Genomic DNA, 124476 nt, shown 5'->3' with positions numbered 1-124476 from the left:
GAGATGATAGTCTAAGAGGGTGCCGCAGGAAGCACATTTCCTCTGGGTGCCTGCTGAAAAATATCCAGGTGGAGGACGTGCCAAGGCACAAGAGGCAGGTAGACTCCCAGCTCCCACAGCCAGAGGTCTCTGAAAAGCTCCCCCAGGATCATTCACTCACCTAATCTTCCTAAGGTCCCAGAGAGATGCGATGGACCTGATTTTGACAGCAGCTTGGGCGGCAAGATGGACCCAGGGGCTGATCCAGTACGTGGCAGTGCTTATGCTCTTACCCAGGTGGAAAGTGTTTTGAAAGTACAGAGTACCTTTTTGAGCCCCTCTCAGTTGTATGCAAAAACCCTTGTTTCTCTCTGAGCATGTCTACACGTGCATTAATGTGCTTTAAGTAATGTGCTTTAATTAATGTGCATTAAATCTAGTACTTCCACTGTGAGGCACTAGGAAAATGTGCATTAGTCTGTCTTAATGCTCATTAACTAAAGAGCACAGCTTTTAAGTGATGCTTAATGTGCATTTGCCTATTTTAATGTGCATTAACTGCATTTTTTTAGTGAAGCTTTAATGCACATTAAAATAGGTTAATGTGCATTAAAGTACACATGTAGAAGCGCCGTCCAAGCCTGGAAGCAACCTAGCCTATGTTTTGTACTGTCGGCAGCACTCACCTATTGATCTTTGGAGTCTCCAGGAAAGGCAGGTTTAACATTGCACCTATAGCACGAGAGGCTTCTGCCTTACTCTCCAGGCCTGTGCCGGCAGCTGGCAAAGCGCCTGGAAGCTCCTTTAGCATGGCCAGGTCTTGTCCACGTGGCCTCAAGCTTGCAGCACAAGACCCTGTCCCTCCTCAGGAAGACGGGGAATGCAGAGCCCGGAAACCCGGCTTAGCTGGGGGAGGCGAGGAGCTGGCTCCCCTCCCTCTGCAGCTGATGGCCATTTCCCATCAATTAGCTGCCAGGTCTCTCCTCAGCTGCCAGCGCAGCCACCTGCCTGCCTCGGAGGAGCCCCTCTCCCTGCTCCAGCCCCAGCTGCCGGCTCTGGTCCCTGCCCCCCGCCCGGGGCTGGCTGCAGCTGCAGAGGACGTGGGCTGAGAGGGGGTTTCTGCTGGTGGAGGGGGAGGAGGTTTTTGCATGCGTCGTGTCGGCTCAGAGCAGGACCAGCCAGGCCGCGACGCAGGTCGCTGGGCAGCTGCTCTACCTGCCTTCGCACCCCTCCTCCCCGGGGCGTCCCTGGCCCTCAGGTCCGGCTCCCACCCGTGACATGTGGCCCAGCCTCACCTCATACAAAACCCTCCTCCGGGCCTGGTCGAGCAAGCGGAAAGCAAGCGATGCCTGCTCGTCTCCTATGACCATGGGCCTGTCTCTCCGCATGGGCCTTTCCTTCTGCCTGTATCTCCGGCCAGGCCTGTGCATCACTCCCGGCCGCCTCGTGCCCCAGACACCCTGGAAAGGACAGTCTCCGCCACACGCAGAGGCAGGCGGTCCCTGTTTTCTAGAGTTTTTTTCCAATGCACAAAGGAAGGAAATGCCGGGAGTGTTTGCAACTTAGGAAAACCTCCCGTCTTGGAAAAACAGCCTTATTCCACCCTGTTAAACGGCTTGTGTGAGAAACCATAGAGCAGCTCCCCGCAGCCCCATGCGCCATGTGTATTCGGCCCAATTACAGCTGGCATTTTGGTGCCGATTAACAAGCTGATTATCGTCTCGGCCAACACCAGCGCAAAGATTTTTGTTTGGCGACAGCCGCTTTCCAAGCCGGACGGAGCTGGGCTTTTTAGCGCCCTGGAAACCGCAAGCTGAGAATTTGTTTCACAAACTGCAGTTGTAAGGCTCCGGGACCTCAAAAGGTCTGATATACCTTTGTAGGTATACAAATACCAATCTTGTACACAAATACCCATATTGTTCGAAACGGGAGACCGCCCAGCAGGTCGCGGACGGCACAACACCACCGTCCTGCTCCTGCAAGCCTGCCATTTTAGTTCGCCGTTTCAACGGGCACCTCTCGTTAGTGCTTCGCGTTCATTTTCACTCCCCGTGTAAATGCCGTCACCCCTCTGCCAGCACAGCAAGCCTCACGCACAGCCCTGAAATGCGGTACCTGGCGTGGCTGCCCTTGTGCGCTCACATAGTCCAAGACAGCGGGGTTGCAAAAGTGCTGCTTGGAGGGGAATCTGTACGCACCCCGGGGCTAAGAGCAGGCCTTTCAGGGCAGGGTCTGATGGTGCTTTTCATCCAAATAGATGCAGGTAAAGGAGTGAACGTGCATTCAAGACCTTCCAAACAGCCCCGAGCCATCACGTCCGCTGCAGGGCAGGAGCTTGCACTTAGCTGCAGTACAGCAAGTGGCTGGAAATACAGGAAGGGGCAGTGGTGAATGGTGCAGCTCTGCAGTGCCAGCTTCCCAACAGGGGTGAGGAGAGAAGCAAGGACATAGAAGGGGCAGGAGGTATTTTTAGAGGTGAGAGACCGTCCCAGGCCCAGACGTGTGGGTGGTGCAACGAGGAGGAAGATGCTGTGATCGTGGCAGATCCTGCTGCCACTGCGGACAGAAGCGGGGTGCGGCACAAGCAGGATCCTTGGCTGTGCACAACAGGATTGCAATGAATCACAGGATCATAGAAAATGGGGGTTGAAGGGACCTCAGGGAGGTCACAGCTAGCCCAACCCCCTGCTCCAGGCAGGACCAGCCCCAGCCCTAGCCTCAGCCCTAGCTCATAGATTCATAGTAGGTCAGGTTGGAGGGGACCTAAGGAGATCATCTAGTCCGACCCCCTGCCACGGCAGGAAAGAGTACTGGGGTCAAACGACCCCAGCAAGGTGTGCATCTAACCTCCTCTTAAACACCCCCAGGCTAGGAGCCTGCACCACTTCTCTTGGAAGCTGGTTCCAGACCCTAGCCGCCCTGACCGTGAAGTCGCACCTCCTGATATCTAACCTAAACCTGCCCTCTGCCAGCTTGTGACCGCTATTCCTGGTCACTCCTGGCAGTGCTCGGGGGAACAGGGACTCCCCCAATGCCTGCTGGTCCCCCTGACTAGTTTATAACGGGCCACTAGATCCCCCTAGGCCTTCTCTTGTGGAGGCTGAACAGGGTCAGGTCCCGTCGCCTCTCCTCGTAGGGCCTGCCCTGCTGCCCCCGACCATGCGAGTGGCCTCCTCCGGACCCTCTCCATGCTGTCCACATCCCCCCTGAAGTGCGGCGCCCAGAACTGGACGCAGTCCTCCCGCTGTGGCCTGACCAGTGCCGCACAGAGGGGGAGGATCACCTCCCTGGACCTGCTCGAGATGCATCCGTGGATGCAGGACAAGGTGCGGTCGGCCTTCCTGACCGCGTCCCCACACTGCCGGCCCATGTTCATCTTGGAGTCAGTGATGACCCCCAGATCCTTTTCTGCCTCTGCACTGCCGAGAAGGGAGTTCCCCAGCCTGTAGGTATGGTGCTGGCTCTTCCCCCCCAGGTGCAGCACCTTGCACTTGTCAGTGTTGAATCCCATCCTGTTCTCGTCCGCCCACCCCGTAACCTGTCTAGGTCTGATTGAAGCCTGATGCTTCCTTCTAGCGTGCCCACACCCCCCACATCTTAGTGTCATCAGCAAATTTGAACGGTGCTTTTCACCCACTCATCCAAATCACTGATGAAGATGTTGAGCAGTGTGGGCCCGAGGACCGAGCCCTGGGGGACCCCACTGCCCACGTCCCTCCAGGTCGGACATGACCCGTCCCCCACCACTCTCTGGGTGCGGCCCTCCGGCCTGTTGGCGACACATCTGACTGTGTGGGTGTCGACACCACAGCCCCCCAGTTTTTTAATGAGAACGGAGTAACCTGGTCCCGTGCTTCACCACCCTCCTCATGAGCAAGTTTTTCCTAATATCCAGCCTCAACTTGCCTTGCTGCAGCTTGAGCCCGTTGCTCCTTGTCCTGTCACCTGCCCCCACTGAGGACAGTCCAGCTCCAGCCTCTTTGCACCCCCCTGCAGGGAGTTGAAGACTGCTACCAACACCTCCCTCTCCCCCCGATCTTCTCTTCTGAAGACTAAATCAGCCCATTTCCCTCCATCTGGACACAGGACTCCAGACGTGGCCTCCCCGGTGCTGAATAGAGGGGAGAATCACTGCCCTCGATCTGCCGGCAGCGCTCGCACCCACGCAGCCCAGGATGCCGGTCGCCTTCTTGGCAACACGGGCACACGGCTCGCCCATTTTCAGCTCATTGCCCACGGTAGCCCCTAGGTCCACAGTAGCACCCAACTGCTGCTTAGCCCGTCAGGCCCCAGCCTGACATCAAGTCAAAGGCAAGGTCGGTTTGTGCCTTATAGACTAACCAAAGTAACAATCCTGCAGTCACAGGTAGGTACAGGGACCCTGTCCTGGCAACTACTCTTCAACGAACCTGCATCTCTATACAGGTTTCATCTGCAACAGCAAAAAGGCTGGAGGGAGAAGACCAGGGGATAATGTTTCCATTGGCAGACATGCTGCAAAGAGCTGGGGGGACATGGTGGGGTCTGAACGGGCCTTTGGCACATTCCCACAGCCTGCCGGTGGGGTGTCCTTGCCGCCTGGGCAGAAAGAAGCAAAGCTAAGTCCCCAGATGAGCCCCTCCAGCGTCCTAGATTGCATCTTTACCCCACTCCCTTCAGGGCAAGGGCTACCTCCTCTTTGGGTTTGTACAGTGCCCAGCACGAGGCTACGATGATAGACTACAGCAAACTGGTCCTGGGGCGAGGGGAGGCAGCGGGTGGGGGTCTAGCCTTCCAGCCACCAACATCCCCCCTGCAACACAGCAGCAGGCAAGACATAGGCTGGCCTCTTCTTCTGAAAGAAGGGATTGTCTCACGTCCTCAGCCTCCCAGCACTTGACTGCACTGGACCACACGTCTCTGCAGACACTTGGAGGGTCAGGCTCGCAGTGCTTGCTGGTGCCTCGTGGAAGCCTCTAACTTGGTTAACTTTCTCCCTTCTTGCTCAACGTATGGCAGTTTGTTCAACAAGGATGAGTGCAAAGTCCTGCACTTAGGAGGGAGCGATCCCCTGCACCGGGGCAGGCGGGGGTGACGGGCTGGGCAGCAGCTCTGCAGGAAAGGACCTGGGGGGACAGGGGACAATAAGATGGATATGAGCCAGCGGCGAGTGCCCTTGTTGCCCAGAAGGCCAATGACATCCTGGGCTGCATCGGTAGGAGCGGTGCCGGCAGATCGAGGGTAGTGATTAATTCCCCTCTGTTCAGCACTGGGGAGGCCACATCTGGGGTCCTGTGTCCAGCTGTGGGCCCCCACTGCAGGAATGATGTGGACACATTGGAGAGAGTCCAGCAGGGGGCAATGAAAATGGTTGTGGGGCTGGGGGACAGGACTGGTGAGGGGAGGCCGAGGGAGCTGGGCTGATTTAGTCTGCAGAAGAGAAGACCGAGGGGGATTGAAGAGCAGCCTTCACCTCCCTGCAGGGGGGCTGCAAAGGGGATGGAGCTGGTCTCAGTGGGGGCAGATGGCAGGACAAGGAGCAATGGGCTCAAGCTGCAGCAAGGCAAGTTGAGGTTGGATATTAGGAAAAACTCTCATGAGGAAGGTGGTGAAACACTGGACCAGGTTACCCAGAGAGGTGATGGGATCTCCATCCTTGGAGGTTTTTAAGACCCAGATAGATGAAGCCTTGGCTGGGATGAAGTAGCTGGGGCTGGTCCTGCTTGGAGCAGGGGTTACACTAGATGTGACCTCCCTGCCCCCCATTTTCTGATTTCATGACCAACTACATCTCTCTCTTCGTTTTAGTAGAAAGCTTTAAGTTATCCTTGTTGCCCAAGCATTTGCAGGCCAAACACCTAGGCAAATAGTCCATACTGTCTGATTTGAATTAATTGCCATTCAAGCTGCGTGTGCAAATGACTGCCCCAACGTTGCTTTGATGGGAGTTGAAGCCCAGGGCAGTCTCTAGCCCAAAGTTTGAAGCTTCTAGGCTGAACCCTTGCCGAGCCAGTGCACATCAAAATATATATACTAAAACAATTAAGACTTTCCCATATCATTTGTCTGTTTAACCCTCTCCTCCCTCTCTCTCACCAAGCTTCCTTTTCTAAGAAACCAGTCAGCTTTTCATCATATTTAGTTTTAAAAGCTCATAGATGCAACAGTTCAAGTGGAGAAGTTTAAGCCCTTGACATTAGGCTGGACAAATTTGGCTTAGAACAAATTCTTGGGGTAACGATGGCAGAGGTGGGAATTGGAGAGTGGAAATCAGGCAGGGCTGGAACAATAAAGCAGATGGATCTGAAAAAGCTCAGATCCAAGGATTTACTGCAAAGGTCTGTATCATCTACAGGACCCCCTTGGAAAGGTTTGGGATAGCAGGCACCTCCTTCATTGAGCAAATCAAGGCATAACAAGACCTCGGACAGCTGAGATCCAAATCTAGACAAAGCCTAGACATATTTTTAACATTGAGTCTCATTAAGTATTGGAATCAATGGTTATTATGACAGCTTCTCCATCACGTGGGAGCTATCATTCAAGGTATTGTCTAACTTCAACCAAAGTTACAGGCTGGATACAAGAACTCCCCAGTAAAATGGTCCGGTCTGTTTTATGTAGGAGGTCAGACTTGAGTGATGTGATCCCTCTGGCTGTGACCTGTGGAAATGAGTGGTCACAGCAGAAAGGGATGCACTCCTGTGAGATCAGAGTAAATGCACCAAGGGACACACTTGCACACAGACGCACCGTTACCTCTGGAGCAATTTTTCAAAGGCACCAAAGTCCCTTTTGTGACCGAGCGCCACTGACAGTCAACAGGAGCTGGATGCTCCTCTGTGCCTTTGGAAATCTCCATGCCCCAGGGGGCCGTCCTGGGACCAGTTTTGCTCGATATCTTCATTAACGATCTGGAAGATGGGATGGAGTGTGCCTTTAGCAAGGTGGTGGATGACACTAAACTGGGGTGTGTAGCAGATATGTGGAGGGTAGGACTAGGATTCAGAGAGACCTAGATACATTGCGGGATTGGGCCAAATAAATCTCATGAGGTTCAACAAGGACAGGTGCAAAGTCCTGCACTGAGGAGGGAGCGATCCCCTGCACCGGGGCAGGCTGGGGTGACGGGCTGGGCAGCAGCTCTGCAGGAAAGGACCTGGGGGGACAAGGGACAAGAAGCTGAACAGGAGCCAGCAGCGTGTCCTTGGTGCCAAGCAGGCGACCGGCATCCTGGGCTGCATCGGTAGGAGTGGTGCCAGCAGATCAAGGGAGGTAATTATTCCCATTTATTCTGCACTGGCAAGGCCAAATCTGGAGTCCTGTGTCCAGTTCTGGCCCCCCCACTAAAGGATGTGGACACACTGGAGACAGTCCAGTGAAGGGCAATGAAAATGGTTGGGGGCTGAGGGACATGACCGGTGAGGAAACACTGGGGGAACTGGGCTGATTTAGTCTGCAGAAGAGAAGACCAAGGGGGATTGAATAGCAGCCTCCACTTCCCTGCAGGGGGGTGCAAAGAGGATGGAGCTGGGCTGTTTCCAGTGGGGGCAAGGACGACAGGACAAGGAGCAATGGGCTCAAGGTGCAGCAAGGCAAGTTGAGGTTGGAAATTAGGAAAAACTCTCACAAGGAGGGTAGGAAAGCACTGGAACAGGCTGCCCAGAGCGGTGGTGCAGTCTCCATCCTTGGAGGTTTAAGGCCTGGCTCTGCAAAGCCCTGGCTGGGATGATGCAGCTGGGGCTGGTCCTGCTTTGAGCAGGGGGCCGCACTAGATGTAACCTCCTGACGCCCCTTCCCAGCCTCCTTGTCTGTGATCCTATGAAGAGCTCTGGCTCCACAGCTCTGCTCACAGCCATCATTCGTATGCAAACGCTAGCTCTTTCCTTGCTGCGTATAGTCGTGCTAGACCCCCTCCAGCTGGCATGCTGGTGTGATGCCGCAAGGAGCTCCGCTCCACACCTGACGCTCAGTAGATGGGAGGTGCGTTCAACTGGAAGCAAGCCAGAGCTCTTGATGGCAAAGCAGCCCGAGTCCACTGATGCTGAGAGAGAAGCAAACTTTGGACCAATCTCTCAAAATAGGGATGGCTGGCCTGTAACACTGGCAGCCTGCGTGTGCGGTGCATGGCAGACTGGGGATGGGACAGGCAACAGAGGAGCAGACAGGGCAGGGAGCAGAAGGCAGAGCAGCAGCTTAGGCCCGGGAGGATCAGAGTGATATCGGGAGAGGATGCAAGGCCAATTTGTGAAAGATTGGTCCCTGCTGTTTCAAAAGTCGCAGTTAGAAGTGGTGGTGAAAATCGCTGGATGTAGAAGCATTTGTTGCCTAGCGGGAGGGTTTTCCATCCATGCAAGTGTTTGGCTTAGTAAGCCGACACGTTTTCACAGCACTACTTCCCTTCCAACAACATCTGAGCTTTTCCCTATTCGAGGGTAGGCCCGAATGGAACGGAAAATGAAAAAGCTAAAGAGAAATGGCAGGCTTTGCCAAAATTTCATTCCTACTTTGTATTGGCCCAGCATCGGAGTGGGGGGAAAAACCACAGTGTCAACACATGGCTGTTAAAGGGAAAAGTAACAGTGACATTATCTAGATCAAACACTTTGTAGGGGAAAGTGAGAAATGCCAAACTAAATAAAACGGTAGTCAAAATACTTTGGGGAGAAACAGCAAGTGCTATTAGGAGCAGCACGGGGAGGAAAACACTCAAGTTCGCTAGTTAACAGGGCACGGAGGGAGCGCTGTAACTACGTGTGGTCTCGCCCTGAAGTTTTCCAGTTCGTTCTTCAACTGCTCGGCGTCTCCTAGGGTCCTGAGCCCTTACACGGATGCTCGTGGTCTTAAATCCAAGACAAGTTTTTCTTCTGAGCAGAAGTTACCCGCTTACCTTCGCACTGGCCGCCAGGCACACGTTCGCTTACGCTTCCTTCAGACAGCTGCTGTGCGTAGCAGTCAAGGCCTTTCATCTAGGAGGACAGCTGGGAGCTTGAAAAAAGACCTCCTCAGCGTTGTCCCCTCAGCCTGAAAGGGGACGCGCTCAGCAGCGCACAGCAAAGCCGCGCTGCTCTTGCCAATGGAAATTTCCAGGGGTGTTGGTGCGGGCAGGAGGCGAGTATCCGTGTGGGAACGTGAGCCGGAGAACGTCCCTGCTCAGAGCTGGGGCTGCTTGACCCTCATCCCTTGGCTTTCCCTGCGGCAGGTGAGGGTGGCTCTTGGAGCAAAGCCTTGCAGGGTGCATGCGGTGGTTGGAGGAATAAGGCCAGACGAGGATGTGCACGCGATGCTTCAGATCCTGCCTCAGGTGGGGGTTGGACCAGATGACCTCTGGAGATCCAGCCCCACTTCTCTAGGATCCTATAATGGGTCGAGCACTAGCCAAGAGAACAAATGCCACCAGCTTCCCACGCAGCACGTCCTGCAGCCCTTGGGATTTTCCTGTGGGCCAAGTCCAGCTGGCTTTAGCCTGAGCTCGGGCAATTGCAGCCAGCGCCGAGGACAGCATCTCCTCCTGCCAAGCATCGCCTCCGACTGACCATCCAAACACTTCTGCTCTTCCCCAGCACTTCCCTGAAAGGGCCGATGAGCCGGTTGCACGGAGCGCCAGCGACCCCGGGCTCTGGCCATCTCCAGCAATCAGGCCGTGCCCTGCTGTTGATCTGCTGCTTTTAGGCTCCAGGGAGTCAGTCCGAAACCAGAGAACTAAGCCGAAGTGCTCGCCGGGTTTGCAGAAACGTTGGAGTAGCCCAATGCTGCTCCTCTTCCATCCTGCCTTCTCATCTAGCCGGACGACGCCGTGTCCAGCCGCGATGGAGGTGCGGTGCAACCCCGCGCAGTTCAGTAGCGTGGCCCTCGTCGATTCAAACCCCCCCAGCAGTGATGTGCATCACTTAGCCTTAATTCAGGGCTATGAAACAGGCTGCAGTGCTTGTCGTTCTGCCCAGATCAGAGTAAGAAGTGCTTACTCTAATCCAGCCCACCGATTATTACCCCATGGTCCTAGCCCATGTGGGCACTAACGATGCGGCCAGGAGCACCCCTGATCGCCTGATGGAGGACTACCACGCTCCGGGGTGCGTGCTGAAGGAGATGGGCGCACAGGTGGTTTTCTCTTCTATCCTGCCAGTGAGTGGACAAGGCAGACGGCACGAACCGTGCATCGCGGAGACCAACTGGCGGCTGCAGGAATGGCGCTTCGAGGAGGGCTTTGGCTTCCTCAGCCACGACCGGCACATCACGACGAGAGATGCTGGGGTGGGACGGGCTCCACCTTTCCCCTAAAGGTCAGCGTGTTCTCTTCTAGGCTGGCCGACCTCCTCCGGCGGGCTTTAAACTGGGCCAGTCGGGGGAAGGGGAAGACGAGGGTGGAGGAAACATCAGACTGCCAGACCAAACAGCACCCACAACTACAGCCCGGCCCAGACCAATGAGCAAAGCGAACAAACGGGGTCCAGAGGCGGCCACTCGCATGGTCGGGGGCAGCAGGGCAGGCCCTACGAGGAGAGGCGACGGGACCTGAACCTGTTCAGCCTCCACAAGAGAAGGCTGAGGGGGATCTAGTGGCCTGTTACAAACTAGTCGGGGGGACCAGCAGGCATTGGGGGGGTCCCTGTCCCCCCGAGCACCACCAGGAGTGACCAGGAATAACGGTCACAAACTGGCAGAGGGTAGACTCAGACTAGACATCAGGAGGCGCGACTTCACGGTCAGGGCGGCTAGGGTCTGGGACCAACTCCCAAGAGAAGTGGTGCTGGCTCCTACCCTGGGGGGGTTTAAGAGGAGGTTGGATGAACACCTTGCTGGGGTCGTTTGACCCCAGTACTCTTTCCTGCCATGGCAGGGGGTCCGACTAGATGATCTGCTCAGGTCCCTTCCGACCCTGGAAACTTTCATGTGCAGAAAGTAAGGCCCTGCAGGAAGTCGAGACGGTAGTCAGGCACCGACACCAAGACCGCAGGCGGTATCACTAGTGCCTGCTGGTCCCCAAAGTTGTGTGGGGTCAATTAAGATGCTCACTACCCACGAGGATCATCTCTCGGGCACTACATTTTTTTCTCTCCCATGTCTTACGTGCACTGGTCTGCCCCATAGTCAGCTATAGCACAACATGCATCTGAAAAACATCAGCCCAACTGTTTCCTTCCACGAAAAAAGGATTTCCTTCATGCAAATCGTCACGGTGCCTTCTTCCCATTGCTCCAATAGGCTGCAAAACCTTGTACAGCTTTCTTCCGAGATGTACTAAGCCATCCTTTAGATACAGCCAACACTTTGTCTGGAAGGATGCAAAGGCTTGAAGGTGACATCTGAACTTTGCAAGCATCAGTGGAGGGCGAGGCACAGCCCAGTTATTTAATGGATTTCTGGTCTCCCCCTGGTGACTATCTGGTTTCCGTGGGATTTGAGGGAACTGCCCCATTGCTCTGCAACTGGAATAGCATTAGAGAAAGCAAACTGCCTCCCTACCACTAAAACGTGAATCACGGTAACATCCTCCTTCCCAGCTTGCATCGACCCGCTGTGCACCTGAGAACCATCTCTCTTCTGGCTTTGCAGATAAATCTTTCCTTGCAATGAAGCAGCTTCCACCATTTCCTGAAGCCGGTCACTCGCTGCAGTCTGGCCCGCTCACGGGATGCACGAGTCCCTGGCACGCCTTTAAAAAGGAGCTGGAACAGCCCAGCCTTAGCGCGGCTCATGTCCAGCGACACAACTCTGCATCTCAGATCAGCGCCGGGGCTGTCCTGCTGTTTGCATAGTGCGCGTAGAGGACGGGGCCATCGCGTGGCAGTCAGATTGATAAAACTGAGCCCCGCTTAGTGCCTGCCAAACACCAGTAACAAAAGGTCTTCCTCAGCACTGTTGAAATGGCCAGCGCCAGCCCATCGGCCTTCCGACAAGCCCGCAAGGTCAGTGCTTGTAGGATGCAACTCTCAATTATTTAAATGACAGCTATGCTCCACAGCATAAAAGTCAATAGGGGGAAAAAAACAAAAACCACAAACACCACATGATGGCCAGCACAATGATGGAGAAACAGGCATTTTCACATCAGTGCAATCACCACAGAACTAGATAATTAAAGAAAAAGAAGAAATGACTCTCACGTTCTTGGGGAAAACATGCCTCCGGCTGTTGGGTTTTGTCCGTGGTGTTGGGTGTGGTTAACTATCTCCGCTGTCTCGCTGCTCATGCTGAATTTCTGATTTAGCCTCGAGTCTCAGCTGCTGCAGATTTTTATACATTTTGTCGTGGAACGATCCACTCCTGAAGTGAAAAAGATTCAAAAGAAACAACCCCAACCCACCAAAAGCTTTATTTAAGGAAAATACAAAGCAGCAGAAATTCTTATCTTTGCCATCTATCTAGAGATGAAGGATTTCCCCACATTTGAACACTGGCCGGAGGGGGCAGGGACTTCTTTCTTTCCAAGCAACAGTATTATCAGTGTATGCACAAGATCCTTAATAGGGCTATTGCCAAGTAGAGAATTTTTACCGTGAGGATTAATTATGAACACAAATTTCTAGGGGTGGTTTCTCCATCTCTTGCCATCTTCAAAAAAAGGCATCAAGAAAGAATACCTTTCTGGAAGATGCATTTTAGCCACGCATGGATTACTAGGCACAACGCAGGAGTAACTGGGTTAAATGCAATATCTTGTGATATATAGGACAGCCTGAATGATCTAATGCTCCCTTTAGCCTTAATCTCTATGAATAATTCAAGCAGCAAGAAAGCATTATCTAGCAAACCAGGGCGAATCCTTCTGAAGGATACCAATTTGAACAACGAGGTCATTATAGTGCAGAGACACAGGGCAGGACACCGAGAGATTGCATTTTTTCCCCTTTTTAATTGGTGCATGATATGTTGTGCTTAACATCGCACGAGCCCCGACTTGCAGACCTTGTTTAACTTCCATGTGCTGCAAAGCCCCAAATGAACCCTTGTTAACACCTTATTAGCTAAAGGGTTTAACAGGGAGAACATCAAGGATGAGCTCGCTTGGATACTGCACGAGCCGTACACAGGCACTGGTATCGCTCGGCAGGCTGAAACTTCAGCGGCCGCACCCGCAAGGTAGGCTGACCCCGTGTAAGCCTCTCATTGGCTCACCGACCGCGGGATCAGCAGTCAGCACTGAAGTATTTCATGTTGAAAGAGCGACGTAGGGTGTTGCGGTGCGATTCTGCATTCCTGCTAATAAAAAAAAACAAAATAACCCCACATCCCTTTGTACATCCCTGTTTTTATAGGCTCGCTGTCTGCCTGAAACCTGTAAGTTGGCATTTATCACGTGCTGCCTGCATGGGTTTTCTTTTTTCAATCCCTTGTTCATCCTCTGAAACGTTTTGTTCCAAGAAAGAGGGGCCCATCCTGAGACGTGCAGAGCTCCCACCGACTTGCTGGGAACATTACCAACGTAAGGACTGCAGGAGCTGAACCCTCCCCGGGATTTGGACATCTGCCTTTCAACTCAGCACACCAGCTTTTTCCAGGCTGCCCATCACAAGCCTGTTGTGTGAACATTTTTATCTACCATAAATGGAGACCATTTAAACAGTACTTCACAGTACATGGCAAAGCCTTTTTCTCTGTGTAGTGGTGCAAAGCCATGCAAGTTGGCCGCAACAGAGTTAAAGTTGGCCTTGTGTCTTTCAGCGTTGCACCGCTAGTGACCTCTGGTTGGCATACTTCGGCGTTGAAGGTTGACTGACCACTCTGTGCGCCTATAACCCTATAAAAACAAGAATGTAACAAGTATCAAAAAGTTTGCCGATGTTCGGAGCTAGCCAAAGGCACCAGCCACTGGACAAACTACAGCACTGCCTCTTGCAAGATGTGGTCAACTCCAAGATCTCTCGAAGTTTCCCTCGAGCCAGATCTTCCACCCATCCATTTAAATGCAAACAGACTTCATAGATTTCATAGACATTTGGGCTGAAAGGGACTTGGGGAGATCATCGAGTCCAGCCCCCTGCCCAAAGGGCAGGAAGTCAGCTGGGGTCATAGGATCCCAGCAAGATAAGCATCCAATTTGCTCTCGAAGGCGTTCAATGTAGGTGCTTGAACCACCTCCGCTGGCAGACTTGGAAGACTGCTGGGTCTCCCCCCACCTCCCCTCTCATTTGGGTGGGATTCAATGGTATTTTAAGCAGTGGACAGGTAACGGAAACCACCTCTTGGTGCACAATCCTACTTTGTGTGTAAAATGGTTCTTGCTCTCCATGCATCTATTCCCAGCCCGTGCTTTCAGCACCTTGTAGCTTCCCACCTCACGTTTCACAGGAAATCTCCCCCCTCTCCACCAATTTCTTTGGAAGTAACACTTTCCAGCACACACAATTCGATGCTTCCTGCTCTGCAACCGTTCGCAGTACAGACACGTGTGACCCAAGTCCTAGAAGCTGTGAATAGCACTGCTGGCATTTTGGAAGTGCTTTTAAGTAAACCTGCACACGCAGGGGTGCTGCTGCTGACAAGCTTGTTACACCATGCAACAGCCCAGACAAAGGCAATTTGGGGTTTTGTTGAGTGGGGTACAGGAGACTGGGAGAGCTCTTCTGTCTTGCTGGCGTAAACTTGCAGCAACTGTGAGCATCACAAATGTTCCCACCCACTGTCTCAAACCAGTTGTCAGGAAGAGCGGTGGCGAGGCGGCTTCTGGTGCTTAAGTGGCATAAAAGCAACGTATGCCGGGTAGCAGTTGCTCTGGCCCATCTTTAAAAACTTACCAGCTTTGCCCAAGGTGAAAGAGTAGCCAACATCACGTACACATGAGCCAGCTGTATTCACTTGTTCTTTTTTAGACTTCAGATCTCCTTAAGTGCTGCAAAGGGTGCAGTTGCCGGCCTGCCAATATTCGGTTATAGAAAGCAAACGGCACGGTTTTAAAGAGGACAAGTGGAGGAGAACAGGTACATAGCAGATACCACCGTTACCTGGCTTTGCCTTCATCTGTAATAAAGAGCCTATTCCCACCAGGAAATTAAAAATCATCACGAGATATCCCTGCTTTTGGGTCTTCAATGAGAAGCAAGAGACTTGCCTCTATAAACCTCCATCTCATTTATTTGCAGGGAGGGGTGGGGAAATCACGGCCAAGTTGCTAAACATACTAGCCTAGCAACTGCCATGTAGAGCCATGGTTACTCAAACAACCGGATGAAGGAAGCCAATAGCTCTTTTATGTTAGGGTTGGATTAATATGGATAGTAGCAGACATGGATGACAAAAATTAATGCGCTGAGCTATAGCCACCACCTAGCTGGCAATTAAAAAATAAAACCCCCTTCTTCCGAAATAAAAATAGCATACCATCATTTGCACTGAAGCCAAAACAACTCTCGCTTTCACCGAACCATGGCTTAGAGGAATTTTATAAAGGAAAACATATCATCAAGCTACTAAAAATATCAGGGAATTCACCGGAGCAGGTCATTAAATGCCTTTTAAAAAAGGTATGCAACTCGTTCCCAGTGGCCCGTTTTACTCAAATAAGCCACAGAAAAATTGTATAAAAAGATTTATTGAAATTCATCAATGACAAACAGACATAAAACTCAAAGTTTGGCTCTTCTGGGAAAAAAAACTGTTGCAAATGTATTTATACAGATGAAATATTGACTAGGAAATACAAGTCACTTCTAAAGCTATTTTAAAGAGGGATATGAAAGTAAAACTGTACATTCACTAGGTATTTTCAGTCATTTTACTGACTTCCACTAGGTAAGAAAATACAATTTTGTATTAGTATTTCGTGCTTGAGTGTATGAAAAGAAATCTCCTACACTACATGCTGTAACTGTCTCCTGTATTCAGGTTTGTAAAAATTTTCAAAGTATAGAGCACAAGTGGAAGTAGTTTCTCATCACTTAAAATTGACTAGGTGTTATATATTACAGACCAAAATAGTACACACCTTATTTAAAAGGGTTGAAACATTTTTTTTATTACAATTGTCAAATTCATTTCACTAGTAACTCAGGAATTAGGAACACTTTTTTTTTTTTTATATATATTTATATATATATTTAAATGCCTGCCATTTTCAGTGTACTGGCTATACCCTAGCCAAGAAAACCCAAAACAAACAAAAAAGAAAAAAAAAAAAAGTTAAAAAAAGAAGAACAACACAACACACAGAGCGGGGATTGCAAAGTCACCCCACAACCCAGATCCAAAAGAACACCCAACGAAAGGGAGGGAAATAAAAACCCAACACGTTTGGTCACTATTTACAAACAGCAATAGAAAAGGTACCTACAAAAGCAGGGAAAGCATGGGCTGAAAATGGCAGTCATTCACGAACAGGCAACAAAGAAATCACTTTATCAATATGCCATTCTCACACCTGTTGCTGTGGCCAGGATGCTTTCGTTAGGACTGGTAGCATCCGAAAAAATAAAAATTAAAAAAAAAAAATGCTCACCAGAGGTTTCGTGACCAGCGGAGGTGGAATATCCCAGCGACCACAAAAAGGGTTTTTGCTGTTCCCGAATGGACGATACAATTTCTGGAGCTCGTCCGCGGATTTTAAGAGATTTAAAGATGTCGAACTCTCCACTCCGATAATAAGAAACAAATTACCACTTGGTTTATACTTACTATTGCGTTTACAGGAACTAAAAAGGGGCAAAAAGGGGGGGAAAAATTAAAAATGAAGGAGGAGGAGGAGGAGTGGCAGTAAAAATAGTATTTTATTCCCTCACCCACCCAATACGCTTTTCCCTCTCATTCCCACAGCAACGTTACAATCAGAAAAAAATAAGTCTGGGGGGAAAAAATACAGGGTAAAAACAGTCAAATCACAATAGGAAATTTTCAAAATAGGTTATTCGGTTTAGTCGTCTTCATCCCCCTCGTCTTCAGCTTCTCGTTTTCTCTTTTGTCCCCTTTCTTCATCTGCAAAATAAACACGGCATGAGTTAGACGTGCGCCATGCCAGGCTATTGCAGCAGGACTTCTACCAAGTCATTCACGCCGGCTTAGCAGCACCACAGCAGATACTCGGACGTGGCTCTGCCGCGGCCACATTACATTACTACTTTTGCCCCGGATTAAGTACTGGATTATTGACATACCAACTTCTTCTTCATCTTCATCATCGTCTACTTCACCATCGTTATAGCCTTCTTCATCTTCCTGCATACGCGTTGATAGAAAGGAGAAGAAAAAGAACCAATTACTCTTGATTATCCCTCTTGGGTTGATAATATTCAACACCCGGCATCTTACAACAGGGCAAAGCCTTGCAATGCTGTCTTTCAGCATGCGTGTAGGATCCTCTTAACATTTTCGTGAGTGAACTTGCCTGATCTTCCCACAACGAGGTCAAATGGCTGGATTCTGGACTCCGCGTCAGAACAAGAATCAAGGGTTGACATACCGGCCTGTTTCCTCTAAACTTTTACCCTGTCCCAAAACTAAAAGCGCTGCCTTCTGCCCCCCGCGCTCCCATAAGTGGTTATAAAGTGGTTATAAAAAAGGAGAAAAAAATCCACTGGTTTGGAAGTTTTGAGAAAACTTTCCCCAACTTCAGTGAACAAAACTAAGCTAAGTTCAGTTTTAAGCATCCCACAATCGCCCGAAGAACGCGTCTGAGGCAGAACCGCGCCGCGGCCGTCACTACGTTAACAGCGGGAGGGAAAACGCGGCTGCAGGAAGTGGGAGGAGAAGACAGTGACGTCGGTCGCAGGCTGGGCTGTACTCGTCAAACCCGTGCAACCTCAGGGAAGTTCAGCTCGGGGAACAGCCTTTGACATGCAAAAAAAAAAAGCGCAGGGGTATTTTTATAAATAACCCCGCTGACACTTGCGCACGGCGACCCTGGAAACAACCACCCTGCTTTTCAGCGAGCCCTCCAGGCTCACGCCTAACTCTGCGTCGGGGTGCAAATGTTTGGGATTCGGCTCGCTTTCAGGTGCTGGCTTTGAGGCCCCGGCTCCCCCGCGCCGTCCGGCAGGCTCGGACTCCAGCCGCCAGCCGGCGCGCGCGAGGAGCGGTTAGCCGCAGAGGCGCTGCCACCGAGCCGCTGGAAGTCAGGCTGGGTTTCAACGTGGACCCAACGACTTCATATTGGTGGTCACTAGATGGCAGCTGGTTCTCAGACAACAGCTCTTCCCTGCCAATCCCCCCGCCCTCGTTCGGGGCCGTTTCTTAGACAGATGGGAGGCGGGCGCCGAAGCACAAAGGCCGGCGCGAGTAACGTTTCTAGCCCGGACAACGCAGGTGTTTCACCGTCGCGCTGACGGCCTTACCTCCTCCTCCCCGCTCACGTCCTCCTCCTCTCCTTCCTCCTCCTCCTCGTCTTCCTCCTCGTCTTCTACTACCTGAGCGTCTTCATCATACTCCTCTTCTGCACGGGCGAACAAGCGGAGCAACCTCAGATTTCCGCGCAGATTGACCCTGAAATTCTGGGAGCTTCGCTCTGAAACACCGCAGGCCAAATCTTCACCCGCCCGCTCCTTCCCCCTTGCGTGACAGACTAAACGCTGCCCGGGTGCACCGAGAAAGCAGGATCTAGCTCCACGCATCTTTCCGCTTCGAAGGCAGGAGCTTGCGTGGCTCCTGGCATAAATCAGAGCAGTCCTAGGGCTGCTCTAACGTACAAAATCCTCCCTACTGCTGCCGATGGGCTTCTCAAGGTGGGCCAAGTCCCCCAGTCGCCTCCTACACACGCTGGTGGGGGTTGCAGCGTAGGGTGGAGGTGCGTGCTGCCCCTGCAATGGGAAAGCTCGTCCCCTTTAAGGCTGCTACTGAAACAGAAAGCAGCCTCTCTCCAGCTTGCATTAGGCATCGTTTTTTATCTGGGCGCAGGCAGCCAGCCCCCGGGAATGTCCCCTAGGCGGTAGGATCAGGCGCCGGGAACACACGGACGCAGGCCCGAGCGCTTGCCCTCCACGCTGCGCCGACGAGACCTTGTCCCCGCTGACCCCGTGCGCCGCTCCACGGCTGCGCGAGCCAGGCACTGCCGCAGCGCTCGCCCCTTCCGCCGCGCTCGGCGCTCGAGGAGAAAGTGCAAGTGCGGCTATTTTGGGCGCCGGGCTGCTCGGCGGTGGTGCACGAGGCTGGCAAATTCCTCGAACCCGGCCCGAGTCACGCAGCCGGGGAAGCCGACCTGGGGCAAAGCAAAAGGCGGCCCCCCTGCTCTAGCCCAGCCGTCGCTCAGGTTGTCATCAGAGGCCATCTAGCACAGCGCTTTCCTAGCCACCCGTGCCGGCGCCTGTGCCGGGCTCCTTACCTCCTCGCCTGCTTTTGTCTGTTCTCAGCCTTCTCCTCCCTCCCTCGCCCGGGGTCTATTACCCACTCAAGTGATAATTATCCTGCGCTCGCCTCGTCTCTCTGCCGGGGCCGGAGGCAGCGGTGGGAGTGGGGGTGCCTAATCAGGAAGGTCTTGGAAGACGACACGCCGCTTCTTTCAGTCTCGTCTTTCTTCTCCGCTCCCCCTCCCGTGTCCTCCCCCTCGGTCCTGCCCTCCCCAGGCGCACACGGCTCATTCCCGCACGGGGCCGGCCTGCCTGGAGACAAGGGACCGCGTCTGCTGCCTGGGCGCTCAGATGATTGCCTCTTCCTCGGTCCCTACAGAGAGGCTCAAGGTCCTTCTCCCTCCACGTAGGGTTGGGAGGAAGCAGCCGATAAAACCCTGCTCTTGCCCGCTAGGCTGTCTCGCCTGCTTTTGGAGACCGAAGAACCAAGCAGCCCAACTGCACTCAACAGGGCCCTCTACGTACCGTCCTCATCCTCTTCCTCGTCGTCTAGCCCCTCCACGTAACCCTCTGCATCCGAGTCCGGGGCTTCTTTGTCATCCCGGTCGTAGCCGTCGAGGTATGTGAGCTGCGGGAGGAGCTTGAATACGTTTTCTCTGTAGTCGTTCAAGTTGGTTACCTCACAATTGAAAAGGTCTAAACTCTTCAGGTTTTCTAACTTTTTCTGGAAGCGAAAGAAGTCTCCGTCAAAGGCCTGGTCGCGAGTACGTTTTTAAAGCCAGAGACAGCCACACACACCCACGTAACTCCCCACGGCAAAAAAGCGGCCTGGCGATCAGGATCTTACACACAAAAAGCTGAAGCGAGGGAGAGGGCAAAGTGACTGGGCCAGGGTCACACGAGAAGCCAACGGCAGAGTCACGGATCACACCCAGCCTGGCCACCCCGGGACAGACCACAGTACAGAAGCCACCACTGCATGGGCCTTAAAAGCTACCACTTGAAGTGGAAGGGAATCAGTCTTTTCTAGAGGCAGAGGGGATTCCCCACGTTGGAGGATATATAAAAGTGCGTCTCATCTTTAAAGAGAGTTAGGAGCGAGCCTACAATAGCTAAGGGGTCAGGGTCTGCCAGATATACACACTTCCGAGCTGGGAAGAGGTGCCAAATCCATGAAGCAAGAGGCCTAAGTAAAGAAGGGCTGGAGAACCCAATACGAGGCGGTAGCTGTCGCGCCTCCCGATCCGGGGAATACACCCGGCATCCCACGGGCTGGGCTGGGGCAGGGGAGACTGGACGCCTGTTGTTAAGACACTTGCTATCTGGTCCTATTCCAGCACGGCCCAGCGGTTTCACACTAGGGGCCGTGCAGAGATGTTTGCTAGATAGACAACCAGGGCCGAGGGAGAAGGTCACAGCAACAGATGTTTTTTTGGAAGAGGTTCTTCATTTCTTTTAAGCTGACAATCTACGCAAGGGCACTTCAGCCGCCACTCAAGAAGTATTTGACAGCTGCCTTTGTACTGGAGGAAGGTTGTGGCAGGGGGGAGAAATGACGGTGACCTGGGGTGCAATGCTAAGTGCTCTCATGGGTTACAGACCAATTGCTATGGGGAGCCTGATCCGTTCTTTGGCTGCAAGATACAGCACGGCACAGTGGGAAAACGTGCCTGACCCACTGCGGCTGCTCTCAGCCGCCACCGGTGTCCAGTGTCTGGAGGCAAGAGCACAGTGATATAACCACGGCCTTTCCCGCACATGGCTTTTCTTTAAGATGAGTAATCAGTGTGCTAAACAGCCTGACGCACCACGGGGTGGAGCTGCTGATGTCAGTCGCTGCACGCGGGGTGGAGCCACCACCTCAATGCAAGCCATTTAGCTCCCATCACAACAACCTCGCTGCATCGGGCCTGCACTGCGATGACAAACCTCCTCCCGTGTCCCTGCCCAGCCCCAGGCACCGCTCCAACTCAGTCCAGGGGCACACGCGGGCTCGCCTCCTCGCCAAAAGCTGCCTGCTAGAGGGAGGCACTCGCACACTCAGCCTCTGGCACACTTTCCTTCCACGTGTCGGTGGCGGGGAAAGGCTTGCATCCTATTCGGGCATCAATTTGCACCAGACAGAGAGCGGGACGTTGCACCCGGGACTGCAGACATCACCGCCCGGCTCTCGGCTGGGAACAGGCTCGCTGGCTTGAGAGGGACTCCCCACCCCCCAACATTAGACACGCAACAAGCAAGCGGAGGGTTTCAGAGCCCCCTCGAGCGCCGCGTCCACTCACCAGAGGTTCTATTGTACTGAGATCTTTTATTTTGTTGCCGCTTAGGTTTAGATGTGTGAGGTTCGGACACTTTTCTGCCAATACTTCCAGCCCTCCTGAGATTCTGTTATCGCTTAGTTCGAGCTGCGAGGCAGACAAGCACGCGAGAGAGAGATTTTAGAACAAGCTTTTACCACGCAGCAATGCCACCCGCTCCACGAAATCCTCGTGCAAAGCTCTGTTTTGCGCCTGGGGCGCTCAGAGCAGAGGAGAAGCACGACGTCTTCACTTACCTTCTTAAGTTTGTTTAACTTTGGTAAGTTTGCAACTGAGGTTAGGCCTACGTTGATTGTACTTAAGAACTCCAGCTCTTCAAACTCATCCGTGAGGCCTTCAATTTTGCCTTCGTTTGACCTACAGTTGTCCAGGACAAGTTCTTTAACCTGGAGGAGGGGGGGAAGGAAAGAAAGGGGAAAAAAAAAAAAAACCAACATGTTTTGAATTGTCCTTTTTATCCTACAACCAGAGGTATGAGTATTCATTCAAATAAATTCATTTACAAGCCAAGCACAAGGAAACCGAAGCTATGGGACTGAATAAAGCAGTCTGCCGGTCTCCTCCGATAAGCTGCATTTGCCCCAGATAATGGTTATTTCCAGCATGTCGCCCCGGCTTGCTAACAATGCCAGTTTAGCATCTCAGGGTAGAGTCTAGCTACGTTTCACAAGCACCGCTATTACGAGAGGACAAATGACACAAAGCCCAACACAGGGGATAGCTGGCATTCAATAAATGCCTCGGACAGTTCGAAAGCATCAATCCTCATTTATCTAATTCTGTTGTTAGGAGCCATTTCCACCTCTCCAAGCGAGGGCTACCGGCATGTTAATACTGCGCAGGGACACGAGCACTTGAGAACATCTCTGACAACTTCAGGCCCATGAACACAATACAGACCCAGCTAGGAAAACAACAAAAAATCCTCCCCCCACACCCCTACCGCCCTCTCATTTTCTGCAAAAATCCTGATTTATTATAACAAGCTCTTCAGAGGGGGACACGTTAGTTTTCAACCTATATTCTTGAGACATGAAGGCAAAACGAGCTACGTGGAGCTCCAATTTAGGGAGAAGCCGGCGTTCTCTGGTACAGGCAGCCTTAAACCCAGGAGGTGCTTTTTGGTAACCTCTAGCCCCTCAGCATTCAGTGTCTAAAACAAGATCTTCCCCAGAGACAGGGAAAGGCAGCTCCAGGTGCTCTGACGTGGAAAAGTGTATTGGATACAGCCTGGTGCTCCTCTGTGCTCACACACGTGGGCTTGTACCCTGTCCCTTTGCTTTCTTACACAGACACACACACACTTGCCACAGACATCCGCGCTGCATGACAAGGACAGAGGAACACGCACGATTTCCCCTCCCTGGGACCGCTGCAATAATGTTCGTAGCCAATACAGCAAAAAGGTAGCACTCCTATTGCACACGTGAGCCCATAACACAAGTGGCCGCGCGCGCGCTGCTCGCTCAGAGTCAGTGTTTTTGGCAGGTGCCAGTTTCGAACGACGCCTCCCCCCGTTTCCCTGGCCCTGTACCACCCCAAAGCCTTGCTGCAGCAACAGAAGGAGCAGCCGGTCCATTTTTAAACAGGAGTGCTGATTCACTCTGACAAAAAACTCAAGAACAAAGCTGGGAAAAAGGTTAGCAGCGTGGACTTCCCCAAGGCCGCCAGACTTCGAGATGCTTCTCCATCGTGGATTGGGATTGAATCTAGTTAGGGATCCACAGGACGTTCCCATGCGCTGGCTGCAAAAAGGGATCCGCAGACAGGGAGCCGCAGAGACACCAGCACCCGGACGGCTGCATTACAGAGACTGAGTCATGGGCTACAGCACGCTACTGAAGGTAAAACAGTAAAATGGCTGGAGGCAGGGCAGGCCAGCTGCCTGGTGCAATACAGCCGGCCACAGAAGTCTTGATTTTCTTGCCTTTTTTTTTTTTTCCTTTTTGCAAAAGACACAGCAGAAGGGGAAGTTTGCAAGAATTAAGAAACCAGACACTTTTCTTTGCATGCTCGAGGCAGTTAATATGCAAATACAGTTGTTTAAAAAAAAAAAAGAAGGCAACCAAACGGTTATTGCAGTAATCCCACAGTACAAGGAGGAAACCAACGTGATGGTCAGGCAACCAATGAACTGCACTTGATTTCTTACTCTGCTTTGTGTAACCGCGGCATAAAGTCTGCGTGCGAAAGGTCAGGGCAGGATGAAGCGTGTGGGAGGCAAGGAGGAGGGAGAAACGTTCGGAGAAGGAGGGGAGGGAAATTCAGTTTTCAGGCCTCTCTGCCATGTTGTGGCTGCTGTTGAGTGGCGATAGGTACGTGAGCCTGTGCAAAGTGCCCCGACGTACTGCAAAGAAGCCCATAAGCCAAGTTTTGTGGGGGAGTCCTGCATAAAAGCTGTTTCACTTGAAAACAAAACCAACCCCGCAGCCCCAAACCCTCTTTTGCAGTCAGAAAGACAAACAATTAGGGAACAGGAGAGAACAGCCCAGTGTGGGGATCTTCTGGCCATTGCATGCCACATTATCAGAGAGCCTGGTTAGGGCACGGATGAGACAGGTGCTGGGTTTAAAAAAGGCCGGAGTCCGATGCAGAGGCACGACGGGAGCTTTGTCCCCCAGGCAGGCGTGGAGGACTCTGCCAGCACAGAGGGATTAGCGCCGGTCAAGAAGAGAGGAGGACCGAGTCTTGTCCTCCAGCGCGCACAGCCCTCACCCACACCACCTTTGGAAGAAGAAAAGAAAATTCAGCCAAAGGATCCAAGGCGAACACAAGTCGAGCGGGTCCTTGCAGCCTTCCTAGAAGTTTTGAACAGACACTTTTAGGACAGGAAGTGAAGAGGGCAAGCAAAGGAAGATGCCACGGGCTTATCCATCTTTCCTGTAACAGCGAGGACGTCCGGAGAAGCCCCGGATCCAGTCCTGGGGGAGGTCTCCCAGCTTCAGGGCCCAGCCGCACAGGATGTGGCTGGGGTGAGAGCGGCCTCCCAACTGCCCCCAGCCCCACCCAGGAGGCAAATGGTGCCCAAGTCCCGAGTCAGGGAAAAGAACAAAGGAAGAAGCAGTCTTTGTTCACCTTCCAGCTGCAAGACAGGCACGGAGAGCGAACCTCGGGGGTGGGAGCAGGGAAGAGCAGACCGGATGCAGCAGGGACGGAGCCAGAGACCCCCGCCTGCAGCCAGGGTCCCGCCGGCCCGCTCTGGTCGGGCAGACCCTGCCGCCCAGCTCTCCAGCCCCTGCCCCAAGACTCGAACGCATTCACTTGGAAAAGCCCCCAGTCACCCAAACCGGGCTCCAGCACGCGTGCGTGGCAGAAAGCCTTGGGGGGGGAGAAGAACAGGAACCTGCAGGCGGCTGTTTCAGAAGCACGATCCTCCCAACAGACGCCGGCGGGCTCGGAGCAGCTGCGCTGGGGTTGTGGCCCCTGCCTTTGCGAGGAGGCAGAACAGCTCAAATAGTTTGGAAGTTAAAGGAGCCACGGCCGTGTTTGCCGAGCCCTGCCCGAAGGCTGCGCGAGCCCGGGACCCGCCGGGTTTCGTTTGGGCAGCGCAGGCCCGGCGTCGTGTTGCAGCCCTGCAACGTCTGCCGGCTCCTTGCGACCCGGGAAGCTGATCCTCTGCCCACTTCCTCCCTCGCTCTGCGTCCTTCAGCTCGCTCCTCCATCTCCTTCCACTGCCCTTGCTTGCTGCTTACTTCCCCTTCTGCTGCTTTTTCCTTGAGGACTTGCTGCGTCTTTGGTTAGCTGCAGCACCCCCCACCCCGCAGCGGATATGGTTTAATGGAGATGTTCCCTCCCGGGCTGCGAGGAGCGACGTGCTCGTGTAGCACGCCACACCGATCAAACGCTACGTAACCAACGGCCGAAGTTTCCAACCGAGACGACAGCTGCAATGTGGGTCAGAGTCCTCTTTCCTCTCTGCATCCACACCTGCATCTCCCTCCGAGGCCAAGAGGATGACCCTCGGCCCCCAGCACCAAAGAATTCATAGCAAACGCAAATGCGTGCAGGGTACATTAGCTGAAGAAAGCGCTGCAGAAGAGTAAATCAGACTTCGACAGAAGCTACCGTTCTCATCTCGTCCCTCTAAACAAGCCACGTTTCTATCATAGAGGAGCATACGGTTGTCTGGACACAAGGCATCCTCTACAAGGATCTCCCCGACCGTGCAGTCGTCGCGGCCTGAGCTGTAGCTCCCCAACTATCCGTCAGACCGAACCACAAGAGTAGGGCTGAGGCCTTTGTTTTAATACCGCTCCCTCCATGGTCCGGCCCACCGGAGCAGAGCAGGCAGGGCGCTCCTGATGGAAGGCGAGCCAGCCTGCCGGCCAGCTCTGCCACACCGCGCGCCGTCGGGCTGCAGGCCGGCTCAGGAACGTCCTTTCTATAGCAAATAGCGACAGGGCTCAGGGCAGCGCCCACGCTGGTCACTGCGCCCCTTCACAACGCAGCCTGTCCTCGCGAGCCTCTGCCCGGGACTTACCAAACGTGACAAGTGGGCCCTGAATCAGAGCTAGCCAGGCCCGCCCGGAAGTCGCTCGGGGCCAATATTCAGTCCCACTAAAAGAGCCTGCAGTTGTCAAGAGGCACGGCATTCGGCTCCAGAGACGATTATTACTCAGCTGCAGCAACGAAGGGTGAGACCGAAGCTGCGAAAATCATCTCAGCCCTTCGCTGTTTTGTCTACCGAGTCACACTAGAGCTAAAACCTGCTTCTGATGGGCATGGGTTGCAACACAACCCACCCTGCATAGGAGTTGGCACGAAAGAGATGCCAGTAAAAAAAAACCAACAACAACAAAATCACGGGAACCTTTCAAGGCCTCGGGCATGGTGCAACGTTGGAGAAAAGGCAGCACACACCACCAGCTCAGCAAGCACGCATGGTAGTGCGCTACCTGCTCGGTCACCACCCTCTGCATCCTTTAAAGCGGGTAGGTGCTGGCAACTGTACCCTCCACCAGTAATGCCACATTTAGGGGTCTCTGTCCTGAAGAGGGATTGCTGTACGCGAGCTAATTCAGGCTGCCAGCGGGGTCAGACCCAGCCTGCTGAGAAGGGACCTGCAGGACTAAGCCGAGTGGAGCTGCTAACATGCAGTATTTATTGCGTGCAGGATTTGGGACGCGCTGGCTGGGCCTTCAGCATCCAACATACCGTGGCATATGGCGGTGGGGGGAGGCGGGGGGGAAACGGGACACCAAGAGCTGCATGGCTGCAGCCGTCTACGCCTTGCGTCGAGGCGCGCAGCTCCAGACCTGCAGCTGGCGCGCCGCATCGCCCTCCTCGTGTTTGCAGGGACAGCTCTGGGGGCTCCATTTTCCCCTTCTTCCACCCAGCAAGCTGCCATCTGCCGCAGCAGGTGCTTCCCGGTTGCAGATATGCCGTGCGGTTTGCAAGCATCAGTCCTCGCCTGCGCGTTGCCTTCCTTAATGACAAATGGGTCGCCGGTCCCTCCTCGGAGCACGCACCTTGGCACCGCCGCTTCTTCCCGTGGCAGCACTATGCCTGGAAATTGGAGCAGTTCGACTCTTCCAGACCATGACCTCATACTGCTGCTAATCTGCTGCGAGCTGCGTGTATCCTGCATCTCTCCAGCCCTCCAATTGCATCACGCTTTACATTACTCCGCGCCTGATACCCTGGGGCTCCATCTGTTTCCTCGTATGGGGACTGCATTAAGCCATGTTCACCAAGGATGCTTATGTAGCATCCTTAAATATAGCCGGTGTGCGCACTTATCGGGCTGAGCGTGCACCATACACCACGGGGCGTTGCAAGCCACTTCTCTTGCCTGTTCGCAGCAGAGTTTACCAGGATTTCCCCCCTTGCCCACTTCTCCGTACGAGGTGCCGGGTCAGCTGGCATCTTTGGGAGTGAGCATTGTAACGCATACCCATGCAGTAACAGGCATCCGGGTTTTCCAAGGCATTTATGGCACTGGGGTTTTCTTAGGTTAAGCCTTCATTTCCATAACACCACAGGCACGCAGGAAAGACAAAGGTCCCTACAGGGGCAGAGCGCAGGCCCGGAGGCAAGAAGGCACTGCAAGTCACTAAGTCGCAGATCACAAGCCCCAGAAGAGAGAGGCCTTCACGAGCGCGATGAAGGGCACAGCGAAAACTGCAGCTCAGGGACTCGACAACAAGTTTACTAGTTCGACTACCACCTGCTGTCAGAGGCAGGAAAATGGGGCGATCGGCTTTGTTTGCAGATGTTTTAAGGCTTACCCTCGAGGCAGGAACGCCAGCTCTTCCGCCTGCCCCTCTGCCCTTGCAGCGGGCGAGGGCAGGATGTTCGCTCCACGCCCCGCAGCTCCCTGCCCGCGCCCACCCCACTGGGATGAGCCATGGAGCCCTCCGTGCCCTTGCCTCGGACTACAAGCCCATTTCTCTTCACAGGGGAAGGAAGAGGGAGTCTGCTGTGCTAGACGAGAACAGGCTCCACCCTGCTTTGTTCTTCCAGGGCACCCAACCCTGCTCTATTCCCCCCCAAACCCAGGGGCACTGCCACGCTTCAGGGCTTACTCCCGACTAAGCTCCGTGCCACCGAGGGGGGCCAGAAGGTGACTTCTGCATCCAAATGATCACCACGTCCTGCCCTGGGTTCGACATCAGCAGTCCCCAGGCTCGAATCGGCCTCTCTGCTCATTCCCCATCGCTGCCACACACCAGCATCGCCCAGCTGGCGCAAACACAAACCCGTTACCTTTGGACATATTTTCTCGAGCAGAGCCTGGTGCTCTGCAGGCTGAGCGACAGCCTGGGATGGGATGGGATGGGATGGGAAGGGTGGGTGGATTCGGAACAACCTTGCGAAGCTGCCGTGCCATTAGGTGGCCTGTCCTCCGCAGTCAAATGGAGACTCGGGAGCTTTGCACGCTCCCTCCCCGCAAGGCTGTCTCTCCCCCCTGATGTTACTTTGGCCACCCCCTAGCAGGAGGGGATAATGCCTAACAGACACGCTATTCGGGAACACGGCTGGGCCACGAGCTGCCCGAGCACGCGAGAGGATTTAACCTGCTGCCCTGGAGCTGCAGCTTGCGAGGCTCTGCGTGGCACCGTGTACGCCGGCCTCCGCGCTTCCTGCTCGAAGCTCGCCACCAAAACGCAACCCGGGGCGTTTCAAACGGCCGGGAAGAGGCAGAGGTTGCTCTGCTTTCCGTACAAGCCGAACCCCAAACCTGGGGGCAGAGAGCTACGCTGGATCCCGGTAGGAGAGCCATGTCAGGACCGCTCTGTCCGCCAGGACGTGCCTCCTCGGGCCTGTTCTGCCCTTTGAGGTTTGCCAGAGCAGAGCAAGCTCCACCCGTGCCCCCTCCCGCTCCTAGCTTTCTGCCTGCATGTAGGGCAGAAGGGGGGAGGAACAGGTGGCATCGCACCGACTGTGCTGGCTTGATGCCACCAGGGATTCCCCTGCAACAGGGTAATCCTCAGCTGCTCCTTCTGGGCGGCTCTAAATCTCCAAGGGGGGGGACCTCGCTGGGGCAACAGGTTCCTTAAAAACAATTCTTGGCGTCCCCAGATTTTTCCACTCTAAAGTCGTTCCTACGTCGGCTGGGTTCTGGTTGCAAACAACTCTAGTCCAATGTTTAAAGCCTGGAATGAAGTAAGTGGGGGTCTGTCCTCCCCGCTTCTGCAAAGACAGCTCGGGCGCCCTGATCCCAAGCTGCAGCACATCAGGGAAGACCAGTTCTCTTCCCAACCGAGATCTGATTATTAGGGCTGGAGACGCCCATTGCAAGACCATCCTCCAGGCCTCTAGGATTAAATACATAGGTTTTGCCATTTATGTGGAAGTAAATATATTAGAGTGTTTTAAGAAGTTTAGCTGACCAGAGCTTGCCTTGAGTCCTAAATGAGTCTGCCTTCTGGGAGGGGAAACCCCCAAACCCCTCCTAGCCAGAAACAGGAACGAGATCTCTAGCAGCCAGACTGCCGAACAACTGCGTTAGCAGAGGCAGCAAGAAAAGAGACTGCTGGGGAGACGCTGCAACGGCCCCAAGCGCATGCTTCGCCCATTTGGTCACCGTACAGGAATACAGAGCATCCCGCCGACAACTTCCCTGTGGCCAGGGTTTACATGTAGTCTCAGAGGCCCTGAAAACCAAGTTGCAATAAGTTCCCCTCTTTTTTTCCCCCCACATCCCAATGAGGCAGAAGTCACAAGTCCTTGAGACCTGGCTCTAAAAACCTGTTCTTCTCATGCAGTGCAACTGAGGAAAGCTAAATGAAGTGTGGCTACAAAGCGTGCTGGAAATAAAAGGCAGCCCACCCACCTTTTCAGCTACTGCAACTGCTCAGGGCTGATCCACTAAAGCGGGATTCTTAGTTCTGGTACAAAGGGCTGTAAAATATTCCTGCTGGGGTTTAACCGAATGAGGCAGACCCATCCAGCTTGACCACTCAGGCTCTTACACACATCTCTTTCCTTGAGAAGCTCCCTGAACCACATCCTTATTGCCAAACGATTAGGACCAATGCATTTTTCCTAAGGGGCCTGCTAACTCCGGTATCACGCTAGCACAATTCTGCACTTGCTTCTACTCTTGCTGGAACTGCAAGTACTTGTCTATGGGCGCAGGCGTCTTTTTTGCAGTTTCAGATTTGCGTCACGACACAACAACGTGCACGTTACAGGCAGCATACTGCTTCCTCGTATTAGCATTAGATCAACGACAATGAAAAGCTGAAACCTGCCCAAACTTTAGTTCTGAGCAGTTCTTCGCGCTTTCTCCAGTCTAACATTTTGCCCTCGATTCACAGTGAGAGTGGGGGAAAGGCCCCTGGCAGGTAAACTGAAGGGGAAGAATAGCAAACACAGGATTTACACTTGAGCTGTTCCTGCACTTAAGTAGCCCCAAAGAGCCAACAAAAGAGGGACAGATCTCCCTGTGGATTTTATGCTCCCCCACCCCATCTTTTGTCTCAAGATGCCTCAGCCTTTTGCAAAATAAAGACTCAGATTCTCTATTGTACCCAGCTGTGCTGGTGCAGGTTTAGAAAGGTAGCGAAGCAAGAGGGCTTTAAGCTACATTTATATTCTTCTGATACCAAGGACGTCACTGCAGCATGGCTACACAATGCACGGTGCAGCAGCTGGAGAACCGCTCTGTGGTCTCCTGGCTCACCACAGCCAGGTGCAGGGGTGAACTAGCAATATCCCCCACACCTTGGCCATACACCAGGGCCCAGTAGGGAGCACAGAGCAGGATCTATGATTACATCAACCGTTTTCTACCAACGGGCTCTTATACACAAGGTGTAACATAATACTGCCCCATCTGCTTAAACTGCATTTAAAAGAGCTTTGTGCTGCTCCGACCCAATATCCATCTATTCACCTGCTTGCACAATGCAGCGTTCGGTGCTCTCCCGAAACCCAGAAGCTGATGCATCCGTCTCGGTTCTAATAGGTGCGATACCGTCTTTGATGGCAACTTGTGGGAAGTTGTAACGAGGTGATGAAATGGGTAAGTGGCAGCAAGCTTAGGGCACAGCCAGGGCTGCTGCAGTTGCTCTCTAGTGGGTCCCACTGGGGAAAGCTCCTAAACAAAAGAAACCACGGCATGTCTCCCCATACGGCGCCCACGCGCCAGGAGAGGCAACATGCTCGCTCACGTCTTTCATTCAAGGGCACGTGGCCTTGGTTTCGGTCTTCTGATGCTAGATGCATGCAGCACACGAGCCTTAGAAGACACCATTTCTTTTGAGGGGGCCCATCCCCAACTGCGTGTCTGAACCTCTCCCCTGGCAAACAAGATATCCAATGCCATTTCTTTTGCTTTCAGATTGACTTCTACCGCCTCCTCTTTTTAGGCTCAAATGTACAGGGCTGTTGAGTGATCTTAGGGAAAGAGATCACTTTGCTTCTGCAGCTTCACCCGAAGGATCCCCACTGCCTGTGTAAAGAAAGCGCTTTCCCTTCTCTCCCAGTGCAAATGGAAACCAGGCATTATTAAATAAACCCCAGCCGCCCGTGGCAAACCCATGTTCCAACACCCTGGGTGCTGCACACCCCCCGCTAGAAAAAAGGACAAAACAAAAACCACTTACTTCATTCCAGGCTTTAAACATTGGACTAGAGTTGTTTGCAACATGGAGCATACGCCACATATTGCCTTCAGCATTACAGCCATGCCACAAACTTGAGGTAGCACGAAACGTATTTCATGCCCTTATATATCAAAGCAATGTTTCCTACAGAAATAGTCACTAGCAGTAAAAACAATACCTCGTCTAAAATGCAGTTGGTGCTGCCTTCACTGGGCCTACCGGGAAAGGCTGTTTCCCTTTTAATAGCTGCGGGAGGATGGGAGGGAGTGCCCCATGGACTCGCGTGACTGACACACGCATGCACAAATAGGGAGTTAGCCTCGTTAGATGGATTAGGCTGCAAGGAACCAATCCTGCACCTTGATGAGATTCCCGGGGGCTGCTCCCGTAGCTGCGGGCGTCAGAAGCAAGGCCAAAGAGAACGTAAAACAAAGAAGAAACGCAACCTATCTGAAAGGATGCAGGAAGTTAGATGAATCTGCAGCCACGAGAAAAATCCCGTGGGAGGGAAGCACGGTGAGGTCAGCAAGGAAGGCAAAGCTAAGACTCTACCAGGGATTTTTGGCTGAACTAGTACAGGGGAAGGAGGAGGCGGATGAAGAAATGGATTGAGAAATATAGTGCGGTTACAGCAAGTAGCCGAGCCGCAACCAGCACGGCATTCAACTGCGGCACCTGCTGAACAGACAGCAACTGCTGACTGCTCCTGTACAGCAGCGGTACCTGGCTGCGGGCAGATGTGGCTTCCTTTTGCCCCGCGTCTATCCAGCAAACTATCGAGAGCCGTCACGGTCTGCGCGCTCTCCAGACCAGCAGCAAACCTCCCGGCATTAGTGGAGCTGGCACATTCTGCCTCTCTCTCCCAGCATCCCGCGACACGACGTTTCAGGAGGCGCCGGTTGGCGGCCTGGCAACCACGACTGCTGAGCGGAGGTCCCTGCTCATCCCCAAAGCTTTCCTTGAATGCATTGGGAAGTGTTTGAGGCCCTCAAAACATAAGCGGGTACATTTGTATGGGCCTAATTCTTGCCTTTCCCAGACCTCCCCGGCTCTGCTATACGAGTTCTTACCCACCCAAAGGAAGCAAAGCACGAAAATACAGGCCTGGTCTAGACAGTTCAAGCCCTTCAAAACACCTTTACAGTAGGACTTATTTGTAGGTAACATGGTCCTTAGAAGTCCAGGCTCAATTAATAGGAAAAGAAGCATGCAGTTTAGGCCCTGAAGTCTTGCATTTCAAAGGTCCACATGGTTAACCTCAAAATACTACCAGATCTCAGTGCATAATTAAGGCAGCATAACAGAGGGCAGATTCTGCTTGCTATCTTTCCTGACTTTCCGTAGACATCTGGCTGTAAAGTGGGCTATCAGATTCAAACTTAAGCCAATTACATCACCCAGGGCCTCAAAAGTCTGCATGAGGAAGTAGGTTTTCAACATGCCTAATTCCAGCTGCTAGACAAAAAGGACAAGAACCCTTGTTATTTTTTCATGAGACATACTGCAGTTCCTGATACCATTATGCAGCCATGTGTTATCTAAAGCTCAGTTATTTTTGTTCTGATTCCTGATAAAAAAAAAAAAAAAAAAAGGTGAGAACCATTTTTCAAAATGCTGTTTTCTTGTTTTTGCACGTGTAACTGAATCATCCGACAGCTTGCATAAACGCGATTGTGTTTGAGATACCGATGGTCAAAAGGGAATTTTGAACAGTTGAAGGTGAATTGTCAAGATTAAGTCAGAAGAAAAGCCATTATCTGATGGATTTTCTAGCAACATTATCAAGGGATGAGGCAGCTAGGCAGTAAGTTTAGTCTCATATGAACACAGATCCCTTCCCATGCATGCAACATGGTCAAAAACAAAAAACAAAACAAAACAAAAAAAGGTTGGCGCTGTGGGGTAGGGTCAACTTTGTCAAAACAATGTTATTGGGAGAGCTCACTACTGGTCCCACATGCCAATGGCACATCTACTCTACGCTATGATATATGGACTCTATTTCCGACATCAGCAATTGCAAGATGAATTCGTACATTGCGCTAAGACACCTTTTTGGAGGCCCACCAAGACAAGCACTGATGCACAGTGATCACATAATATACAGTAGTAGGACCACAGCAGAAATCGCAGCAGTTTACAAACAGAAAGGCTACCACCAGATGCACAAAGAGTGAAACAATTCTGCTTCAAGATCCACAGTCTCAAACGAGCATGCTGAATCAAGTTTGGACATGCTGAACACATGCCAGGCATGATCACATTGTGTATCTGCACTACTTTGGCAGTTTCCGAACCTCAGACTATCTTCCTTTTGTATTCTGAAGTTGGTCAGCAAAGGAAAAGTACAATGTAAGAAGCAACACCAAGCTGGAAAGCCGCCCGGGGTTTTTGTTAGGATGCAGGCCTAAAAGGGACACCGAGTTACACCATTTACTATTGTTGCAAGTAGCTCTTGCAACCAAGGGGGTGGGGAAAGAAGTCTGTGTTTCACCTTCTGCATTTGACAGCACTTTGCCTGCTCCTTTTCACTGTTGTCCCTTTTTGTTTGTGCAGGTTTCCACACAACATGCGAGGAGGACAGGCATTTTATAGACGATAACCTGACAAATAAGGGGCATATGAAATACTGGAGTTACTCTACACCTTTGCATGTGAAAGACTAAAAGTCACTCTCCATTTCTATTACCAAGGGATTTCAAAGTGACCTCTCTTTTAGGAGAAGCACTACAGCTTTGGACTAAAGGTAATGCCAAGGTGGCTGAATGCCACAAAAAGCTGACATCTTCGCACAATTTCAAAACCTACGGGTGAAATCCATGCCGCATAACTAACAGCAACTTGAATACCGGTATTCATTTGTTTCCCAGCCTTTGTCTTTAGCTACTGAGCCAAGCTGTAGACCATACAAAATAACAGGAGTGCCCCGAAAGTCTGCGTGGCAAGCTGCCGCTTTGGAGCTCAGTAGTGATGGCTTTTTACTAACCTAGGTAAGGTAGACTAATCTGTCCATGTCTGCAGTGGAAAATCAGTACTCAAAACAAAATAAAACAAGGTATGAAGGATGTGGTAAATGAATGTCCTGCTCAGCGTTAAACAGGGTAGATGTAAAAAGGGGGGAAAAAAAGGAGAAAATCCTGCTGGACTGGTAAAGGAAAATCTATAGACACACTGGCTGGATTGCAACTGTGAAACACCTAGAAGAAGGATTTTCAGCCCTGCAAACACAAATGTTTCACCAGCACTAAATACATGTTTAAGAAACGAGGGAAGGAGGGAGGAGAATGTAGTCTGATGAGGAAAACCCCCCATGCAAGTCACTTCCTAGCACATTTGTCTCCTGCACTTCTGTTAGCTAAGGGAAACCTTTGGATGATACAATTTAACCATTCCAGCAACACAGTAGTATTGCAAACAAACAAAAAAGTGTTACTTCTTTTTTAGGCCTATATAACATTCAAGAAAGATGAGGAAATGTGGATACAACATTGTAGCGGATGGTTAAATCCATCTACCTTTGACCTGCAAAGCCTTTATCTTGCAAAGAGCTGACATTAGTGTCTATTAAAAAACAGAACATGATGCAGTATTTTGGCAAATGCTCAGCAGCTTCACATTCAGCTGATTTGGCTTCTGTACTGTGAAAGCCAATTTTCTTACTGGAATACATTTCTTCGGGGGACTTTAAAAACAACACTCAGTAGAACAAAAAAACAAAACCAAAACAAACCAAACCCCAAACCCAAAACAAAGCCCAAAGGTTAAAGAGAAGTGGGAACCATGCACCTGCCAGCTACTTCCTACCCAGACTGCATCATCTTTACCTGAGCAAGGAAGACCTCATAGAAAACTGAATTAATGATGAAGTACAATCCGCCTAAAATGGTGGATAACGGATAAACTTTTAAAAAGTGCAAACCTTACAAGGACCAATAAACTAACCCTAACGGGAGGGGGCATTTTAAAGAGGTCTAATAAAAGATATCACGTCTACTCAGAAGAAGTTTGCCTGCCTAGGCCCCACGCTGTACACGTCCTTCCTCCAGATCGGAAGGCGCACGTGTGCATCCATCATCACCCGAATTCCGCATTACAGAACAGCAATCCTGAACGGCGCTTCCCCCCGTTCACAACCCAGCAGAAGGGCAAAGCAAACGCGCGCGGCGAAACGCTGCGTTTCGGAAGCGCGGCGGTTGCTCTGCGGCGGGGCGAGGGGCGTATTCACTGAATCGGAGACCGAGCAGGTGAAACGAGGCGGCGCTCGCATCTTAAGGACGGAGCGCACCTCGCTCCCGAACAGGTCCGAATGAAAGACGTCCCCGCCAATGCAGTCTTTGAAAACCGGACTCCGCTGCGATCCGAACCGGGAGGAGGAAGTTAACCCAAAAAATGAAAATAAATAAATAAATGGATATTTAAAACAAAAAAAACAAAAAAAAACCCAGCCCCTGCCTCTTAGCCATCCCCTAAAATCTTCCCCTTGCTGAAAGTGGGGTGCAGGAGCCCGTGAGCCTGCAGCCCTGATATTAATCCATTAACAACCCCCCCCCAGAGACCTACCTTCCCGGAGGGCCCTGCCCAGGAAGAAGGCGTCTTCCCCACTCATCGATAAGGCGCTCCCTGCCTCGGGAAGCTGCAGCAGGCATTTTGGATCATCAGCCCCCCCTCCCCCGCCCAGCCCCCCCCCAAAAACCTGCATTATGCAAACGACCTTCTCTGCCCCCCCCCCCCCCGCGCTGTGGGCCTGGACAACAACCCCGCGCCCATCCACCAGCACCGCTGCGCGGCGGGGGGGGCGAGCCGCCCCTCGGAATGTTGCAGCCGCATGGAACGCTGGCGACCGCGACGTTCCATTTCGAGGGACCAACGTTCGATTTAAAGACACAGGCTCCTGCCAGCTGCCGGGGAAAGCAAGCCCCGTGCCACCACCGGCCCAGCCCATTCCGGGGATCGGGACCCCGCTTTTCTGTCTCAAGCATCAAAAAGGATAAAAGAGGGGGGGGGAAGCTTTTTGTCTTCTTGGCTTGTTCCTCCCCCTCCCCCCGCCGCCGCCTCCTCCCCTTCCAACTCCGCGACAACAGTGACAAAATGGCAGACCTGAGCGCTGGCAGTCATGTTGCACGCGCGCTCTGCCTTGCACACGCGTGCACAAGCCGCCCCGCACCCGGGCGCCGCCACAAAGGGCTTCGCCAGCAGGGCAGGGCGGATCGGGAGAAACTTTTGCGCCGGCGAGGATTAACCCCCCCCCCCCCCGCATGCACGCACACCGCCGCTTGCACAGCCCCCCTGTGAGCAGCTCGGGCGCGTTTGCACCGAGGCAGCCCCCCCTCCCCCCTCTCCTTTGCAGCTCGACAGGGGGAAGACCCCCCCCCCCAAAAAAAAAAAAAAAAAGAAAACCAACCCAACAACATGGCGCCTCGTCCTACTTGGGCTGCACCGCGGCCTGCCCAGGCGGGGATGCAAAGTTGGGAGCGGGCGGGGGGGGCGGGGGTTGCATTTCAGCTCCTCGGCTTCGCCCCTTTGTCCCCCGGCGCCCGCAACCGCGAGCCCCGGGCTCGGCCCGGCTCCCCCCGCCCCGCACTTTTTGCAACTTTGAAGCGCAGGTTGCACCGAGCATCCTCCCGCCCAGCTCCCCTCTGCCCTTGGCGCACGAGTGGGGGGGGACACGACCTGAATCCTCCCCGCTTCCCGACTCGCCGGGCTGTTATTTAAGCCATTATGTAATGACCTCTCCTCCCCAAATCAGCCCCATTTGGGACCCTGGAGGCGGGCCCCCAATCGCTGGGGGGTTGCACTCCGCCCCCCCGGAAGGGGTGCACCCCTCCTTGCTCCTGGGGTGCATCGGGCACGAGGCGAGGAAGAGGAGGGGGGTCCTCCCAACTTTGCTCTGCCTCTCTCTTACAACGCAAAAAGCAACAGCAACAAAAAAGCAAGGAGCTGATTAGGATTTTGGGGGGGGGGTCCCCCTCTCCGCATCATTGGTACGCCGCCACTCGGGGACTATTTTCGTCCTGCCAAAGTTTCTTGTCCCCATTTATTCAGCTGAGCCACCCAGCGAAGTCCAACCCTGAGCTCCAAAAAACCACACCGCCTTTTTGTGTGTGTGTGTGTGAGAGAGAGAGAGAGAGTGTGTGAGTGTGCGCGTGTGTGTGTGTGTGTGTGTGCGCACGGAGAGCGCCCGCCCGGCCGAGGGGATTGCGCCGCTTTTCTCTGCCCTCTCGCCCCCCAGGAGCGTGTCTGCTGGGCGCGCAGCTCAGCCCGGCTGCTTTTGTCTTTAAAAAGCCGGGGCGCTCGGGGTCTGGCGAGCATCTGGAGAGAGGCTGGGAGAGAGAAAGGGCGCGTTCATGAGGACTACAAAGTTACAAATATGGCTCCCCAGTCTCTCCTGCCTGATCACTGCAAAGAAATGAAGGCGCACTTTAAACTCCCGGCCCTTCCCAAGTCCCTCCCCGGGCCAGCACCCGCTGCAAACCTTTTGCAAAGCAAAAAAAAAAAAAAAAAAAAAAAGAAAGAAAAAGAAAGAAACACACAAGCCGCCACCAACACACAGCCAGATAAATAAATAAATAAAGCCCAGCCGGAGAGGGGCAGCAACTTGTATTTTCTTGCAGCCCCTCCAAATGCAGCATCGGGCTGCCCCCCCTCCTCCCCTCCCCAGGCGTGCATGCAGGGGTTGCACGCCGGGGGGTGCTGGGAGGGCATGGGGCACCCCTCGTTTTGCAACGTGCCCCCCTCCCACAAAAAAAAGGGGAGAGGGGGGTTTTTCGATTTTTTTTTTTTTGCATGCATGCATGGCTTACATCCGAGGGCGTCCTGTTCCGCAGCTCTAAGTGGATCCTTTTCTTCATGTCCATGTCCGTGGCTGGCCCGGCTCGTCGCGTGCAGTGACACCCAGGCGGACCCCCCCAACGCCAGCGCGGCCAGGGACTGTGAGCGCGCAACCAGCTCCGCTCGGGATCCCCGAGCCCACCACCCCGCGGCGGACACCCTAACTTGATGGCTGCGGGGGCGGGCGCTACCGCGGGGACTCGGAGGCGACGGGCGGCTGCGCCCGCCAATGGGCGCGCCCGAGCCGCCGGCGCCGGCCAATGCGGCGCGCCGAGGGGCGGTGCCGGCCAATGGCGGCAGAGGCGAGGCCGGGCCGGCGCCGGGCGGGCGGGCGCACGACGGGCATTCCGCGGTGCTGGCGGACGGGCACGGAGCCGCCCGCGCCCGCGGGAGCCCCCGCCCCGCCCCCAGCCCCCGCCCCCCGGGGCCGTGCGGACACTCGTGGCGCGCGTGAGGGGGGCGCTCGCGCGGGGGGGGGGGCGAGAGGGGGGTGCCGCCTCGTGCGGGTGGGGGGGCGGCCGCCATTGGCCGGGGGGCGGAGGGGATCCATCCTGAGGTGATCTCCGCTGAGGTGATCTCCCTCCTGGCCTCTGTGAGGGGGCAATGTCCCAAGGGGCTGGGGTGATCTACTCTGAGGGGACCTCCCTGAGGTGATCTGCTCTGAGGTGACTTCCCTCCTGGGCTCTGCGAGGGGAGCCCGTCGTCCTGTTTGCGGGAGCAGTCGACGCCGGCCCCGGGGGCTGTTTCGCTTCCCGCGTTGGCCTCTAGCGCGTCATTTTGCACGGGCGTGCAAAAAGGTTAGCGACAGCCAGGGTTAGGCACTTCAGTAGTGACCGACCACCACATGCATTTCCTGGGGGAAGTGGGATCCAATTTATGCTGAAAACTACTTAAAAAAACAAATACCCAAACAGGCAATTTATAATCGGTACCAGAAGTGTCTTGAAGGCGATCAAAATGATTTTTGCTCGTTTCCTACAGATGGTCTTGTCTTCTAAACAGTAGATCAGAGCCTGGACACCTGACTTCTTAGTTTGGCCCTGCTTCTGACTCCGTCTGACGGTTGGATGGGTCATTTTTATTTACTTCTGTTGCATGTTCCACTATGACCAAAATTAAGTCAATTGGCAAAAAAAAAAAAGTTTGTAAAACATTTTAGGGTTTCTGGGTATGCGAGTGTATTTTAGTTTAAAAGTAGCATGTCTTTTTCAAGTGCAGGGAAAACTGGCTCTTTAGAAAAAAATGTTATGTGCAAAATTTTGGCATGGAATGAGTGTGAACAGTGGAGCTGAAAGCCTCTGGAAAGTAGCGTTTACCGTGGGAATAAGTGTAATGGCCTCAAGTAGAGTCGTATTGTTAAAAAAAATTTCTGAGTAATGCAAATATTTTTTCCTTCACTTTCATCCAGATGAAAGAATTGTGCAATAAAGTTTAGCTTTGTTTTTGTTTGCTTGCATAAAATTTAAAAAATGCTTCTTAAAATGAATGATACATATACAGTCTCTATAGGTGAGATCGTACCAATATTTTGAAGAAAATATACATGGAATTGTTTCTGTTTCTATCTGTCTGTCTGTCTAGGAGTCAATATATCTATGGCGGGGTGGACAAAATAATATATATATATAGCTCCCTCCCCCCTTCCTCCGTAAGTTGAAAATCAGAGTACATATTTATGGATTTGGCATTGTTTTTCCCAGCAGAGAAAAAGCGCCCAAACACGAGAGCCACACTTCACAACTGTTAATGCATTTCAGATGATTGTCGTGGGTAGATACAGTTTTGTAAACAAACTACATTTTTGTGTCATCGCTGTAACGTGGTTTCTACAGTATTGATCACTTTTACAACAGAAGAGAAGACTTAAAATAACATAGACATGATTATATTGTTCTCTTTGTAATGCAGAAAGATAGCGTTTATTTCAAGTGATTACAAAAGACCACCTTAACCAGGCCATTTCCTTAGGCATTTTCCTGAATATGCTTGCCAGATCCATCTTATGTTAGATATGTTGTTATCAACCTCAATGTATTGCTTTCTTATGAGTTTTATGGGATCTTGCAGGTTTAGAGAAACTAAGCATGGGAAGTGACCAGAGTCCTTGTATAGTAATGACAAGAAATTGAGCCAATAATTTATTTATTTTCTGTGGGAAGGTGAAAATACTCCAACATTTCTATTGGTATGCCATTGTTTTCCAAATACAGTGAATAGTTAGTACTGTGGGTGCAAGAGTCTTTGCTGATAAACATTTCACCCAGTGTGTAACCTGTGCCTCTACTTCATCTGTATGATTGCCCATATTATTGTATTTTTCCTTAGTTACAGAGGAATCTGTCAGTAACTACATGGGCAGAGGATAACAAATACTAATTAATGTCTAAAAATTGATTCTAGCAGCCTGGTTTCCCCTGCTGTGCTCCAAAACTCTCAAGTGCACTCCTTGTTTCTTTAATTTCATGAAGTACGTGTGCTTTCAGTTGCTGCTTAAACCAAATAGATCTTTACTGTGCCTGCAGCAGTGAGTTCAGGTCTCCTGGCCTCTTAAAAGTCCAGCGCTTAAAATCTTTTGGAAGAAGAAAAAAGGGAAAGGGGTAGTGAGGCAAATGGCTGGAGACCAGTGTTAATGGCTTTCACCCTTGTGTCTATCCTAGGTTAGGCAGGAGCGAGAAAGATTAGATCTAGATCCAAGTTTCAGGTATGTTCTGATTTGGTACTTTGTCCAGAATTGTGTTTTGTAATAAATAAAATACTCTGAGTTATATTATTCCATGACAAATGAGAAATATATCTTTTTTTTTCTTTGTTTTGACTCCTAAGACTCCTGGGACCTGCAGATATGTGGTGGTAGTTGTACATGACCAATTCCCTTTGATTTCACTGCAAGTTGTTTGCAAACACTGGCTGCATAACCAGTTCTCTAGTATTCCAAACTATGTTTAAAAAAATTATGTTTGGAGTAATAGCTAATATAAACAGGGAAACACAGTCAAGAAGTGATAGAGGAGCTTGTCCCCAGCAGTACAAACCAAGTTGTGTCGTGGCAATTTTTGCTAGTTCAAAGAAACAAGAAGCATAGAAATATCCATGGAAAAATAACACTGCAACTGATAATGGACCAGCTTGTTGTTGCCTTCCAAACAACTATTCAGTGCATGAGCAAAATCATGGGCTGAATCAAGAAAAATGAGTGTACTCATAGTGGAGAGCATACTGAGCCTGAGTAGTGGAATAGAAAGGAATTGAGTCAGGAAATTAAACTTTACTCTGAAAAGTCTATGAAAAGGCTTTACTCTCTGCTACATAAAGAAACCAAAATGAAAATCCATCTAGTGCAAAAAGAATAAAATCTGATACAAATTTGGAGTCATCTTCCACACAAAAGTAACAGGAAGGATCGTTTCAGGTCAGTCCTATTTTTTAGTCTCTCACAGGCTTCCTGTTTACCCTTAGGGGAAGGTTAAGCTCTGTGCCTCAGTTTCCCCCAGAAGTGAAATGGGATAACAACCGCCCAGGGGAGTGGCAAAGTTTAATTGAGTAATGCATATAGAGTATTTTGAGACCATGGGGTGGAAAGATTTATTAATGCAAAGTATTGTTAAATACATGTAACCCCAAAACAACAGGTAAAACATCTCTTAATGATAGGGGCTAGCCCAGAAACTGCTTTTTGCAATATAATGTATAGAAAGTTTCCATTTTCCATTAAAGATTGCAGCAAAAAAGTTACTTCCTCATATTGCTTTTGCTAGTGTATACTTGTGATAATGTTTCCTGTGAGCACATGGCTCTGTAAAGTGTATTAAGTATACCTGCATCTTCACAGTCTAACAAGAGTACAAACTGAGGTTTAGCAATCGCTTTACTGGGACATGGACACTGTACTGTTGGATTTTGTGCAGGGTTTGCAGTACTTTTGCCACGCCTTGCCAAACCCAGAGCAAGGTGGTCTCTAACTCCATCCAGTGTCAGAGCATGATTTGGTGTGCCTTGCATAATAGCATCTCAGCTTGCCACCAGGAGAGAGATCCAGTTTTCTGTTACCCAGCGATGCCAGACTGAATATACAGCATAAAGCGATAGTGTCATACATGCTAGCTTCTCAGTCTTAGGCTGCTCCCATTCATTCTCTTTAATATGCAACTCATGATGCCTCTGGCTGCTGTGTTATGGGTCCCCCAAGTTTTTTAATGTAGATTGGATGTTGCCTTTTTATTTGTATATCAGGGATAATAATGCAGGGACATATGACCTCAACAGGAAAAAGGAAGAAATCGAGTACCAGCAATTTTTTCCAAGCTCGAACAACACATCAGTGGTCTACTGTAACCTGTATGTCACTTCTCAAACGGAGTCTAAAATGTTGTTTGTCTATCCGCAAATATATTTCAGTTTATTTCTGCAGAACTGATTATTCTAAATACAGTCTGTGTACTGCAGATTTTACTTGGCAGATGGAAAGTACATTGCACTTTTTGTGCAGGGAGTTCTTAAGAATATTTATTTGGTTTGTCCTATAATGTTTCTTTGGCAGTCAAGTCCGTCTTAACTATTAGGTGCCAAATATGCATATGTCTTTGTTCTGAAAGAGTTGGTTTTTTAGCACAAAAGATATGCAGTGATTGTAGATGAGTCCTTTTCTATAGCAAAGATCATAGATACTTTGTGTCAAGCCCAAACATTTTTCCATACAAAAGTTAACAAGTAACTTCTTTCTGTTGTAGCTCAGCTTCTAGCACATCATATATGTTTTTGTAGCTAGCTTCTATTCAAAAAATGTGCTTCCTCTTGCTTTACATACACCCATCCTCTTAGTTTTGCTTGGGATCCACGTTCATATTTCTTTGTTGAAAGTCATGCAGTTAACATTGCAATGAGGAAAAAGTAGGGAGTAGTTTAAATGCAAGATGTTCATTCATATATTTAGTTATTAAGTGTGTGATATCAGAATAATCTATCACACTTTTACTGGTGATGTTAAAAAAAAGAAAGCTTTAAAGACTACCACAGTTGTCCAGTGTAATCTGCACAAACTAGTCACACCACCACACCCAGTAGTATCTGCATCAGACCCATCTCTTCTCTATGATACATGGCAATCGTTTAGAAATCTAGCTAGTCTGGGCTTAAAGACTTTGACAGAGACTTCAGGTCTTCCAATCATTTTATTTTGCATTTGATTCAGTCTTGGGTATCTTGATTTAATTCTTCAGCATCCCTTGTCCAGAGCAGTTGAATGTGGGATTGCAGAAGAGCAAAAACTTCATGTTCTTAAAGAAATATTTCAATCTATTAATAAAAGGTGTATATTTTCAAAGAAAAGGTTTCTTTGTAAAACATGAAAAATTGTGTTGGGTAGTTAAGGGTAGAATTCAGTCTGTTCTTGTAATTAAAACCATTATTTTGAGCAAATTCATTCTTCAGTAGTTGCCAGATTTTTATTTTAGCACTGCATTTCCTCACGTCCAGAAGCTGCTTCTGAGTCGTGTATTTAACCTATGCAAAAGACTGGCCATTTAAACACATCAGCTTGTATCTCCAATTTACCAAAATTCCAAGTGTGTCAATAAAATAGTGAAAACAAACCAAAAAAATCTGGCTCTGATTTCTTTGGGCCGTTACAAAGTCTTTGTGATAAACTCTGAAATAGCCAAATTTGAATATACAAAACCAAGTTCGCAGTAAAAGGCTTGAGGAGCTTACTAGAATTTGGTTCTTAATGAAGACAGCTGAACAAGTTGGACAACAACGCAAAACTGGGCAAATGAGGGGTAGGAAGTCTGATTACAGTTCTACGTTTAAAGTTCACGGTTGTGCACACTGAGGTCAAGAAACAAAACCCATTTTTCACAATTATTTGAATGAATGAAATATGGTGGTTTAAATTTTTTTCAGTCGGCCAACACAGAAGCAGTGAACATAGCCAAAACCAAAGGAGTGTTAATATTTAACAGGCCCGTGTGTGTGTGTCCCAAAAAAAGAATTGTATGTTATTTTTCACACTTGGTGATTAGTTTTTGATTTAGCAGTTTTCAGGAAAGCAGGTTAGGATCTTTAGTTTCCCTAAAAACAAGAGCCATCAGCCACAGAAAGAGAAAGTGACTGCGCTAAATTTGCTTTAATGGCTATGAGAGCTTTCAAGTCTGACAGTTTAAGTAGTGAAGATGAAAGTGAGGACAGTTCTTGGGCAGGGGACTGCAGGAGAAATGCAATTCATAGGACATAGTTACTACTGTAATTACGAGTGCAGCTGCTAAAGTAACTTCTGCCAGTACTAAAAAAAAATCTGTCATGTCCAGTAATCTGTTGTGTGCAGTGGAAGTGATAAAGATGGGAACAGAAGTAGCACAATATTTTTTTCCAGTTGCCAGCTCTGGACTTGTGTACTATACAGCTCTGTTTCCACCTGGTCTGAAATGGATGCCAACACTTTACTTTTGTAAAGTTTACAGGACTTTTAGGTGTGCAGACTGGAACGAAACCATGTGATTAAAGCTGGCCAGTTTTTTTCTTAAACAGTAAATTTGCCTCCCTTCTCCCCTCCTCCCCCCCAAAAATGTGGTTTGTAAGTGACTGCAACTTTGTGAAGCCAGGTCCAATTTAGTAATTTCATCTTTAAAAAAAAAGTGTCAGTTTCTAAAAACAGCATCAATATATTTCATTACAGTATTTTAAAATCAATTTTAAAGGGTTTTAAAAGAAGCTAAATATCCTTAAAATCAAATGAAATGCATCTCTTTAGATTTCAGTCAAAATTCCAAGAAACTTTCAGTTTGCCTCAAGCCAAAGCATCTCTTACTTCCCCTGCACTTAATTTTTCATTTCAGTCACAAACAAAAAAGCCCCTGTGTTTGCCCAACTGTATATAACCTAAAAGTCAAATTGTCCTAACTAAAAACATAGCTAAGACTGTCTCTCTCATAATTAACACAGCATTCATCTGCGACTCTTAAGTGAAATACCTGTTCTTACCCCTTGTTGAAGTGACTTGCAACAGGTCACATAGTGGGTTAGTGTCAGGCAGCTCTAGGGTTTGGCAGCAGAATCGATTTCAATGGTCGTGGAGTCTGCATCTGCATCAGCAAACCAAGCGTCACCTTAGCAATAACAGGAACAACTTTGCTTTGCCACATAAGCAAACATTTGTATTGCTTAATGGTAGCATGATGTTAAAAAGCCGTTCTCCCTCATTTTGTTCATTCCTTTCTTCCTCCTCTTCAAAGGAGATCGCATTTCAGTTTCTCTTAAGAGTGAGAATGAGTTACAAACTTTTGCTTTTTGTTTCTAGAGAAACTCTTTGTTTCTAGAGAATAAGGAAGATGCATCATGCCTGTCATTGGTTCTTTTCGGATGGGGAGATGTGGTTTGACATACCCCTTCTGCCCTGGTACTTGAGCAAAGCCTTTGGTGGTGTGCTCTGTGAAAGGGATACTCTAAATGGAGAGTCAGCTGAATAGATACCTCTCATGACACGTGGATGGTCAACATGAAGTTGCTTTTTACAAAGGTATTTTGTGAAAACCTGTTCTAAACATGGCTGTCTCTGTTCCTGTTGAAGTCCATGGCAAAAGTCTCATTGCTGTCAGTGAGGGTGGGAGTGTGGCTTATAGAGCAGAGGCCCTAAAAATGCAGTTTCCTTAGATGGCTTCAGGATTCTGCCTGGAAACGCTCTGCCCCAAACACTTCATGCCTGTGCATAAGCAGAGTGGTGGTGAGAAATTAAGCTCATCTGAAGTTACCATATGCCTGGGTATTGTTTATGCATACACTGGGATTCTGCCTTAGAGTGAAGTCTTGTGCCAAGCTGTTTATCCTGAACATTATTATCTTGATCGCAGATAGTTGGAATTGCCTTCAAACAAACAGGCAGCCAGGATCAGCTGACACGATCTTTCAGGCATTATGTGGATACTATTCATGGCACATTCACACTTTGTGCAGATTTGGAAATTCCTGTCACCATCTTGTATGGTCCTCAAGTCCCTGTGTTCGAGGGCATGAAAGAAAAAGAGGTCAAGGTCAGTTTTCATTTAGATTTTTTAATTAAAAATGGATATTTTCAAAGTCAGGTTTCTTCATAAAATTTATTGTCCCTGCATTTAAATTACATTCCAGACCAGAATTGTTTTTAATTCTCCCCCTACCCTTTTCTTCCTTCCCTTTTTCTGAGAGTAGGAAGGGGAGGAGAAAGATGGGAAGCCAGGTGCAGTTTCTTGATGCTCCATCTGTTTCAGTGACTTTGTAAACTTTTTCTATAAGATTGGGAAGTAGGAAAGCAATACTTGCACCCATTTTGTAGATGGATAGATGTAGGCACAGAAGATAAGTGTTTTGGCCAATGTCCTGCAGGATTCGGGTAGAGAGAGGCAAAAGTCTGAGATCCGCCCTAGGCCTAACTAAATGGCCTGTTTGGGGTCACATAATTAAGATTATTTTTATGTGCCAACTGCCCACAAGGTCACGTTGTGGCTAGCATCTTGCCTGTCTGTCTTTGACTGCCTAAGGCAGAATAGACTTGCACCTTATAGACTAACTAACTCCAAGATGTATAGAATTAGCTTTCATAAGCAGAGAGCTAACTACATCCAATGTCATGAAGGGACAGTACCTGTCTTTGACTGCCTAGGCTGTATGACCAGGTGCTCATTTATAGCTGGCTCAATGGCAAGGGTGCAGTGATACACGTGTTTGGAGCAAGTTCCTGAAGCTGTACTAAAATGCCTTAAATATTTGGCAAACAAGGTTTTTTGGGGTAAATGTGATGTCTTTTATTAGACCAACTGAATAGTTGGAAAAAACATTCTTTACAAGCTTTCAAGCAGAAAAGATATCACCTTTGCTCAAAAAGCCTTGTCTGCCTATGTCCTTAGACTGACACAGCTACAACCTACACCCCCAGAATATTAAATATTCTGGGAATAGAATTTAGGGGTAGAAACTAGACATCTTCACTTCTTCCAGAAAGAGTGCTTCCTGAATATTTGTCGTGCAAATAGCTTGTATAATAAGTTGCTGATTCATGCCCACATCCCCAACGTTCTGTGTTTTATAATCATTCAGGATTTGTTGGGGTTGGAGGCCACATGACACATCTTCTATCGGTTGTATGCCTAATTATGCAACTAAAGCGATCCCTTCTTCAGGCACTTGGGAAGAAAAGGACTGGTGAGAGAAGCTGATTTCATAGACATGCTGAAATCCCGCCTAGTGCTTGAACAAGAAGGTATTTTTTAATTGAAATGAAGAAACTCTGCAGAAAAGATATGCAGATTGTAGTCCAGAAACTTCTGCTAAAACAGGAACTGAAGATTAAAGTGTTAGGATTTTTAAAAAGGTGAAACGGTGATAGGTTGAACAAGAAATCCAAGTGGAACTCAACAAGGCGGCATCTCAGTGCATCTGTGCTAAAGCTGTAGTGGGGAAGTAGTCTATTGTCCGGGGTAGGAAGAGTGGGCTGATGTCACACAAGTGAACGAACATGGGCAAGGCCCCAGTCTTGTTCCTGCTGAAGTCACTTGGAGTTTTGCCATTGGTTTAATCAAGAACAAAGTTGGGTCCCTGCTGTTCAGAAATCACAGCTTTACTTTCACAGTGCAGGTAAAGAATCAGTTTGACACTGCAATTTGTGGTGGGTTTAGGGCTGCTGGAAGTCAGATCTGTGGTTAAGCTGTAACATTACATGTGTGTTAAAGGACCAGACTCAGTTGGCAATCTCAAGTGCTTGTTGCTTTGACCTTGTCACCCTTCTTTTTCCCATTCCTCTGTTGGTTCCCCCACCTCTGTCTCGTCTTTGAGGTCCTTGAATGACTTATTCCCACCCTACCTTATTATTTGTAGAGGTCAGTTCCCACCTTCAGTTGTGCCGGGATGCTAGCCTTCATTGTATACTTGTTATATTTTTAAACAATCACCTTTGTGCCTCTCACATGGGAGGAGCTCCCTGAAAACATGTGCAGAGCTACCACGGTCTCTTTCTGACCCCTAATGTGATGCCTACAGAATGCATCTGGTTCTGTATTTTCAGGGAGCACAGTGCCGCAAGGCCCTAATCCATGATTAGGGCCCATAAGCAATATGATAATGCAAGTAACAGGAAATATGTAGTATTCAAGATTTGAAATGGCAGCGATAGCTAGAAGCAGATCTTGTTGAGCAGGGATCTCCCATCTCTCATAGACATCAGCACAAACTTCTTGTGATTGAAAGAAGGAACACAACCAAGGCAGGTGTAACACCAAGGCTTTCTGTGGCTAAGGATGAGGCAGTAGAAGAAAATCATAGAAAATTATAGCAAGGCTGGAGCAAGCATCTAGAACACTTTAATTGTTTTGCCTTAATTTAATATCCCAGCTTTGTCATCCAAGACTGATCATCATGAAAAGAATTGGTCAGGATAAAGACAGGTCTTTGGCATGTAGGGATGCTTGTACACATGATGGGGTTTAGTCCCCTAAATTGAAACAGTGGGTTTTTAACTGTGATGATTAAAAACCCTCCATTTTAATTTAGGGGCTCCATCACTGTTAAGGTGAGGGGCCCAATTCCTTTTTTTTTGTTTTGTGGAGCCTGTCAGCATCTCCCTCAGCTGGGGGGTGAGCTGCCTGTGGCCCCTGAGCTGCAGGAGGCCCCAGACCTTCTCTCCACGATAATGGCGCCCCTTGGGGCCACCCACACAGGTGGCTAGTGGGCAGGTGCTGCCCTAGCTCACAGGCAGCACACAGCCCAATCCAACTGTTCTCTGAGCCTGAGCTGGAGCAGCACCCCCACAGGTGTACAGTGTGACACAATTAAACAGCAACAAAGGCCAATTTTCATCTTGTGAACAAGTGCCTCAGGACCATAGTGGGCCTCCCAGGACATCAGGGCTGTTCCAGGACCGTAGTCCTCTAATTATCGAAAGCCTACCTTTAATTTCCAGCCTAAGCTTTATTCACAGCCAGTTTATATCCATTTGTTCTTGACCCAGCATAGTCCTTTAGTTTAAATAGCTTTTCTCCTTCTCTGGTGTCCCTCTATATCTCCATGTATTTAGAGAGTAAGCCCACCCCTTCTCAACTGTTCTTTTGCTCGGGGCCACAAGCTAAGATCTCAGCGTTCTCCCTAAGACAGACTCTATTTCCCTGATCATCTTAGTAGCCCTCCTCTGTTCCTGTTGCAGTGTGAATTAGTCTTTCTTGAACAAGGATGACCAGAACAGTGCATGTGATCTACATCAATCTGTGCCTCGCTTGTGACAACGGGGACCCGTTGTTGGAGGTTCTGTTGTTGGATACTGTACTTCACAGGCAGCATAAAAACACAGAAGTATAAGTGTCTCAGAATGGCACATCAAGGCAAAGCAAACAGCACACAGAACAAGTGGCTAGAATCCAAACCCTCCCATCACAGATTGTTGTGACAGGTGAGAGGCAAACTATGCCAAGGCTAAGCCCGACACAGTCTTGCAATGGCTTGCTACCAAATTAAAAGAATTCCAGGATGGACATTGTCACATGGTGCATAAAGTCCTGACAGAGAGAGGAAGGACTTGCTGTAGTTAATAAACCATTATCCATTTCAAGTACAGTGGCTCTGGTGTAACTGTCCTGGAAAAATAATAACCCCCTTTTCATTTTATCTTTGCTCATTTAGACCTGACAAAGGCAGACCGCTAGACTTAATACTAGGTATTAAAAACTGAACTTTAAATATTTGAAGAAAGGATTTGTCATTTTCTGAGCCTAAGAGAATCCCGTCTCAAACAGAAACCAACAGACTGGCCTGACCATATGCATGGTTCTGACCGAATACACCATTTTACACGATACCCTTCCATCTCACCTCCAGCAAAAATTCTTCACTCCCATCTCAGTACTGGGTGCGTCTACACATGCATTAATGTGCTTTAGTTAATGCACATTAAATCTAGTATGTCTGGACTCCTATACATGTGCACGGAGCCTGCTCTAATGCATTGGAAATTCAGTGCATTGGGCACAAAACTTGACACACTCAGGCAGCCTTCCACGTCACATGTATCAGCATCACTGTGTGTCTCCATGCTGAAAGAATGGCAGTGGGGTACCTTGAAATAAAACATGTTCCATAAGCTTTAGTTCAAAGTGCCCCACTGCCATTTTTTCAGCACTGGGATGCTGATGCACATGACACGGGCGCTTTTAATTAGCACAGTTTGCTAATTAAAGTGCCTGGCACTGGGTCCCACACCACGTGTAAAAATGCCCTCCGTTGTCAGGTACTAGAAAAATGTGCGTTAGCTTGTCTTAATGCACATTAACTAAAGAGCATGGTTTTTCAGTGGTACTTTAATGCCCATTAAAATGTGCTAATGCTCATTTCACAGATTTCACAGATTTCATAGACATTAGGGCTGGATGGGACCTCGGAAGATCATCAAGTCCTGCCCCAGGGGAAGGAAGTCAGCTGGGGTCACAAGATCCCAGCAAGATAAACATCCAGTTTTTTCTTGAAGACGTTCAGAATAGGTGCTTGAACCAGCTCTGATGACAGGCTGTTCCAGACCTTGGGGGCTCGGACTGTAAAGAAATTCTTCCTTATGTCCAGCCTGAAATGGTCCCACAGGAGTTTATAACCGTTTGAACTTGTCATCCTTGGGGGGCTCTGGGAGGAGCTTCAGGCCACAGTCCAGAGACTGAGCCTGCGCGCATTAAAACACATGTGTCGATGAGCCCAATTTAGTTTAAATCTACATTATTGAAAGTCTGAGTATTTTGTTCTGGGAAGGAAAGCCCAAACAAAATTTAGGAAAATGAACAAATTAAATATCTTCTACAGAATATTCACAACATGCCCTCACCCACGCAGAATGCAAATAAAACTTCAGCATTGCACAAACAGGACTGCAAATTCATTGCTTACTTAGCTATACATCTGGTATGCACAACACATTTTTGGGCATATAATGTTGATGCAAAATTTTGATAATTTAGCCTTGCGTGTTTATAGTGTCATTAGTGGCATGGTCCATTCCACCCCCGATGACACCTGTTCAGAATATCTGCATTTACTAAGCCTTCAGCATGCATGCTAAATGAAACTTAATACACAAACTTTGGATTGTGCTTGGAAATAAACTAGACACATGCTCAGCAGCTCAGAAACACTCTTACTACTTTTATGTGACTTGTCTCAGACTTTGAAATTTCCCAGGGGTTGCAACATCCTGTGTATGTTTAAAAGCAAAATAGAAAATTGAAATGGAATGAAGCACATTCCTCACTCTGTCCTTCAAAGTCTATGAATATCACTTTGGACCATCCAGAAATCAGTTGTATTTTTTTTTCTTTATTACGTATAGTTTTCCTATTTTTAAACAAATCTTTAAATTTAAGCTTTTCCTGTTTGTTTGAAATTTTTTACATAAAAATTGGGTGACAGTAGGATCAAAGCTGTAAGGCTGGAAATACATAAAGAATGAGGTTCAAAAACTATTAAATATTGTTAAGATCCCCTGTTAGTTTAGTTCCAGAAAACATGGCAGGTTGAAGAAAACAGCTTGATATTCAGTTTAAACACTGCTTTTCAAGTTGTGCACAGAAATGTTATATGTGCACTCATTTATATTTATTAACAGACATTTGCACTTGCAAATAAGGTAACTGCATGTCTACCTGGTTAATTTCTTGAAAATAGGTACAAAAAAATTGTGGCAATTTTGGAAGGCATCTTTAACAGCACAAACTAAATTAAGTGTATCCATTCTCATGAACAAAAACTTATATAATGCTTACCAAGGAAAATGGAATTTCATATATGTAAATAGGTAGATGTGCAGGGTGAATTTTCAGAATATAAGAAGCCCATTATAGAATGCAAGAATCAATGAAACTGCCTCCCAAATATATAAATGCGATAGCTGTGAATGCAGATGTTAGATTTGGTTATTTGTGCAAGTGATCTCACAATTGTCTTATTATGTATTTTCATGTGTACATATTTGATTTGTGTGCATGAGCACAACATTTGTGTATTCAAATTAGAAGCCAAATGACATGAGTCTTTTTTTTTTATTAGGGGTTCTGAGATTTTGAACTTTCAGAAAAAAACCCAAAAGAAATCAGGCCTTTATTGGTCACATTACTTATAGAAAGACCTGCAGGGATGTATACGTCAGAGTTGCTTACTACACAAACAGAAGCACTTGCAAATTTTATAAGCATGTCTGTGGAAATCTACTAAATGTGAAAGCTCTAATGTAGGAAAAGCTTTGAAAACACGTCAAGCTGAAACACATCAACTCTTCAGATTGCAGAAAACAAAACAACACCATGGTGTCTTTAAAGCTTTGTCCCGTGCTGTTGAATTTCACTGTCAGAGACATTTCTGTCACACTTAGAAAGTGACAAGTAGGAGGACTGAAAAATAGATGTGAAACTTAATCAGTTCACCTCATTTTTTAAAATAATTTCCTTGGAAACCTTGTTTACAATACTTCCAGCATTATGGGTGTAATATTCCAAACCTCACGAGCAAGCTATTTTACTTGATGCAGATTTCAGTACTTGGATGGATGAACATTATGGAAAAGAAGGCAGTTTAGTGGTTTCCATAAACTGGGAAAACTCCCCCTTTGCAGCAGAGAAATACTTGTGAAAAAATTATTGGGGGAGAGGTAAAACTTCTTAGTGTAAATTATATTGGTTTCAGTATGTTGGTGCAGTGTAAATCATTTGCTGAAAGCAAGCAGGCTGCTACCTGCCCTTCTGCCACCCAGTGGTGAGGCACCTCAATAACCACCTACTGTGACAGCTATCCTGGGATAGCCGGACATCTGTCTATTCCTGATAGCGGTGTAATCTGCACCAGATTTAAAAATTAAGTGCAATGTAAATGATGCCAGGAATAGGCACGAGAGCAGAGACGTGGATACAACTTTGTGACAGAGGCAGAAAGTGAGGGCTGAGAACATGCAGCCTGCCTGAGCATGAGAAGTTGAACAGCTAGGCTGTCTTGATATCCATAGTCTATGCTCAGAGTGTGAAAAAGATACTCCAAAAGTTTCTCTCTGGTGCCGTGATGGTGACTTGATTGTTATTTATCACTTTTCTATTTTACACACCTGGAGAATCATATTTTACTCAGTAGAAAATAATATTATTATAAAGGTAGGCTTATTGCCATGTTCTCTCAGTGCTTCCATGCATGGATGTCTACTAAAATATGAATTAAAATCAGCGGTAGCATAATTTTTGTGGCGGGAAAGAATTGCTTCTAACTGCTGTATGGTATCAATGATAACCTCTGGGCTAGCATTTCAAAAGTCTTTACATGCCTGAAGACTCATTGATTCATAGAAGTAGGGTCGGAAGGGACTTGAGCAGATCATCAAGTCTGACCCCCTGCCATGGCAGGAATGAATACTGGGCTTATATGACCCCTGGTAAGTTTAAGCTCACATGACCCCAGCTAGGTAGTTATCAAGCCTCCTTTTAAAGACCCCCAGGGTAGGAGCCAGCACCACTTCTCTTGGAAGTTGGTTCCAGATCCTAGCCGCCCTAACCATAAAGTAATATCTCCTGATGTCCAGCCTGAACTTCCTCTCAATCAACTTGTGGCTGTTGTTCCTTGTTATTCCAGGAGGTGCTTGGGGGAACAAGTCTCTCCCTCTCCCCTCTGTTCCCCACTGGTAAGTTTATAGACAGCCACCAAGTCCCCTCTCAGCATTCTCTGTGGAGGCTGAACAGGTTCAGGTCCCATCGCCTCTCCTCATAGGGCCTGCCCTGCTGCCCCCTGATCATGCAAGTGGCCTCCTCTGGACCCTCTCCATGTTGTCTGCATCCCTCCTGCAGTGCGGTGCCCAGAACTGGACGCAGTCCTCCAGCTGCGGCCTGACCAGTGCCGCATAGAGGGGGAGGATCACCTCCTTGGACCTGCTTGAGATGCATCTGTGGATGCAGGACAAGGTGTAGTTGGCCTTCCTGACTGCCTCCTTGCATTGACGGCCCATGTTCATTTTGGAATCGATAATGACTCCTAAGATCTCTTTCTGCCACCGTGCTTTCAAGAAGGGAGTTCCCCAGCCGGTAGGTATACTGTTGGTTCTTACTGCCCAAGTGCAGCACCCTGCACTTGTCAGTGTTGAATCCCATCCTGTTCTCATTTGCCCACCCCTGTAACCTGTCCAGGTCCAGCTGTATCCTGTCCCTCCCTTCTAGCATGCCCACCTTGCCCCAGATATTGGTGTTGTCAGCAAATTTGAATAGCGTGCTTTTCACCCCCTTGTCCAAGTTGCTAATAAAGGAATTGAACAGTGCAGGCCTGAGGACCGAGCCCTGGGGGACTCCACTGCCCACCTCCTTCCAGGTCTCCAGGACTCACAGGCAGCTAGTAGTATTTTCAAAATCACCAAACTCATTGATAATTAAGAGTTGAGCACCTACCCTGCCTACTGCTCTATAAATGCCACTAGGATTTCAGCATCTGCTTAGCCTCCTCAATCCCTTTATTTAATCACTCTAGCAGTGTATATAGACTACATACCAGTGTGCTCCAAGACTATTTGGGAGCTGTAATCCTCCCTTACAGGTAACAGCTGCATCTTTGGGGCTGTGTTAGCTTTTGTGGCTGATGCTCCACATGGAGGGTCTTTCTCATGAACTGACAACTGGTACTACTGCGTTCAGGGCCTTCTGCGCATAGGACTGGGCAGGAGAGACACCAATATTACCCTCCAAGTCATTACAGGAGTCTCCAGATCTCCTCAAAATTAAGTAGCAGGTTATCTGGGTTGGAATCAGCTAGATGAGAGTGGCACTGCAACCTGGCACAAGGTATTTCATGACACTCAGCTCTGAGGTACTTCTTGATCACTGAATCAATCATTCAGCCAGCTGCTGATGGGAGGAGCATTTGACTTTTGATACTGTCACAGCAATTATCATGGGATTTCTAGGTTACTTTATCACTCCATCCAGAAAGAATGCAGACGGTCTATAGACGCTTCCTCAGCCTGATGGGGGGTGTTTGTGCCCAAAAACTTGCAAAGAAGAATTTTTCCAACTATTTGAGTTGGTCTAATAAAAGACATTGGATTTACACAAAGAACATTGTCTGCCATCAGTGAATACACTGCAGAGGATGTTCTGTACTGAATAGTGAGGGATCATACCTATGACGGCTCCAGATTTGCTAACTCTTGTCATCCGAAGGTAAAGATAATGCATCCTGGGCCTGTGTAAAGTAGCAAGAGTGAATGGTGACATGTTGCAGTATTAGTCGCTGGCTTGTAATGATGCAGGTGATGACAGGTCACCAGACCTTTTGGTTTACTCTTGGCTTCAGGTGTTTTACTATTTCCCCTCCTCTTACAGGAATGTCTATAGCATTTGAACCTAAATTGTGAGTCAAGCCTGAGACCAGGTTTAAGGATTAGAAGGAGTGGAGTTAATGGGATGAATTTAAGCAGAGAAAGAATTAGGCTGAATAATTTGAGATGTGCTGCTCCCCTCACGTACACAAGCACGACAATCACTATAAAGCAATCTTGTTATATAAAAACTTTTAAGCCCAAGAGATGTAGAAACAAATCAATGGAAAAGTAGGTTTTTAGGGTTGGTTTTTAAAAGCTTGGTGCAGTGGCATCTGGCTGGGGCATCCTGCCCGTCTTGGAGGAGTAGGGCTTGGTTTAGATACCACAGAGTCTTGGCACAGCCCTTGGCTCATGGGTACATTCCCAGGATGCAGACATGCACACTTTTTGTCTAGCAGCTTATCCCAGAAACTGGGACTTGCAGTCCAGCCTCCCACCCCCAGGCCCAGTCCCGAGAGCTCACCCTGAAGACATCCTGTCCAAGGTGCTCACAGAAGGGGTGAGCCTTCTGGTCTGCGGCTGGTCTTTGCAGGGGGCAATGCACACAGGTAGGGCAAGGCTTTGCGCAGCGTTTCTAAGTGTACCATTGCTCTCATTTCAAGAGAGAGGCAGTTACAGAGCAGGAGACAAAACAGCCTGCTTCCTACACGCAAACGGCTTCACTTAACTCACCCTTCCTGTGCCAGGCCCGGAGGTCAGCTTGTGTCCAGAGGGGATCCCTCTGCCCATCAGAGCCCTGGTACGGTAGCTCCCCTTGCAGCCTGAGCTCCTTCCCCTCTGTAACTTCCCAGTCTCCCGCAATCAGGCAGTTTGGCCCCAAGCTTTCTCCAGGTGATCACAGTCCTCTGCCAGGTGACTCTGTTGCCAAGGAAACCTCTCCCCTGACAATCCAGTGCTCCTCTGTAGGAGCTAGCGTACTGTCAGCGTTTTTACATTTCAGGGGTGCCGCCGTTCCGTCAAAGCCCCTCTGCTGCACACTCCGAGCTGGTGCATTTTGGATGCTTGCAGACAGGAGGGAAAGACCAGCTTTACCATCTGGAGGGAGTTTGCAGTCAGACACGCCTGTGCTGAGTTCTTCTGCTAAAACAGAATCCCTAACTGGAGAGGCGCCCCAAATCTTCACGGGGGAAGATGAGCTGGATTTCTGCAGGAGCGAGCTCCTCATCATCGGGGTTGCCTTGGCACAAGCTTGGTTGCCTGCTGACTTCAAGTGCAAAGGCAGACGCTCCGAACACCAAGAGGTAGATGAGCACAGAAGCCCAGGGGAAGGTCCTCAGGAGAAGGTCTTGATTAAACCAGGGCCCATCCCCTTCATAACTTTGCATGCTCACAGAAGCTGCCTTGCACTGAATTGACCACTTACTGGGCAGCCGGCATGCAGAATGCCGAGCTGGCTGAATATGATCACGACAGCTCAGATCAGCAAGCAAGCCGCGGCATTTCTGAGCAAGCTGTAAGGAGCAGCTCAGCCTCACCAACAACCCTGCAAAAAGGGAATGGTAGGAATTGAGCCTGGAGGTTGGCGGAGCATGCCTTGTTGTTACCAGGTCATTGCGAGGCAAGTAGCAGAAAACATTATCACTGAGCCTGCTACAATCCCTTGGTAGGTGCTGGGGCCTGAGAGTTCTTTTAATGATATATTTAAATTTAAAACCGGTGCTGGAGGTTATATCACGGGTAATGTCCTGTGTTGGCAAAGGAAGGGGCTAGGGGAAATTTCATCTGCTGTGGAAGTCAACAAAAGGCACCAGAATGTCTTACTGGGTTTCCTGCTGAAGTACCAAACAGCAGGTAATGTATTCCTTGGTTTTTGTTAACAACAAGTAGATGTCTGATCTTCCTGCCAAGGCAGCCAGATGAAAATTAAATTTGTGTCTAAGCAGTGCAGAACTTTCAAATAACAGCCACAAAAGCATCGGGCATTTTTCCTTCCCTGCTTATTTCCTTGACTTTCTTTCAAGATAAGCATGTGTGACTTGGCTGTCAGTGCAGCTGTAACTCATCAGTGAAAAGAAATCAGTGCCTAATACATAGAATCAGATAGTCCAAAAAGGCAATAGCAAAAAATCACCTTTTCTTTATGTAGATGAATGTGTCTGTTCACAGAATACAGTTTCTATTAGCAAGGTACTGTTAATTTGTTGTCCAGAATGGATAGAAAGAGCATTTAAAAATTGAAATCATTACCTAGGTATTGTTAGGATTAAGATGCTTTTATCAGGACAGACCCTGGAGTCAGGAACTCACAAGTCTGTATCTTTGATTTTGATAAGTGGGAGGTGAAGGAGTTTGAAGCCCGGACTCAGGGGAGCTTCACAACGTGCTCCTGGGCTGCATGGAGCATCTAGCTATCAATACAGTATTATACACTTCAGGAGAAAAGAAGAATAATAAAAAATACTCCTTGGTATCATGGCCTCAGCCTGGGAGGGATGCTTTTGTCTTGTTTGTCTGGGTTTTTTTACTGCAGATCTGAGTGGGAGAGAAGGGTTTCAGCTATTTTTAGATAATAATAATAATAAACAATCAAACCAAAAGCCTTTGGCATATTCAGAGGGTTTTGTACTCAGATTCCTTCACTTTAGTAAATCATACCAGTATTCATCAGGTGAGTTGTTCCTCATTGAACCTAATAACTTTGCTTATTTTCAAATCTTTTACTGCTAGAAAATGTGAAGGTAGCATTGTTTGGCATTGGCAATTACGTAGCTCACCGTTCCACTAATGTCTGTTGGCAAACAAGGAATATAACCAAGTAAAAAGTGCCCATTTGGACTATAGAAAGAACAGCCCCGTACTCCCTGCAGTCCGTCAGGGCGGTCACTGGCACCATATGTTCCAAATCCATGTTTTTCCAGAATTTTAAAAGAACAACTGGAGTGGCATTGTTCTGCATTTGGACATCCTCAGACTGAGCTTAAGGCCTCTTGCTTGCAGAAGGGGCAGCAGCATGAATCAGGTCGGTGCAATAACTCCTAAAAGCATTAATTGGGTCCCAAGGCACTGGGTAGCATGAAACTCTCTCGGGTATTGTTTGCCAGTGAGCAGACTGATAATAAATGCTCTTCTCCTGCATTGCATTAGGCCAGTACTGTGTACTGTCACTCAGTATCCTACCAAATCAGCTCATGAGGGGGTGGAGAACCTGGGAAATGTAGGACTGGAGTTAAGCGTCTAATTTTCCTTTCTAGGCTATAATACACACAGGACAAACGTGGTTTGGAGACACCACCTTTTGATGATGTAGTAGGCTCTGCAGGTGATTCTGGGGCAGCATCTAGGAAAGAGGTATGATAGCGTTTAATAAAATGTGTGAGATGAATAGACCTGATTGGGAAACAGGAGCTCAACCAATGGACAAGAAAATGGCCAAACTGCTGTATATTTTCCAGCTCCTTTTAAAATCTCCTTTTTTCCTAGAGACTTTGTTTCATTTCCCTTCAATTATTTCATTTCTTCTTCATTTCTCGTTTCTCTGGATATTTTTTGAAAAGCTGCTGTTTCGGTTTTGACCTGAAAGGGGGAAAAATGAGTTTGCAATATTTTTATCTTCTTTATGAAGTATAAAGGGGGGCTTGAAAGGTGAGCTTAAAAGGACATCATCTTGTTTTATTCCCTGGAAATATCAGAAATTTCAAGCTTGACTTTCATATTTCTATTAAAAGACTCCTTGTGTAACTGAGAAATGGGGACTGGAAGGCTTTTTTTAGCCCTTAATTGAGGGGGCAATAATTCTGATGTCTCAACAAAGAGCTTTTCTTCCTAAGTATTTGACTTAACAGGTACAGACAGAAACCACAGGGTTGTAAATCCTCTGAATAAAAATCACTCCCCTCCTTAAACATGACCTCCTTCCATGGTATCTCTGATGCCATAAACTCTCTTGTTACCCATAGTAGAGACCTGTAATGTAAGATGTCAAAAACAAACAGGAAGAAGTTATCTTTAAATAAAGCAGCCCAATTTGTTATACCGTTTTAATAACTGGCTAAACACATACAAAGTATTTTTTATGTAGATCATCTTTAATAGTCTGTATAACAGCTTTTTTAACTCTTCTACATACAGTTGAGAAACTCTTCTTTAAATAATTCAAAGTCAGGTTGCTTATTCTCAGTTTAATTTTATATTGCTTATCTGTTCTTAAAGGCCATTGTGCCATCAAAAGGTATCCTGAGAGATACTAAACACCTAGAACTCCACTCGGTAGCTCTCAGGACGCATCTGCACCTGAGGCCTGTTGCAGGTTTTGCATACAGCAATCTGCAGGTGAGGGCACTGATGGCTCAGCTACTGCAGTTTAACATTTATTCACCACAGGGTAAGAGCAAGTACAGAAACAACTGACAAGTGGCAGATACATTTTTAGAAGAAGGCATGATGGGAGTTTACTACGGATGGATTTTTCTACCGTGCATGACAGAGGGGGCTGAGATTTTACTGAACAGCGAGAGATTCAAGTCCATGAACGTCAACACATTTTCAGTTGTTTTTAAGAAATAATACATCCAATTGAATGTTGTGAGCAACAAAAATAGCTATTGAATGTACAGAAGGCTGTACAAAGTCAGAACCCAGCAACAAACAAATCGTTGCATGCGAACAAGCTTGTGCTGTCCAGGGCAGAACTTTGCTTACATTGAGGGGAAAAAAGGTTTTCTATCTTAGAACCATAGGAAAGTAGGTCAGAAAAGGGCATTTAAGCATGTGCTCTGGGGGTGGGGAAGGCGCTTTAATTAGAGCAGCTCTAATTAAAGTGTCCAGAGCATCATGTGTATCCACGCCCCTGCACTGACAAATGGCGGCAGGGGTGCTTTTACTAAAGCTCGTTGAATGTGGTGATAGAATTCACTATCCATTGTAGGGCAGGGATGTCAGCCAGTAGGGCAGAGGTGCTTGACTTCAGGAAGGATGACTTCAATGCGCTTAGGAAAACAGTGGGAGAGACCCTATGGGACGAGGGACTGGAGGGGAGGGGAGTTCAGGAAGGGTGGTCGATCCTCAGAGCACAGAAAAGGTCCATTCCTGTATGCAGGAAAGGTGATAAAGGGGCCAGGAAGTCCTTTTGGCTTACCCAAGGCATCAAGAAATGCTTAAAAAAGAAATAGGAGGCTTACAGACAGTGGAAACAAGGGGTAGTCACCAAGGAGGAATACACAAGTATAGTCCGTATTTGTAGGGAGATGATAAGGAAGGCAAGGGCAGCAACCGAGATCAGGTTGGTGATCAGAAGACAGTAAGACGTCCTTCTTTAGGTATATAGGGAGCAGGAGGAAGACCAAGGGAAATGTGGGGCCCTTGCAGAGTGGGCCGGGAGAGCTGATAACAGACAGTCAGGAGAAAGCTGAACTCTTTCATGAATACTTTGCGTTGGTGTTCCTGCTTCCGAATGGTGGTTGCCCACCTGGTCGGATACTGGACAGATGCAGGGGGGCGATTGCCAACCAATGGTCAATGTTGAACTGGTGAGGGAGCACTTAGAGTGGCCAAATATCTTCAGGTTGGCAGGACCAGATGGACTACACCCAAGAGTGCAGAGGGAATTGGCTGGAGTCACTGCAGGACCGTTGGCGAAGGTATTTGAAGACTTGTAGTGCTCAGGAGAGGTCCTGGAAGACTGGAAAAGGGCCAATGTGGTGCCAGTCTTTAAGAAGGGGAGGAGGGAGGATCCGGGAAACTATAGGCCAGTCCGTTTGACCTTGATACTGGGTAAAATTTTGGGAAAAAGTACTAAGATGTTATTTGTGAGAGTCTGGGAGAAGGCATGATGCTGAAGGATAGGCAGCATGGTTTTGTTGCAGGCAGGTTGTGTCTGACCAACCTCATCTCCTTCTATGAGCAAGTAACAGACTGCTTAGATGTGAGAGATGCAGTTGATGTCATATACTTGGATTTTAAAAAGGCCTTTGATATGGTCTCCCGTGATGCTTTTATAAAAGAACTGGAGGATTGTGGGCTGGCAGAGTCCACTGTCAGGTAGGTTGGGAACTGGCTAAGAGGTCAAACCCAGAGAGTGCTAGTGGATAGGTCTGTATTGTCTCGGTAGGAGGTGGCCAGTGGTGTCCCGCGGGGTTCGGTTCTTGGCCCTGTGCTGTTCAACATCTTTATCTATGATTTAGATGAGGATGTGATAAACACACTGGCCAATTTTGCAGATGTTACTAAGTTATGGAGAAAAGCGGTCGCGCTAGGGGACAGGATGTGGATCCAAGCAGACCTGGACAAGCTGGACAGGTGGGTGGAGGGGAACCGGATGCAGTTCAATAAAGATAAATGCAGAGCGCTTCATCTGGGGAGAAGTAACCAGCGACACAAATATAGGTTAGGAGGAGATGTCCTGGCCAGCACGATGGCTGAAAGGGACCTCAGTGTTATGATTGATCACAGGATGAACATGAGCTGCCAGTGCAATGCTGTAGTCAACAGAGCTAGCAGCATCCTGGGATGCATTAGCTAGTGTATCTCAAGCAGAGTAAGGAAGTGATACTTCCTCTCTACTCGGCGCTGGTGAGAGCCCAGCTGCTACTGTGTCCAGTTCTGGGCGCCGCACTTCGAGGAAGACATGGAGGGTCTTGAAAGGCCACACGAATGATGAAGGGCCTGGAGGACAAACCTCATGAGGAAAAACTAAAGGATCTGGGACCGTTCATCCTGGGGAAGAGAAGACAGAGGGGGACTTTGTGGCCATCTATAAATGTGTAAGGGGTGAATATCAGGAACTGGGAGAAAACCTGTTCACTAGGGCACACCAGGGGAGGACAAGGAGCAATGGCTATAAACTGTTAGAGGATGGTTTTAGATTGGATGTAAGGAAAAACTTCTTTACAGTACAGGTGACCCGAATCTGGACTAGATTTCCCAAGGAGGGGGTGCAGTCCCCAACCTTGGACGTCTTTAAGGGGAGACTGGACAGACATCTTGCTGGGACCATTTGATCTCAGCAGCCTTCCTGCCCAGAGCAGGGCGTTGGACTCAATGATCTTTCAAGGTGCCTTCCAGCCCCGCATTTCTACGATTCTGTGCTGCCATTTTTCAGCATGGGGATGCTGATACATGTGATGCTGGAGTCTGTGATAGTTACCACACTCCAGCAGACTTGATTAATTTAGTCTGCTCCCATGTGCTGTAATTACAGCATGTCAAACAGCCTCGCTGCACATGTATAGGTGCCCAATAAGGGACCTCAGGAGGTCTTTTAGTCCAGCCCCCTCCTCAAGGCAGGATCATCCTTTCTAAACCATTCCAGCCAAATGTTTGCCTATTCTTCACTTAACTTCCATTGATGGAAATTCTACAGGCTCTCTCAGTACGTTACAATAATTAATCACTTTCATAATCGGAAAGGCCCTCCTATAAGCAGCCTAAATTTCCCTTGTTCCAACAAGAAGTCCATTACTTCTCTTGTCCCCTGTGGAGAAGAGGGTGGTTGTTCATCATCCTTTTCATAACAACTTTCTTTATTTCTGTCTTTGAAAACTGTTATCGAATCCCTCATCAGTCTTCTCTTTACCACACTAAATAATGCCAGTTCTTGTACCTCAAGGTTATGAGACCTGTAATCATTTTTGTTGATCTCTGAGCTTTTCCCAGTTTGTCCACATCTTTCTTAAAGTGGGGTGCTCACAGTTCTCCATGTCAGGCCTCATTCATGCTGAATAGAGTGGAAGCATTGCTTCTGATTTGCATGAAATCATAGAATCATAGATCACGAGGGCTGAGAGGGACCTCAGGAGGTCACATCTAGTCCAAGCCCCTGCTCAGACCAGGACCAGCCCCAACTGCATCATCCCAGCCAAGGCTTTGTCTACCTGTGTCTTAGAAACCTCTGAGGATAGAGACTCCACCACCTCTCTGGGTAACCTGCCCCAGTGTTTTACTACCCTCCTCGTGAGAAAGTTTTTCCTAATATCCAACCTCAACCTCTCTTGCTGCAACTTGAGCCCATTGCTCCTTGTCCTGTCGTCCTTGCCCCCACTGGGAACAGCCCAGCTCCATCCTCTTTGCAACCCTCCTGCAAGGAGTTGAAAGCTGCTATTCAATCTCCCTCAGTCTTCTCTTTTCCAGAATAAACAAACCCAGTTCCCTCCTCCTCTCCTCACCAGTCCTGTTCCCCAGCCCCCAACCATTTTCATTGCCCACTGCTGGACTCTCTCCAACATGTCCACATCCTTTCTGTAGTGGGGCATGCAAAACTGGACACAGGACTCCAGATGTGGCCTCCGCGGTGCTGAATAGAGGGGAAGAATCACTTCCCTCGATCTGCTGGCAACGCTCCTCTCAGTGCAGCCCAGGATGTCGTCAGCCTTCTTGGAAACCAGGGCACACTGCTGGCTCCTATCCAGCTTATTGCCCACTGTCAGCCCCAGGTCCTTTCCTGCAGAGCTGCTGCCCAGCCCATCACCCCCAGCCTGCACCAGTGCATGGGACTGTTTCATCTTCAGTGCAGGACTTTGCACTTGTCCTTGTTGAACCTCATGAGATTTCTTTTGGTCCAATCTTCCAATTTGCCCAGGTCTCTTGAATCCTAGCCCTACCCTTCAGTGTATCTTCTACTCCCCCAAGCTTGGTGTCATCTGCAAACTTGCTGAGGGTGTGCTCCCTCCCATCTTCTAGGTTGTTGATGACGATATTGAAGAAAACCAGTTCCAGGACCAACCCCTGGGGCATGCCACTTGATACCAGCTGCTAACTAGACTCTGAGCCATTAATTACTACCCTTTGAGTCTGATGATCCAGCTAGTTTTATGTCCACTTAACAGTATATTCATCCAACCTGTTCTTCCTTATCTTGTTTGCAAGAATGTTGTGGGAGACTTCAAAAGCCTTGCTAAAATCAGGGTATATCACATCCACTGGTCTCCCCACAGCCACAGAGCCAGTCATCTCATCATAGAAGGCAGTCAGGTTGGTCAGGTGTGACTTGACCCTGGTGAATGCTCCTCTTATAGTTTCATAGTTTCATAGTAGCTAGAGTCGGAAGGGACCTAGGTAGATCATCTAGTCCGACCCCCTGCCTTGGCAGGAAAGAGCACCGGGGTCAGATGACCCCGGCAAGGTGCTCATCTAACTTCCTTTTAAAAATCCCCAGGCTAGGAGCCTGCACCACTTCCCCTGGAAGCCGGTTCCAGGCCCTAGCCGCCCTGACTGTGAAGTAGCGCCTCCTAATATCTAATCTAAACTTACCCTCCGCCAGCTTGTGACCGTTATTCCTGGTCACTCCTGGCAGCGCACGGGGGAACAGGGACTCCCCCAATACCCGCTGATCCCCCCTGACCAGTTTGTAGCAGGCCACAAGGTCCCCCCTTAACCTTCTCTTGTGGAGGCTAAACAGGTTCAGGTCCCGTAGCCTCTCCTCATAAGGCCTGCCCTGCTGACCCCTGATCATACGAGTGGCCCTCCTCTGAACTCTTTCCATATCGTCCACGTCCCTCTTGAAGTGTGGCGCCCAGAACTGGACGCAGTACTCCAGCTGCGGCCTGACCAGTGCCGCACAGAGGGGGAGGATCACCTCCCTGGACCTGCTCGAGATGCATCTGTGGATGCATGACAGGGTACGATTGGCCTTCTTGACTGCCTCCCCACACTGCCGGCCCATGTTCATCGTGGAGTCAATGACGACTCCAAGATCCTTTTCCGTCTCCGTGCTGGCAAGAGGGGAGTTCCCCAACCTGTAAGTGTGGTGCCGGTTCTTCCTCCCCATGTGCAACACCTTGCACTTATCAGTGTTAAACCCCATCCTATTCTCCTCCGCCCACCGTTGCAACCTGTCAAGGTCAGCTTGTAGCCTATTGCACCCTTCTAGGGCACCCACATCCCCCCACATCTTAGTGTCATCAGCAAACTTGAACAGGGTGCTTTCTACCCCGTCATCCAAGTCACTGATGAAGATGTTGAACAGCGCGGGCCCGAGGACCGAGCCCTGCGGGACCCCACTGCCCACGTCCTTCCAGGTCGAGAAGAACCCATCCACTACCACCCTCTGGGTGCGGCCCTCCAGCCAGTTGGCGACCCATTTGACCGTGTGGGCATCGACACCACAGTCTCCCAGCTTTTTGATGAGGACAGGGTGAGAGACAGTGTCGAAAGCCTCCCGGAAGTCCAGAAAGACTACATCCACAGCAACCCCTGCGTCTAATGATTTGGTGACCTGATCGTAAAAGGCCACCAGGTTGGTCTGACAAGACCTGCCACTGATGAACCCATGTTGGTTGCCCCTGAGCATGCATTCCCCCGCAAGGCCCTCCTGGATGTGTGCCAGGATAATGTTTTCAAAGAGCTTACCCGGGATTGAGGTAAGACTAACTGGCCTGTAATTTCCCGGGTCCTCTTTTTTTTCCCTTTTTGAAGATAGGGACCACATTGGCCCTCTTCCAGTCCTCCAGCACCTCACCAGAGCACCACGAGTGCTCATAGAGCCGTGCCAGGGGTCCCGCAATGACCTCGGCCAGTTCCTGTAGAGCCCTAGGGTGAAGATCGTCTGGACCAGCGGACTTGAACACGTCCAGCCTCTCCAGAAGTACCCTAACTAACTTCTCGCTAACCCCTGGCCCAGGCGTGTCTCTCCCGGGGCCTGAGGGGGGCCCAGCAGGGAGGTGGCTGAACTGGTCCCTACTTAGGAAGACAGAGGCAAAGAAATCGTTAAATAGGTTAGCTTTGTCATCTGGCATGACGACTAAGTTGCCCATCGTGTCCTGCAGGGGCCCCACATTACCCGGGACCCTCTTTTTACCCCCTATGTATTTGAAGAAGGACTTCTTATTGTCCCCAATCCGGGAAGCTAGTCCTATCTCCATCTCTGCCTTGGCCCTCCTGACTGTCCCCCTACATCCTCGGGCGACTGTAACATAGTCCTTCTTGGTGATGACCCCATCTCTCCATTGGGTGTATGCCTCCCTTTTAGCAAGGAGACATTCCCGGATGCTCTTAGTGAGCCATGGGGGTTTATGTGCCCTCCTGCTCCCTTTGACCCTTGTTGGGATTACCTCCCTTTGGGCATGGAGGATCGTCTCCTTAAGGAGCAACCACTCACCTTTGACATCTGATTCCCTTCCCCTCTGGGTCCTCAGTGCTTCCCCAACGATCCTCCTTAGCTTGTTGAAGTCAGCCCTCCTAAAGTCTAGGGCTGTTGCCTTGCTGCAGCCCTTTGCCACCTTACGCTGGATGGTGAATTCCAGCAAGCGATGATCACTGTCTCCCAGGTGGCCCATCACCCGCAGCCCCCTCACCAGGTCATCACCCGTGGCCAGCGCCAGGTCCAACAAGGCGTCTCCCCTGGTGGGGCTGTGCACCTCCTGGGTTAGATGGAGGTCCTGCACTCTGGCTAAGAACCGACGTGAGCGATCAGACTTGGCTGACTGCTCCTCCCAGCAGATGTCTGGGAAGTTCAGGTCCCCCATGATGACCACATCCTTAGCCCTCACTGCCTCTGTGAGCTGACCTAAGAATTCCTGGTCGAGCTCTTCTCCCTGGTTGGGAGGTCTATAGTAGACCCCCACCGTTAAGTCTCTCTCCCCTGGACTGCCTTTTACTCTAACCCAGAGCACCTCAGAGTGCCCCCCCTCTACCCCCATGCTAATTGACGAGGAAGTATATTCCTCCTTGATGTAGAGTGCTACTCCTCCACCTTTCCTTCCTATCCTGTCCCTCCTGTATAGCCTATAGCCCTTGACACTCACCGCCCAGTCATGCGATGAGTCCCACCACGTTTCTTTGATCCCCACTATGTCAGGGCTGGTGACAGCTAGGAGGAGGGCAAGTTCCTCCTGCTTCTTCCCCTCTTAAAACAAGCCGGTATGCTGTTGGGTTTTTTGCTGCATTCTTAGGCTCTTGACTGTCTACTATAACCCCATAGCCTCTGTCTGCAGTTCTGCAGCTTAGCCCATTCCCCATTTGGTATTTGTACATTTGATTGTTCTGTCTTTAAGTGCAATAATTTTACACTTGCCCTCACTGAATTTCGTCTGATTCATTTCAGGTAATTTTTCCCAAATAACCAGCATTTTTAATCTTAATTCTTTCCTCTAAAGCATCTGCTATCCCACCCAGCTTGGTGTTGTCTGCAGATTTACTTAAGTATCAGCTTAGTTTTAGCCTTCAGTTCATTAAGGGGGATTCTGAACAGTTCTGGATTTGGAATAGGGAGATCCCACTTGATGCGTGGGGTCTGGAATGGTGGTAACAAATGGTGAAGGGTTTTCACCAGAAAGCATGGCTATCAGAGAAAGGGGGCTACAGGGCACCTATAGGTGGTTGTGGAGTTCACGAGCATGGCTCCACCATGTTCTACAGGAGCCTTTGTCCCTTTCTCATTCCCCATAGCTGCACGTGTTGAGGTCCTTTGCATTTGCCTATCCTCTGTCTCTCTGTTTTGCCATGCTTTAGGAAACTTTCCCTTGCTCTTCCATCTTTTTTATCCTGTGGTATGAAGTTCTTTAAATGGATCTGTTCCTCTACCATAGCTTGGTTAAGCAGTTGCTCCATGTTAACAGCTTTGTCTGTGATTGTCACAACATGTCAGTCAAAAGAAAAAGAGAAAAAGGACAACCAGCAATTGTCCAAATTAAAATGTCTATGACATCAGCGACAAAGTGTTCCTTTCTCTTTTTATTTTAGACTTCCATGCCCAGAGGTTCTTCCCAGTCTCTAAAGATGGTCAGATGGCTTTTTAATGTTCTAACTTGTGGATAAAGAGCATGGTTGTGGCTGTCGTGACAAATTGGGTAAAAGTATTAATAAATACCTGGACACCTACAGAAACTTTTGCTGGGATGTGTGTGTAGTAATTGCAGCCCTGCAGGCTGTCCTTAAACTGTGTCTTCCAAAGCCAAAGGAGGATTTCGTTCCAAAAGTCAGTGAGCAAATCCAGGAACTACACCATGCCACTGTTTGCCAACATGTTGTCCACAGACCCAGTGAAGAACAGGAAGTGCAAACTGTAAAGATAGTGGTGCAAGGCGACACACTCTTCAGGCCACAACTATCTTTTACTTTAGTTCTCTTTTCTTAATACTCATGGCTCAGGTGCACAGCAAAATAGATAGAATTCTGCAGTAGCCCAAAGTATGTGTGTCTGAGGAGAGGGGTGGGGGCCATAAATCGCCAAAATTTTTTGAAATGTTTGCATAAGGTGACTTGAACAATTGTCTTTGCAATGCCTTATGTTTGGGACCAACTGGCTAAGCAGCAGCTCTGCAGAAAAGGACCTGGGGGTTACAGTGGACAGTCAGATGGCTATGAATCAGCAGTGTATCCTTGTTGCCAAGAAGGCTAATGATATACTGGGCTGCATTGGTAGGAGCGTTGCCAGCAGTCAAGGGAAGTGATTTTTCCCCTCTATTCAGCACTGGGGAGGCCACATCTGGAGTCCTGTGAAGGCTTTTTTGAAGTCAGGATATACAACATCAATCTCTTCTCCCTTGTCCAGGTGATAGGTCACCTGGTCATAAAAGGAAATGAGATTGGTCAAGCAAGACCTACCCACAACAAACTTGTGCTTGGTATCCCTCGGGATATTGCCATCAGCTAGTCTGTTAAGGATGGCCTCTTTGATAATCTTTTCCAAGACCTTCCCCAGGATAGAGATCAGGCTGATGGGCCTGTAGTTAGCCGGATCAACTTTCCTCCCTTTCTTGAAGATTGGCACTACGTTGGCCTTCTTCCAATCATTGGGCACTGACACCACAGCGCCAAGAGCTCTCAAAGATCCATGCCAGGGGCTGGGCTATGATGCTTGCCAGCTCCCTGAGTACCCTTGGGTGTAACCCATCAGGGCCAGCTGACTTGAAGGTATCCAGCCTGTCAAGGTGTTCCTTCACGAGGTCAGCTTTGATGGAGGGCAGGGGATCTCCCTCACCTGGGATTGAGGGGGATTGAATAGCAAGCAGCCTTCACCTCCCTGCCGGGGGGCTGCAAAGAGGATGGAGCTGGACTGTTCCCAGTGGGGGCAGACAACAGGACAAGGAGCAATGGGCTCAAGTTGCAGCAAGGGAAGTTGAGGTTGGATACTAGGAAAAACTCTGTCATGAGGACTGTAGTAAAGCACTGGAATGTGTTACCCAGAGAGGTGGTGGAGTTGCCATCCTTGGAGGTTTCTAAGACCCAGCTCAACAAAGCCTTGTCTGGGATGATGTAGTTGGGGCTGGTCCTGCTTTGAGCAGGGGGCTGGACTGGATCAGACCTCCTGAGGTCCCTTCCTTTTTTCATTTTCTATGATTCTATGTCAGCTCAAAGCTGAAAGCATTTGTAAAACCATGATCCAGGAAAATGATTCTAGTAGTTTTCCTTTTCTACAACAAAAAGGCCTTTTCTTCAAATCATTTCCCTCTTTTTCTGTAATCCTTGTCATGCTTTCATTTTATGTAGAAGAAGGCTCACAGGGGGGTAGCTGATCAGATGTGAGGCAGAGCACTAAACACCATATTACAGGAGAACAGGGCAGGACCCAGAAAGCAGCCAGTTTTTAAGGCATGAAGAGATGGAGAGCTTTTGCATGTTCCTGTATGGCTGCCATTTTGAGCACGGGCTTGGAAGGGTAGATCAGAACGGTGGCAGTTCCCAGCGGTAGGTTGTTTAAATCTCCTAATCCAGCTACACTGTAATATATCATACAATATTTACAAAAAAAATTATTTTCAGGTTTGAGTCTGCCCCTGATTTAGTTTAATCCTGGCAGTAACTTGGAGGGCTTCCGTTCCTGCCTTGGGATCCATTTCTTGTCTATAACACAATTAATATCATTGGGGGTGTTATAAATGGTGTCCACAAAATCCAAGGGTCGAGTTGTGAGTTCTCTAGCAAACGTATGGTCCAACTTCTCTCAGCAGCTGCAGATCCTGTGGCATCTCCCAGGGGTCCCATTATTGTCTTGAACACTCTTACAGCACAGCTGGAGTTCCTTCCCTGTATTTCGGCATTGGCTTGGGTTTCAATTGTTCTGTTTTTTCTGCATCTGTTCTGATAACTTGTGTATCTCTCTGTTACAGATGAGCCTATACGTGCTGAATAAATGAAGTCCAGGTGCTCTGCAGATAACCCCCACAGAAGCCTGAGACACGACTGCTGAATAATCAGGAGTATCGCAGAGGTATAAGAACCATGCAACAGAGGACCACAACAAGCCAACCTTTAAACGGGGAGGTGATGTCCAGTCAGAATGATCTTAGAGCAGTGGAGGCGCACAGTGAAATGGAAAAGGACAACGCAGGCACCCAGCAAAGTGGTGCAGGATACCAGCGGGGTACTTGGAAAACATGCAACATTTGTTTGGGGAGGGACATCCAACTCCTCATGCTTTTTTTATGCGTAGACTCATCCCACTTCTTAGTAAATCTGCTTCCATGATGTATTCAGTAGTGCCAGATGACTTTGTTTGTAGACACAAGACACTTTAATGTGAAGTAACTAATTAAACTGCAACAAACTTCAAGTATAAACAAGTCCTCAGGGTCAGGTCCTAAGTTTTCTTTTGTCAGAGCTATTTGCTATGACTATCTACCTTAGGTTTTATGTTTAAAAATAAGACCCTAAAATGGTTCATTTTCATAGTTTCTAGAGTCAGAAGGGACCTGAACAGATCATCAGGTCTGACCCCTGCCCTGGGCAGGAACGAGTGCTGGGATCATAATACCCCAGCCAGATATCTATCCAACCTCCTCTTGAAGACCCCCAAGATAGGGGAGAGCACCACCTCCCTTGGGAGCCCATTCCAGAGCCTGGCAGCCCTAACTGTAAAGTAATGCCTCCTGATATCAAGCCTAAACCTGCTCTCAATCAATCTGTGGCCATTATTCCTTATCCCAGGTGGTGCCTGGAGGGACAGAGCCTCACCTATTTTCCGCTGGTCCCCCCGGTGAGTTTCTAAACAGCCACCAGATCCCCCTCAGTCTTCTCTTGTGGAGGCTGAATAGATCCAGGCCCTTAAGTCTGTCTTTGTAGGGCCTGGCTTGCTGCCCCCTGACCATGCTAGTGGCCCTCCTCTGGACCCTCTCCATGCTGACCACATCCCTCCTGAAGTGCGGCGCCCAGACCTGGACGCAGTCCTCCAGCTGCGGCCTGACCAGTGCTGCATAGAGGGGGGGGGTCACCTTCCTGGACCTGCTTGTGATGCATCTGTGGATAGATGACAAGGTGCAGTTAGCTTTACTTTTTAACACATTCGTTATTGCCATTTTCGGTGGAAATACCAAAGTCAAGTGCAAAAGCTTATAACCATCTTTGATGCTCATTTATTCACAGGTAGTGTACATATTAAGTCTCCATTTGTAAAACAATTGTGTTAAATCCAAGTTATTTCAGGAATGATATTGATATAAACATCTTTAGATGGGTATAACTACATCCACATTAGGGGTTGCACTGTATCTGTTTCTGAACCCGTGTAACTGAATCTGTACAAAAACTGTGTGGAGGCAAGCCTCACTAATTATACTCGTATTAATTATACAGCAGTACAGATATGCGTGGGACTATAAGATATACAGTAATGCGCATTCATATCCTGAAGAGCTTCCAGTTAAGGGGAAACAGAAAAGGGATGGGAAAAAAGAGCTCGGGACAAGGAATGTGTTGATAGGAAAACAAAGGGTGAAGGAGTCCATGAAAGAAGTGTCTTAAAAAAGAGGTTTAAAGGCGAGGTGGCTGGAGTTTGGTCCAAGTCCCGGGGGTAGTGTACACTATAGTGAAATACCCTTGTGGGGTGATATAATGACCAGTCATTGCCGAATGTGGTTGTTTGAAATGCCTCTACATCATCTTCATGGAGTGGTTCTGCTCTCCTTGACTGTGTGGGCTTGGAACTTGGTTACAACATTGTCCAGCTGGGTTGTCCAAATGCTCTGAGTTGGTACAGAGTTATAAATCACCCTAAATCACCTTTCAAGTAAGTATCCTGAAGAAGAATCTTATCCATCTGCTACCATCTGTTAGTTGGAGCTTGTTCTGATGCCATGCCCATCACCTTAGGAGCTGCGCACCCAGCAGGTGAAGATGGAGAAATTCAGAAGAGTTTGGGATGTCTCTGTTTCATCTGTGTGGTGGTCTTGCCGCCCTCCAGAAGCAAGCAGCATATAAGCAGAAAAATGTCAGAACCCATCTTTGGATGGGGAAGAGGAAACAGTTTAAAAGATAAAGCCACCTGGGGTGACAAGTAGTTACACTGCCCTACCCTATTTTTCTATGAGTCTAGCCCTCAAACAACTATTCCAATAGAGACAGGAAAGCTGACTTGCCTATGGTATGTCATTAAACCGAAAAGTCAAGCTTTTTCTATTGAGTTGGCAGCTGTATATAATGAGTTTGTTTTACTCTGCCACCATCTATAAGTTGGAGGACTCCAGGTAGAGATTAAGGTGCAAAAGGTAGTTAAAATTGGATGGTCAGCTTAATCTCTGAATGATTTTCATTGCAAAGTAGTTTTCATTCCTTTTCTAAAAAATTCTGCATTTTGATTCAACTGAAGGACACGTATGTTCAAGTCTTCTTATTCAACTCATCAGTGAGCAAAAATATAATTTTGAGAGGAAGACAATAAACTTCCAGATTTTTCCCCCCAAATTTATTCTTTCTTTGACTTCAGTTTTTTGGTACTCAAAACCTCTCAGAATAAAGACCTGCCTTATTTCTTATTTTAGGCTCTAATCTCAGATATGCTATTACTGGTAAGAAAAGAAAAGAAAGGAAAGCAACTGTGTCAATCAGAAAATGTTAATTTGTTCAAATTGAAATGTTTTGTTAGAATGTGTTGACTTCAACAAAATGTGATGGAAATACTTCAAAATTCCAAATTAAAATGAAGTACTCTGCTTCACCTTTGTCAGTTTACTTTGGCTTTTATATTGTAAAATATGATTTATAATATTATAGTTGATGGGATCCAGTGCACACTTAAATAATTTGCAGACAACACCGAATTGGGTAGTGTTGCAGATACTCCAAAGAGTAGGGCTAGGATCCATGATGTGAATAGACTAGAGAAATGGTCCACAGTCAGTCAGATGAGATTTAACAAGGACAAGTGCAAAGTCCTGCACTTGGGACAGAACACCCTCATGCACAAATGCAGACTGGCTAGGCTGCAGTACAACAGAGAAGGACCTGGGGGTTACAGGAGACCAGAAGCTGAATATGAGCCAGCAGTGTGCTGTGCCTTGTTACAGCAAAAGCCAGCAGCATCCTGGGTAGTCTTAACTGGATCGTCACTTGCAAATCAAGGGAAATCAAGGCACTGGTGACGTCTCACCTCGAGCACTGTGTCCAGTTTTTGGCCCCACACTTCAAGAAAGATGTAAACAGTTTAGAAAGAGTCCAGGACAGAGCAACAAATACAACTTAGGGCCTGGGAGGAAAGACTTATGCGGAAAGGCTGAAAGAACTAAGGTTATTTAGTCTGGAATAGAGAAGACTGTCGGAGGATTTGATAAACATCTTAAAATGGCTTCAGGATGACTCTAGAAAGGATGGAGCTTGGTCTATCTGTGTGATCGGAGGGGACAGGACTAGGAGCAAGGGTCTCCAGGTGCAGCAGGGGAAGTTTAGGTTAGAGATTAGGAGGAACTTTCTGACTCGGAGGCTGCTCGAGCATTGGAACAGGCTGCCTAGAGAGGCTGTGGAATCTCCATCCTTAGAAGTTTCAAGAGCAGATTGGACAGACTGTGACGGGGGAAGTCTCAAGGCCGGTCCCAATGCTGGCCTGCCCACCTGTCTAAGCCAATCTGCCCTCATTCGTCTGCCATGTCGTGCTGTTTTAAAATTGATACAAAAATATGGGAGGCTGCCCATTAAGTGCCCTGATGCCTAGGGCATTATACATGGCTCCAACCTTCCCTATACTGTGTCCCATTGCTTGCAGATGGCATCCAAAATCATAACTGCCACAGGTGTCCTCGCACATGCCTGGGGCTCCTGCTCTCTCACTAGGGCCTTCAATTTCTCATCAAGCTCTTGGGGCTGTCCTGTGCACAGTCCTTCAGGCCGCACTGGCGACCCTGCTCTGCATGCCCCAATGCAGCCCTTCAGGCCCGCCTACAGGGATTCAACTCTGCACCCGAATGTGCAGTTCTTCAGGCCACCCCTGCGACCCTACTCTGCATGGCTCTTCCATGCACTTTACACCCCATCGCTAGGGCCACTATTCCACCCTCTTGCTGTGGCCACTCTTTGGACCCCCATGACTGGGGCCGCAGGGTCTTACACCCCACAGGGCTCAGGTCTCTCCCTAGGCATGCCTGGCTTCCTGTCCATCCTTACTGATGGGTTACTTACCAGGTTGTGGGGGCTGAGGCTATCAGGTGCCCCTTACCTGCCTTTCACTAGGGAGGCAAATAGTGTGGCATTTCCTGGGGACCACCCTGCCACAGGCAGCCCCACCACACCATCCTACCCTAGTAGGGTGCAGTTTCAGGTCGTGTCCCAGGGCCAGGAGCCTCCTCCATCCCCATAGTTCCTGCCCTGTACCTCCAAGGGTGTTATGTGAGCAGCAGCTCCAGCTGGGTGATATTCTTTTTCTGGCTGCTTGCAGCAAACTGCTGGCTCTGCTGCCAGTGCCCACTCTTATCCCTAGCAGCTGTGCTCACTTCCCAATCAGGCAGCCTCCTGCTGGCCATGTGACTCCTGACTGGGAGTGCAGCCACCAGGCTGCTCTGCTGCTTGCTTTAAGCCCTTAAAGTGGCAGGCACCAAAAGTGCCCTGCCACACAGACCCTTGGCTGGGATGGTTTAGTCAAGGATGATCCTGCCCTGAGTAGGGCCCTGGACTAGATGTCCTTATGAGATCCCTTCCAGCCCTACTTTCCTATGAGCCTATTTTATGTAACATCAATCATATTATTATATACATCATATACATTAGGGCTATACAAAACAGCACCGTTCCATCTCATCTTGAGTTTTAACAGTTCAATGGAACAGCGCTCCATTTCGAATTTCATTTTGAGTCAAAACAGCTATTCCGATGCATGACCATATAAAACGCTATGTAGATAGCTCAACATCAAAATGGAACCAAGTGAAGCATATCAATAAGACTGTTTTAATGTTGTGAATTTAATTTTTCAGAATTTTCAATTTGGAAAAAAATGGAAATATCATCCTAGTTCAAGTTGGAAACAAATTTTGAATAATCAGTATTTTCCCTGGGATAGAAATTATCTGTTTTTCAGACATATATACAATTTCATTGACTACTTGTATTCATAAAGCTAAACAGCTACAGAAGTGCAGAGTCCAGGCCTCAAACCAGTAAAAGGCAATGCACTTTTACTTCAAACAGTAACTGCAGGAGCAATTATTCAGATTTCCTAATTTTTTTTTAAATAAAAGAATCTAACTTCCTTCCATCAGTTTACAGTGGTTGTAAATTCACCTTTCAATTAAAATAAGTTAAAAAATTTCAGCAAACAAAAGCAGTGTTATAGCAGCCAAACTCCTATCCAATTAAATATTTACTATATTTATATATCTGGTGACCTAACCAGGAACTTGGAAGTGCTGATGCAAGCATCTTTAAAACGGCATATCTTGTATTTCTGCAGACTGACAGTCCTGACCTTGGCCAGCTGACCCTCCACCTCCCGCACCCTCACTTTGGTCTGACTCCCCTCGCGTTGGCAGTGTCACTGCAAGACTTTCATCCCTGAAGCTCTCTTGCCTCTCATGGATTTAATTCCCAAAGATCTCTTGACAGGTGAAAATGTCTTTCTTTTGAAGTCCTCTTGAGAGGCAGTTTCCCTATTGGTCTTCAGCTTGCCCTGCTGAACCCTGCCTTCTTTGTTCATGTTTCTGTTTGGTTTATCCCTTATTTGGTTTAGCCTTTCCCACCGATTTTTGCCTTAAAGAGTCTTCATTAATGAAGGAGAGTTCTTTAAATATTATTTTTCTTTGTGGACTGGCTCACGGTCCCTTGATCTTATGATGTTATCAGACTGAAAGGGAAAAATCTTTTAAACAATTTTCTGACTCCCCCTAGAGGATTTCTTTCTTTCACAGCCCAGAAATAGCAATAGTGTGAGAAATGCACATGTTCAGTCGCTGCCCGCCCAGCCCGGATTCAGTGCAGATTATATCTTTTTCAGTATCCACAGACAGCTTTTTTTTAAAATTTCTGTCAGCTCCTGTTAATGAGCTCTTGATTCTATTCCCACTTTACTCTAAATATAAAAGCTTCTTGTCTGTTTTTCCGTAAGTGCTGTATGGGCCTGGCATTCTCTGCCAAGCTAAATACTCTATCAAAATCATCACTGGCCAAATATTTCCATTCTTGTGTTGCAACTGACTGCTGTAGAATATGCTTTCTGAGAATACCCATCACCTAGAAACCTCACAATTTTGATTTTTAAAAAATGCTTCATCTTTCTGCATAACATGCACAAAAGTTTCACTTTGTGAACAAGCGTCTCGTTTTCAGAGGAGGGCATAGGTTTTTTTATCAAGAGCCAATAATACACAGATTCAGCTCTAGAGAGTGTTTTCTTTTATAATACACCATGTAATGCTTCAGCCAATATAGAAATATCTTCTAAGTTCAGCAGATAAAGACACTTGGGCCTTCTTTATACAGGTCATGCCCTTTCTAGTGAACCGTAGCTAAATGTGGTTCTTGTCAGGAAGGTGCTAACATGGTCTCCATGCCCTGTGAAGAAAAATTCTCTCAGGCACTCTCCCTCTCTGCCAATGCTCTCTTCATATGCATTTAAATGATATAAGAAAGTCATTACACATATTCCGGATGCGTGACCCTACTTAACCATACAATACCCATCATTTGCCATAAGAGGGATCTGTTATTGGAACAGCATTAGCTGAATAGGAACTAAAAAGACCTCAGTCTCATTTTTTATCATCTCCTTTGAGCACAAAATTCATCCAGACTCTGATTGAGCAAACCATTATGAGATAAAGAGGGCAAATTAAGGCTAAAAGCTAGAGATGCATGCAGGTGTTCATTCTCCAGCTTGGACTGCCCTTAAACTACACCTTCTTTCCTAAGAAGTTCTTAAGTGACAGTTAAAAGTAGTAAAAAATAGTTAGCCGTGTTAGTTTGAAGTCAGCCAGAAGGCAGGGTAAATTAGCATTTTATAGTATAGACTAACTTGGTGGTTCTCAACCTTTTTACATTTGAGGTACCCCTAGATAGATTCGAGGCACCCTCCATAGACTGAAGGCACCCCTTGGAAAGTGCCAGCTTAGTCTTCACTTTTTTTTTTTGCCTACAGAATAATAATAGAGCAGTTTTCCTGTTGCAAAGAACTCAGACCACAACTGTGTGTTTCTATTTAAAATCTCTGGATTTATCTTGTGAATCATTTGTAAACCTAATGGCATTAACAATATGTGGCAACCCCATGGCACCTTTGAAATTGCGAAGTACTGAACGAACTATGTCAGAGATGCATAACATAAGCTTTCAGAAGCAGCAGGCTTTCTGCATGTCACTGCTTACTTACTACCTGCACGTAGTGGCATAGTAACAGTGAGTGGAGTAGATTCTCCAGGCCCCCTTGAACAAAGTGCTGTGTAGACTTACAGTGGAAGAGGACTTCCCATAAATGCTTAGTTTCTAACAAGTCAGGGACAGCCAAGTGGAAATGCAGAGGTGAAGAAATTGGAAATCCTCTTATTTAAATTATGTCAGCTAAGTATATGATACCAAATATTGATAATAAAAGTTAGCTAGCCTGCTACCAGTACCTGAGCTTGCCAGTTTAAAGCTAGCTTATGCAAGTTCACGCTATGATAGAATCACAGCGTGGTAGTGAGCGCAGGGTAAACATACTTTATAATTTCTGTTGTGTATTTTTCTTTCCCTTGCACAATGGCATGGGCTCTGGGCAATGTCTGATTAAACTGTTTGGCGCCACAGTTTATACCTTATTTAAACATAAAACTTAGCTCAGTGATACTCAAACTACAGCTCCAAAGCCACCAGCAGCCCTTTGCAGAAAAAGATAGCAAAGGCTAGGTTTTAGTGCTGTATGCATCAGGCACGTTTTTCCTGCAATCGTGAATAATGCAACATGTGCCATGAATTGTGCAAATGTTAACTAATACACTGCATTTTATTCTTTGAAGTGGAGTGTAATTGCCATAATTCATCCAGAGATATCTGTGACGTTGTGGCCCTTTGGTAAACACTGATCACTCATGTGGCCCTATCAGGGCTGAGTGTCATGCCTTAGCTTATGATTATAAACCACTGTGCTTTTGCAGAGTATTTTATTGGACTTAAAATTAAAAGCACCATTTCTATGTGGTGGTGTTTTTTTTTAACAGTTGGCCAAAGTGTGCACAAAAACGTGATGCCAATGAAAAGTGCATGGAAGAGTAGAATAATCACTGCGTGGTTTGCCTGAAGTCTTTCTGAAGGACACAGGCCTCACACATAATGGAAAGGTACTTTCCAGCTGAAGTAGGTATTTCTGTCTTATATTAGGACTTATAGAAATATTTTTCACTATCTTATTTGCAACAGGTTCTGGCTGAGATGGAGTCATATATACTGTTGTAAGATAGCTGAGATGGATTCATACATATATATATATATATATATATATAGTGTGTGTGTGTGTGTGTGTGTGTGTGTGTGTGTGTGTGTGTGTGTGTGAATCCATCTCACCCAGAACCTGTTGCAAGTAAGATAGCATAAGTAAAAATAAGTATAATTTAACAAGTATAAATGTAATAAATGTAACTATATAAATCAATGTAGATACATATGTGTAAGTCCAGAAACTGTTGCCAAGTGCCCAATTGTTGTTCTGCACCTGAAGGCTGATTATCAAACGAGGCCTGCTATATTTGCAGACAGGATTTTGCACCTGCTGTATATTATGTTCACAGTATTATTCCCATACGGTGACTTGTACAGGAAACGCAGGCATGAAATGCTGGGTTGGAAAGGCAGGGCCTGAAACGCTGGCGGTGAACAACGGGCATCGAGCTGGCTTGAGTTTGACAGAGCGTGCTGCTGTTACACAGCCGCATGCAAATCCTGGAAGAGTTGTGGTCCTGCTAAGGTAGGTGCTGCCTGGGGCTTGTGCCCAGAGTTTGGGGCTGTTGCCTGGAGGACACGGGTGCACAGTGCTGCATAACGTATGGACCGGGGCGTGGTGCTGACGCAGCTCGGCAGGTGGCTGGTACCTGCTGATCCAGTGGGTGCTGCTTGGGGGACAGATAGGAGCTGGGGGTGCATTTGGGGGGGGGGGGGTGAGTGGTGCTGCCTGAGGGGGTCTGATTAGTGTCAGGGTGTGGGGGCAGGTCTCCAGCGTGTGTGTGGGGGAGGGGGACTGGCTCCCATACTGTCAGGCAGGTGCCTTGCCTACAGCATGGGGGCCCTGATGCCTGTTTTTGGGGAGTCCCTAGTGTATGGGGGGCTAGAGGGGCCTGCCCAGAGCATGAGAAGCTGATGCCTAACTTGCGGGGAACCCCAGTGTATGGGGTGGGGGGATGAGAAGACCCTAGGCACCATGGGGGTGGGGCTGCTGCCTAGTATAGGGGATCCCCAGCGTGTGGGGGTCTCCTGTTTTGCTGTGTGTGAGGGGCTGGTTCCCTATTTTTTATGGGGGGGCTGTGCAGAACATGGGGGCTGGTGCCTAGTTTAGGGGGGAGGTCCCCTGTGTGTGTGTGGGGGGGGAGGCTCAGGAGCCCAGCCCAAAGCATGGAGGGCTGGTACTTAGTTTGGAGGCCTCCTTGTGGGGGCGGGGGGAAGGTTGCAGAGACCCTACCCAGAGCATGGGGGGCTGGTGCCCAATTTAGGGTCCCCCTGTATGAGGGGGGCTGATGCCCAGTTTGGGGGTCCCCCTGTGTCAGGGGTGGTGGTGCCCAGCGTGGGGGTCCCCCGGTGTGTGAGAGGGCTGGTGCCCAGTTTGGGGTCCCCTCTGGGGGGTTGGTGCCCAGTTGGGGGGTCCCCCTGTGTCTGGGGGGGGTGGTGCCCAATTTAGGGTCCCCCTGTATGAGGGGGGCTGGTGCCCAGTTTAGGGGTCCCCCTGTGTCAGGGGTGGTGGTGCCCAGCGTGGGGGTCCCCCGGTGTGTGAGAGGGCTGGTGCCCAGTTTGGGGTCCCCTCTGGGGGGGGGCTGGTGCCCAGTTTGGGGGTCCCCCTGTGTCTGGGGGGGCTGGTGCCCAGTTTAAGGGTCAACCTGAGCGTGAGGGGGACTGATACCCAGTTTGGGGGTCCCCCTCTATGGGGGGGGGGCTGGTCCCAGTTTGCCCCCCCGTGTGAGGATTTCCCGCCCGCGCGGGGAGGGGGGCGGGGCCGCTGGATCGCTGGGGCCGCGACCGTTGGCCGCCCCGCCCCCGCCCGCGGCCCCGCCCCCCACGCGGCCGCCATCGCGAGCGCGGAAAGGCGGCAGAGCAGCGCGGGTGGGGCGGGGCATGATGGCGGCGGCGGCGGCGGCGGCGGCGGCGGGGCAGCTGCGGGCGCTGCTGGTGCTGGGCGCGGCGCTCGGCCTCCCGGCCGCGGCCCCGGCTCCTGCCCAGCGTGAGTGCGGCTCCTCCACCCGCTCCCTCGGCTGCCTCTTCCCTCAGCCGCGTCGCCTCCTCACGCTGTTTGCCCGCAGCAGTTCCTCTTTCCTTTCGTTTCCTTTCATTCTCCCATTCAGATCATTTTTATTTCCCCCTTCGGGACAGGAAAGCCCGCCTCTGCGTGCTCCTCTTCTCAGGTCCATCAGACAACCCCACGGCAAGCAACAACCAAAAGAAACGGACGCGAAGCGAGGCTCAATGCTTTTTAAAGAGCGGAGAAGTGTTTACATTGAAAAAAACACAAAATAATGTCATCTTAATTCTGGAAGAAGAGCAGCGGTGGGAAGGCTTGGTGGCTTGTTTTCAGGCATAGCCATTCTTCGGGGAAAGCACCGAGGTTGTACCGACGGCAGAATCCAGGAGTCGGCGTTATCGTGATGGGCTTCAGCTTCTTGTTGGTCAAAACGGCTCGAATCATAGATTCATAGATGTTAGGGTCGGAAGGGACCTCACCAGAGCATTGAACCGACCCCCTGCCTAGGCAGGAAAGAGTGCAGGGGGTCAAATGACCCCCACCAGATGCCTAGCCAGCCTTCTCTTGAAGACCCCCAAAGTAGGGGAGAATCAGTAATGCAAAACCCAATTCTCTTGGGTTGATTGGGGGCCATGTTGCGCCTTCACCGCTGTGCTCATAAACACGAGAGAAAAGAAAGACAATGAGCACTGGAGAAGTTGATCCTAAGTTAATGATAGCTTTCGTGCATGGCCCTCGTGTTGCTAGCTAGCAATCAGAATCAGGCCAAAGAATTAAGCATCTAGCTGTGACCTTGGTTATTATGTTGAGGATAGGTAATAAATTTATCCTCGCATCCACCAATTCATCCACATCCTGTCTCTCTTTTTTAACTTACAGAAAAAGAGCCGGTGCGCAAGGGACTTGATACTTCCATTCAGCCTAATGCTTAACTTAGCATGTGCTTACATGTAACCCCTGCTCGCAGTAGCACTGAAGCACGGCAACCTTTTTTCTACTTGTTTGCTGGGCGCTGACTTGTGAGATGAGGCCAAAGAGCAGATTTTCTTGCTTGAAGACTGAATGGACGAGGCAGATCTACAGCTTTCTCTGTCTCTTTTCTGTACCTTTCTACTATAAGTAATTGTTAAAAACCTTTAGTCATTCTCCTGATGCATTTTGCAAAACATGTGAATGGTTATGCCTCCCCCTGTTTTCAAGTGTCAGAGTTTTAGTCTCTACAAATTCCTACTTGAATGGAAGTGTTAAAGCAGCATTCAAATCCGAAGGGAGTGCAGGGTACGCAAAACCATATTTTACTTGAAACCTTCCCTGGCTTACAAGGACTATCTGAAAGCATCAGTCAAAATGTCAGAAGTGGTTGGGTTGATGCAGCCATGAAAAAGGTAATGTCATGATATTTGATAGAAAACCAAGTCTTAAGGAACTTTTGGGAAGAAGCAGATACCCTTTGCAAATGCCTGAGAAGCTTACAATACTTTCATTCAGTTGCAACCAAATCTGAAGGTGGTATTTACAGCTGCAGTCCACTGGTAGGGGAGATGGGGAATTCCTTTGTTCTGAGAAAACAATGCATGTGATGTGTGGCTCCTTCGTTCATGGCTGACAACATTTCTCCTCTGTCAGCATCTTTTGTAGCATGTTAACTGCCATCTCGATGGAGAGAGAGACTTCCTGGTAAGGGTATGGACAAGAGGATAGTGTCAAGGCCCGTCTGATGGGTCTTCTGCTCCAGCATGATTTGCTATTCTGTGAAGGTTTGGAAGAAATTTTAAAGAAGACAGCTGAGTACAAATCAATATTTTCTTGACAGCGCAGGTCTCTTCCTCTCTTTCCAATTTACATCTGTCCTCCAGAGATGACAAATCACAGTGTAGTCACCAGAGAGGCTTTCCATCTTTTAAATTACAGTATCTTTTTTTGTAATTCCACAGACAAAAAATGATTTAATCAGTCCACTTCCTCCATTACAGACTTCTGTTTGAGGTCCTTTAGATTTACAAATCTCCTTTCTGCTTGCCAGGAGATACTTTTTTTTCTTCCTTCTGAGACTTTTGTCTCACTTCGGGTCCTTAAGTTGTTCAACAGACCTACGGAATTTAATTTTCTCTCTACTTTGATGCTCCTAGACCTTAAAGCTGTTTGGAAAAACAGCTCTTGTTGGAGAATTGATTGGATGAAAAAATGTTTTCAGGCATCAAGTACCAGATATGTATTGTTTGGTGGACTACATGTCATCTATAGATAGAACGGCTTATTGTGTGTAGACTTTTGTCTGAGAGATTTATAGAACCTCATTAGAAGCTCATGGAAACAAAATAAACAAGATTTGTTGAGAATTATCCTGGTCTAGGTGGCATCGGTCAAATGGGAATGAAACCATAAGTTCCACATGAACAGCAGAAACAATGAAAGTTTCACAGTCGACAATTCTTGGTGATTTACATCTGTCAGTAACCTAGCAATGCAAGGAAGCTGAAGTCATTGGTGGCAAGAGTCATTTTCTGTGGCGTGTCACTTAGCATTGAGTTTTTCATATTAGTAAAAAAATAACTAGAAAGCAAGTTCCTTTCACTGGCAGAAAGGAGTCTTTCAGTGGGCGGCTTAACAATCCACATAAGTGATAATTCAACAAATTCCCAGTATTTCACATAACCACCTCAAGAGGAGTTTTGATATATTCATCCATGCCTGGGATGTCCACCTCTTGCAAAATATGGCTTGCCATGTTGAGATGTCCATTGAACACTATGAACAGTAGAAAAAGACTAGAAGTTATTTATGACATTCCCCAAACAATGCAGCCAACTTCATAGAATGAAGGGTTTTTTTTTTAAATATAATATCAAATGGTTAGGTGCGTAAGTTGCATGGTACCGGTTTAGATTTTGCCTTTTATTTTTATTCTTTCTTTTTCCTTGTTTTGTATTAGGGGAATTTCTGTAGTTGAAAGAAATGACACTTCATGGGGATATTGGCCAATCCCTTTGGTTTCCTATCTTCAGTTGTTCACAGGAAAACTCAATCCATGAACTGAAGGCAACTGCAGCCTAACTCAGAGAATTAGTAAACTTCTGTTTTTCAGGCAGAAGCTAAAGGCCAGATTCCAGCTTCTGCTTAGGTTAGATTTTCAGAAGAGCTCAGCAACCAACGTCTCTGGTTGTTCATTTTAAATAAGTGCCAACATGCAAGCTGAGCTGTTACAAAAATCTGGGCGCTTTATTTGGGTACATGGTTCAGTGAGTAGGTACTTAGTTTTGAGAAACTGACCCTAAACTTTGTATGCAAAATCAGTTGAAAAAAAGAAAAGATGTCTTAATTTTTGTTCTTTTGTATTTTATTGCTTTTCTTTACCTCAGTTGTGGAATATGAAGTGAACAATTTTAAGTATATCCCGAAGGGCTGACTTAGTACAAAGTACAGCAAGTTGCAGCCTGTACATCAGCAGTGCTGTTGTATAATGAACATGTAATGTTCATGTTATGCTAAATGACTCATTTTAATTATAAACATCTCTCTTCCTTTTAGAATTGAAGCATACTTTTGAGAATGTTAAACACATACAGGTAACCTAAGTTTTAGGATTTTGAAAATAAATTTATTTCTGCTTGTGCTCCCAATACTTAAGGTACTTTCCAGATAGGAAAGAGGGATTTATAACTAGGAACATTTTGGCATACTTCGGTTTTATCAAATATTTCTTATTTTATGTTCTCTGGCATTATAGACAATTTTTTCCAGGTTACTTGTTTATTTTTAGTGTTTCTGTGATAGTTCTGATTCTACTGCGGTTAAAGTTAACAAGGGATTTTTTTTTCTGTAGACTTCTATGGGTGTAAGATCAAGTCCTACACTGAGAAAGATAAAGGGAAAGTCTAATTAGATTTCAGTTATGGAAAGATTTAATTTTTTTGCAAAATAAGGACCTTAGTCAACATGTTTATTCATACTGCTAAAGAAGTTGAATGTGTTCACTATTAAGTGAAGCCTTTTAAGGTATCCTAAATGTGGCCTCATTTGTATTTTTTTCCTTTCCATGTTTAAAGAACGTGCCTTGTGGAGAAATCATTTTCCAATTTTTCTCTCTTTTTTCATTAAAAAGGACAGCAGCAATATTTATTTTCTCTGTCATCTCAGTCCTTTGCAGGCTTGACTTAAGCTTAAATTGTGAACTGTAAGAATAATAAAGATTAAAGTAGTATGGCTACAGGTCATACAACATATGAAAGAAATAATTGTCTCCAAATAGAATATTTTTGAGTTCCTCCCCGCAACCTCCCAAATAATTTCGGATGTGCTATAAGCTTAATGCCAATGCACTGTTTTTGTTAGCTGTTAAGACCCTTGACTATTCCAGCACATTTAGGGAAATTTCAGGCAAGGAATTTTGCTGCAACTGAAATAAATATTAAAAGTTTCAAAGTACATGAAATACATTTTAAAAATGTTTCAAACAACTTCTATATTTGCATCTTTAATTGCATTTCCACGTGCATTTATTAATACCTACATTTTTATGTGGAAAAATTCAAGTATATATTTACATTTCTGCACATGCAAAAACCTGAATGTTGGAAGTGCACAAGTAAGTGTAGAGGCCATATAAGAAGCGTGGCCCTAATTTATCTTTAAAAGATCCTTTTTATCATTTGATTAGATATTCCTAGAAAATAAAATAGGATTAAGACATGAATTTTTAATTCAGGATATTTGAAAATTTATAAAACTTTGGTGATAGCTAAAACTTGTATCAGTTTATCAGTGCACATGGAACAGTGGAGCGATCACCTCCGCTATTTACAGTAACTTGTACAATTGTAAATTAGCTTCCCTTTTATCCTCACCATATAAAGCGGATACAGGTCCATCCCAGATCAGAGATTATTTAAATGGCAGTTTAACTTTGAAAAAGTAAGCTGTAGGCATCTCAAGATAGACACTCAAATGCTTTTGACAATGTCTGTGTGTCTCTTTCCCATCTGTACATTTGAATAATGCCTCCTTGTTTAAGACGGGTGTTGTGAAGATAAATTAATGTTTGTGCAGATCTTGGATGCTTCACTGAGGTATACTATTGAAAAGCTCATGTAAGAATATGAGCAATTCTTTTTTCATTGTCAGGTTTGGATGTTGTGCATGGGGCTGCACATTAGGTCATGAAAAAATGCTTATTTACTCCTTGATCCTGAACCACTAAAGTCAATAGGAATTTCACATAATAGATTTTAATAGGAACAGAATCGAGCACAATAAGTATCCTCCCATACAGTACTGAATCAGGCAAAAAATAATAGCTGATCATGTCTTTAAAATTAATTAATAATGCATGCATACAGATGTTAACAGATCTGAGTTACATAGGTCATTTTAATTCTACTGTGCCTTAACTTCTGAATGACTTGAAAAATTCATGTTCTTTTTTATACGTAATGCTTATAGACCCATACTGCTGAAATGCATGCACACACTCTTACGTAAATGAGGGAGGACTTTGTTACAGATATTTGCAGTCAAAGCAAAATGCAGTTTTCAGTTCATTTGATTTATTTATTAAATTTCTATGCTGTCCTTTCCAGCAAAGGCTCAGGGAAGCTTTACTACAAGAGGTACAAACCATTTATATTTTAGTAGTTCAGAAGATGTTCCCAACTGTCAGCCACCGCAGCGAAACCATCACCATGGGATTTGCAGTTTTACCATTTCAATTATCTGTGTCATTGCTAAAGGCCTGGAACTTACGTGGTGGGAGTAAAAAGGAAGTTAAGTCACAATTGTGTGAGGTATTGTGGAAAATGGAGATTCCAGATTCACTGTTCCGTGTGCTAGGTTACACATACAGTGGACTAATATGACAAGAAATATTGCTAGAATGAAGTGAAAGTCCTATCGCGATTAAAGTTATAATTAGTTTTGTGCTTAACAGATCAGTGTGCATCCCACCTCATCTGTCCATGTTTTGGCTTCAGATGACAACGTTACACTCTATGGTAAGAGCTCTTAATTCTTTCACAACAGTCTTTACAGATTCCCACTATAAAATCATATCATTTAGCCATATGGTGATTGACCAGACCTGTTTCAAAGCAGTTAGCTCTTGGAAAAATTGTGCCCTCCCCTGTATTTCTTCATTTACAGACTGAAAGCATAAACCCCTCCAACATACAAACTTAGGGGAAAGAAGCTCAATGAGAATTCCTTCCATCACTAATTCGTGGAGGCAGGGTTATGTTCAAAATGTCCAGAAAACCATGGATTATTTTTAAATGAGTAATAAGACAAAAGTACAGTTTTCTCTGCTGTTTTCTATTAATTATGCATGTGTATACAGGGCAGTTGTACGCCCGTGATTTGCACAGCACACTTTATAATTGCTCATTAATGTTTTACAGAATCCCATACAACTCCTGGGATAGAAGCAAAGAAAGAGGAGAAAACCCTGAAGAACCTTGTTAACATCCTGCAGAATATAGCCCAGCATGTTCCTACAGAGGGCCCAGCACCTGAGGAAATTACATCCTCATTCATTGACCCCAATTTTAATAAAACTCTTGATGCTGTCTGGTTAAGTGTGCCCCAGAAACATGTTACGAGACAAAAGACGCCTGCAGTTACACAAAAATTGACTACAACTACGCCGTTTTGGACAATCCGAACCGACCCAGATGTTTCTATTGTTTTACACGCTAATAAGTCATCCAACAACAGTAGTCCAACAACACCGCTGAAAAGAGTAGTAATTTCCCTTCAAACTGTTGCTGCAAAAACCAAAAGCAAGACTTTTGATCAGTTAACAAATGGATCCCTGGAAAATCTAGTTCAGTCTTTAAAAAGGGTACATGAACTCCAAAAAATGCAAAACATCACAAAAACAGTAGAAAGCTGGAAAGAAGTTAGTAGAAAGAAGAAAAGGCCACATATACATAAAAAGGTAAAACATGAACATATAGGTAAGGCAATCTTGGAAATGATTGAAAAGCTAACAAAAGAGATACAGAACGCACCAGACTATGTTAAACAAAATCCACATATCAATCAGTATGTTGAATCGGCTGGAGATGATGTGAAAAAAGTTCTGCTGTTAGAAAAAGAAGCAGAGAATTCACTAGAGCAGCTGTATCATCTTGAACCTTCACCTTCACCTCCAACAGCAGTGGTAAAACCAGACACAGAAAAGCTCAGGAAGTTGATTAACCTGCTGTACGATATTGGCCCTCACATAACGACATACCTTGATAGTTCAACTGAGAAACTGATCCCAGAGGATATTAATGAAAAAGCTGTCGCTGTGCTTAAGGCCTTCAAGCATGTTTTTTGTCAAAGTCAAGCAAAACAAAAAAGAATTTTAAAGAAGTTGTTAGAAGATGATATAAAACTTTTACACCTTGTTCTTAATAACTGAATAGACTGTATTAACAAAAAAAGTTATTTATTGATAACTGTAATAGCTTCATTGCTTTCACATCTATTTTAAAAACCTGTTTTCTCATTTGTCATCTAAACCTGACGCCTGTTGTAACCGTCTTCATCTCAGTCATTAAACTTTAACCTTTTTAAAATTGTTTGTTTTTCAGTAATATGACATTGACTCTTGGTTTTCTTAATCTATTGGTAAATTTGTGTTCACACGTGAACAATTTAACTTTGTTAGCCAAAACCTTTTATTTCCTTGTGTATGAGTGATTCGGCATTGCTGCTGTAATAAAAATAGTCTACAGTGTAAGTGTTAATTGTGTTTTATATTTTTGTTTGTTTTCTAATGTTAAATAACTGCATAGATCAGGACTCTTGGGATGTTGGTTGCAGTGCAAGGGGTGTAGAGAGAGTTGTTCTGGTAAATCTGGCTACTAAATAAATGCCAAAGCACAGCCCTTGATGGTAGGCAAGGCTGTTCCTGCAGCAGAACAGCTGCAGTTCAGATGCATCAGGATCGAAGAGGTAGTGCAAAGCTGCTGCGGTGGACCTTTCATACCCCCATCAAGGGATTCCTGTATGTGCCTGTCTCCATGGCTTGAAGGAAGGTGTCGTGGAATGCAGCTGTGGCCTGCCACCACGTGGTTCCACCGACAAAATGCAGGCGCAGCCCCTCTACCCAGGGAAAGCTGTTGGAGCTGTGCAGACCTGCTGTCGGCTGGAGGAGGGACAGATTTTCCCTTTTGCCAATGCCTAAGGAAGGCCACAATTCAGTGTTTACACCCAGGATTTGAGACCAGCTGATTTTTTTCCTACCAGGGGATCCCTTGTCTTTCTTTGTGACATGATGGTCCCCCACCCACCCACCTTGTGACTTCAACTTTTTAGCCTTGTTAAGACTTTTATTTTGCAAAAGTGAGTCCCACCCAAATGCTAGGTTTCATGCACCTGCTCATTTGCTTCTTTGCTGCACCATGTACCTCTTGTAATCGCTGAAGAGGAGATGGTCCACAGCATCTGTGTGTTTAGGATGGGACAGAGCCACATGTATCTGTAATTAGAGAGATTTATCTCCTGAATTACACTGCACAGTTTGCTGTTCACAGAACTAGTTTTGCTCAATGAGTCCCAAAAGCTCTGAACTTGGAGATGCTCTTCCCACTAGAGGATATGAAGCCAAACATTGTGAAGTGGTCATAAAGTCTTAGACTCTGGTCAGTTCTCCAGTCTATTGATGAGGAACTTGCTCTCCTGATTGATATGAGAGTTATTCTCAATTTGAAGTTTATTTTTTGTTGCCAGTGCCCTGCCATGTGTCATTCTATAATGTTTCTATTTTCTTAAGGCTTCTTCTAAAATGGATTAAAGGACTTGCAGCAAATAATGTTCTTCCTCCTTTTCTGTATGTTCCTTATCTGCATGTGTTAAAAGCACTTTGAAAATAGAAACTTCAGACTTTTTCTTGGCATAATGACTGGATTTTCATATCTGTTTGATCTTGCCTGTTTGTTCAGTATCTCTGACAAGGAGTTTCTCATAATTTTTTCTGTGAAATGCCCCCCCGTGTATACAGGCGACTGCAATATACTCGTTGTTAGTCTTTTAGTATCAGGCATTCAAACTATTCAATGTTTAAAAATATTTGAATAGAAGTGTGATTTGGGACAGCAAAAGACATCACGGAAGACAGCAGACTTTATACGTCGTGACCATTGTCTGACAGGGCTTTGCAAATGTTGACAATCTTAGTAAAGAAGATGAAAAATAAAGCCAGTAGGGTCAACATTGAATTGTCACGGGAAAGTTCAGAACTAGATTAAGTAAGGAGTCTGAAATCTGTTGTCTGGCGTGCCCCTGAGAGCTGGCTGAGCTTTTTGTTATGGAAAGCTGCTGTGACTCTAGCTCCCTTTGCAGTTAGTGAATGATTCACAATTGCTGAATGTTTTGAATGCATGGAACTTGTCCATTAATATTCATTTATACACCAGGTGAATAATAGTCAGCATATCACTTTGCAAACTGTTCATTTTGACAGCTTTCTTTTTTTATTTGTGCAATTGATTTGTTCTACCTAATAATATTTCTTCTTCTTACCTGGATCATTGAAATTTTTTAGGCAAGGAAATAAACAGCATGGAACAGCAAACATTATACTTTCTGCTGCTGTTGTTTTGGACAAATAATCACCTGTGATCAAATTTATTAACACTTGGATTTGCAGATTTTTTCCTTACCACCATGACCTCCCAGGTCTCTGTATGATTGCAACAAAATAGTATGACCTCAAGGATTGTAGTGTATGCAACATGTGTTCATGAAAAAAATCATGTATTCGGTTTAACTATTTAAGAAGCCCCAATGGGAGCAAGGAATATGAATAGAAAAGAATAGTTCTATGCAAATTATTTTTAATACTAAAGTTTGGAAAGTCTAATACGATTCCTACCCCAACTCCAACTTCCATGTGCTTGCATGATTGTACAGGTGAATCCATCTATTCTTTGATCTATATTATTTAACAGACATGTTCCATAATAATTAATTAAGGTTATTTAAGGTGAAACTTCCTCCCCCACAAATCAGCGCCTGACTCCTGGGTACTCTATCCTCTAACATATGTGCTAGCTGACGGTGATAAATGAGTCGGGAGGGACCTAGACAGATCATGGAGTCTGACCCCCTGCCAAGGGCAGGAAGAAGCACTGGGGGTGGCAGGGTCATAAGACCCCAGCCAGGTGCCTATCCAGGCTCCTCTTGAAGATTTCCAGGGAAGGCGAGAGCACCACCGCTCTGGGGAGCCTATTCCAGGCTCTGGCCACCCTGACAGTGAAGTAGTTCTTCCTAATATCCAACCTAAACCTCTCCTCCCTCAGCTTGTGGCCACTGTTCCTGGTGACTCCAAGGGGGGCCCTGGGGAACAGACTGTCCCCGAGTCCCGGCTGCTGGCCCCTGATAAGGCTGTAGGCAGCCACAAGATCCCCCCTCAGTCTCCCCTTGTGGAGACTGAAGAGATTCAAGTCCCTCAGCCTCTTCTCATAGGGCTGGCCACAGAGGCCCTCACCCACACGAGTGGCCTCCTCTGGACCCTCTCCAGGTTCCCACGTCCCTCTTGAAGTGCGGCGCCCAGAACTGGACACAGGACTCCAGCCGCAGCCTGACCAGCGCCGCATGAGGGGGAGCAAGACCTCTCTGGACCTGTCAGTGCTGCCCCTGTTGATGCAGGACAGGGTGCGGTTGGCTCTGCCTGTTGCTTCGCCACGTTGGTGACTCACATTCATCCTGGAGTCAATCCTGATTCCAAGATCCCTCTCTGCCTGTGCTGCCGAGAGGGGCAGCCCCTACCCTATAACCACAATGCTGGTTCCCCCTCCCCAGTTGCAGCACCCTGCACTTGTCCTTGTCGAACCACATCCTGTTCAGATCCGCCCACTTCTCCAACCTATCCCGGTCTGCCTGGATGCGGTCCCTGCCTGCCGGTGTAGTCGCTTTACCCCACAGCTTGGTGTCATCAGCGAACTTGCACAGGGTGCTCTCCACCCCCTCGTCCAGGTCCCTAATGAAGATGTTGAACAGCACCGGCCCCGGGACCGAGCCCCGGGGGACTCCGCTGCCCACACCCTCCAGGTCGACATCGACCCGTCCACCACCCCCCTCTGGGGGCGCCCCTGGAGCCAGTTTGCCACCCGTGTGACCGTGCAGTCGTCCATGCCGCAGCCCCTCAGCTTGCCCACCAGAACTGGGGGGGGACACTGTGTCAAAGGCCTTCTGGAAGTCCAAGAAGACGACATCGTCTTCCTCCTTCATATCTAAGCTCTTTGTTACCTGGTCATAGAAAGAGACCAGGTTAATCGGGCAGGATCGGCCTGGCACGAACCCATGCCGGTTACCCCTCAACATCACTTCCCCTGCAGGGCTCTCACAAATGTGGCCCTTGATCATTTTTTCAAAGACCTTCCCCAGGATAGAAGCGAGGCTGACTGGCCTGTAGTTGCCAGGCTCCTCCTGCCTCCCCTTCTTGAAAACAGGGACCACATTGGCCCTTTTCCAGTCCGCAGGGACTTGGCCCGAGCACCAGGAGTCCTCGAACAGCTGTGCCAATGGCTCCACAATGACACCAGCCAATTCCCTCAGCACCCGCGGATGAAGGTCATCCGGGCCCGCCGACTTGGACACATCTAAGCCCTCCAGGTAATCCTTAACTAGGTCTGAACTAACAGTCGGGGGACTCGTATCCTTCCCGGGCCTCTCTACGCTGTCACCCGAGAGCGACCCGTTGTCAGCAGACAGGAACTTGTTGAAGAGTTCTGCCTTCTCTCGTGCGTCCGTCACCAGCTGCCCTGCCCTGCGTCGTAGGCGTCCAACGTTACCCCGAGACTTCTTCTTGCTACCTATATACTTGAAGAAGGACTTTTTGTTATCCTTAATCCCAGAAGCTAATCTAAGCTCCAGTGCTGCTTTAGCCTCCGTAACCAAATCCCTACAAGCTTGGGTCAGGGAGGTGTACTCCTCCTTGGTCCCTGCCCCCTGCTTCCACTGCCAGTACACCTTTTTCTTTGCCCTCAGGCCAGCCTGGATATCCTTGCTCAGCCATGAAGGTTTCTTGGACCCTTTTCCCGCCTTCCTGCGCAGAGGAATTGCGTCCTGCTGCACCCCATGGATAGCCTCCTTGAGGAAGGACAATTGCTGTAACCCTGTAGATGCAGAGTTACAGCAATTGAATTGCGATTAGGATTTTCCAACCTGATGCAGTCCTGTGAGGTGCCCTCACTTTCCTCTTGGAGAAGGTCTGTTAAAAAGTAAAAGAGCATAATCTCGTGGGATCAGCCTTTGGGGTTTTAATATGTTCTTTACTACTCTTTCATGACATGAACCTGAGCAGTCTGTCCTAGCCCAGCAAAGCACTTAAGCATTTAAAACATGTCAGTGGTTCTTAAAATTAAGCATGTGCTTAGGTGTTTTTCTGGATCAGGGTCCGAGCACATTACTACCTTCCATGGTTGAGCTCTCACTGTCTCCTGTTGCAGGGGTCGGGATGTTCTGTGTAGTATTTCTGGCAAGACCCATCTTAATATTTATTAAGGGCTGTTGAATTGAGCCAGACATCTTTCTGTCTAAAAGTTATGGGCTAGAAAGATATTTTTTAATACTTCTCTAATTTTTAAAAAATCTGAAAATATCAAACTTGAGTAAGAACAGATAGTGGTGTCGTTAGCTATTCTGTGGATTGTCTCATGCGAAGCATAGAATCATAGAAGTGGGGTCGGAAGGGACCTTGTAGATCTTCAAGTCCGACCCCCAGCCTGGGCAGGAGAAAAGACTGGACTCAACTGAGTCCAGCCAGGTAGTCATCAAGCCTCTTCTTAAAGATCCCCAGGGTAGGAGCCAGCACCACTTCCCTAGGAAGTTGGTTCCAGCTCCTAGCCATCCTAACTGTGAAGTAGTTCTTGCGGATGTCTAATCTAAATCCTACCCTCTAATAATTTGTGTCCATTGCTCCTTGTCATGCCAGGGGGTGCTAGGGGAAACAGTATCTCCCCAAAACCCTTCTGGTCCCCCCTAGTGAGTTTATAGACAGTCACCAGGTCCCCCCTCAGCCTTCTCTTGTGAAGGCTAAACAGGTTTAGGTCCCGCAGTCTTTCATTGTAGGGTCTGCCCTGTTGTCCCCGGATCATGTGACTGGCCTCCTCTGGACCTTCTCCATGTTGTCCACATTCCTCCTGACATGGGGCGCACAGAACTGGACGCAGTACTCCAGCTGCGGCCTAACCAGTGTTGCGTAGAGGGGGAGGATCACCTCCCTGGCTCTACTTGAGATGCACCTGTGGATGCACGACAAGGTGCGGTTAGCCCTGCCCACCGTGACCTCGCATTGTCGGCCCATGTTCATCTTGGAGTCAATAATGACTCCAAGATCCCTTTCTGCCTCCATGCTCTCAAGGAGGGAGTTTCCCATCTTATAAGTGTGCTGCTGGTTTCTACTGCCCACGTGCAGCACCCCGCACTTGTTAGTACTGAAACGCATCCTGTTTATGTTAGCCGACTCCCTGTAACCTATCCAGATCTTGCTGCAGTCTTTCCCTCCCTACTAGCATGCTCACCTCACCCCAAATTTTGGTATCATCAGCGAATTTAAACAGGTTGCATTTCACCCTGTTGTCCAAATCGCTGATGAAGAAATTGAACAGCGCAGGCCCCAGGACCGAGCCCTGGGGGACTCCGCTGCCCACTTCCCCCCAGGTCGAATATGACCCATCCACCACCACCCTCTGAGTATGACCCCTCAGCCAATCTGCAATCCATCTGACTGTGTAGACATCAATGCCACAGTCGCCTAGTTTTTTAATAAGGATGGGGTGGGAGATGGTGTCAAAGGCCTTGCTGAAGTCCAGAAAGACGACGTCCACGGCGACACCTGCATCCATTGCCTTTGTGACCTGATCATAAAAGGCAATCAGGTTGGTCTGACATGACCTGCCCCTAATGAAACTGTGCTGGTTGCCCTTGAGCATCATCCCTGAAGCCGGCCCATCACAGATGTGCTCCTTGAGGATCTTCTCAAAGAGTTTCCCAAGGATAGAGGTAAGACTGACAGGCCTATAGTTGCCCGGGTCCTCTCTCTTCCCTTTTTTGAAGATGGGGACCATGTTAGCTATCTTCCAGTCATCCAGCACTTGGCCCAAGTGCCACGAGCGCTCGTAAAGCCATGCCAAGGGCCCTGCAATAACCCCAGCCAGCTCCCTCAACACCCTGGGGTGGAGAGCATCTGGACCCGCTGACTTGAACATGTCCAGCCCCGCCAGAAGCTCTCTAACCCGGTCCCCCCCAGTCTGAGGTCTGGAGGTGTTCCCCTCAAGTCCGTCTGGCATCACAGTGGGGAAGTCCTGGTCCCTGCACAAGAAAACGGAGGTGACAAATTGGTTAAAGAGTTCCACTTTCTCCTCTGGCGCAACCACCAGATTGCCCAGCATACTTTGCAGGGGCCCCACATTACCCGGTGCCTTCTTCATCCTCCCTATATATTTGAAAAAGGACTTTTTATTATCCTTGATCTTGGACGCTAGTCCTAGCTCTATGTCCGCCTTAGCTTTCCTGACAGCCCCCCTACAGGCCCGAGCAGAGGAGGTATACTCCTCTTTGGAGATAGCACTCCCCTTCCATTGGGCATACGTTGCCTTTTTGGTAAGCAGGCATTCCCGGACACCCTTGGTGAGCCAGGGGGGCTTTCAGGCACTCTTGCCCCCCTTGCTTCTTGTTGGGATGGACTCCCCTTGGGCCCTGAGTATCGTTTCCTTAAGGAACGACCACTCGTCCTGGACACTGAGTTCCCCTGCCCTCAAGGACCCCAGCACCTCACCCACTAGTCTCCTCAACTTGTTGAAGCTGGCCCTCCTAAAGTCTAGGGCTACCGCCTTGCTGCAGGCCCTTGACACCCTGCGCTGGATGGTGAATTCCAGCAAGCGATGATCGCTGTCGCCCGGGTGGTCAAGAACCTGGAGGCCCCTGACCGGGTCATCGCCTGTGGCCAGGACCAGCTCCAACAGGGCATTTCCTCTGGTGGGACTGTGCACCTCCTGGATCAAGTGGAGGTCCTGTATCTTGGCCAGGAGCTTCCTGGAACGGCCCGTCCTGGCTGACTGCTCCTCCCAGCAGATGTCCTGGTAATTAAAATCACCCATGACAACTACATCCCTTGTCTTAAGTGCCTCTGCAAGCTGGCCTGAAAATTCCCAGTCCAGCTCTTCACCTTGGTTGCGGGGTCTGTAGGAGACCCCCACAGTCCCCTTGAATCTTAACGCAGAGCACTTCAGCCTGCCCTTCCTCTGACCCCATTCTGCTGGCAGAGGTTGTGTAGTGCTCCTTGACATAGAGCGTCACACTCCCACATTTCCTTCCTTCTCTACCCCGCCTGTAAAGCCTACAGCCCCTAATGCTAACTGCCCAGTCACGGGACGAATCCCACCATGTTTCTGTTAGCCCTATGACATCTGGGTTTGAACTAGCTATTCTGAGGGCGAGTTCCTCCTGTTTATTCCCCATACTGCAAGCATTGGTATATAGGCATTTAAGGCCTTGCAAGACTGTGTGTGCCACCCCCCATTTAGGGAGACTGTCTGGACCCCCGTTCCTTACCTTAGCACTCCTTGCCTTTGTCACCTGTCCTGCTCGGATGGCGTCTCCTCGTCTTCCTGTGGCCCCCTCCCCCGGCGAGGCTAGTTTAAAGCTCGCCGTATATGAGATCAGCCAACCTGGAAGAGAAGACCTGCTTGCCTTTAGGAGAGAGGTGAAGCCCATCCCACCCCAGCAAGTCCCCGCCCGAAAGCATGGGGCATTATCAAGGAACCCAAAGCCTGCCTGGCGGCACCAGCTGTGTAAGCGCCGGTTGACCACGGCAATGCAGGCCTTGTGTCGCCGTCCCCGCCTGCTCATCGGAAGAAGAGAAGAAAATACCACCTGCGCCCCCGTCTCCTTCAGCTCGTCTCCCAGAGCCTTGAAATCCTTCATAACGCGGTCAGGGTTGCCCCTGGCCGCGTTGTTCGTACCCACATGGACGACAACCATGGGGTACTGGTCTGTAGGTCGGATGTTGGCTGGGATCCTTTCCGTGATGTCCCTGACCCGAGCCCCAGGCATGAAGCAGACCTGACGTGTCCAGGGGTCGGGCCGGCAGATGGGACCTTCCAGTCCTCGTAGGATGGAGTCTCCGATGACCAGGACCCGGCGTTTCTTCCTCTGGTGTTCGCTCTGTGCCCGTTCCCCGTTGTGTGGGGAGTGGCATTGTCCCCGCCAGAGGCCACTCCACCGTCCTCCTCCGTCACAGCTGCCAGGGCGTCAAACCTGTTCCCCAGCTGAATCTGGGGAGCTGCCACCGCTCTAGGCCCAGCCGCTCTGGATTTGGGCACCTTCAGAATAAAAGCTTCTGGGGTGTGGAGTGACATTGAAAAGCAGAGCGCAATGGTGCTAAGAAGCATATAGTTGGTTAGGGCAGAGTTTGTATTATATCAAGGTAGGGGATTGACTTCATTGTGTGCATTCAGGGAACATACTGTTCTTTTATTTTTCAAGCTATTTAGATGTGTGCACATTTGCCACTTTAAGAGTAGTTATGAAATAGCTGGGTAATTATTAAAACGTCACTACCGGATGTTCTATGATGGTTCAGTTGAAATCCATTTTTTATTTGGCAGGCACAAACCTTTATCATGACAGACATAACTTAAACCTGTAGAAGATAGACATCTATACACTCTATTTTAAAGTAATTTTAGGTTAAGGACCTCATGATAGGATAAAAATCAAAAATAAGATTCTAGACATACTTGAATTTGGAAAAGACAAGGATACTGATGAATGAAAGGCATAACAACTGCATAATTTAAGGTGAGGATTTTTTTGTGGGAGAACGTGGCTGTTTTTGTTGACGGGATCTGAGATGAATGAACTAACTTGTTAACAAAAATCTTAACGGTAAAAAAATGCAGTTGTATATATTTGTTATCCCTTTGGATATAACTTAAGAATTTAAGTCTTATCTTTGACATTTGTTTTCTAGGAACATACATTTAAAAGTTGAAGTGGAAAAATTCAGGTTTTGAGTAACATTTAATAAGCATTTAATAAATGACTGAATATATATAATTGATACAAGTGATATGCTTTATCAATCTGTGTACTTGCACTATTTTTAATGCAAATTTTCTAAAGGAAATCAGGTAAATTGGTATTTATTTGAAGAATCAGAAAGGAAATATGATATTTATGATATTTAAGGGAAGTGCTTCATATTGCTATGTAAAGCTATAGGGGTTGTTTGCTATAATTTTTAGATTAACTCTACCCAGTTGGAGTTATTAATGTGTGTAATCTATGAAATTGTAGAGGAGAAGTTTAACTTTTGAAAAAAGGATAATCTTTTCTATAATTTAACTCGTGCAGTATATATAGGCATATTTTTGGCATCTGAAAAAGAGGCAAAGGTATCATGCGCAAGGCAGAATTTATTCTTTAAACTTTTTTCTAGCTCTTTCAAATCAATACTAGCTTTTGGTCAGCTATGGTAATTCATTTTATAGAGGCTTTTAGAGACCACTTTATAGAAGGTATTATTTTTTCAACTTGCTCCTGCTTTACAAGTGCTTTATTTCCTCTCCCTGCATGTGCCTCTCTTTTTGGTTGGCTTCCTGAGATGGTAGTAGCTCTTCCCTTTTTACTTTGTTGGAATACGGCTTTACTATTTTTCTTGTTCTAACTGACATCTCCTGGAGATCCATTATCCATTGATTCACAGCGTTCCTTGCTTCCCTTTTTGGTAGCTGCCACCAAATTTAACTTTCATTATAACTGTAGTTAGATGAATTTTTGTACAATCAACATACATATGAGCATCCTTGATGCTTGAGGTACCTTCAAGGAGAGAACATTTTTCACCCATTCAGGGTTCCTGCTCCTTCCCCATGAGATGTCCCTACTTATTAGCCAGTTTGAGGGTCATTTGCAGCAAGACACTGCAATGTGAAGGCAAAACCTCTTCAATACTGTCACCCCCAACCACTTAGAAGTCATGTCTGGTCCCTCAAAAATGAGATTGGCTTAGAAACCATGAGGTTTTGAAAAACAATAAATATTGAGCCTGTTGCCTTTAATTTTTTAAACCTTTAGTTTTCCTATTTTTCATTTTTCTCTGTGGTTATAAGGGTTAGAAACTTAATCACTTTAAACTAAAATCTGGCATTCACAAGTCATTACCTGACTCCAGGACTTGAAGATTTCTGGAAAACACCAAGAAGCTCAAAGCTCTCAGTAAACTCTCCAGGCTTGCCAACACCGCTAGCACATTGAGCCCATCAAGTCGATAAACTATTGATTGTCACAAAGAATCAGAGGAACAGTCTTCTTAATTTATAGTCTGGGGTGTGATGGGTACAACATGCGAAGTACGTACAGTGGGTCCTTTTGGTGCGGTAGTTAAAACTAATCAAAAATAATCCTAGCTCTTTTCACCTTCCTGCCAGCACGGCGATGCTGTCCTTTTAAACCCAAGATACTGTCACTTCCCAAATCTCCAGTCCTCTGTGTTTTAAACACATTGCTCCATTAAATGGGAAGTTGCCTTTGAAGAGCTGACTCCAGCTGGCAAATGTTTAAAAGCCGCTACTTGCTTCTCTGCAGCTGAGATGCTGGAAGATTGCTCAGATGTTGCCTTTATTGTTGCTCAGCAGTATCACCGACCTTTTCCTCTTTTACATTAATTACAGCCTTTTTATTGAGCAGTTTTGATTCCTGCTCCATTGTGCCGCTGTCTCTGTGTGATCTGCAGTTTATGCTCAGGTGGCTTGCTCATCCTGAAGACATCATTCAGCCTTGGACCCGTTTTTTGATCTCGGGGCAACAAATGGTTTAGTAACGCTCCAAACCGCCTCTGCGGCATCTGTGTTCCCTGAACTCTGCCCTCCCAACACTGCTTTACACCCGTTTCATTTCTGAGTAAGCCAGATGGTTTTTGTTTGTTGCTTGAGCTTGGGTTGTAGCAATAAGGTTTGGCCCACAGAGGCTGGAATCAAAACCCTGGGCCAAATCCTGAGTCCTGTTTTTAACTTTGAATCATTCCCTAGCAGGCAAAACCACTGACGTCAATGTGAGTGGGCCTGACTCAAGTCTGAGCCAGCTTGTGAAGGGGGTCTTCTCAGCTCGGTGTCCTTCTCGTGAAGCAGCATGCTCATCCTCTCTCTGCTGCACAGGTTTTGTCTTTTCTAGCTCCCCCAGGGCCAGTTTTTGGGTTTGGAGACACTTGGGCTAGTAAAAGACTGCATGATCATTGTCTATAGTGGCAGCTTGGGGAGGATGCTGTGTGGACAGTGATGCCAGCTCCTCTTTGTGGCTATGATATCAGATGTGCAATGGCAAACTGAGGTCCTTTGAGGTTTCAGCTTGCAAGGGCTTATGTATGTGTGTAACAGGGCTGAAGGAAGCTGTCTGAATGGGTCATGACTTAACCAGAATAGCTCACCTGAAGGGAGCGCGGGGTGTTGCATAAGGGCTTGCAGGTTTGGACCCTTTGTAAGGTGAATTAGACTGACTTGCAAGTGCAAATTCCAGCTGTGTCATGACCGTGTCGGAGAGGCAGCAGGGAGCCTCCCTGCAGGAGAAGGAAACAGGAGGGCCATTCTGGAGGCAATAGATGGACCGATTCAAGCCCATAAATTTGGACGAGCTGCTTTGCACACGCTAAAGCTGTGATAAAACAGCTCCAGCAATAAAATATCTGCAAGACTGAAAGCGAGCAAATAACACGGCCCCCTACCTCAGGCAAAGTCTACTACTGTCTGTCGCATCGTACCATTCTGGCAGCAGCCTGCCCACATTTCATAAGGCAAATTAGCAAATGTTAAGGTTTCCCTGTTTCCTATATTAGATACGCACAGTACATGTACATACAGCAGAAATACCACAAGGGTTTTGTTTGTGTGAGATCCAGGACACGTCTGGAAACAAGATTTATATCTCATTGTCTTTTTTCCTAGTAATTACTTATGACCTTTTAACATCACTTCTTAAAAATATATCTATTTGTCTTCTGAGTTGATATTTTTAGATCACTTTTTTTAAGCTTGTGTTATGGTTTCTGTTAGAGTCTCATTGGGGACCACTGTGAGCTAATGTAAAATACAAGCGATTGAAAGAAATACTAGTATACTGGGAACTGATAAAAATAACCCCCTTTAACTGGTATTATTTAGCTGTGAACTCGGTTATTTGCAGTGTCTACGACACCTGTTTCGGGGCTCCTGCATGAATTAGAACAACCGTATCTATCTTTATATTTTAAAATGATACAATACAATGGAGTTTCATCAGTGTCATTAAAAGTAAAAGCATTATACAGATCAGGCTTAGGGAAATGAACATGTGTATAACAAATGTTTCTGTCATGAGCTAAGTGGGCACAAGCACTGAGTGTTTCAGGGCTGTCCCATTAGCAAGGCTGAGTTACAAAGATGAAGCTTGTTGAACTCAAGCCAATGACACCAGGAAAGCAGAAGACACTGAGCAGAGACACGATGGATGTTTCAGGTAATGCAGGTTCTCAGTGGCAGGACCATTGCAGTCCTGAATGGTTTTCACTGTCTTAAGGGGGAAATTCAGGGTATCGATCACTTTGAAGAGAGCAGAGACTGCGACTGCGAATTACACTTCCAGCAGAGAGAGCTCTAACAAGGCTCTCCTGGCATCATCTCGGCATTTGTCAGCCATTGATAAAAGTGGGCAAAAGTGGTCCTGGAGAGCACCATCTACCTCCCAATGAAAGTTAGGATGTAATAGGACGGGTAGGACTGATGAGAGCACGTGACTGGTGAGGAGAGGCTGAAGGAAATGAGCTGATTTAGTCTGCAGAAGAGAAGACCGAGGGGGATTGAATAACAGCCTTCAGCTCCCTGCCGGGGGCCTGCAAAGAGGCTGGAGCTGGGCTGCTCTCAGTGGGGGCAGATGACAGGACAAGGAGCAATGGGCTCAAGCTGCAGCAAGGGAAGTTGAGGTTGGATATTAGGAAAAACTCTCACTAGGAGGGTGGTGAAGCACTGGGACAGTTTACCCAGCGAGGTGGTGCAGTCTCCATCCTTGGAGGTGTTTAAGACCTGGCTAGACAAAGCCTTGGCTGGGATGATGGAGTTGGGGCTGGTCCTGCTTGCACCAGGGGTTGGACTCGATGTGACTTCCTGAGCTCCCTTCCAACCCTCATTTTCTATGATCCTGTGATTCTACGATGCGCCCCCCCAGCAAACCAGGGTGTAGTCTGAGCTAGTCCAGGCTGGATTCTGATCCGACATGACTCTAAAACGAGACGTGGCTCCACTGAAATTAGTCAGATGTAAAGCCAATCAAAGTGAGGCTGTGATCAGGTCCCTGTATGCTGACAATGGTTTGCAAAGTCCATTGAGACCCCTGATCGAAGCATGCCGCGCATGAGCACGACGTCCACTTCCTTCCGAGACCTTGTGCTGCAGCTGGTTGCCGCCGCGGAGCTCAGCTAAGGTTCTCGGGATGACCTTCTCCCTGAAGCTGCTGGCTTTTCTGCCTTTCTCCCTGTCGCTCCCTGTAATGCTCGTAAAGCATGCGTAGCTGCGGTCTGCTCAGCAGTGAGATTGCTTTTAGATGAGATTCTGGACACTGTTTCTGCCTTTATGGGCCTCTGAAACCATTAAAGCCTCGTGAAGGTGGTGACAACGTTGTCGTGTTTGCATTCAATGTGGATTCTTTTTTCCACAAGCCTTAGCTTGCCAACTCACCGGCTCCTCAAACAAACAGATGCAAGAGCCTGCCAGTGAGACTGGAGAGAAGCTACGGCCCTAATATATGAATTCCCTTCCTTGCAGATAGGGTGCACCTGAAAGCGCCTGCCACATCCATTGGAGCACTGATGTGCAAGTGGTTTTCCATCTGGTTTCTGGTTCTGACATTCCCATGGCAACGTCACCCCAGTTGAGTCACCGTTTGCCGCTACACGAGTAGGACTCGTTCAAAAAGGTTGCAGCCAGCACAGACACTTCTCCATGTGTTCCTGATGACTGGTGAATGCAGGCTGAGAGGCTGCATGACGACGAGCTCTTTATTGAGTCTGGCAGGGTGCATGCTCTCCAAGGTTAGACTGCTTAATGGAGCAAGTAATGTAAAGTAAAGGGAATGAAGAGAATAACATGCAACAGCTGTGATCAGCTAAATTTTAAATGCAAGGCAGCCACTGAATACCCCGGCTCCACTTGACAGACAAACTGGACACGCGTCTGATGTTGAATCAGAAAGTGAAAATGGGGTGAAGTAACAATGAGCTTGCTAGTGACCTGCCCTTAGATACGACTTTGTCACGTGCTCTACATCCAGGTTGTGTGTGTCTTGAACACGCACGTATAAACCGGATATAAAAGTACTTACCACATTATTTATTTTTTTATATGGGAGATAGGAGGAGCCTTCTGATGGATCCCTACTTCACTGGCTCCTTCTAGTCTGGTGGAAGAAAGGTCTGGTCTGAGGAAAGAATTCAACGTGGCACCTTAGCGTGGTTCCCTACCATGAAATGACTTGTTGAATTCAATCTGTGCGTTTGCACACATGTGTGTTGCTCGATTACACATGAAGCTGGTTGCACGGCCTGTGATTCACAATGCCTGATGCTTCCCTTGACGAGGCTCTTTTCCGTTGCTTATCACCTGACTAAGCTCTAATGATTTGGGCTGGTGTTTGCCAGGTGTTTGCTTTGGGCTACATGTTTTCTGGGAAGGCTCAGCAGAAAAGAGCGTAAGCAGCATGAAAATGAAATGGCTTGGCTTGGATGCTGGGGTCAGGGTGAGAGGCTCGGTGGGGAGGAGGGTACAGCAAGGGAGGAGCTCTGGGCCTGCCTGGGCCCGGATGGACGGCACGCCGGGACTGGCTGTGCAAGGAGACGGGGCATGGGAGAGCAGACGGGGGTTCTCAAGCCACGCATGAAATATCATAGATTTCATAGACATCAGGGCTGGAAGGGACCTCGGGAGATCATCGAGTCCAGTCCCCTGCCCAAAGGGCAGGAAGCCCAGCAAGATAAGCATCCAATCTATTCTTGAAGGTGTTCAATGTAGGTGCTTGAACCACCTCCGCTGGCAGGCTGTTCCAGGCCTTGGGGGCTCGGACAGGAAAGAAATTCTTCCTTATGTCCAGCCTGAAACGGTCTTGCAGGAGTTTGTGACCGTTCGACCTCGTCATCCCTTGGGGCGCTCTGGTGAACAGACGTTCCCCCAGATCCTGGTGGTCACCCCTGAGAAACTTATAGGTGGCCACCAGATCACCCCTGAGCCTGCGCTTTTCCAGGCTAAAGAGTCCCATGGCTCTCAGCCTGTCGTCGTAAGGTCTGTTTTCCTGACCTCTGATCATGCGCGTGGCTCTCCTCTGGACTCTCTCAAGCTTCTCCACATCCTTTTTGAATTGTGGGGCCCAAAACTGGACGCGGTACTCCAGCTGCAGCCTCACCAAGGCCGAGTACAAGGGGAGAATGACGTCCCGGGATTTGCTCGAGAAGCATCTATGGATGCACGCCAGCGTTTTGGTCGCTTTACTAGCCGCAGCATCGCATTGCAGGCTCATGTTCATCTTGTGGTCAATGATGACCCCCAAGTCCCTTTCTTCTGTAGTGCTAACCATCGTAGCACTGCCGAGCCTATAAGGGTGCTGCAGGTTTTTCCTCCCAAGGTGGAGAACCTGGCATTTTTCGGTGTTAAACACCATCAGGTTCTCGTCTGCCCATTTGCTGAGCTTGTCCAGGTGAGCCTGGATCACCCGCCTGTCTCCTGGCGTGGATGCTTTGCCCCAAAGTTTGGTGTCATCGGCTAACTTGGCCAGTCCACTCCTGACTCCAATGTCCACATCGTTAATGAAGATGTTGAACAGGATGGGTCCCAGGACAGAGCCTTGAGGGACCCCACTGGTCACAGGGCACCACGATGAGTGACTGCCATCAATCACAACCCTCTGGGTCCGACCACGGAGCCAGTTTCCCAGCCAGCGGATCGTGGTGGAGCCAAGGCCGCAACTGGGCAGTTTGGCCAAGAGGTGATCGTGGGATACCAGATCAAAGGCTTTTTGAAGTCAAGATATATGACATCAATCTCTTCTCCCTTGTCCAGGTCATAGGTCACCTGGTCATAGAAGGAAATGAGATTGGTCAAACAAGACCTACCCGCAACAAACCCGTGCTGGCTGTCCCTTAGGATGTTAGCCTGGGCCAGTCCCTCAAGGATGGCCTCCTTAATAAACTTTTCTAGGATCTTCCCCAGGATAGAAGTCAGGCTAATGGGCCTGTAGTTAGCCGGATCCACTCTCCTCCCTTTCTTGAAGATCGGCACCACATTGGCCTCTTCCAGTCTTCGGGCACTACACCAGAGCGCCAGGAGCTCTCGAAGACCCGTGCCAGGGGCTGGGCTATGACGCTCGCCAGCTCCTTGAGTGCCCTGGCGTGCAGATTGTCAGGGCCGGCTGACTTGAAGGTATCCAGCTTCTCAAGGTGTTCCTTCACGAGGTCAGCATTGATGGAGGGTAGGGGATCCCCCTCACCCGGACCTCCCTGTCCCATAGCAGGCATGGGCATCCTGTGTGACTGATGAAAGACTGACGCAAAGTACGTATTTAATAGGTTGGCTTTTTCCTGGGTGTCAGTTGTCAGCTGTCCCATCTGGTTCAGCAGGGGTCCAATGTTGCCCTTGCTTTTCCTCCGGCTCCCCACATATCTGAAAAAGGACTTTTTATTGTCCTTGATGCTCGAAGCTAGCTGGAGTTCAGTTGCAGCCTTGGCTTTCCTGGTTTGCTCCCTGCAGGACCGGACCAGTGGAGAATAATCCTCCTTGGAGGTGAATCCCGTCCTCCATCCTTTGTAGGCTTTCCTTTTTAGCCACAGGAGGTCCGCTAGGTCCCTGGAGAGCCAGGGGGGCTGCTGTGCCTTCTTGCTGCCTTTCCTCCATGTTGGGATAGATTTAGCTTGTGCATTGAGGATCGCTTCCTTGAGAAGCAACCACTCTTCTTGAACTCCCCTCTCCCTGGGGTCATGGTCACTAAGGGACCAGGTCATCCCAGCACAGCTCTGCCAAGGCACCATCATCCCAACAGGCAGCTGCTTACAGCCTGCCACGGGGCACGGAGGCAACTATTGGGTGGTTAATGTCACACCAAAGTGCCGGATCCTTGTACAAGAGAAGACGGGTATTGCTGTAGTGCCAGGACAAGGGGGAATCAACCAAATACCCCCCTGCTTGTGAACACTGCCAAAGGCTTGTTGGGTTCCAGATGCATGTTGGCACTGGATTCACCCTGGGAAGCAAAGGCCATGTCACAGTGTGGTCTGGAAAGAGCCATTTCTTCTTAACAGAGGGCTTGTTAGCGCTTTGGGCCTGTGGTGATGCCACTTGATGCAATTTGTGAGTGCTGAACCTCCAGTGAGGTGCTCAGGACCTCATGGTGTCATTTCCCCTCATCCACCACACAAGCCCAGGACTGTTCCTGGCACATGTTTGCACAGGGATGGACTCATAGAGCTCGATGCTTCTCCCTCCGGCCTTGTGTGGAAAGGTCACATGGAAGGAGAAGCACTGATGATTAGGCAACGCCTTTGTGGGTTGGCTTGGCAGTGAGAGATGGACGAATCTGGGTGCCATCACTACATGAACAAGCTGTTTTAGTCTGCGCCGTGGCACCTGTCTGATGCCGAGATGTTTGTCTGCAGTATAGTCAGGACAATTGTGTAAGTCAAGCAGGGGTCAGATACCCCAACGTGGGGTGCAGCAGACTGGAACAACTGCCAGGAGGCTCTGGTCTATCTCGAAGTTATCCTGAATGTAGGGCTCATGAGAAGGAAAGCAAATGCACCCTCTCTTCTCCCAGGGCCAAGTGCACGAGCTGAGAGCTACAGGAGCTCACAGTCCATGAGAGAGCAATGCAAATGTGGGCTGGGGCGATGCCCCAAGCAGCACAAGGGGCTGAGCACCGATTCCCGCTACGTGATCAAACCAAATCAGTTCCCGTCCTGCTGAGAGGTTTTCACATCGGCCAACTCCCGCAGCCTTGACAGTGACGAGGCTTTCCCCTCTGTGCCCTTTGCAGGTTCCCTGCCACCATGAGCGCCGATGACGACGCCGAGTGGCTGCAGTGGGTGACCAAGCAGTTTGAGAGCATCGCTGGCGAGGACAAAGAAATCGACCTGGAAGAGTTCAAGACGGCGCTTAAAGTGAAGGAGGCACGTTTCTTCTTGGGGGTGGGAACTCAGCAGTGCTTCTGTGTTCCCGGGGAGGGAACAGGGACTGAGCCCAGGCGACAGGGTCCAGCCAGTGCAAAGCAATGCAGGTAGAGCGGGACTGGCCTGCAACCCATTACCCTAGCTCCATTACACGAGGAGAAGCTAAAAAATTAAAAGAGCAGGAGCTAAGGACACAGGGTTAGAAAGAAACCTTGGAGGATGATCATAATATTTGCTGTACGTCATTAGCAGCTGTTGGAAACAGGTGAAGGAGTAGGGTGTCTCCACATTGCAGCCACCACAGCACCACCTCCCCCATGTACTATGCATGTCCAGTTTAAGCCAGCTAACTCAGGGGCCAGTCGTAGTCCAGCCACAGCAGTACAGAGTTCAATGTTAGCTGCAAAACCTATTTGAGAAGTAGGGCGTGTTAGCTCGGATGAGCACGGTGCTCATGAAGTGAGGCTGCTACAAGCATGCAGGGTAACTCGGCTAGCGCAGCCCAACTGCTGCTGCAGCCCTCGGTTGTGCTCAGTATCCACCCTACACGCTCCTCGATCGCCATGGTCTTCAGCTCCTATTGCGGAAAGATTTGTGTAAGACAGTGCAAAAGTGGAAGAGTCGGTTGTGGACCCGTGACGCGCTTACCCCAGAGTAACTTGACTTTATTCTGGGGGAAAGCATGGAGTTGGGCACATGACATACTTACAGTGTTATGCAGTGTGAGTCATTTTGTAAATTGAGTGGTACCAATTTCAAAAACGAATTTATGTATTACTTATATATTATTTATATATTTGATCTCAGCACTATTCGTGCCTGGGGGAGTTGGACTTGATCTTTCGAGGTCCCTTCTAGCCTTTAATTTCTGTGAATCTATGATTCCACTTGGGAGCAAGTTTACCTCTTGCAAGTGGGGAGTAACTACACTGGTGTAAGTTATACTAGTGTCCTGGTTACCTGTCTGCTCCCTAGTTCAAGGTCAGTTGAGAGAGAGAGTTTGCTCGATGTTACTACTGGCCTCATGCCACATTTGCACCTATGGCATTTGCACCAGTGGTGCATCTGCTACTTAATAGGGAATACATTTACTACAGAATAAAATCTGTAATAATGATTCCAGATGTCCATGCTCTTAATTCATAGTTTGGAAGGCCCCTCAACTGGTTTTGAAAATTTGTTTCCCCTTCCTCTAGTCTTTCTTTGCGGAGAGATTTTTTGCCCTGTTTGACTCGGACGAGAGTGGAACCATCAGTTTAGATGAGCTCCTGAAAGCCCTGAACCTGCTCATACATGGAAATGAGACAGACAAGCTGAGATTTCTCTTCCAAGTTTACGACGTGGATGGTGAGACCCTGAAAGATGTGTGTGTGCATTTGCACGTGTATAAAATAATCTCATTTTCCCCCTCAGATTTTAGTGTGAATGATTATCCACCCCAAAAATTCCTCACGGAAAGCACGCTGTTTGCTATTCTCATCTTCAAAAATGTCGCTGATGTAACCAGAGGCTGGAAGTGAGAGAGGAACAGTGGAAAAACCCTGCTCACCCCTTGTTCATTCTCCCTTTCAGGATCCGCTCTCTGCCCGCAATGTGACACAGGAGACTGGGCCAGATGGACCCAGTAAATGGTAGTTTTTATGTTCAGAGCAGACAGAAAGCACAGGACCAGCCACACAACAGAAATGACAAAAGGCAGGCAGTTCAGACCGTTCACAACAGCACATGTGCGGAAAACCCTTTCTTCAAACTACCCGGTGAAGAACACCCGCTGTCAAAGACGATAACAATCTTTCTCTAACAAACTGAAAGATCCATGTTGGTGACGAACGGCGTTTACAGCGGCTGTTTCGATCAGAGACACCAGGGCAGAGTTGCGGCCAGGGGTCTGCCTTCCTTGTCCCTGCCTGAAATTTGCAGAGGGGGTTAGTTTTGAGGATCAGAACAACTCATTTGGTCAAGTACTGCAGTTCCAACATGTGCGAGTCTCCGTGTGAAATGCTGTCTGTATTGCTACGTTAGGAAAGGTGGAAATAGGTATAGAAACTTCCGAGTTTTTCCAAAACTGAGACTCCAGTGGAATTCACCATGATGGTTTGCTTCTGGCGGAGGATGTCTGTGTACACCTTGTGACAGTGAACCCTGTCGATTGAAGCTTGGCACGCACATCCTCCACGCAGTTGCTCCCCGTTGGTCCCTTGCAGGGGCATCAGAATTACACCAATCGCAGACAGATACGCTGGCTAATCTATTAGCAGCCATGCAGCATTAGCCCGAGTGGAGCGGCTTCCTTACGAAAGTCCTAGGTGAAGGGAAGGAGGAGGCCTCTTTCTGCATCCAAGGCAAGAGCTAGGCCTAAAAGCCCCCGGGCTTTCCATAAGCCGGTTCACCAGCGAGGACACTTCTGTCGGCCATCTCAGTAGCACAGGATAAGCACTCTGTGGCTGTGGCTGGCGCTGGGTGCAAGTTCTCCTTCCTCGTAGGTAGTGGCTCCATCGACCCGGATGAGCTGCGCACAGTCCTGAAGTCCTGCCTGCGGGAGAGCGCCATCTCCTTGCCAGAGGAGAAGCTGGATGACCTGACGCTGGCACTTTTCGAATCAGCCGACAAGGACCACAGCGGTTCCATCACCTTTGAGGAGCTCAAGGAGGAGCTGGAACGTTTCCCGGAGGTGATGGAGAACCTGACTATAAGGTAGCAGCTTTGGTGGGGGGCGATGGTGCAGCCGCGCCTCCCTTTGATTCCTGCTCCATGCCAAGTTTAAAACAACCTGCCTGGCAGTGGCAGTGGCATTTCTATTTAGACAGCAGGGAAAAAGTCAATTGAATTCATGGCCCATTACCACCTCCCTGAGTCATTCTAAACTCTTCATTCCACAGGTGTTAATGACCCTCTCTGCTTTTTAATGGTCTCGATGTTCCACTAATCAAGCTAGCTTTCCTTCTGCAGTTCTGCTGTCTGTTGGCTGCTCCTGGTAACATAGCTCTTATTTCACGGCCTTGCAGATCTTTTTTTAACTCATTCCAATGAAGCAATTTGTTCTTGTTTCTATTTTAAACTACTAATGCAGCCCTAGGCCCCTAGCGTGTTAATAAAGTTTCGTGTTTCTTTCCATCTGGAGAAAAGAGTGTGTTGTGTTATATGGGATGATGCATTTTACCTTCTGCACTCCCCTTTTCAAAATCCTAGATCCTCCCATGGGGGTCCTGATTCTAATCATTCTCTCTCGTTTGCACTTTGCCCTTCCCCCTGTTTGTATTATGCATGTCTGCAGCCAATCAGTCACAGACAGGGGCCTTTAATTTTTCCGCCTTGAGTCTGTGTGTGCTCCTTTCACCACTGGGCTGGATCCTGTTCAGCCTGGGCATCAGGGATCCCTCCCAAAGCAGGCCTTTGCATTTGAGAACTCATGGGCTTCCAGGATGCCACAGGCTGCGTTCACTCCAGAGGGGAGTGGCATAAATCCCGAGGGGGTCCTAGGAACAGTGCCATGAGGCTGCACTCTCTGACCGCCCCCCGGCCACAGCCTTGCAAGGGAAAGCCAGCACCTCCTTCATGGGGTGAGGCTGGGGACCAGCTGGTTCAGCAGTATCATGTAGCCTGGTCGAGCACGGGTGGTGCCAGCTGCAGCCCCAGCCCTGCTCCTCTCCTCCCCAACAGCGCTGCCAACTGGCTCAAGCCCCCCGCGCACAAGAAACGGAGCCGCCGACCGCGCTACCTCACCCCGGCGTACTGGCACAACAACCGGAGCAAGCTCCTCTTCCTGGGCACCTACGTGGGCACCAACATCCTCCTCTTCGTCCTCGCCACGCTCCGGCACGCGGGTGCCGGGGGCTGGGTGCAAGTGGCTCGGGGGTGTGGGCAGTGCCTCAACTTCAACTGCACCTTCATTGGCGTGAGTCCTGCGTCTCTCCCAAGCCGGGCCGTCCTGCCGGTGGGGGAAGAGCTCCTGGGTGCCAGAGGTCCCGGGTGGGGTGGGGGAGTTTTCTCACGGCCACGGTGCTGAGGACGGGAGCCACACAGTGACCGCTGGTGCCTCCATGCATCCACCCTGTGGCCAGGCCGGTGCCCCGGAAAGAGCCACACGTCCTCTCCCTTGCTGAGGAGGCAGCAGCTGAGCAAACAGCCTTGCCCCTGAGAGCCCCCATCACGCTGTCCACGTGCCCAGCTTGTGGCTCCAGGCAGCAGAGCTCTCCCACGCCCAGGGCCGCCCCGTTTCCCCGGCTCTCAGTGGCCTGGTATGCCACCCTCTTTGCACCGGAGAGGAAGGCCGGGAGCGTGCGCGGAAGGGAGCTCAGCCTGTCGTCTGCCCCCAGGTGCTCATGCTGCGGCGCTACCTCAGCTGGCTGCGAGCCACCTGGGTGGCCAAAGTGCTGCCTCTGGACCAGAACGTCGTCTTCCACCAGCTCGTGGGGTACGTGGTGGCCGCGCTCGCCACCGTCCACACCGGCGCCCACGTGGGCAACTTCGGTGAGTGCCGGGCCTCGGCCCCGCTGTGGGTGTTAATGCCTCTCCACTATAAATACCGCTCGGAGAGGAGGCACGCCTCCCACGAGGGGCGGGGGGGCAGGTGCCCTGGTCTGAGCTTGCCTTTGGATGACACCAGTAGCTAATCCCATTGGTGTGGGCTGTTTTCCCTGTGCTCAGCCAGGCTGGCCCAGACCCAGGCTTGCTATTCCCTCTGGGAGTACCTGTTCACCACGCACCCCGGCATCGGCTGGGTGGGCGGAAGCGCCTCCATCACAGGGATCATCCTGCAGCTCCTCATCACCCTGATGCTCCTGTGCTCCAGCACCTTCGTTCGCAGGAGTGGCCATTTTGAGGTACCTGGATTTGCCCTGCTCTCGCTTCCAGGTGGTGCCACCACCTTCCCCCCACGCAAGGGCTTGTGCCCGAGGGACCTGCTTCTCCCTGGGTTTTATAACAGCCATGCTGGGGCAGTTACTGGAGACCTGGGGGGCAGGAACCGGGGCTTTGCAAAGCAACAACTCCAGAGGGACTAAGGGAAGCGCTCTGCTTCAATCCCAGCTGGCCCCACTGACATAAACGGCCCTTTCGTGGTCTGAGCTTATATTTGAAGTCCAAGGCAGCAGGGAGCCCTGATTTCTCCTGGGTTTTTAACTGCAGGGTGGGGTTGTTTGCTCATTTGCTACTGGGGTGGTTTGCTTGGGGGGACAGAGAAGAAGAGGCTCAGCCCGTGCCTGTAAACAGCCAGGAAAAGAACAGCTGAGCTGGAGCTACACAGCAATGACGCCTGCGGCAGGGCTGCATCTTGCTGCTCTTCTGCTCGTTAGTCTTGGCTGTTGTTCGTCTCTACCAGCCAGTCAGGGTCTCCACCGAGCAGCTGCTGTTTTGCCCTGCAGGTCTTCTACTGGACTCATCTCTCCTACGTCCCGCTCTGGGCTTTGCTGATTCTCCACGGCCCGCATTTCTGGAAGTGGTTTGTCGTGCCGGGGTGCCTCTTCGTGACGGAGAAGATCGTTGGCCTTGCTGTGTCGCGCATCGGGGGGCTGTCCATCGTGGAAATCAACCTCCTGCCATCCAAGGTGTGTCCCAGCATGACCCGGGAAGGCTGGGAAGGGAAACACCCCTTAAAACCACCCCACCATTGAGCACGTGGGACTGGAAAGAAAGGCGTGGGAATTTCTGGGTGCTATTTCCACCTGTTCCTGACTCATTATGCAGACCTTGGATGAGATGTGCCCCCACAGCAAATTGGAAGGCAAAGGAGACCTAAGTCGTGATGAGCACTGCTTGTGACATTGTTGACTCCCTGATCCCCTGGGCGGTCCCTGGAGGGGGTGACAGCCAGGGCCAGAGGCACTTGGGTCTCTTCCCATGTCGTCCCTACTCCGGGCCCCTCTTAGATGCACTCTACACACACGTCAGCTCACGTATGTTATCTCATGCACGTGAACACATGCATGTGAACATCTCCTTGCCCTGCTAATTCCAGGGGTGCGCACATCTGACAGCTCCTTTACTTTGAACTCCCCTTCCTCATTAGCATCTGCATCACACTGATGCTATGGAGAGGGTGGTTGAGGCGGGGTGGGGACTTTGCAGCGGTTAACCCTCCAAAAGTCCCAGCACCGAGCCATGCACCTGTTCTGCGCCCCGGTGTAGCTCCCTCTGCCGTCCTCCCTGCGAGATAGCCACAGGTCAAACACTAGTCACTTCCTTATGCTAACTAGCCCCAGGTAGAGGCCAATTCACGCCAAGCCCTTCAACAACCCTTTGGTCGGGTGCCTCCCCTGCTTCTCACTGTGGCAGGCTGCACTCATGGTTCTGCTCATGCTTTCAACCCAGGTGACTCATCTGGTGATTAAGAGACCACAGTCTTTCCACTACAAGCCCGGAGACTACATCTACCTGAACATCCCAGCCATCGCTGCGTACGAATGGCATCCTTTCACCATCAGCAGTGCTCCGGAGCAGCAAGGTACTGCCGGAAACGCCCCCAAGCAGCTAAAATAGACACGCACGCTTACACGGGGCAGTCAGATAACATTCTCCATGGTGCCGTGAGGTTTTGCAGCCTGTGAGCTAGGCTTGGCGGGGTGGTTTCAACACCCAAAACTCCCTTCATTAATCACTGGACTTGCAGCCTTCAGATCTGGATCTGGATGCAGAGGGCGTTTATAAACCACACCGCTCCTCATCGGTCCAGCGGCTGGTTTCCCTGCCCTGTTCCACGTTCCCTCCCTCCCCAGTGTAGACGCGCACTTCCTAGCTGATCCGAGATGCCCACTGCCCGCCCCTGGCCAGACTCCTCTCTCCCACCTTTCTGGCTGCTCTGCCGGCCTTCTCCTTGGCACAGCTGGGGCTTGCCTGCACAGAAAGGGAAGAGCTTCCCCAAAGCGCTTACTGCTTTGCAACGATATAGGCCGGTGCCTTGCAGCTGCCGGTTTACACGGGGGGCAAAGGATTTCGGGGATGACATATAAGCATCCCCCTTTGCTTCCTCCGTTGTATTTGAAAGCTCGCGTTTAGCTTCATGTGCTGCACCCAGTTCTGCTCTCTCTGAGGCTCGGGGCAGAGTCCGGAGTCGCCCAACCCACCTCTAGATCTTCCCTGGAGTGACTTTGTTTGGTGGACCATAAAACTACCGCGTTGAACACCCATCCCTGCAGGATCTCGGGGCAAGCACGTGCTTCCCGCGATCCAAGCAGCAACGTGAGGGCCATTATTTTTGCACAATGGTCGGCCTGCATTTGGCAGATACCATCTGGCTGCATATCCGGTCTCTGGGACAATGGACCAACAGGCTGTACGAGTACGTGAGGCAGCCCGAACCGCCTGGCCTGGCACTGAAACGCTTGACCCACAGTCTTAGAAAGAAGAGGTGCCAGAAATGGATGCAGGTCTGTACCAGCTGGGCATGATACTCAGGATGATTAAAATACTAGTTGGGACCACCCTTAGCTGGGTTAGACCCTGGGTCCATCTCTCCTGACATCCTGTCTCAGAGGGTGGGAGCTGAGCAGGCCACGTCCAGGGTTTTGCACTCGCTCCTTTCCCAATGCAGACCCCAGGGTCAGGGGCGTTTCTATCGGCAAGACTGTCTTTCCCCCTGGCTTTAGGATCTCCTGTTCGGGTCCTCGGGTTCAGCTGGCCCGGTGGCCACCACAAAGGATGAAGCGATTGAGCTGACGTCTTACAAACCCACCAAACCTGCCTGCGGATCTGCAGACCTCACCTGTGCCCAAAAGTCTGAAGAAGAGATCCTTCATCCCAGAGACGTAAGGGCTTTTCATCAGTCGTCAAGACACCCTACCGTATCTGATCTGTATCACGGCTGGGTGGATGCTGGAAAGGTGAAGAGCTCGTCACGCGTTCCCCAGCCGGAGCGAGTGTCCGGGGGCTGGTGGGGCTTTTCCAACCAGACCGTGTTTCGGGAGACACTGGAGCTCTTCTTGCAACGAGCATTGGCTTCAACGCTCATTTTTATGGGGAAAACCCCAACACACGCCCCAACTGGGTTTTAGGTGTTGGCCAAGAGCAGAAGCCCTTCTTTCAGAAAGGGATGCTGCAATGCCTCCTGGGAGCTGTAGTCTGAGGCCCTCCTAACCCAGCTCTCCATGGAGGGCCCGGCTCTCCCACTGGCCTGCATTTACCAGGATGCCTCGCGGCACCCTGCGTTGGCCGAGCAAGGGGGGAAACCGGGGAGCCTTCTGGGTGAGGTGGTCTGGGGGGTAGTTAAGGTCCTTCTAAACCAGTAAACACGTCTGTGCTTAATGTGAGGCTCGTGGTTTAGGGTTGCCAGCCCTCCCAGACTGGCCAGGAGTCTACCGGCATCGGCATCCCTCTCCCAGTGCCTATTGGAAACCAATCCGGGAGATTTTAATAGGATATTTTCAGATGAAAAAAAATGTCCTGGAATAGCTTTAGTCAGAGTTGGCAACCCTACCGTGACTATCCCCATGGATTTCAGCGGGATTATTCATGTGCTTCCATGAAGCAAACCTAGCATTGTTTTCTGGGTCGAGGCCTCCGTGATGGACTTGGTGCCGCTCGTCGGTCTCCTTTTCTCCTCTGCGGAGGGAAATACTAGTGCGGGCGGTGGATAGCTTGTGCGCTTCCTGCGTTGGCTGCTGGTTTGCACCAGGCGGTAAGCGTCACGTAAGGAGACGAGGTGCCGGGGTTTTGTGATGAATTCCTTCTTATGAATCTTGGAAGAGATTCCACGAGGAAGCTAAAATGTGTCATAATACAGTCATCATGAGCAGAGCGTTTAGAGAGACAGAGAACAAACACGAAGACCTTTTTAAATCAGCAAAGGCTCATTCGCTCTCACTCTCTCTCTTTTCAAGGGAAAAAAATAAAGCTAAAATTAGATGTAAATCATACTAATGCGAGGAAGTTTGAGAGCCACGTTTAGTGGCTTTTATCATCTGATATGAAAAGCTCTCAGGATATTGATTCTGTCACAGCTGACGGAGTAGTCATTACAGATAAAGAATTTATACGCACCGTTTTAATGAGTTTCTCTCCCTGTTGCAGTTAAACTATTATCCGCTCTTGCCATGTGCCGAGATTTCCCCCGCCCCCTTGCCGTTGTCAGTGGGATCAACATTTTTGTAAATCTGTTCTGCCCTCCCCCGGCCCTTCACTAACGATGCCTTTGTGGGAATTCAGATAATTACTGTTTTTTTAAATCCATATTTGATTGGATGACAATCTAGCTAATTTGCCCAGACATCTACTTGTCCCCAGAGCAGACGTTTAGACCTTTGAAAGTCCCCCGCTGTGAGCTAATGGCCTGGGCCATTTCTTTTCAACACGGGTCACATTTTGTTAGCCTGGGATGCACGTGGGATGCTACCCCTCTCCGCAGAGCCGTCGTACGCCCGCCTGGTGTGAAACCGAGCGGTGGGCTCGTTGCTAGAAGAAGATGATGTGTGACTTAGTCTTGGGGCATTTGTCACAGCAAAAGGGGCAGGAGCCATATCACCAGGATGGATGTCCCTGCCCTGCTCAAGCCAACTGGAAATAAGTAGCTGGGTGTTACCAGAGCATCAGAGTCAAAGCAACTTGAATACTCAAGCTGGAAAGGGGTTAAGAACATTTTGGCTGATGGGTTTTTGGTTGGTTTTTTTGCATAATAGGTCCCGGCCAAGTCGGGGGGAAACCACCTGTTCTGCAACATTAAGGTAAGACTCTCCTTTGCATCGCTGGTTCAAGCCGTCACCCACCTCCAGCGCTGTGCAAACAGGTCCCGGAGTGCAGGCAAATCCACTGAAGACTTGGGACATCGTTTCCCCACTGCAAGCTCCTTCTTCGGGGCCCAGACTCATGCATCGGAGCCCTCCAGCTCCCGGGATAAAGCCATATTTTCTGCATGTCGCAGTCGCAGCAGAGTAGTGTGGACATGCTTAAAAGGGCTAATTAGCCCTTTTGGTTAATGAATGCCCATGGTGTGGGGAAGCTCAGGGCAGGCTAATTCACCCTGTTGCTTAGGGGGCCTGGCTGCTTGTGCTGAGTGCTGTGAGACTGCTGCAGGGGCAGGGCAAGCGGGTGTACAGCTCTCCTGGGCACGTCTACACTGCGGACCATTGCTCTCTGACCCAAGTGAGGTCCCCTGCAGTGCTCCTACACTACGGATAATAGGAGTTTAGGGGGCAACAGGGTCCCCTAAATGAGGCATATTCCAGGGTTGGCACGTTCTCCTGTCCCCACTCCTGTAGCAAGGACCAAGCATGGCTGGGCCTGGCCGGAAAGCCAGCCAGGCCTCCAGATCTCTGGCCAGAGAGCTCCGAGGTTGCTAACGATGGGTGTCAAACTCCTGAAGATCTGATCCTGGGCTCTTTGATAAATCTGGACCTGATTGTCACGGGGCCATTGATTTACATTGAACACAGAAGAGATGCAATTGCAAGGCTTCAGCTTCTTGCAAGCGTGATCCTCAGTTGTGAATGATGGGCTTTTGGAGGTGTGCAAAGGGCAAGGGCAAGACCCCTTTGATCCATCCGTGTGCCTGGCGTTGCCTCCTCCAGCACAGGCACAGAAACGATCTCTGTGACTCTGAGGCAAATTCACATGGTCAAGTATTTCCCCCTAGTGCTATGTTGACGGTCCCTATGGTACCCCTACGCGGCGGATCTTCACGTCAGAGCACGCTGTGCTGATCGGGGCTGGGATCGGCATCACCCCCTTCGCCTCCATTCTGCAGAGCATCATGTACAGGTCAGTGGTGTATGGCTTTCCATAGGCTGCCTGGGTGCAAGTTTTCCACCCCAGATGAACACCCTTAGAGTTGATTCAAGGTGCCAGAAACATCGTGTGTGTAATAGCCACTCTTCTCCACCTTCCCGCGTGCGAGGTCGGAAGGTTCTAACCCCATTTTCCGGATGGGAAACTGAGGCTGTAGCACAATCTCATTCCACCCTGCTTGAGACAGACGCCTTCATGGATCTTCTTTAGAGGGAGCTGCAAAGACATTCCCCAAACCACATTTATCCGCCCAAACCTCACGGAAGCTTTACTCTAAGCTAAGAGGTGTTCCCGGCAGGTGGATGGGGGTATTATCCAGACCTAATTATCGAAAAAGGGTGAGGTTCTTTTTAAGGGTTTGTTGCAAGTCGGGAGTTGTGGAGTCCTAGAGGTTGGGAGACGCCAGCTTCCCGGATGAGAAGGGTGCCGTAGCGCTGGCGTTGGAAAGCTCCTTGCCAACATGGAGGGTGTTGCATCGTCCTAGGTATCGCATGCAGAAGCAGAACTGTCCCAACTGCAGCTACTCGTGGTGCGAGACCCTCAAGGACGATGACATGAAGCTCAGGAAGGTGAGGTCACGGTCCGGAGGAGCTGAGAGCAATGCGGTAGGGTCGGGCTTCAGGGCCATGAAATATTTGGACCTAGGGCTTGTCCTTAAATTAGGTCTCTTCTTGACTTGCTGCCCACGTGCCTTTGTGCAGCCCTTATAGGACTGTGGCTGCAGCCAGTTTGGCTGCTATATTTTAAGCAATAACAACTGAGGGGACAAGTGGGGCACTGGCTTAGAGGGGTTGGCAGAGTTGCCCCTGCCCCCAGGAGTCTTGGCCATGGCAGGACTCTCCTCATGCTCCCACCTGCTCTCCAGTGCTCATCTTCCACCCCTTTCGGGGCAATGGGTGCTGCAAGGAGCAACGATGCCCTCGCGGTATGACGCTCCCTGCCACGGTGCCTCTAGCACGTCCCCAAGCTCCGGTGGCACTTTGCAGGTCGACTTCATCTGGATAAACCGGGACCAGAAATATTTTGAGTGGTTCGTCAGCCTGCTGACGAGGCTGGAGATGGACCAGGCTGACGAGGAGCCCGGAGGTAAGCGGCAGGCTGGGCCGGAGAATCCTGCTGGCTGCGGTTGCTGCACAGCACCAGCCTGGACCATCGCAAATGCCCCCGATGCCCCAGTGGAGAGTCTGTGCTGCCCAGGGAGTGGGGCAGGGAGAGGCAGCCGGGGGCACGTGTCGGCCGCGGCCTTTGTGCCCAGTCCTGGCTTCGTGCTGTCGGGCCAGCGGAAAGGGTGATGGCTTGAAGGGTCGGCGCACAGCCCATGGTCCCCTGGCTGCTGCCACCAAGCCTGGCAGGTGTCCTATGTCAGATGGGAAGAAATCTGGGGGCTAAAATTGTCTGGAGAGGAGAGGTTGGTCTGGAGAAGACTGCATAGGGGATTTGACAACAGTCCTCAAATCCCTGTAGGGTGATTATGGAAAGGATGGAGATGGGAATTTTCTCCAAGGCTGTAGAAGGCAAAGCTAGGAGCAATGGCTTTAAGCTGCAGCAGGGGAAACTGAGGGTGGGGATGAGAGGAGATGAGGGTGGGGAGGCTGTGGGATCTCTACCCTTGGAAATGCTCAAGAGCAGGTTGGACAGACCTTTGGCTGGGATGGTTTAGCCAGGGTTGATCCTGCCTGGAGCAGGGCCTGGACTAGCTATGACCCCTTGAGGGTCCTGCCGACGACTTCCTCTGGGTCCTGCCAGCAAATAGGATCCTATCTGCTGCACCACCCTGTGCTATCGGGGTGGGTGCTGCTCTTTTGGTGACCAGCTCCTGTCCTGTTCTCTCAGCACCGGGAGCCGTGACTGCTGGCGGCGTGTGGTTGCGGCTGCCCCCCCCGGGAGGCATCCTCCCGTGCTGAGAGATAGTAGGGTTGGGTGGTCCTCTGGGGTGGAGGCCTCGTGGGTTAGTCATCCTGTCCGCACAAGCCGAGGTCCAGACGCTCAGCCGTTGCGCTGATTCCCTCACGTGCCTAGGCCGCTTCCTAGAGATGCACATGTACATGACGTCCGCCCTGGGCAAGAACGACATGAAGGCCATCGGCTTGCAGATGGCTTTGGACCTCCTGGCGAAGAAAGAAAAGAAGGACTCCATCACGGGGCTGAGGACCAGAACCCAGCCAGGCCGCCCCAACTGGAGCAAGGTAACGGGGCAGGAAGCCAACTCAACAATACTCTTGGCTGTCTGGAGCGATACTTGCTGGACAGGCTGAGCCCCAGGGCACAGGAGACAAGCCGGAGCAGCCAGCAAGGAGCTGTATGGGGAGAATCGAGCACACAAGCCTGGTGTCTGTGTCCTTACCTAAGAGTTTCCGCAGTAGCAGGTGGGAGGTTTGCTCAATAGCAGGCAGGGTAGAGTTGCACTTATAGACTAGAGAGACATTGTTTGCTGTGTTAGTGCGAAGTCAAGTAGAAGCCAGGGCAGATTTGCACCGTAGAGACTAACCCAAGTAGATCTTCCATCCATCCATCCATCCATCCACACTGTATAGACTAACCCAAATAGATTATCTATCGATTTATCTATCTACCTACACCATACAGACTAACCCAAGTAGAGCATCCATCCATCCATCCACACTGTATAGACTAACCCAAATAGATTATCTATCGATTTATCTATCTACCTACACCATACAGACTAACCCAAGCAGAGCATCCATCCATCCATCCACACTGTATAGACTAACCCAAATAGATTATCTACCTACACCATATAGACTAACCCAAGTAGATTATCTGTCCATCTGTCCATCCATCCACTCAGCAAAATCTTTTGTGGGCTCTAGCTCACTGCATCAGATGCCGTGACAGGACATGCACAGAGCAGTGTATAAGGGGAAAGAAACCTGAACACGTAAGAGAGGGGAGTGGGGCGGGGAGGGAGAAGAGAGGAGCAGGGCAGCGCTAGAAGAGACAAACAAGCAAACAATAAACCCATAGGAGAAAAGGGGTCGTGAAAGCTAACCCGGATAGTGCAGTCCCTGTTTAAACCAAACTTATTCAGTCTACGGGTGATTTCCTGTTCCCATTCAAATCGGTGTTTAAAAGTTTGCTGTCTGAGCAGAGCCACCCTGAGGCCAGTGATGCGTGACCAGGGAGGGTGACGTGTCTGCCCCAGGCTTGCGCGTGGTTCTGGCATCAGAGCGGCGGTCGGTCCTCCCGTCACGTAGAGACCGCTCCGTCCGTGCAGCGCAGGCAGCAGAGGTGGTGGCGTGTCTGACCCGGGGGGTTGCAAGCGAAGGAGCCTCGGGTGCTCCCGTCCGTGCGGTGCTGCGCTGATCGGCACCCCGTGGCGATGCTTCATGCTGGAAGAGACCGAGGGAACCGACGGTTCATTAAGGAGGCCTGCGCTGGCTTAAAATCTGACCTTGAGCTCTGCTTTCCCCTCCCCTCTCTGCCCTTCCTCTCTGGCAGGTCTTTCAGAAGATTGCCGAGGAGAACAAAGGGAAAGTCCAAGTCTTCTTCTGCGGGTCTCCTGCTCTGGCTAAGGTCGTCAAAGCTCATTGCGAGCAGTTCAGCTTCCGGTTTTTCAAAGAAAATTTCTAACCCTCTCTGGTGTCGTCTGCCAGCGACAGCGCCGCGTGTGTGAGCTTGCTGTGGTAGGTGATGTGCTATGTCTGTGTTTGCTGCCTGTCTGCATCGTGCCTGCCGTCCTCTCGCCTCAAGCAAAGGGAACAGTTTTGTGTCTGCACAGAGCGCGCTCTCCGAGCCCTTTGCCAATAAAGTGCACTTGTGCTATGCTGAACCTGATGCTGGCCAGACCTGCTCAGTCCCACTGTCATCGAAGATAGTCACACGGGCATCGCTTGTGTGCTACGAAGGCCCGATGGATACGGGTGAGCTCCCTGGTTGGGGTAAGATCAGGGAAGGTGGAGGCAGCACTTCCAACTGGTCCCAATTATAGGAGCTTCCTGCCCTTGAGAAGCTGCAGAAATAGGTGGCAGGATGGGACACTGATGTTGTCACACCGGATCAACTCCCCGTGCTGAGTTGTCTTGCCCCGGGCAGCATCCGGGACCTTAGAGAAAGCACGAGCAGCACAGCTACGGTATCACCCGTCCCCAGGTAAATTCCTTCCTGACCCCAGTTGGTTAGAGCTGCTCCCTGATGCTCTGCCATGCTTAGCACCCGTGGGCTAAACTAGGCTGCTGGGTTTGGCTCCTGGCACTGGGGTCTGTGAAATCAAAACACCTGCCGGCACATGAGAGTTCATGGAGCAACTTGGGACCAACGAGGAAGATGGCAGTTTGCATGGGAGATAGGTGCAGGACACGAAGCTGGTCCTGACCTTGGGGATGCTCCACTCCAGGGTTCGATCTGGCCCAGACCAAAATCCAGATCCTTCCTGGGGTTTGGACATCTCCAAAGTCCAGGTATCTCTGGGCCGGGGTGGTTGGTCTCCGCTAAATACCATCATCCGGCTGATATTGCAGAGAGCTGCATCCACTGCCGTTGTTCGCTAGTGTAGACAGGTGGCCGCCGGGAGTCTGATGCGCCGTCTGGGCCTGGTTACAAGGTAGGTTTGCAGGGAGGCAGCTCTAACATATGTGAATGGAGAGCAGGGGCGGCACGGCTCCTTCCCACCCAGCGAACACCTGGCATCGCCTGGACATGCCTCTTGCTGCACAGGGTAGGACATGGACCAGTGGCTTGAAGTTGCAGCAAAGTGGGTTTCTGGGCTGGATCTCGGGAAACACTTCTTCACCGTCGGAGCAGAGAGGCCATGGGATAGACACCAGAGAAGGGGTGGACTCTCCATCCCTGGAGGTGTGTGAGGGGAGGGTGGACAGCCACTGGTGGGGGGTGATCTAGGCAGAGCATTGCCTGTGCTCTACCATCGGGATTTCTCAGGCCCTGGGCTCTGCTGGTGCCCCCTCCCCACTTTCTGCTACATGGGTCGGGGGGTTTTGAGGCTTCCTCGGGGGCTGGGGCTGGGGACTGGGCTGTGCCAGTGCTCCTGCTGGGACCCAAGCCAGAGGGTCCTGGCGAGAGGGTCTTGCCCCTGCACTCGGGGTCACCATATTTGGGGTCAGGAAGGAATTTTACCCTGTGGTCAGATTGGTACGGACTGGGAGGGGTGAGGGGGGGTTGCCTTCCTCTGTAGCGGGGGCATGGCCTCTATCCAGGATCTCTTGAGCATATATTAACAACCTTTTACAGATGCAGGATGTTGGCTGCCACGGCCCCAGGCTGTGACGTTTTGTGTGGTGTCAGGGCCGATGGTGGTTTTGCTCAACGGGCGTGAATAACCCTGCTCCTCTGTGTCGAACTTGCACCAAAGCATGAACTGGGGGGTCTTGCACGCAGCCCAAAGCCCGGCCAGGCCTCAGCTTAGCACCTGAGGGCTCTTGCCCGTGGCTTTGAGGTGGTAGGTCCTGTTAGTCATCCCTGCCAGGTGCACGCTTCCACCCCGAGCACAGCGAGGGATCTCCGCTGCATCCCCGCAGAGCTGTGCCATTGAGGTTTCCGGCTCTCTGTCAGCACAGCACGGGGCTGCTTTGCTTCGGGTCTACTCCACGCACTCCGCCCCGTGCACGGCAAGTTGCACGCAGACGCAGGCGGGCTTTGGCAGCGGGGGGTGCGTCTGGTTGTGTCGCTGCACTTTTTGGGAAGTGAGCGATACCAAACCTGAGGTTCCCCCATGGGTGTCACAGAGCAGGCGGGCCACGCGCTGGGTTTCCAGTTTAAGAATGGCTTTCTCTAAGACCAGGTCACCTCCTGTAATGTGGGCGGGGGGGGTTGGCTGGGGAAGCTGCCCCTGGTTCTGCTAAGGGCTAGAGTCCATCCGGACCCCAGCGTCGTGGCGTGCCAGCCCAGTCCAGGTCTGGCTGCGGCCAACAGCTCTGGGCTCCCCGAGGTGGCTGGGAAATTATTCTCCCTTCCCAGAAAAGTATCAGCACAACTTTCTGGATGAAAATTTTCCATGGATGTTTTCTGTGGTTTTACTGCAAGCCTAAAACAACAAGAAGCCCAACGACCCAACCCCGCAGTAACGAGAGGTACGACTCTTTCTGGTTACAATTAACTAGTCCAGAGCCTGTTCCACTTCTTAGGCGCATAACTGGACTTAGACGTCCAAGTGCAATTCTAGTCCACCCTGTTCAAATCCCTGAAAAACAGCTAGTGCAAGCAATGTGTGTGTGGGGGGGTCCTCTTGCTCCTGGATGCTTTTTGTGCCCCAGTCTCAGGGCAAGATGAGGTGGATGCACTGGCAGATTTTCACGGACTTGAGCAGGGTGGAACAGTTGCACTTCGGGTGTCCAAAATCCGCTCCGACATCGAATAGGTGCACAAGCATCTGGCTCTGCGTGAGCAACGCGACTGGGGTGACTCCCACACTTGAAGTTGGGCCAGTGGGTGTCTGTCACGCGG

The 124476-nt window shown here is 49.0% G+C and overlaps 3 protein-coding genes and 1 long non-coding RNA gene across 23 annotated transcripts; 3 read left to right on the top strand and 1 right to left on the bottom strand.

Annotated features, from left to right (window-relative positions):
* Positions 1 to 15475: 15475 nt before the first annotated feature.
* Positions 15476 to 38532, bottom strand: ANP32A (acidic nuclear phosphoprotein 32 family member A). Of its 3 annotated transcripts, none has more exons than XM_090029247.1 (7): positions 38343 to 38532; positions 21727 to 21876; positions 21455 to 21577; positions 19698 to 19896; positions 18225 to 18394; positions 17049 to 17109; positions 15476 to 16869 (listed from the first exon to the last, which is right to left on the bottom strand). In XM_090029247.1, the coding sequence occupies exons 1-7, from the start codon at positions 38394 to 38396 to the stop codon at positions 16808 to 16810; spliced, it is 819 nt and encodes a 272-aa protein (XP_089885373.1). In that variant the 5' UTR covers positions 38397 to 38532; the 3' UTR covers positions 15476 to 16807. The 3 variants fall into 3 exon arrangements, with proteins under 3 accessions (XP_089885373.1, XP_089885375.1, XP_089885374.1); XM_090029249.1 differs by having other exon boundaries at positions 18225 to 18322; XM_090029248.1 differs by lacking the exon at positions 38343 to 38532 and adding an exon at positions 36640 to 36766.
* A 67-nt stretch (positions 38533 to 38599) lies between these two features.
* On the top strand, positions 38600 to 73502 carry LOC149852009 (uncharacterized). 18 transcript variants are annotated; one of them, XR_016439372.1, is made up of 4 exons: positions 38916 to 39167; positions 58561 to 58661; positions 58894 to 58990; positions 70684 to 73502. It is a non-coding gene; the product is annotated as an uncharacterized LOC149852009 (long non-coding RNA). The 18 variants fall into 18 exon arrangements; XR_016439370.1 differs by lacking the exon at positions 58561 to 58661 and adding an exon at positions 68315 to 68421 and having other exon boundaries at positions 38916 to 56943; XR_016439365.1 differs by having other exon boundaries at positions 38916 to 56943.
* Positions 73503 to 81064: 7562 nt separating this feature from the next.
* Positions 81065 to 88900, top strand: SPESP1 (sperm equatorial segment protein 1). The gene is made up of 4 exons (XM_090029529.1): positions 81065 to 81167; positions 84714 to 84751; positions 87109 to 87172; positions 87575 to 88900. The coding sequence occupies exons 1-4, from the start codon at positions 81065 to 81067 to the stop codon at positions 88582 to 88584; spliced, it is 1215 nt and encodes a 404-aa protein (XP_089885655.1). The 3' UTR covers positions 88585 to 88900.
* An 18326-nt stretch (positions 88901 to 107226) lies between these two features.
* On the top strand, positions 107227 to 121650 carry NOX5 (NADPH oxidase 5). Its single transcript, XM_090028963.1, has 15 exons — positions 107227 to 107346; positions 108543 to 108693; positions 109830 to 110040; positions 111007 to 111241; positions 111663 to 111816; positions 111994 to 112169; positions 112710 to 112892; positions 113656 to 113788; positions 114568 to 114710; positions 116955 to 116999; positions 117908 to 118032; positions 118544 to 118628; positions 119046 to 119145; positions 120079 to 120245; positions 121519 to 121650. Exons 1-15 carry the CDS (start codon positions 107227 to 107229, stop codon positions 121648 to 121650), a joined length of 2160 nt encoding a protein of 719 aa, XP_089885089.1.
* Positions 121651 to 124476: the final 2826 nt, after the last annotated feature.

This window comes from Crocodylus siamensis, chromosome 15, assembly GCF_052110815.1.
Source record: "Crocodylus siamensis isolate JL-2025a chromosome 15, ASM5211081v1, whole genome shotgun sequence".
NCBI lineage: Eukaryota > Metazoa > Chordata > Crocodylia > Crocodylidae > Crocodylus > Crocodylus siamensis.
This window is presented reverse-complemented; position numbering and strand designations above follow the sequence as displayed.

What these genes read in the sequence shown, in the direction of transcription:
- SPESP1 (XM_090029529.1), top strand. Translation starts at nt 81,065, where the DNA reads ATGGCGGCGGCGGCGGCGGCGGCGGCGGCGGGGCAGCTGCGGGCGCTG. An exon ending in GGCCCCGGCTCCTGCCCAGC is followed by an intron (nt 81,168 to 84,713) that starts GTGAGTGCGGCT and finishes TCTTCCTTTTAG; the next exon opens with AATTGAAGCATACTTTTGAG. An exon ending in AGAATGTTAAACACATACAG is followed by an intron (nt 84,752 to 87,108) that starts GTAACCTAAGTT and finishes TGTGCTTAACAG; the next exon opens with ATCAGTGTGCATCCCACCTC.
- ANP32A (XM_090029247.1), bottom strand. Translation starts at nt 38,396, where the DNA reads ATGGACATGAAGAAAAGGATCCACTTAGAGCTGCGGAACAGGACGCCC. An exon ending in GGAACAGGACGCCCTCGGAT is followed by an intron (nt 21,877 to 38,342) that starts GTAAGCCATGCA and finishes CCCCTCCTCCAG; the next exon opens with GTTAAAGAACTTGTCCTGGA. An exon ending in TGAAGATGAAGAAGAAGTTG is followed by an intron (nt 16,870 to 17,048) that starts GTATGTCAATAA and finishes TTTATTTTGCAG; the next exon opens with ATGAAGAAAGGGGACAAAAG.
- NOX5 (XM_090028963.1), top strand. Translation starts at nt 107,227, where the DNA reads ATGAGCGCCGATGACGACGCCGAGTGGCTGCAGTGGGTGACCAAGCAG. An exon ending in CGGCGCTTAAAGTGAAGGAG is followed by an intron (nt 107,347 to 108,542) that starts GCACGTTTCTTC and finishes CCCTTCCTCTAG; the next exon opens with TCTTTCTTTGCGGAGAGATT. An exon ending in ATGACATGAAGCTCAGGAAG is followed by an intron (nt 118,629 to 119,045) that starts GTGAGGTCACGG and finishes GGCACTTTGCAG; the next exon opens with GTCGACTTCATCTGGATAAA.